This window comes from Oreochromis aureus, linkage group 5 (assembly GCF_013358895.1).
Source record: "Oreochromis aureus strain Israel breed Guangdong linkage group 5, ZZ_aureus, whole genome shotgun sequence".
Classification (NCBI taxonomy): Eukaryota; Metazoa; Chordata; class Actinopteri; order Cichliformes; family Cichlidae; genus Oreochromis; species Oreochromis aureus.
In genome coordinates, this window is record NC_052946.1 from 15,193,838 (window position 1) to 15,335,295 (window position 141,458).

Genomic DNA, 141,458 nt, shown 5'->3' on the forward strand with positions numbered 1-141,458 from the left:
AAAGGCCTTACATTGTTGCTATGGCAACACGGGGTACTGTGGTGAGCAGGTTCATCTATACTGTATCAGGGCGCTGTCTGTGTCATCATCCAGGCTTATCCCTGTTGAAATGTTTCAATAGCCTTTCTCTCTCTCTGTGAGTAAGTGTATGTGTGTGTGTGTAGACTCGTAGCAAAGTCGAGACAACGCAGAGGTATTCTACGCACAAGTGTTTCTCTGTGTGAGTCATCATCCATCACTGAATCCGTGTCAGCAATGATAATAACATATTATCATCAGCCCGATGATGATCATCACCACCCTTCTGGCAAGTCAGCATCATCCACAGCATGGAGGGAAGAATCTCGCCTGACCTCCTCTTGTCCCACATTTACAGCAAGCTGAATAATTGATGCTTCGCCTAGCAGAATAGGAGAGAGAGAGCTTTGTGTGGCCTCCAACTCTCAGGTGTTTCCTGGGCCAACACTAACCCGCCTTCATACAGTAATTTTCTTTCTCCCTTTCATAAATTGCTACAAAGCACATAATTCAAGTAAATGGTATGGAACTATTGTAATACAATGGTAATATAAATGCATTGTTAAGAGGTCAGTTCAACCAATGAGATAAAACCACTGACTGTATACAAAAGATGGACAAAGCCACCCTCATACCACACAGTTACTGACATTTTAAAGCCTTGAATAGCTTTATGGTTCTTCCCACCTCCATAATTTGGAGCCAGTGACCATTCTTAAATGAGACGACAGAGTGTTAAGTTACCACACGTTACTTATCAGCTGATTTAATTAAAAAAGCATAGTGTCTGATTTGCTAAATGCCAACTCTTACTTTAAATTAAAACCAGGAAATATGTTTTTGCATCATTATTTGTTTAAAATGATTATTAAAACATGAGAAATGTGTTTTTAAAACTATTTGATTCATTCATATGCTTTAAATTGCACTGTAAAAAACTGTGTGAAAAAGCAAAAAATGTCCTGGACATTTTCTCCCAGTACATTAGCCATTGTTTGTGACATTTTCCATAAATGATAAAAAGTAAAATTGAATGTCGTTAAATTGTACTGTAAAACCCCCATAACGCATCAATAATTTGTTCCAAGCTCACATAACAAACATCAAAAGATTTAATTTCCTTCATCTGAGGTGATTTTAAATTCAGTGTGGTAAGTTTCTTCCTCTCTGATTCAGTATTGCTCTAATGTCATTGTTGGTACATAGAAAGAATCAATTACGCATATACTGTTATGTTCTTGGATACTTGTTTTATATATTATTGTTTCAACAGTTTACAGAAAATTTGTTTTAATTTATTTAAACATGAGTCCATTGTCATAGTTTATTATTATTAGTAGTAGTAGTATAGTTTATATTGTAAAATATGAAAAAAGTGTTCTTACATAGTAATTACATAAAATCATGCAATTCACATAATATTTTTAGAAGTAATGGAACTAACCACTCTTATATTCTCTAGGTACAGTATATATTACACTGAGTACATGAATACACTCCTCTACCAGATTAACCATGTGCAATACTTGTATCAACAAAACAATGATGTGATGGCTTGTTTTGATATGATTGAGTGATTTGAAAGAATAGGTTCCTGCTGAAGTTTGTGTAATTTGATCCATAACAATTACTGCAAAGTGCTCCTTTCCCTTTTCATTACTATTACAGCGTTACAACTGCAGTATTACATATACTATTATTATAGAGAGTTTTTTTTTTTATCTTTGGGGAAGATAAGGTTATCTTCTACTGAGAAGCTGAATAGAGAAAGGCTTCATATTTATAAAAATTCACACAGAGACACACAGAAAACCCCACCTTTATCTTAAATAAAGGATTCTCTTTTTCTCCTAATGCGTCCTGTCGACTGTGTTACGTGTGAGTTTTGTGTCATAAATCTTTTAAATGCTGGCAGACATGCAATGAAAATTTCTAGAGAGGAGTCTTACATAAGGATGATTAGTAATTCCAAATTCAATGTAGTGTGGATTCATGGTGAAAAAAATATTTACCCTTGATGATATCAGCACACAGAAATCCACCAGACTTCATATTTTTAAATCAGATAGACATAAGACCTCAAGGTGAAGCCTTTTATTCAAGCATGTATCATCTTATCTGACTTCTATGACACAATTTTAGAGCGTAGCACAGTTGTAAAACAAAACAACAACAACAACAACACTGAATTTTAATTGTTTGAAATTCAGTCTGAACTCTGACAGTTAATGGATCCATGCATTTTGCTGTGTAAGCAAGTTGAATATTTAGAGAAAAATAACACTGGTCTTTTGGTTTTGGTTGATATGAGTTTAAATTTAAATTCATTCAGTTATAGAAAGAAAAGACAGGTTGTAAACAATTTTTATTTATGAAGCTGAACCTTTTAATGTGGAAGTCCGTGGCAATTGACCAGACGCTGTATGGGACCGACTCACTTTGGGAAACAGCCTCAAGTTGCCATTAAAGAAGCTTACCTTTCTCAGTACTTGAACTCACTGATCATCACTTGCGCCTGGCAGTGCAGGCGAAATAGGTGTTATTTTCACAAATATCTTTTTGCCATGTAAATTTATGCAGATGCTCCTCTTTAAGCTATCCATACGGTGCACGTACTTTTGCCAAAGTCATCTGTCTTGCTCTGTCGCAAACACACACAAAGAAACCCTGTTTGTCGCATCGGCTTGCACCTGAGGGAGAGCTGAGCATGCTATCGCCTTTCACCCTCACAGTTACAATGACACCTTGGGGAGTGAAGACTATATGGAGGTTATGGCCTGCAAACGAAATGCTCCAACGTGTGGGAACTCAGAATGGAAAAAACCCTTCTGGGAACCTAAATGAGAATGACACCTGGGAAGAGAAAACTCAGGGAGGAGAGGAAGGATACAGTGTATACCTGCTCGAGCAGGCTAATCAACACAGGCAGGCTGTGGCACTGATTTCTCAGCTATGACAGTGAACATTTCTACAACACTAACAAACATTACCCATAAGCTGTTAAGATGTTTTCAAGACAACATTTGAATCAACTGTTCAAAGGATGTTTGAAGGATGATGACCAGGATTAAAAAGTTTGTTTTTAATTCTAAAACATTTGCACAATGTTAGAGCGCTGTGAAAAAGTAATCGCCCCCTTCTTAATTTCTTCTTTTTTCAGATATTTGTCACACTTACGTGTTTCAGCTCATCAAACAACCATTAAATCACAAATTAACCGCATGTTTTGGAAAGCTAAGTTCAATTTTCACAATCCACACCCAGGCCTAGTTACTGCCAGACCTGTTGAATCAAGAAATCACTTAAACAGAGCCTGTGTGATAAAGTGAAGCAGGGTAAAAGATCTCAAAAAGAAGCTCATCATGCCACGATCAACAGAGAGTCAGGAACAGATGATAAACAAATTCATTGCCATCTATCAGTCTGAAAAAAACTACAGTGAAAAACTGTACGTTTATGCTGGAACATAAATAATATTATGCAAATAAGAGCGGGCTAAAATTCCTCCACACTGATGTGAGAGAGTCATTGTCAGTTATCACAAATGCTTCATTCCAGTTTTTGCTGCTAAGGGTGGCACAAGTAGTGGTTTTTAGTTTAGGGGGTCATTACTTTCACACAGGGTCATGTAGGTTTGGATATCTTTTTTCCCTTTAATAAATGAAATAATCCAAAATGTATTTTGTATTTACTGCGGTTATCTTTGTCTAATATTAAAACTTAAGATTTTCCAACAAAAACAGAACAGCCTGCAGTTTTTTACGGATGTGGAGGATGGGAGGGGAGATGGTGGGGAGCTGTTAAGGTAAGAACCCCTTTGGTAAACTTTAGTGACTATACTCATTGCATGCTTTATTTTCCCAGGGAATAAACTTTGCCATACTAGGACTGCACTGTGGTGGTACTGTTGCTTCACAGCAAAAATGTTCTGGAAACCTGGTGGATACCTGGAGTTTGTTCTCACTGTTCTCCACTACTCTGGCTTCCTCCCACATTCCAAAGACATGCATGTTCGCTTAATCTGTTAATCGGTTAATCTGTTAATCTGTGTATGAATGTGAGGTAGATGAAGTACTTAAAGTGTCAAAACTAAAACACTGTACGAATGTATGGCTAAAAGAGTGGTCAGTAGAAAAGGTTCTCCTCCAAGTACTCTGACTTCCTCCCACAGACATCGATGTTAGGTTAATTCATTAGAAACTGGCCATATGTGTAAACACTTGACAATTACATAATCTTACATAAGAGTCAGACTTGTTATTAAAAACATTTTGAGAATGTTGGGTCCTAATGGTTGAAAATGTGACACATTTTAAAAGGTTTGCCACCAAAACTTTTACATTTTTCTTTTTTAAGAAAACATCAGAAGAACAGTTTAGAGCAAACACTGAATCTTATCGCTCTACAAGTGTTTTAGAACAAAAAAAATGACGATGGTGTGTATTTATGTGGACCTGTATATGCAGGGAGAAGCAGACGGAAGATGCTCTCACGCTCATCTCAGTTTAACACAATTTCTGAGAATACGTTTTTCCTTGTCCAGGTAAAGAATAAATGCTGTTATAAGTTCTGCCACATCTCAGGTTGATATCACTCCTCATACTCGTGCTTTTGTCCTGCACTCTCTAACATCACTGGATATACTAACAAGATGTCTGGTAGGTGTATTTTATCATCTCTCTGGCTTGTTGGGTTTCACCTCTGCACAGCATTACTTTGTCTCCACCACTAGACAATAGGCTGAAGCTGTGAGAACAAAGGCCCCAGAAAGAAAGGTGTAATGAAAGACAAGGCTGGGGATGTCTTTTTTTTCTTGTACTAGGTCAGACTCTCCTTTCTGTGTGTGTGAGAGAGAGACATTTAGATAAATGGTGTATCATGGTGGGGAATAATGAGAGTGACAGGTATGAACACAATATAAAAGAGGCCCAAGTTCTCAAGCTTGTCTCGGTATGAGAGGATTGTGTTAGAGCGTGTGTCCCGGCCTGTGCGGATTTATACTCGACTCCCAATAAGGTGAGGAAGACTTGCTTATATAGTATTGCTCATTAGCAGCGCGGGTGTGGAATAAATGGCAGTGTACCAGCTGATTGTGTAATAGGAAAGTAAAGCTTAATCGGGATTTTCTTTATTTTTAATTAAAAGTTCAAATGACTCCAGTTAAATGTAGAACTTAGACAAACTTTACGAGTGACTTTGCCTCTGCGTTAATGCCCATAACTTCACTGCGCATTGTATTTATAAAATGCAAACTTTGGAGTTCATATCGCCACAGACAACATGTGTTGAGACTTAATAGATTTCCCTTGGTGAGGTTTTGAGTACCTCGGCAGGTTTTTGTACGTGTGTGTTGTGTGTTTGTGAAGAGATTTTGTGTATGTGATAATGTTACTACTATGCTAAATAGATCACAAAACTCTGAGATAAAAGTTCTAAGATGTGATGAATAGATAGTAAATGATGCTGGTGGTTAGGGTGTTAATGCGGCCTGTATGAAGGACTTTATTTGATGTATTGAGACATATAATTTATTAGCTCTGATATTTTTTTAATTCGTGTGTGCATTTGTGTGTGGTCGTGGATACACTTACAATTTTAGGAACTTACAACAAATTGCTTTTATGTGCATTGGCATGTTTCTAATGTCTGCTTGTGCGTGGACTGATTTGGTCATTATGTTTGTGAAACCATCTTGCAACCTTGTTGTGTTTGGTTACAAATGATCTATTTAGGGCTTTTGGTTTTTTGCAAGATAATACCAGAATTTTTCAATCAAACTGATGATTTTACCCCATGAGTCTGTGCAGATTATAATTTACAGCGTATGAGATTAAAATGTCTGTTTTTTCCACTCTACAAAACATCTTCATGTATTTGTGATCTGTGATACTGACTACCATTGATGCTTATTTTTTTCTTCTTGCACCAGTTACTATGATGAACCTGGCTCAATCCTGCCACCTCTTAATGGCCTTCCTGTTTGTTGTTAAACTAACAGGTGAGTCGATTACACTGACTACATGTAACACGGTTACGCAATATCTGATTTCAGGTATAATCCGGTTTCCAAAAAGTTGGATGTTTTGCAAAATCTAAATAAAAGCTCAGTGAGAAATGTGGGAAGAAAATTTCAAAGTATATAATTGATAGACTACCTTCTAGATGCTGAAACAGAGAATTATCATTCGATGCCAGCAACATGTTTCATAAAAGCTAAGGTAGTTGCAATTAAAGATTAAAAACAAAAGAGGCAGTGGGACACTGTACAACAATTTGAATTACTCAGTAATATGAGCGGTAGAAACATCTTTAATTCTGAGAGGCTGAGCCTTTCAGAATTAAAGATGGAAAGGAGTTCACCTTTCTGTGAAAAACTGTACAAGTAAACAGCTACAACTTAAGTATAATGTCTTCTCAGCATAAAAATATGATTAAAAAAAATACAAAAACGATGCAAAATCCATATTAAATGGCCAGTCTGACAGCACTGCATTGAAACAGGTCTGATTTTGCTCATGGACACTGGAGAAAGCCACTGTCTGTGAACATGGATGGTCACTGCAAAGAAAATACCCCTATATGTATAAAAAATACTGAAACACTGGCACACTCTCTCAAACAGAGCTTATTTCAGCCTGACTGAGGCAAATCAGAAAAAACGCTTGAAATCATGGACTAAAGAGGAGATGGTTAACTTCTGTGTCAGAATCCCAGACCCTGACATGACATGGATAATACACACATGTGTAGTGCTGCCATCCAGACAAAGTCCTTATCAGGTTAAACCTTGATTATTTCAGCAAGATAATGCCAAACACAGTCTACATGTCTTGTAGCAACATCAGTCTTCTGTAGGTCCAGACCTGCATTCACTGTGAAATATCTGATACATCATGAAACAAAACACATGGCAGTGTCCCTGCTGAACTACTAAGCCTCTAAAAAAAACCCTTAAATGGGGAGAAGTTAGCTTTCAAAACTGCAGCGTTTTTTGTTTTGTTTTTTCAAAAGAAACACATATATAATCTCTAGATTCCTAAATTTGATATGTTGTCATTTTCAAACGGTTTCTAGCTGGGTTAAAAAAAGGAAATTTAATATGGACTAAGCTTGTATCGTGAATGGGATCTTTGACATAATCCTTTGTCTCTGTGTATCTTAGGTGCATATGGGAACAGAATAATTGGGGGTACATCGGTAAACCCTTACACCATCAAATATCAAGCCTCCCTCTTGTACAGCAACTCCCATTTCTGTGGAGGCACCCTCATCCACCCGCAATGGGTGGTGTCTGCTGCCCACTGCTGGAGGGCGTAAGTTACTGCAGCTGCACATCAGGAGCGCAGACACTGATCAAAACCTTGCATTCATATGTTAACACAGAGCACATCAATCTTGAGTGCTATCATTATAATTATTAATACATTTATTCCTTTTTCAAATATTCGAACAACTTTTGTGTGTCTTTGATCAGTTGAACAATTATTCATGTCTTCTGCTCTTGTAGGAGTCACACGATTAAAGTGGTCCTGAGTCAGCACAGTCTCACAGAGTGGAATGGATTGGAGCAGATATTCAACGTTTCCTTGATTGTTAAAAACTCACAGTACAGCTACTGGATGCTTGACAATGATATCATGCTGCTTAAGGTAAGGGACAGCCATGACACCTCATGACTTGTAGTTACTGTTTCTAGACATTTACCTTGGGATGGTAAGGTAAATGTCTTACCTTTGTTGGTGCTCCCAACAAACCTCTATGTTTGTTGGGAGCAGTTTTGATTGTACAGTCTGACAGCTGCAGGGAGGAAGGACCTGCGGAAATGCTCCTTCATGCATCTAGGATGCAGCAGTCTGTCACTGAAGGAGCTCTGCAGTTCAGCAACATTTACATGCATGGGGTGGGAGACTGTGTCCATCAGAGAAGTTATTTTGGCCAGAGTCATTCTGTCTCCCACCACCTGCACTGGATCCAGGGTGCATCCCAGAACAGAGCTGGCCTTCCTGATGAGTTTATCCAGCCTCTTCCTCTCAGCTGTCAATAAACTGGTGCTCCAACATACAACACTGTAAAAAATGACAGATGCCACCACAGTCATAAAAGGTCTTTAAAAGCGCTTCCTGTACTCCAAATGACCTCAGTCGCCTCAGCAGGTAGAGTCTGCTCTGACCCTTCCTGTAAAGAGCATCAGTGTTGTGGCTCCAGTCCAGTTTATTATTCAGTTGAACACCCAGGTACCTATAAGAGTCCACTATCTCAATGTCCACTCCCTGGATGTTCATCGGTGTCAGTGTGGTGGGTCTGCGTCTCCGGAAGTCCACCACCAACTCCTTGGTTTTCCCGGTGTTGATCAGCAGGTGGTTCTGCTGACACCAGTCAACAAAGTCCAGAGTCTGCTGTCTGTACTCTGAGTCGTCCTCACCTGTGATGAGGCCGACTATGGCAGAGTCGTCAGAGAACTTCTGTAGGTGGCAACATGGGGAGTTGATGGAGAAGTCTATACTGTAGAGGGTGAAGAGAAACGGTGCCAGCACAGTTCCCTGTGGGGCCCCTGTACTGCAGACCAGCGTATCAGAGACACAGCCCTGTGTCCTCACATACTGAGGGGCATCCTGTGAGGTAGTCCAGTATCCACTGGGACATGTGGTGGTCCACTCCTGATAGCTCCAGCTTGTCCCTCAAAGGTCGTGGCTGGATGGTGTTGAAAGCACAGGAAAAATCTAGGAACATGATCCTCACAGTGCTTCCAGGCTGGTAAGCAAACTGCAGCGGATCCAATGAAGACCTCACCAGGGGCAGCAGATGGTTTAGAGACAACCTCTCGAGGGTCTTTATCAGATGTGATGTCAGGCCTACCAGCCTGTAGCTGCTGAGGTCCTTGGGATGGGAGGTCTTTGGTACCGGTACCACACAGGAGGTCTTCCACAGCTGTGGTACTTTCCCCAGCGACAGGCTCAGGTTGAACAGATATCCTATAATGCCAGACAGTTCATCTGTGCAGCACCTCAGGAGTGTGGAGCTGATGCCATCTGGACCTGCAGCCTTCCGCACCTTGATTTTGCGAAGCTCGTTCCTCATTTGAAGTGCTGAGATAGAAAGAGTGGATTTTGGGGGAGGGGGGTGTATGTTGGAGTCCACAGAAGCCTGGGGTGGGTGTGATGGCTGGGAGCTGAGATGAAAGACAGGCAGTCCCTGAAGATGAGGGAGATTGCAGCAGGGGGGATGATGCTGGGGGAGGGCTGGGTGGTTGATCAAACCTATTAAAATATTTGTTTAGGTCATTCACCCACCGCAGCCTGGGGGGGTTGGTTTTTGTCCTGAGCTTCTCTTCAGGCTGTTCCAAACCCCTCCGATGTTGTACTGTTGCAGCTGCTCTTCCGTCTTCCTCCTGTTGTTTTCCTTCCCTTGCCTTATCTTCCATTCTAGATAATAGATAGAAGTCTTCAAGCTGGTAAACAAAGATAACTATGTAGTTTATTTAGTATTACATCTGTCCTTTATAGCGGATTGTGTAATTGTGTTGCTGAGCTCTATTAATAATTTCCTGACTGATGATGAATCCCTCATTGAGCCAACAATAAAATGTTTTCCAGCAGTCACAGAAAGTCGATTCTGTTTGTCTGGACATAGCATTTCCCGAGGCAGAAAACCTTTTGTCACTCATCCAAGTGACTTCTTCAATCTCAGCTGACTGCAGGTTTGATGACCGAAACTAGCCCCACTAAATAACAACAGGCCAGGAGGTCACTTTCATGATCTTTAATATTCACCCTCCACCTACAACGCTGTGAGTGCTGTCATTCCTCAACTCTCTGTGAATAGTATCCATGGACATTGATCAATGGTCATGACAATTTGCATATCATGAAACTGACCTCACGGCCCGTTGTTCTAGTTTCGGTCATTATAGGAATGTACTGCTTATAAGGTTGGGGAAACCTGCAGTCAGCTGAGACTGAAGAAGTCACCAGAACAGAATCAACTTGTGGGATTTCCTTACCTGGATGATTGAGTATCCATGTGTGTCAAGCAGCATAAACCATTAATTGGCAACACAGCCCATAATAGATCTTCATTAAACCTTATGTTTTAACAGGTTCTTCAGAAGCCTAATTATCTTGCTATATCATCACAGTTTTGTTTTGTTTTTTATAGTGCATTAATCATATGAAAAAGAAAGTTTTCATAGGACTCTGAAAATTAAACACCTTAGCAGCAATAACTTTGTTTTCTCTATGACTTTATCAGTCTCTCATATCATTGTGGAGGAATGTTGCCACTTTGCTTCAGTTCATTGAACTTTGTGGGCATTCCTTTTTGCACAGCTCTCTTAAGGTCTTTGCCATAACGTTTCAGTCAGGCTAGGGTCTGAACTTTGACTGGCCAATCGATTCTTTTCTTTTTCAGCCACTCTGTTGTACTTGTTACTGCCCTTGGGATCATTGTCCTGGCACATAAGTCAGTGACTCTAGAATACTTTGCTATACAGAGGAGTTCATGGTCGTTGTGCTGTGTTTGATTTTTGATTTTATGCTGTGCAGTTACGGCCAAACATCTTCATTGTTTCAGGAAGTCTTGTTGTTTACTCAGAGTCTATTTTGCAAACTTACGTCATGGATTGGATTAGGTTTCCAAAAAAGTTTGAAGTATAGCTTGTTTGTCATGAACTTTAACATTTAACATGCTCACTGAAGCCTAGAGAGTCTAAAATGTAACGCTCCAGACCTGCCTGCCACTTATTCTCTTAATTGCTATGGAAGCAGTGAGGGTGTACTCAGTTTTCACCGGAGAGCTCTTTCCTTTTCACATTACTGTACCTCGCACTATGATTACTTTAAGTTTTACCGAGTTTCAGTAAACTTTTCCACAAAGTTCATTTTACTATCTAACATTGTTGGGATTCTATACCCACTATACCCTCTGTCTCCAAATCTATAAAACAGTAGTTATTAGCTAATAAAATGTGTTGTCATAATCTGAAGTTTTCAGTAACTGTGATGTTATAATAATTGTGTTAACATGCTTCTTTGTCCTTTTTCTGAATCATTCCATCAACCTGTCAGGGACTGCAGAAGAAAACTAGCTTTTACGGCTAAATATGGCATTGTTAAATGATAGACTGAATGTTATATTATGTATGATATGTAGACAATGTTGACTGACAGAAGATTATGGTTTTTTGTGGGTCAGCTGGACCGTCCAGCTATCATCAATACCATGGTCGAGCCAGCCTCGTTGCCAGACCCGAACTCTCCGCCACTGCAAAACCTGAATCTTTGCACAGTTAGTGGCTGGGGTGTTACCTGGATGTACAGCCAGAGTTTATCCCCCGAACTGAGGTCAGTGGAGGTGGAATTGTTCACCAGCTGCTGGAATTACTACCCCTTCAGAATCACAGACAACATGATCTGTGCTGGCTCCAGGAATGGGGGGAGAGACTCCTGTCAGGTAACATATGTAAATACAAAAATGAAATACAAAAGGATGATAGAAGACTTGGAAATGGACACTTCAGTTTCTGTCTATTTTACACTGTTGACTTTGCATTTGTTTTTGCTTTTTAATGGAGTAATGTGGTAAACCTTAAAGAAGTTGGTGACATATTACCTAATAAAATTGCCAAACAGCAGCAACAATGTCCCACTAACAAAAGCAATATCACTTCTAATGGTAGCTGCAGCTTCATCTGCAGCTTTAAATCTAAGCGTAAATTTACCAAGAAATCAGTCACACATTGTCAGATATGATCCGCTGAGAACACACAAAACTTACATTAAACACGGTAGAGGCCTTTGCATATTTTGCGTTTCCTTTAAAAAAGTTAATTAATAAATAAAATCTCTCCTATCAGGTAACAAACACCCTGAAATCTTCTTCCCCCCCCCCCTTTTCCTTTTTCAGGGTGATTCTGGAGGACCTCTTGTTTGTAACGGTAAATTTGAAGGCATTGTATCTTGGGGCATCGGCTGTGCGATTTCATACTACCCTGGTGTCTACACCAAGGTCAGAAACTACATTGGATGGATCAATCAGGTTATTGAGAACAGCTAATAATAATCCTTACCACCAGCTAACAGAAAATTCTACCTTGATTAAAAAAAAGAAGAAAAAAAAGAAACAAACTCGAATGGCTCCTTAAGGACCAAAAATGCTATGTTTATCTTTTATATTAATTTTTTTTATATAATCACAGATATATTTGTTAAAGCTAAATTACCTGGAACCTACACCTGACTGACTTTTATTCCCACTGACTGAATATCACCATTATTATAAAAACTGAAGCAGGTTTTACAATTCATTCTGCTAAAAACACTTTTTATATGTTACAGTTATATTACAGTGTTATACAGAAATGAAAACATTGTCACAGATTTTGGATAACATCCGTTTCAGGGATTGTTTTTACTCTCTGAAACCTTCTACTCTCCACTGACTCTAAACATATAGACCTTAAATAAACTTTTTCTGAGAATAACCTGTGTTTTTTCTGTCATTTGACACACCTAAAACACACCACAAAAATTCCTCAGAACCCAGTCCAGCAAGTGAGTCACACTTAAGTCAGAGTCTTGCCCAAACCCCGGTTTCATGTCACAAATGCACAAAAGTCACAAAGGGACAACACTTCCCTTTCTTTATGACAGCATGCTGACATTCTGGTGAGTGATTGGCTGTTTGTGCCCTCTCCCCTTTCCCTGTGTCCCATTCATATTTAAAGCTGAGCTACAACAGGATCACTCACCAACTTTGAAAGACATCTTAGAAAACACAACCGTAATCATGGCAGCAACCCAGTCCAACAGTGAGGTGATGCATATTGAGGATCGTGACTTTAAACATGTTTCCAAAGAGACAGTTGCAAAACTGATTCAGCTCTCCCACGAGGCGAAGAAGCAAACCTACTGTCCTTACAGCAAATTCAGAGTGGGGGCTGCGCTGCTCACCCTTGACAACAGTCTGCTTACAGGTAAGTCTCATGTGAAACTTTTTTAGTAGACGGGTGTATATCATATGAAGCTTTAAGGTAATGGTTTTAGGTTTGGGGTGAACACAAAAGCAAGTTATTGGCTGCTATTTACTACTGAATGAATGCTGTTACACCAAAACACAAAAGTAACTTTTAGCATAATTGTAACCTGAAAAGTATGTAGTGAAAGACGGGAAGACGTGAGAGCTAAATTATTATCCTGTTTGTATTTGAGTCAAGTCAATTCTTGCTTCTTTATGGTGCAAGATCTCCACACACGAGTGAGAAATGATAAAACCTCCCAGCTCTTACCTTTGTTTTTGTTTTATCCAAAAGAAATGCACAAGAAATTGCAAATTAGTTTGTTCTGAGTTGTCTTGATCCGCTGTGTTAATGATTACCTGACAGTTCAAATGTCTGGACTTGGTGCGGAAAGCTCAGATAAAGGTTTATTATTTATCATGTGGATTTACATCCTCAGCTTTTTATAATTCCACATGACTGAGTTAAATCACATTTCTGAGAAGGAACACATCTTAGCGTTCCCGCGAGCTAAGGGAGCCCTTTGGTCATCACTTGCTTCAACAGCACTGTGTGTACCGAGAGGGATGTCAGACCACCGTCTACGGTAAAGCAAAGACACAAAAGTGTGGTCAGTGTCACTGGACTGTACAAACCTTGGCAAGTCACGTGTCCCCTCAGTGAGAATGTCTAGGGGAGGGCAAAAGGCTGGCAAACAGCTGTGAATGTAAAAGCCAAGGTAAATAAACAAGCCACTTCTTTTTTACCATAGGAAGAACCCCTTTTATGGCACATGTTGCCAAACCGATCCCCTTTCTATTCTTGTGTCTTCGGCAGGTTGTAATGTGGAGAATGCGAGTTACAATCTGGGAATGTGTGCTGAGAGGAACGTTATCGCGAAGGCAGTGTCAGAAGGGCACCGAGGTTTCAAGGCCATTGCAATTGCCAGGTAATGAGCGCGTACAATTAACACACACACACACAGTAATCTGGAAAGTTCTCTGTTTCCACAGACGCAGGCATCCTTCCTGCTGTTGCACAGTCTGAGACTATGACTCACTCCACATTGCATGTCGTTGTGCACGTCGCTAAACCTTAAGAAACACAGACAGACTACCAATGTTGTTTCTTAAATCAAGTTAAGACTTTTGTTGTCTGTATATTGCTTGTTAGGAAAGAGATAAGGCTGTAGGATACTTCTCCTTAGCAGTCAGAAATCTTGAAAAAAACTGGAGAAGTGATACTATGATTAATTATGTGAAATTCTGCCATGGATCCTAATATTAAATAGAAGCCACAAGTCTTTATTTCTACATTTATTATAAGTAAACGACTATTTGCCAATTCAAAACTCTTCTTCTCCTTTCCTCAGTGACGAGAGTGACCAGTTCATTTCCCCATGTGGAGGCTGCAGGCAGTTCATGAGAGAGGTATTAACTCTGCTAGCTTTGGTTTGGAGCCGATTTCTTTAAAAGGGACCTTTAATCTCAGTCAGTGATTGTATACAGTACACAGTGACAAGCTCACACTTCACTCTAGGCAATATTTATCCTGTCTGTGGCCTGTGTAACACATTAGAAGGTGCTAGTTCCTCATTAAACAAACATTTCAGTGTGAAACACTTGACTATCCTGTAAGACTCCAGCCCTTTGCTTTCCCCGTTTTCTTTACAGTTTGGATCAAACTGGGATGTATACTTGACAAAGCCCGATGGCTCGTATATGAAGATGACTGTGGAAGAGCTTCTGCCGGTCTCCTTTGGCCCCGAAGACCTGACCAAGAAGAAAGTGTCTTACATTCCTAATAACAACTGAGCCAGTCTTCTAGTAGGAAAAACACGCGAGTGTCCGTGACACGCAGCGTACTTCAAGCACATGCTGATCATGCATTAATGTAATGTAGCAGAAGTTATATTTATGGTCAATATTTGTTCTTGTATTATTTGTCAAAATGTAAACAATGTCAAATATTTAAGCGTACTACTAAATACCAAGTGACACTAAAAATATGTTGTGGAAACAGTGGATCTGCCTCAATTAGCCAACCATTTGCCTGCTTGTATATGATGAGCACTCTGTAGATATATAAACAATGTGTGTCAGTTAAAAGAAGCACAAACGACAGAGATATCAAGGTCAAACATATTTGCACACTTTAATAAATAAACTGTTTTAAAAAGGAATTTAGTTACACTTCATTTTATACAGTTAGAATGACTTCCAAAAGACATAGAAGAATACAATTATTATTTGTTGAGCAGCAAATTATTCTATTACAGAGACAAGGGTGAATTTTATGATGTGATTTTAGGTCTACTTAATCCATGCATTAACATTTGTTGTGGTTAAAGGGCCAAGTATTAAAAATGGACAAATATATGGTTTGACTTAATGTTTCTTGTTGACTGAAGGTAACAAACAAAACAGGTAAATCAGCATCAAACAGGTTAATCAATATGCATTTCGCCTTGTTATTGGGTGTTCTGAGGCTGTGTACTATGCTGTGTAAGTTCTGTTTGTCTGAAAGCGATGTCAGCTATGAATAGCAAACTAAAGTACAAAATCAAATTCAAGTGAAGGATCCTGCAATCCCACAGAAACAAAACATCTGTAAACAGTGCAACAATTTCAGTTTGCGTGCCATCATTAGCCTGCTCCCAAAGAAAGCCTCTGTAGTGTCAGATTTTTCCATCAGTGGGACATAATGTTAAAAGGCCAAACTCTAGGGAGGTGTTAACAGTTGATGGAAATTTCAGAGGTTCAATGAGGTTTTAAAGTCCTTGAGCAGACAGAAATAAACGCACATCTCCCATGCTGCATGAGTTTAACCTCATGAATGAGGAGAAACATTTTTGCACACACAGCTAGCTAGAGCTAACGTCTGAGCCATAATGCATTGTTGGGATGTAAACACGTCAACAAAACAATTAAGAATGTGCATTCTGCTGTTGTAAAACACTGGATTTCAACAGTTCAGTGGCAAACTACATCTGCAAAATAGAGCTTTACAAACCTGAAAACTAATTTTCTTACTTCAGCTTCAGCCCTCTGTGGTGTCGTCAACAAGCGTGGGCCATGCTGGGACATGTATCCTGGGCAGGGTCCCCTCCATTAGCCTCTCCATCCACAGTCCCAGCCTGTCAAGCTTATGGTGGACCTCTATGCTAGTGGCCCTGCTGGAGCCTCTCCTGGAGCCGGATCCATCCTCCCTGGAATGGGATCGCGATCGGGAGTGTGAGCTAGACCTGGACTTGGAACGGGACTTTCTCCTGCTGTCTGAGGAGAATGAGGTATCAGAAGATGAATCGCTGCCATCGTCCCCTGTGAAGACGGGTCTAAAGAGGCAGAAATATTTCTTGTGGCCATTGAGGGCCAGGACATAGCCCATGTAGTTGGAAGACTCCTCCTCGTCATCTGAATGGCTCTGGCTCTGCGCACCATCACAAGCTAAGCGAAGGAGTGATGGCATCCAGTGGCGATGCTTATCGGCGTTGAGGAAGGAGAAGTGGAGGCTCTGAGACCTGCAGATAGGCAGCCAAGGGGTTTAGGATTTAGGATAGCCATTGGAGGATATTAGCAGGCCAGATAAATAGTATAGCAGATCCCACTTTAGACTAATGAAAAGTAAAACCTCCACACTTACCCAGAGAAAGAGAAGACTTCCTTGGCAAATTTCCTGAGCAAAGCACTCTTGGAAGCATTGGTGAGCACCAGCACGACATTGATGTGGCCAGGCCTCAGCTTGACAAGGTTACTGGTGTATGTAATCCCTGTTAGCTCTGTCACCTCCACAAAGTCCTTTTTTGGAGGACGGCTACACAGAACAAGGGGGAGGAAAAAAATAATGAAATATGCTTTTGTAGTTTATGTCCATATACAGTACTGTGCAAAGGTTTTGAGTCATTTCTTTATATGTTGCTTCCAAAGACCCAGATGTTTTTGTGAGTTTCAAAGTTAGTCTTGAGCAGTAGCTCTCCAGGCTTTCTGGGAGGTATGTCAAAGTTTTTCTTTGGACACTGCCTTCTTTTTAGTCCAGTTTCATGTTTCTCATTGTTTGTTTGTTTGTTTGTTTGTTTACGCCACTTCAAAGTGACCTAGGAATCATTCAAGCATAAAAAGCAGCTAACTTAAGGCCTGAACCAGTGGTGTGTCCAGCAAAAACTATTAAAAAAAATACAACAAAGCTTGCTTAAGAGAGTTCAGGCTGTGTTGTACCAAATATTGATTTTCAAGCTTATTAGAATTGTTCAAACTCTGTTTTTATTTTTCCTTATGTGTTTCAGTAGATTACTGATTTTCCAGCAAAATAAAAAGAAATGAAGGGTCGCTGCACACATGCAGTAACTGTCTGGAGCACATGAAGTTCAGAATTTATCAAGTCAAACTCAAATCAGTTACTCACAGCAGATTCTCATTGCATCATCAGATGGTATGATCATTTAGCTAACAAAACTCACCCACACCTGCACTCTCTTTTGACAAAGGTTTTTAGTGTATTGGACTGAGAAACTATTAACACATAAACACTATTCTATTAGGTCACATGCAATGATCCATGATCCTGCCTGCTAGATAAAAAGCCACAAAATTTCAAAATATGCTTTCAAAAGCATTATTCGGGCATCATTGTGTGTGAATTCAGGATGGCTTTTACAGTTTTACTCAGTCGCTTTGGTGCTTTTCTCGCATCACTAGTAACATTTGCACAGCAGTTAGTGTATTTCTCAAAACAGTTGGTGCAAACTGCAAAACCTAGTGGATATCCTGCAAAAGCAGGTCACTTGCTCAAAATCGATAATCTATTCCTCAAAAGCAAGTATTCATGTCAATGAAACTGCCAGTGTCATCAAAATGAGAAGTCGTGACACCATCTTTATGAACAAGATAGTCAAATGGCTTTGTCATGTTTTCATAATGACAGTGTACATTCTCTCAGTGTTTTCCAATGCAAAAAAGGTCAGAACTCGGTGACACTACCTGAAAATGCCCAAGACAGCACTATACACTTTTTGTACAGCTGTTTACAGTAAAATCTACAGTAAAGTTAGACATTGCTGTAGTTAGGGAAGTAAGTGAGTACAAGACACTGAATACGTATGTTTCACATTTTTACTGTGTGGGCTGTTTGTAATTCTACAACACTGTGCAAAAGAAAAATACTCTACAGTCACTTATTTAGAACAAACATAAGAAACACCCTTTTGGTAGAGCTGTGCACAAATGTGAACAATATAACATATTGTAACTGAACATATGTAAATCACTCTGGCACATCCAGACGTTCCTGTCTGTCTGGCCACATATTTTCATCTACATCACAACAGATATCATCCCTTGCAATGCAGCAAGGAAAGTATCTCCTGGAGTGGAGAATCCACCTTCTGCATGACTCTGCTGTGATGTTGTCACATGCTGCATCCATGGCTGCTAGCAGGGCCATTTGCGCATGTGAATGCCGGTCATAAACCTTCCACCTCCAGGCAGAGAAAAACTCCTCTATTGGATTAAGGAATGGGGAGTAGGTCATTGGTTACAACTAATACTTCACACACCTCCTCGTCAGTGAAAGCTGAAGTTCACCTGAGAGAAATTGTTCAATTTAGGAGACATTTCCAGGAAAAAATAATAACAAAAGGTATAAAATTTGCTTGACAGAATTTGATAACTAATTCAACAATTTTGTATGTAATGACTCAAGCAATGAAATGAAGACTATTAGTTTTATTGGGAACGACTATTCAGCATCCAAAAGTATAGTTCATTTTGACTGACATGACATAAGCAATGATAATGTTATAAAATGGCAGAGAATTGTATGAAAGCAACTGACACATGTCCAAGAACATTTGCAATTTGTTCAGGGGAAGGAGAAATTGCTACTATGATGTGCACAAATGACTAAATGTTGTGGAGGTTGCACTAATGGTTTTGAGAATGTTCATTCTGATCTGAGAAAAGCACCAAAGCGACTGAGAAAAACTATAAAATTGTCGATTTAGAGTCGCTTTTATACTTGTCATTACATTACCTGGAGGTACTTGCTCTGCTCGATGCATCATCCTCAGTTCGTGTTTGCTCCTTTGGTTTTGGTTTTTGGGGTTTGCTCTCACCCGGCTCACTGAAAATATACCAAAGAAAGAAAATCATCAGTCTTTTGAGATCATGTTATTTTCCCAGAGTTTGACTCAGCTCAACATCTGCAAGCACCTGCCAAACAGTCAAGTTTCAGTATGCATGCATGTCTGCCAACAGGGTCTACCTCACCTGAATGCCTGGATGATGACGGTGCCAAAAACAATGAAGAGAGCTGAGAAGATCAAGGACAGAATAGGCATCATCTCTCGCCTTGCAGGAAAAAAATGAAGTAAAAAAATGAGTTTGGATTGAAACATACAGGAAAAAAATACAACGCACAGCACAAAGTTTTCATTTGAGCTAATTTTGCCTCTACAAGTTTATACACTTTAGAGGAGGAGCATTACAGCTGTAATTAAACACACAATGTAAGAACATACAGAATACAGATACAGAATGATTCACCAACTTAATCATTTCAAAAACATCAGGAAAAACAAACATTGTTAGACTGTCTCTTTCTTACAATGAACTCAGCAGATTCACTTGGTCAGTATTGTCTTACCAATTTGAGTAGAGAAGGTCATCGTATATTTGAAGCATGTAATCATAAGCAGCATTCATCCACCGAATGATAAAAATCTGGCAAGGGGAAAATAAGGACATTAATGCAAAAATATAATTGAATGAAGTTCACCCTCAGATGAATGTGTGAATGCCCATGCAGACCCAGCCTGGCAGGCTCTCAAATAAAGCATCTACGCTGGCACTTACGGGGGCCATCTCGTTGTTGAGTTCTGGTAAGGTGGCGTCTGAAGTCAGATAGGTGGGGTCCTTCTGAAGGAGCTCCAGCTGTTCATGAAGGTGGTACTTGTCTTCCTCGCTGCCATTCCAGCCACCGCTCACGGACCGGTACAGGACTTTACCAGCCTGGCTCCGCCTCTCGAGAATCACCACCTGTCAGTGTTTAGGAGCACTGTGACTGTAACTTGAGGCGCTGCACCATCTCTAGTCTGCACATATCGGTAATGTGACACATCATATCAGAGAGATATTCCACTGCAGGTTGTTCTGGGTAAATGAAGAAGGTTTGCCAAAAAGTGCAGGATGTCCTTGAGGTTTTGGTTTTTTGTAGCAATAACAGACAGAAAAGTGATGATTGTTGCAAAGCAGTGATTCCCAAAGCGTGGGCCGGGGTGGGCTGCAGTAATAACAGCAACTAAAAAAGATTTTCTGGTTGTTAAGTGGGCTGCAGTACTCTTGACTTTGGGGATGGCTTTTGTAAAGTATGGACTGTTTCTGTTTTGACCACTGACCTGAGCAGAGTGTGCTCCCTGATTTTGGAGCAACGCCTGGCAGAGAGGCTGCTGCTGACGCTGGTAGACATATGCAAACCGTAGCACATCTTTGCTGTTGGCTGAGGCAAAGTCCAGGAAGGCCTTATTGGCTGGAAGGTAGGCTGGGTCGTCACCTGTGATCAGCAGCACACAGTACCTGCAAACCACTCACAATCAGCTCCCCAGCCACAGCAGTTGAATATAACTACACAACCTTTGCATTACCATCATGACAACTGTCCAACTATTCTGCTTCTTACAGTTATGAAAAATGTATTTTGCTTCTAACAGTCTTGGTTCAGTTTACAAGAGGTCAATCTGAGTAGGATCATAAGTGCAGGACTATTGGCTACTAATCTGTTCACAAAATGTCTTACTTCCTCCGCCGGTGGAACTGCTTGACAGGACATAGCTCATCAAAAAGCTGCTGGCTGACCAGTCGTGGCACCTGCAGGAACTTGTTGTTTGAGACAAACTCGTCCATGATCTGTCGCTTCATCCCTCTGGCCTGATAAAAAAAACAAAGGTCCTTGTATGTAAAGTTTAAATCTATTACCATAAGGAACCAGCTTTAAGCTGCAGCATATTCATGGTGTACCTGGATGACGTCAACAGGCTTGACCGTGTCTTCCTTAAAGAGCAGCATGGTGGGAGCGTATGTGTTTATGTTGTACTGCCGCAGGAGCCTGGTGCTGCCTGTGCCACCCTGGTCCACAAAGCCGAAACGCACATAATCTCCGAAGGCGAATGCCGTCAACTGAGGGGTCGAATGGAAAGATTAGAGCCTGAAAGGGTGCTCAAGACAAGAATGACGCTGCTTTTGTATTCGTTTTTGATTGTTAACCATCTAAGGTGAAAATAAATTAGCTAAAATTCTGTGCGGTATATAAATATATAATTAATCTATTTGGAAAAAGGAACAATTTTAAGTGGAAGAGCTGCTAAAACAGAGACCTCTGAACTTGCTGTTGGGAGTCTATTTATGTGCCGTCATGCATTTTTGGTTTTTATAAGGAGGAGATGAGGCAGGCTGAAAAACTCATTCTGTAATCAGTGCTCTATTTGCTTGAAGCTGGATGTGTTCATGTCCTACCTTGTAGAGCAGGGGAACAATGGGGACCTGATCAAACAACAGAAGTCTGGGCTTATTTTCCACATGCCAGTTTTCAAGAAATGCCATGTAGTTATCGTCAGTGATCTACAAAAACAACAGAAATTAGCTTAAAAATATACCTCCTGCAACTTTAATAGCCATGATGACTAATCTATAAACACAGAAGAAAAGCAGATGATGGCACACACGCAGTAGCAGCACAATTGTATCAGTTTTAGTTACCTTCATCACCAGTTTCTGGGGCAGCAAATCTTCAACAAACTGTCGCAGGTGCTCCCGCACCACTGCCTGATGGAAGAAGGTCACTCTTCCGTTCACCACCCCGATGATGGAGGGAGCACGGTAAGCTCCCAGCTGCTTGGCCAAAGCCCGATCAAAGCCCAGGTCTACAATACCGATGCCTACACCTGGAGTAAAAATAACAACAGATTACAACTGGACATGGCACACTTAAGTAAAACAAATCCTTTTCCTCAGCAAGTTAAAAATAAATAAATAAATCCTGAAACAGTAATGACAGATTTGTTATAATCCAATAATTTTACATGGTGAGTTAATGTCATTACATGTTACTTTTTTTCACTTACAACAAGCTGATGGCAAATTTCTCTGTATTCAAATATATCTATGCCTAAATCTGTTTATAATAACAAAGGATGCAAGTGATGTGAGTAAATTCTATTTTAGCTCTTCCCCTTGGACACCTGGTAGCGCTAACCCTCGTTTCTCTTTTCTGAACTGAGTTTCAGGTTTCTGTCATATTTCGGCCTGCTTCCAGAAAAAAAATGAATGTGTGTGCATCAGAGGTTTAGCAAAGGAGGTCTCAGCCTATACAGGTTACTGGGACTTCCCCTGGAAAAAATATTCCAATGATCTTTACTTATATACACCGGAGAGGATTTTAAATGTTGTCTTTATGAGGTAAAGAGTTAAGATTGATTTTCACTTTCACTAAACAACTACTGTGAAGCTCAGGAATAAGAGACTCTTAAAGCCTCGAAGAACTACTATTTTCCTAGTTTAAGTCATAAAATGACCTGAACAGCACAGTACTTAATACTGCTTTAGCATCAGAAGCTACACTGATTACTGAACCCATCCAGACTCAAGCACCACTGTTATGTTTGCAAATAATACAACCATGAGTAGCCTCCTAAATGATGCACACAGGGAAAAGGTTCAAACTATGATATTATGGTGTGTGAACACAAAGACCAAAGAGATCATTGTAGACATCTGGGCTACAAAATAAACCACACATGCACCTCAAAAAAAATCTATACATTAATGAAAGAAGCCATGGAGATAGTCCCCAACGTCAGGTTTCTGAAGCTGGGATTTCTTGGGATGGCAAAACCTCAGCAGTTGTAGGTGAGTCACAACAGCTGTTTGTTAACTCTTACAGACAAATAAAGAAAACATCTTCACAAACTGTATGACAGCTTGATATGGAAACTGCACCAAATGTACCAAAAAGGCCCTTGAGCAGGTTGTGAAAACAGCATGAAACATCACCGGCACAGAGCACATCTCTGCATCACTCGCTGCGTGAAGAGGGCCAAGCAAATCCACAAGGACTCTCCACACACCTTAGACGCTATTTATTATGCTCGTCCCATGAGGCAGGCACCTTCAGAGCTATGCTTTTTCTGCTTTTTCTGCTTTCTCTTTTTTTTTAATTTATGTCACCATTTACTTGCCATCTAAATGTTACGTGCCACAGGAGATTAGTATCACTGTCATTTTGTTATGTTTGCATAGTGACAATAAAGGCCTTGAATCTCGAAGCAAAGCAAGAGATTTTTGTCTAACAGTTGTAACATCCACCTTGTGAAATTCAATGCAAATCCCAGCTGTTCTCACAGGTGACATCAGCTCAGTGCAAGAGGGTTGCATAAACATGCCGGATGTTTCAGCAAGACGGCTGATACAGACTAACTGTGCTTCTAATGAGCCGAAATCGCAGCTATTCACAATCATTATATAGAGTTGAGTTCTCTTGTTTCACTCTTTGCTTCAAGAAACCAAGAACAACAAATAAACCATAATGAATAATTAAAGAAGTGCAAGGCTCTCAGTAAAGCATCTCAACACTGTTGCCCTAATGGGCAGTTGTGCAGCCTTTATCCCAAGATGGTGTTAGGACACACTGATATCCTTACCTAAAGGCTCCAGCTCCTGCACGGTCTCCTTCCACACTGGCTCGATATGGATGCATGCAAAGCACCACTCTGAGGTCACTTTTATTAGGTATGGCCTCTTGTGGCTGTCTGGAAGGACTTCGTTGTTAAACTGTGCAAGGCGAAGCATGTACTTGCTGTCTGAAAAGTCTCTGTTCCTGGAGAATAGCAGGGAAAAACAGGAAGTGTTTTAAGATCTAACCTCAAAGATGCTAACAGTACACAGCTTGAGTGTAAACTGCAACTGTAACTGTCATTTGTTTGCTTGGTTTGAATCAGTGGTCATGAGATAGAGAACCTTCTCAAAAAAAATAAAATAACAAGAAGAATAACAGGATCAAGTCTAAATATGTGTGAAAAGCAAAATTGATGTATTCAGTGTATGAATTGATGTGTGGTGTATGTAATGAATCTGCTTATATATATTTTTGTTTGGTTTGCAAACACAAAGAGGAGCCCAGATTACACTGACAGCAGAGGGTACCTGGGGAAATGGAAAAAGGACTCATCAAAGTAGAAGCTGTTGTGAAAGCTGCGGAAACCATGATGCTGTGACTGGCCAAAGGGCTGGTTTTCATCCATCTGCCCAAACCGGTCAAAGTTGGATCTTCGCTCCTCATTAGATAGAATCTGTGTGCAAAACAGGAAAAACAGCAAACAATAAGATTATGATAAAGAAAGCGAAAGTGAATTAAATGAACCATGTTAAAATGCCACTACAACATGTAACGATCCCTTTTCACTCACCTCGTAAGACTTAGAAATCTTGATGAACATGTCCTCAGCACTAGGGTCCTTATTTTTATCTGGGTGCCTACAAAAAGGGTGACATTACAGATTACCAGCAGATTCACAGAGGGTTACATTTAACGTTTGAAACAGGCCTACACAGTAATGGGTTAAGCAAACACTAACAGCAGTTCATGCCAAATGTGAAATGCACACTGCGGACTGTCAGCTAAGATATGATAGGCTGACATTAGAGGGCCGGTTGTCAGTCACTCACCATTCTCTGGCAAGCCTCTTGTATGCCCTTTTGATTTCGGCTTGACTGGCACTCCTGCTGACACCCAGGACGTTATAGGGGTCATACTCAGAGGCTGTCTTCACCAGCTGTGCACTCAAAATTAGCATAAAGATGGCGAGAAAAGCTGCACATTTCCCAGACTGTCGGCTGGTCCTCCAAACCCTCATGATCTGTCTGTCTCTGTCCTTGTCCAACAGTAACGTCAGTTAGCTACCGTACTGTCCAGATGAGTAACGCTACAAAGCTCTCCAGATAAATATGGGCTTACATGATCACACATGCCGAACTCTTTGACTGCTATGCATAACCACACACAACATTGTAGTATTTCACTAAGACGAAGCCATTATTTCCAGGAACTGATGGACATTAGCACAGTCGGCTTCATGCCGGAGATGAAAAGCAGCTTCCGGTTAAAACTTTCAAAGTAAATGAAAATTAGGCTAACTAAAGGAACAATAAGTATAATTGAAAAAAGTATAATTCAAGAAGAATCCACAATTAATTACAAAGAAAAAATAAAAATCACACGAAAGCTAATAAAGGCATTGTCGAAAAACTGATTAACTTATGATAAGATGACTGCCAATGATAGATTTTTATTTAAATAGCTTAGTGCAGACCTCACTTGTCTCAGTTAAGGTCAAAGTTCATGATTCAACAATAAGAAAGAGACTGGGCAAAAATGGCATGGCCTAGTTAAAGTCCAGACATAAATCCTTTTGAGGTGTTTTGGCGTGACCTTGAACAGGCTGTTCATGCTCAAACCCTCCAACGTGGCTGAATCAAAACACTTCTGCAAAGAAGCGTGGGAGAAAATTCCTCCACAGTGATGTGAAAGACTCATTGCTGGTTATCACAGACTCATGATTGCAGTTCTTGCTGCGAAGGGTGGCACAACCAGTTATTAAGTTTAGGGGGTAATTACTTTTTCACACAGGGCCAGGTAGGTTTGGACAACCTTTTTTCCTTTGAAATTATCATTCAAAACTGCATTTTGAAGTTTCAAGTTTTATTGTCATATACAAATAAACAGTGTAGCCACATTTATCCATAATGAAATTCTTTGGCTCGTGCATTTTGTATGTACTCTTTGTCTAATACAAAAAAATATGATGTGAATAGTGTAAGTATAAACATGAAATACTTTTCACAGCAGTGTAGATGAAGAAACAACTAACAGCAGTCTTTTAAAGCTGCATTGTTCAGTGGTTAATAACTGAGTGGTCAGGTTACCCATCACTGGTAGCTCCTGGTATCCTCCCGAGCTCTACTACACAGACCCAATAATAACAGCCTCAGTTTGTGAGGTTTGTGATTATCTTTAATTTGCCAAAGGACTTGCATGCCTATATTTTGAAGTAAACAAAATAACATCCGGTCTGGGCTCCAAGCTGGAGAATGACTACTGCGCATGCTCTAGTTTACAGCTGTTCACAGCACTCAATTTTCTTCAGCCTGCTTTAATTTTAGTGTTTTTTCTTTATGATCACAAGTGGCAAAAATAAGATCTCGCAGCTCTTCTGTTGTTGTTTTGTATTACTGTAATCACTGTGTTTTATCAGTTCTTGGCAAAAGCTGCCAAATTGAGTTGTGGTGTTTGTCTATTTGCTTATGCTCATTTTAAAGAATAAAAATTAAATGAAATCTTTGCCAATATAAACCTAAATTTTCGCCATTTTAACACCTCTTTTGGGGGGGGCGGGGGTTCACTTCCGTTTCCCCTGCGTCACGAAGACCCAGAAGTGACACTACTTGGAGGCAGACAGTGATTGCATTGATACCTTGTGTGCTGATCTCTGAACGGTGAATGACAGAGGCTGCTTATTGTAACCCAGACTGACCCAGTGAAAAGACCAGGTTTCCATCCTTCCTTCCAATATGAGCTGGCTTTGTGCGTTTGCATTCAGCGCAGTGAGCTTACAAAGTGCGCAGATGGTCTCGTCTCGGTAGCTAGCGCTAGCTCTGCGAAGCTGCTATCAGTGGTCCGCTCCAACTGTACCATTCACACCACAGACACGCTTTCATTTGCTAAGGTAACTAACAAATCCTCTTCAATTCATTTCATAACTGGTTATCGCATTTCTGTGTGTGTGTGTGTGTGTGTGTGTGTGTGTGTGTGTGTGTGTGTGTGTACTGTTCAGCTACTAAGCTTAGAAACCAGGCGGTGCTGCAGAATCATGGGCGAGTAAAAGAGCTGAGGTTACTTTGCTATTTCGCTCGATAGCTGCAGTTATCCAAGGCATAAAGCGTCTACGTGAAAACAGAGAAAGACGCAAAAGCTCTTTGCTCATTCCATACTTGTTCATATTTATGTTTGACAGTTATAATTCGTGATGATAAAACTGATATATTTTGCCTCTTTTGTTTTTGTTTTTTCACCCCACAGTCCGCATCATGAATCTGTTTCGTCTGGTGTGCCGCCACAAGACAGCCCTGGTCATTGGCACAGTTTGCAGCTTTGCTGTAGTTCTTGTCTTCTTAGCAAAATGCACATCAGAAACCCTAAAACAGGGTCACCCCGATCCTCCTGGCAGAGCCCCCCAAGCCATCGGTTTTCAGTCCCGCCCAGCGCAGCAGAATCCTCCCTCCGCATCCAAAGACTTGTCAGCATTTCTCGTGGTCCTCATCACAACAGGACCGAAGTACACGGAACGACGTAGTATTATCCGCAGCACCTGGCTTGCTAAGCGGGACTCTGATGTTCTGGCCATGTTTGTAGTAGGAACACAGGGCCTTTCCAGTGAGGACCTTCAGAATCTTAACACGGAGCAAGGGCGGCACAAGGACTTACTCTTGCTGCCCGACTTGCGAGACTCTTACGAAAACCTGACCCTCAAACTGCTGCACATGTACACCTGGCTGGACCAGAACGTGGAGTTCACGTTTGTCCTGAAAGCAGATGACGACACATTCGCTCGCTTGGACCTCCTCAAAGAGGAGCTGAAGGGGAAGGAGCCCAACCGGTTGTACTGGGGCTTCTTCTCAGGGAGAGGCCGGGTGAAATCGGCGGGGAAGTGGCGCGAAAGCTCGTGGGAGCTGTGCGATTACTACCTCCCCTACGCGCTGGGCGGCGGCTACGTGCTCTCGGCCGATCTGGTGCATTACGTGCGTCTTAATGCAGGATACTTCAAGACGTGGCAGAGCGAGGACGTGTCGCTGGGCGCGTGGCTGGCACCGGTAGACGTCCGGCGGACCCATGACCCACGCTTTGACACGGAGTACAAATCACGCGGTTGCAACAACAAATACCTGGTGACGCATAAGCAGAGCTTGGAGGACATGTTGGAAAAACATCAGACTCTGCAGCGTGATGGCAGGCTCTGCAAGGAGGAAGTCAAGCTGCGCCTGTCCTATGTGTATGACTGGAGTGTGCCACCCTCACAGTGCTGCCAAAGAAAGGATGGGATCCCGTAATCATTGTTTTCTAAAAGGCTGAAGTTCACTTTATATCTATAGTCATGTCGTCCAAGTCAGGAATGTTAGCGGATTTTTCCTTTCCACCAAGTCTCCACTGTTAGACCGTTTAAAGTCACCTAACTGATACAAGACATTATACAAATTGTAGCATTTGTGAAAACACAAAAAGGGTGCAATTCACTGTTTTTTGTTTTATTTTTGTTTTATCATGTTAAAGCAGCTTTAGGAGCTCTAAACCTACAACTAGTTTCATTTCACTTTTGTGTGGCTTTGACATGTTATAGCTGTGGATGTGAGGGTTTGGATGGAGAAAAAGCCATGAACTAAAAGATTCACATTTTCACAAATCTGAAGCTGTTTTTCAAACACTTTTTTGGGGGGCTCCACGCATTAATACTCGCTTTTACGTGGTTATAGAGCCAAAATCACCCGTTTAAATCAGAGCTACAGCTTTTAGTACGATGTCGGGTATCAGTTTTACGGCTTGATGTTGTTTAACAAGAGGGAACTGCCAAGAGATATTGGCCCTCGAGTATTTTAACAGAAGCCATCTTCAGTCCTGCTTCGTTGTCGAGCCCCTTCGGTTTTACTGTCAGTGCTTACCTTATCACCTTCTGGTGGCCTACTTCTTTTCAGTGTCTGTGTGTTATCTTAACCTGCTGTACCTTTTTCTACATATATGAGATGTTTTAAAGTTATTACAGTATAGTAGATAGTACAAGAAAAACAGACAGGAGATCATTACCCTTCTGTTGATGTCTACCTTTTTTTCTTTTGTATTTTATTTATTGTTATTTTATTCTGCGGCAAACACAACACACTGGTATTGAGTTTGGTTGGGCGTGTGGTGGGTGTGGTCGCTGCTTGTGGATACAGTTTGTATTTAAAATATTTTGGAGAACATTCACAAAAGTTGTAGATTGACTTTTTGTTTACGATCGACGGCGCGCGAGGTTTCACGTGTCTTTGAGAATGTGTACGAGAAAATGGGTGAACGTGTGGGATTCGGCAGGACTTCTGTTTTTTTTCCTCATGCCGGAGCCTGTTTGAGAATTCTGTAATGGTACTTACATTTCTGACAGAGCATTAAAGTCCAGGCGTGGATATTTTACTGTACAGAGGCATAAATCTGAATGTTTTGTTTGCAACACAACACGGATGCAGGAGTCGACTACCGGCTGGCACTTAGTCACTTTTGTTTAAGCATGAAGACTTGTTTTAACTTCTCTCAAATGTTATTCATCCGTTGTCTGTTTTCTTTTATGTTAGCCTCCCGAACGGTAACCCATCTTTGTGATGTCAGTGGCTGTTTCCCAAAACTTGTGAAATCTGTACAACAGCTTTGATTAAAGGGTAAGATACATTGGAGCGCTACAAATGAAGACTGCTGCACAAAGGGCAACATTTAAGCTCTTTTTTTGTTTGTTTTGTTTTTAATGACTGCTGTTTCATTGTTGTGAATAATGACTCTTTCTCAGTGTTGTCAGTAGAAGATTTTAATTCAATGCAATTCAAGTGTTTGTCTTTTTTTTTATAAATATGTAAATGGTCAGCTGCCCCTGGATGTTTTATTAAAAAAAGAAAAAAAAAATATTCTTGTCATGTAAATCTTTTACATCAGTTGTTTAAAGGGGTTACTTGACATTACAGCCAAATGCATTCATAATGGAAAACTCTACAAAAGGTTGAAGTCCTGCTAAGATTAAATAATATAATGCTGCTTTATTAATACTAAAAATATGGAAACAGCACTGATGTGCCAACACGCCAGATTTGCCTGCCTGATATTTTCTGTGTCCCTCTCTCTCTTGCTACTAAAGTTGATCTGTTTTTATAGAGACACGGGACCTCTGGGAAGGTCCTGTGGCAGCAGTATATAGGACACATGTCCAGGATGCTCAGTTAAATTGGGATCTGGGGATTTTGGAGCCTGGGGCAACATCTTGGGCTTTTTGTTGTGGTCCTTAGAAGTTCTTATACTGTGGTGGGCCTCGTCATCTTGCCATCCTGCTGTGTCAGCGTGTGCCAAGCAAAGAGACTGTGCTCAGTCTGCAACAATGCAAAGTTCGGTGGTGGTATATGTCAGAGTAACCTGAGCCGCATGTAACCACATGAGGTCTGCCCAAGGTAAGCAAAACGCTGCATTTGCATCATAACAAAAGGATCAATGTGGCTGTGGTCCTTTACCTGGCAGCAGCAGTGGTTCTATTGTTGTGGCTGAAATCTTTACCCATGGCATTCATTTTAAAAGATCTATATTTTTTCCTCTGAAATGTAATATGTAGCAAAATTGATTTTTTTTTCACTGTGAAGCTTGCAGGAGCCTTTTTGCAACTCATAACTACTGCAGTTTATATGAGTCAGCACACTTAAGCATTCTCAGAATAATCACAGATACATTTTGATTATTGTTTTCTGACATACAAGCAGTTGTCATTGAAGGATCGTGTTCCTTTCAACTTGCAGTATCAACAAGAATCTGTCTGGACTACACGTTAAGGGTATGTGCAGATTTTCTCGAATGGTCACAGGGAAGGATTTGGGATGTGCTTCAGTGTTTGTCTCACACGAACAAATTCTGGCATATTCTTCAGACTTTCGCTCCTCTTCTTCTCCTCCAGCTCGTACTACAAGACAGATATGTGTTTGGACATCCTCTCTAACAAGATTCAATTTTAGTCAGCATGCAAATATTCAAAAAGTATATGCATTATTGTAGAATTCCTTGGATCCTTTTTTGCTTTTTTTTTTTTTTTTAAATCAGAGTACTTACGAATTGCATTCTCTGCTGCCGTATACGTAGCTTCACCTCCAAGTCAGAGGGAGGGTGGAGAGCCAGCTCCTGCTTTTTCTTCTGTCTCTGTTTTTGTTCGAGGACACACAGCAGCTCCGGCTTTTTTCTTGGCAGTACACCTCTGAGGACACAACAAAACACTCATAGAAGACGTGTCTCTAGATTAAGACAAACGAGAAGGCCAAAACATTGAATTCTTGGTGTGGTCCTTATGAGTAAGTGCAGAAAGGTTACCATTAATGCAACAAATCCTTTGTTTTGTGTAAGTATATACAGTAGATGGGCGTCTATTTATAGAAAGTAGTTAATAAAACTTTTAAAGTTATTTTCTTCTTCCTGCTCCTTTTCATGCATGGTTGCAGTGTTATATCAGGGGAAAGCATGGTTTGTGTGTATGAAAGGATAAAACTGTTGAAACTTTTAAACCAAGTGTGAAATAAATAAATGAAAGTTTAATAGAAATCTTGTTTAAGCACCACAAATGTCGTTGATTATGTTACATTGATTATTTTGTTCTTTTTCAGACTTGAGAGCGAGAACACTTGCCTCCTGTTGGGGGATCAGCACTGATCCCTCAACAGGGGGCAAGTGGGCATTTAACTTTTGACTTGATCCACATTAAACACCACCTAAGCATACTGCTAATCCACGGCTGCCACAACTCCAACCAGCGGCCAAAAGGTTAAATAAGAGGATTCTCCAACAGACGAATGTTTGAACGCCCCAACTAATAAAATAGTGCAACTCAGAGTGTTTTTAGTAAAGGTACTAGAACACGAATAACAATTCAATGCAGAACTCTCAAGTAGACAATGCTGAGCAACATTTGTGAACAGCGCCGGCTACCTGTGACCGTGTTTTCTCACCGTCTGTGGCAGAATAGCAGCTCTTGATGGAGAGCTCTGTGTTGGTGGGAAGCCAGGACGGGATTTGGCAGCTTTCTGGGTTTGATGAGGTCACTGTCCTCCTGTTGTTGATTTTCAGTCACCTGGTGAGATGGGACCATCCAGCACTGACGTCTGTCTGATACACATAATAACAAGCCAGTGCAATTTATTCAGTGTACACAATACTACAGCCTATGTTTACAGCAAGATATTCATGAAGTAAACTAAAACTAGTTTCTGTCACGTGAGGTGAAGCTCGTTTGTTTCTTTAGATTCACTCAAACTCCATGAGCTTCACTTTCATCAAACTTTGATCTTACCTCTTTTGTTGCGGAAGCCCATTTTGTGTGGTACCTGAATGAAAACCAGAGGTAATTATGTGAAATATGAAGTGCAACACGAACAAAACAAAATGTAAAACTGTGCATATTAGCATATTTAAACATTTGATAAAATAAAGTCAGACTGGTTATTAAATATTCTCATTAAATAACTCACCAAAAAGGTAAATAGCTTTCTCTAGTGTGAATCAATTGAAGCCTAAATTTAGGATGATGATTATTATTATGCAATCTAAACTGTAAAATCTAGTTGATGTGTGACACCTTTTTAGCTAAGTATGCAAAAGCTCGACATCCTTCCTGTTAAAGGGAAAACAACCCCCCAAAAAACTATTAAATAAATTGTATAATATGGCATATAAATATAAATATAATTGATAGATTCCCTATTTAAATTCAAACATGTAAATAAAATAAAGAATTAAAAGAAAAAAATATTATGCCACGACTAACTTTATATATCACAAAATTTACATGATCAAAAAGGAGTAGGATGAAGTTCACACTTCTTTGATCCTACGCCGCTTAACACTGTAGAATAATTTACAAACCAGTGTTCATCAATATATAATCAGGCAGCATACATGTATAACTGATAAATAATAAACATAATCATTTTAATTTCAAACCCTGAACCTGAACTCACTTCGATTCAGTTTTCTTCACATAGGGCCGACTGACAACAACAGTCGCCTCCAGGCGCTTTCTATTGTAAAGTAATGACCCAACAAAGATGTTACCAGATTTAAATGATCACGTCTAGCGACATGAACTATGCAGCTGCAAAATAAATTATGGAGAAGTAAAGAAGTAACTGGTTGGTATCGATGCTTGCTTCTGCCAAATGAATAAACATAATTTTCCATCCATTAGTGAAAATCTTAGGTATCTCAAATTTTTGAGTTAGGTTTCTCAAAATTTCACCTTACTCAGTAAGTCGATTTAGTGAATTTTGTGACTACTAACTCGAAATAAGAAAAACTACTACATATTATTATTTAAAATCTCTCTATTTTTTTCAGGAACATTTGGCAGAAACATGCTTCCATACACCAGGGTGGTAAATCACATACTCTACTTTTGATAGATATCTTTTTCTATAACCCGAATAATGAATTCAGTTGTTCCTTTTATGGTTTTCCATTTAATAAGTACTCACTAATCATAATTGCATAAAAGTGATCAATAAAACCGCCTTACCTGTGTGGTCGGATGGAGAAGCATTGATGAACAGATGCCAAGGAGAGACTGCTGAGCTCTGTTCCTCAGAGACGAATGCACCGGAGGAGGAGGACTGCTTTGTTTTTGAGACCGGGGGTGCCCCGTGCTCTGCAGCCGGAGCGCAGATGATCAAACAGGTGCCACGCTATCAAATCTCATTAACTGTCTTACGACTCTTTGTTCCCTTCAGGGGAGAAACTTCTGTTGTCTCAGAGCAGCAGCATATGCAGGGATTAGGCCAATTCATTATAGCAATAATGAAAAAACACTGCCAGCAAAACAAAGATGGCTTTTTGCATCTTTTGCTTTATTATTACACAAAGTGATGAAAATATTCAGCGTTCACATTAAAATGTTAAATCTATGAGTCTATAATGCTTTTTTTCTTTGTTGTTAAGCTGCATACTTTTACCCTACAACTGTCATGAAATATATTATTAAATATATAAGAATAAGACATTTTATTAAAGAAAAAAACAGGCTAATCTAAGACTGACACAATGAGCCAGTGAGTGTAGAAATGTAGGGATTACCCATCTGTGCAACACAAGTCTGTGTGTTTTTACAGGTGTCTATATGTTGTCACCCTGACAACATTTTTGTCTTTTCCATGTCTGAGATACTCAAACATAAAACACCACCGCGTCTGGACTCATGGTTTTCTCATCAGTAAAGCCACACACTACATGCTTCAGAGGCTGACTTGCACCTATAATTCTCAACTAAGAAGGTGTTTTAATGTTTTGTGTTATGTATTTTACATATATACATTATTGTTTTTGTTCAGGTTTTCACATCATGTGTTAAGCACTGTGATGCCGCTCTGCCTAAATCTGACTGAAGCTTTCTTTTAATTGATTTATTTGACAGGGGCAAATGATGTCAGCTCACTGTAGTGTGGGTGGAAGCTCACTTTAATCCTCATCCTTCCCTCTGCTGCTGCATAAGGTGTGCCCAGGTTTACAGCTGCAGCAGAGTCAGCCTTTTTTACCAGTTTGTTCATTGTGTCTTGACCTTCCACCCATATTATTTCCCTACAGGGAGCAGTGTGCCGGCCACAAGAAACGACCAATAAAAACCTGCCTTGTGCTGTATTGATTGTTTGTTACTGGTGCATTATTCTACTGCTATAATAATTTATTACCTCTCTGTAGAAGCACAAGGTTAGAGCTTATCATGTTTACACATATCTCTCAGTTTTGTTGCCTTGGTTGTGCTGCATTAAGAAGAGTTTATAAGAAAGTTTGTAGAGTGTTACTAGAGGGTTTTTATCCCTACACCAAAGCAGAATTTTATTTTAATATTAAATTTGAATTAAATTTTAATATTAGACAAAGATTACCTGAGTAAATACAAAATACAGGACCCAAACTCTCACCGGGCCACAGAATATCTTTCCAGATCATGGGGCTCATCAAGATGTTTGTTCTTATATTGTTGGCATTTTTGCCCAGTGTCATACTTACTGTTGAATCACGAACTCTGACCTTGAATTATAAAGCCTGCAGTTCTTTAAATGTTGTTCTGAATTCTTTTATGACCTTCTGCATGAGGTGTTGATGTGGTCTTGGAGTAATTTTGGTAGACCAGCCACTTCTGATAAAGTTTGCCACATTTCATATTGCAGTATGACTCTCAGCATGGTTTGGTTGAGTCTCAAAGCCTTAGAAATTGATTGTCCAGATTGACTGTCAATGACTTTGTTTTAAAAGTCCTTGAAAGTTTCATCTTTTCTTGAGATCAGGGCAGGTTGTGATTCTGTTTAACTGATTTATTGATTCAGCAGGTCTGCCAATAATCAGGCCTGTGTGTGGCTTGTGAAACTGAACTCAACTTTCCAAAACATATGGGTAATCACAGTTAATTCACAATTTAACAATGGTGAGCAATTACTTTTTCACATAGGGTCAGGTAGCTTTGGATAGAGGTTTTCCCTTAACAAATGAAATCATCATTTAAAAGCTCAATTTGAAAGTAGTTGCAGTGTTGTAGATATTTCTCTTTGCATTACAGATATCAATCAAGACATTCAATTGGGGATATCTAAAATCTAATTTTAAGAAGTAAAACTTGATGGGTACGTGGAATTGTAATTTGTTATTTCATATTTTGAAAAATATTTTGAAAAATCCGATTTCCACAAGTGAAAACTCCTAGTTACAACCTAATTGATTACAAGTTTAAATGGGCGTTTAAAACTGTAAATTTAAGCTGTTAATCAATTATTCCAATAGGTGGCAGTAACGCTAACTGAATAGCAATAGCGTGAAGCGTAGAAGAAGATTTCAAGTCAGGGAAACGGAAATGTCAGCCGAGTGACTGCATTATCTCTACTTTAAAATTTAGGATGGAATGCTAGTTTAGAGGAACAAACCGTCATATAACATCGTCAAAGAGAAAGCTGCGAATATGACAAATGGTAGGTTTTCCGTGTTTTCCAACTAGCTAGGACGTGTCGACAACAAGCGGGGCATGAAGTTAAGCTACTTCTTGGAATTGAGGCTAGTTGAGGCTAGGCTAGTTGTAGACGTGGCCCTGGGCAGCACTGCCACTCTTTTAGCACCAAAACAAACTCTTCACTCATTACAGTGCTATAGTATTTGTCGTTCTATTAAATAGCAGTACTATCACAAAGCCTGCTGTGTGTAGTATGAACCTCTTCCTAGCTTCTACTTTTTTGTAAGGCTACACGTATCTATGCTATCAGGCTTTGACTTGTGTGTGTCTGTGGCTAATGCTACAAAAAATTCAGGATAGCCAGGTAGACAACTATTGAACCAAGCAGCAACAACACAGTTTGGTCAAAGGAAAAAAATTCACTGTTAGGCAGAATATACATGTATGCTTCACCACTGGCATAAACATTTGTCTCAATGGTAAGTACAGACAGAAAATCAGAAGGTGACATCCATAGTTTTGTTTTGCATACTATATTAATATGACGCATGGAGTTAGTGGTTGCTCAATGTCAATATTTGCTTCCTTATAAAGCAAACCTCTTCGGAGGCTGTGCTGCATTTAAGAGTGTATTTGGTTGTATCTGAGCAGAAATGAGTGATTGTTACTGTGTGCTCTTAGATTCTCTAATATAATAAGTGTATGCAATGCCACTTTTCCCTTTCCATAGTTTATTCATTCGATGGCATCCTCGTCTTCGGGCTGCTTTTTATCTGCACTTGTGCATACCTCAAAAAGGTGCCTCGCCTCAACAACTGGCTGCTGTCAGAGAAAAAAGGAGTGTGGGGTGTGTTCTACAAAGGTAAGTATGATTCAGACACAATGACTTCCCGTTTTTCTTTTTTTTATATGCTTAATATTAGCAGCCTGGTGCTTTCTTTTGTGTCCTGCACTCTTGTACATTAATTATTTAAATTAAACAATGTCAACACGCAAGGTTGGTTGATAATAAATAGATCACAGGTCAACAAATACTGGACCCTCTTTCTCAGAACTCCTCATCTTCTTACTATAATGATCATAGTGTATGTATGTCTGTTACCTAAGTCCTCCTAGTAGCATTAATCAATCTGGATGAAATATGCTATATAAACTGCCTAGGGTTACAGGATTATTAATATTTATATAGCTTTTGGAATTTATTTAAGTCTTAAATCCTTCCAAATTAAATATTAAACTACATATTACACTACATATTAAATATTATATGTAGTGGCTGATCTCAAAACGAATGGCAACATTACATGTTTGTTACAATGTATGATGTTGTTTGTATATGTATTTTTGTTAAACTAGTTTTAGTGGTGTGGCACATTGGAATATTGTCATACATATCTGTTAATAAGTAGATCTCAAAGAATTACATTAATAGTGCATACAATTGATTACTTTGTCTTATACAATGAATGTGTAGCGTATAAAGAACAACAATGAAAAATATGTTTTTATTTCTTATGTTTCATATTAATGTACAGCCATTGTTGCCTTCTCACTATATACAGAGATATAATGGAGATAAAAACAGAATAATAACAAATTCGCACATGAACACACAAGCGCTGCAAAGTGGACAAAAACTGCCTGTAGTTTAGGCTTTAGGTAAGGTAATAACAGTTCAGCTGTTTGGTATTTACAGTTTTATTATGTCATTATAAACAAAGAGAAGTAAATCCGAGGCCAGCTTTATTGTACTATTTGACTGGAAGAACTTTTCCAGTCTGATGTAATACCTTCATTTCTCACGCACTTATATTGTCAGATTAACCAAAAATGACTGAATTTCCAGACAATGTAGTATGTCACAATATCCACTGACATTTCAGCTCAAGATCTGACTTTATGTCTGATGCTTTCTTCTTGTTTTAACTCATCTTATCTCGTTCTCAGCTGCAGTAATTGGGACAAGGCTTCACATCGCTGTGGCAGTATCTTGCCTGGCCATGGCCTTCTACATTGTCTTCTTAAAATGATGGTGAGGCTAGATGGGAAAGGACAAACTTTTCTGAGAGGGGATGGACTCATCTCCGCGGTCACGTGTTAATCCTTGTTGTTGGGACACCTTTTGGATTCTATGACTGATGAACCCCCGCTGGACCTTTGGACCCATGTGAAAGTGAAGTCAGTGCTGCCCCCTTCTGATGACTGGGTACACAGCTTCTACCTTAATATTATGTATGCACTACAGATGTGAAGTACTCCACAGTTATTTCAGGGGAGGGAGAGTGCTGGGTCACATGGTAACATTCTGTTGTTGGGTAGTACTGTCTGACGTCTCCATCCACCCCACGAAATAATTATTACTGAAGGATGCAGAAGATTGAAGGGCTGTGTGTGCATTATACCTTACACCTGTATACAACTTAAAAATAGCCTACCTGTGTATATTTGGAAATAAAAATAACGCTAGTTATTTGCTAGAGGTTACATGTGATCAAAGTGAAAATGATCAACTCTGCTCGTGCCCAGCAACTCTTTTTTTTTTTTTTCTTCTGTCAGTGGTGGAGGGAAAGATAAAAGCTAATATATAAAATGTCCATGTGTACACATTTATTTACTTTTTTTGATCTCCCATGTTAACATTTTTTTAGGTTAGAAAAATACAGATTTTACATAAGTGTATGTTGTATATACTTTGTTATCAAAATGTATACTGGATAACATGTTTTAAATGTCACACATTAGACTGTAATTAAAATTCTGTCAAAACTCTGGAGAAAGGAGTAGTACCTGCAACAGATGAGGCATATCTCAACATTTTGCAAAAATGTGTTTGCTGTGTCTTGCTTGAAGACTTAAAGGCAATGCCAAATAAGGATGGTGCTTCTCATGCCATTTTAAATGTATACCGCTATTATAACTTCAATTCTGTCACGTTATTTCTATTCTCAAAAGAAGAAATTGTTTTGGGAGGGAATGCAATGCAATTTTAAGTAAAATGTTGATCATACAATATCTATGTATTGTTGTCTTTAAAAAAAACAAAAGTTGATCTGCACTGATTAGCCACTTTATTAGATATGCCTGTTCAAATGTTAAACGTGCATATCTAGTTGGCCAATCTCATGGCAACAGCTTAATACATTGAGGCATGTCAAGGTGAATTGCTGAAGTTCAAACCCGCCATCTGAATGAGAACAAAGCAGCATGGTATATGTTGCCAGATGGGTTGGTCTGAGTATTTCATAAACTTCTGATCTGCTAGAATTTTCCTCATCTTTCAGATTATTCTCTCTAAACGGTCCAAAGAAAAACCGGTGAGTGGCAGTTCTCTGGGTGAACATGAATCGTTGATACCAGAGGTCAGAGGAGAATTACCAGACTGGATTGAGCTGGTGGCTAGTCAACAATAACTCGAAAAGCTACTCGTTACAACCAACAGAAGATAATACATGGAGCCTTGAAGCAGATGAGCTACAACACCAGAACACCACACCAGATGTCATAAGTTTGGCAATATAAGATTGGAAAAATGGTGCCTGGTCTGATGAGTCTTAGTTTCTGCTGCAATATTCAGATGGTAGGGTCAGAATTTCATTTAAAAAACATAAGCAGAGATCCATCCTGCCTTGGACTTGTATTCCAGGCTGCTGGTGGTGTAATGATGTGGGGGATATTTTCTTGGTTTAGTTTGGGCTCCTTATGCCAAATGAGCATTGTTTAAACACTGTAGCCTACCTGCATATTTCTGCTGATGATGTCCATTGCCTTATGACCACAGTGTATCCACCTTCTGATGACTGCTTCCATGTCACAAAGCTCAAATCATTTTCTTGAACGTGACAATTACTGTACTCAAATGGCCTCTTCCAAAACCTTGCTGAATCTGTACAATTACAAATTAAACTAGTTCTGAAGGGAACAGGGAGTCCAGCACAATACTATTAGGTTTTACCTAATTAAGTGACCTGTGAGTGTATAAAATAGATTCACCCCTGTCCTTCAGTTTTTTGGGGGTTTTTTCTTTTTGTTTTTCATTGTGATACAACTGTAGTTTACATCAGCTTTGCACATCTTGCAACCTACCTGAGTTTTGCTGTGACAACATTTGCATTTGTGACTCTCTTTTTTCTGTCACTCCTGTGCAGTAGCACAGTTCTTTTTAAAATCTTTGTCGTCATATTTGAGATCTAAAGTCATTTCACATCAGGTAAGGTGACTTTTTTCCCTCAATATAGCAGTGTTTTTGCTGGTTTCATTTTTACCCACCAAAGTCTGCTGCAGAAACCCCCCAGCAAAATCCCCCCAGCAGCATGTATGCCTTCACCATGTGTCATGAGGGATAACTGTGTGCTGAGGCTAATGTAAAAAGTTTTCACAGAGTTTCTAGATTATTCTGGTTCTGTAAGACCACTAACCCCCAGCTCAGCACCTAATGAACCTTGTACCTCTTTACACGTGTCACATGCCTTTCAGTGTCTTTTGCCACTAATGCCCTCTCTGTGAACATTCTCTGTTATTAAAGACAACCTTCAGTAGATAAGTTATTATCTGTAGGAATATGTCATACTTTCTGTACTTTGAGGGACATGGAGTCCTTTGAGAGTTGTCTGATATATTTATGGTGATAGGAAGGAAAGCACAGGTGGAATTTGTATTTCTAATCCTGGCATGGCCTATTCTGAGTTATGATAGTGTGATTGTGACTCACCGTGCTCGTTACAAGGGCACTAAAACAGAAGTCGACCATCATTCATGTTATTATTTGTGTGTCTGCTTTTCTTGTTATGAGTGATAGACCTTTAGTGACATGTGAACATTTAGAAATACCAGATTTGCTTATAAACAACGTTGGACTTTCCAGTGTAATTAAATTCAAGCAGCTGTCACACTTTATTGACACGCAGGTGGTGTCAAGGTTCATTTGCAACCAGGTATGGAGCTAATGAGAGCAAGCTGGTTTTTGCTTGGGGCCATTTTATAAAGGGCTTAAATGCTGTGCTTGTTTAACCAGTCAGGACTCTATAATTAAGTGATGGTGTAGGCATTAATACCACATCAATAAAGTATTATTAAAGTACCACAGTGTAAATGAGCTATGTAGCAGGGAAACGGTACTACTCGGCTAAAGATGTCCCCCGTGAGTGTTATATTGATCATGTATATTATCAGATATTCCTGTTGTTTTTAAGTTAAAGCAGGATTTCTCTCTATTGGTTAAAACGGAGCTCATTTGCTCATTTTGCTCATCTCATGACTATTTTCATACTTGTTTATTCCACTGCCTGACGTAAACATTTAAAGAGGAGAAACGTGTCGCAATTAACATAACGGGAAGGGGAGATTCCCGCTCCTGTACACGGTGTGGATGGGATATCCCCTAGTTTCCCAATTGCGGCTCATTTCTCGCGAGATAAATGTATCGCTACGTGAGCGCGCACTGGCTGACGTAGGAGCGAAGAGACGTACGCGTACACGTTTCCGCGCGCCCAGCAAAGCGGGGACAGGGCGAAAAATCCAGCGAAAGCCAGACTGAGCTTCCTGACCCCAAAGAGCTTCGTAGGGGGAAGTTATCTTCAGGCGGCCCTCCCGGCGTGCACGGAGAAGTGGGATTTTACCTGCGCAACTGCACCGAAATTTGCACGACAAGGCGGCTGGAGTTTTTTGTTTTGTTTTGATTATTTTTTTTGCTTTGTTCGGGGTCCGCTCCGTGTAGAGTTTTATTGCAGAGCAGCATCACTACCGCACGTCGTGCCGCACAGGGAGGAGAGGAGAGGGCAGAAGTTTCCGCTGGCTTGTTTTGTCACTGCGGGGCTGGTGAATCCGCAGGAATGTCGCAGAAGGAGAGACCCACGTTTTACCGACAGGAGCTCAACAAAACCGTGTGGGAAGTCCCGGAGCGCTACCAGAACTTATCTCCTGTCGGTTCCGGTGCTTACGGATCCGTGTGGTAAGTTGTTGTTGCACAGCTCAAGCGAGCGAGAGAGCTAGTGCACACACACACACACACACACAGCACGATTGCACAACGACCAAACGACTTCCCACCAACCACCAAGGCCCGGGAGAGCTATCTGTCGCCGGGCTGCTTAACCAGTCTGCGCAGGGTGTCCGTGAAAGACACGGGGATATAACTTATGCCCTTTGTTTACGTCCTAATACTTGGGCCGCGGTGGCTCAGCCGTGCACACTCCCCACAGTAGCTCGCATTTTTTCGGGTGGGGATTGTTTGTGATTTGTGCACGGTTTTTTTTTCTGACTTTGTTGCTTTACTTTCTCGTGTCGCTTGAACAGCCTGGTGTAACTTGTAGCGAACAGTAAGCACAGTGATGGCCCCAGGGCGAAGCTTAACTTCCACACTTGCTACTTTAAAAAAAAAGAAGCAAAAAACAAGTCTTTTATCAACAAAAGGCTACATGTGCGGCATGTCTATGCTTGCATCATCTGGTTTAAAAAAAAAAAAGAAAAGAAAAAAAGGTGGTGGTGGTGGTGTGTGGGGGGTTCTTCCTTAACAGATCACATCAGTACCAATTACACAGTTTAAGGGTTAACCAGGACGTCATGAAGAAAGCGTTTTCCACTTGAAATAAGTGCCGTGTTGCTGTATGTGCCGCCTGGTACTTTACACATCCGCACATTGCATACATTATGCATTTCTAGTTGGGTGCAGCCTGCAGAGTACCAGAACGTCACGTGGTTTTCGGAAAGTAGGCCCCCCTCATGCACAGTGAGCGCTTTCTACAGGAGCCCATCAGACGACGTCGACGACTCTAGAATGATGTCATCCTTTCGCCCGCTGTGGTACACACGCATGACTCACGGTCCCGAGGTTAGGTAGTGGCATCAGTCCTGACGCCTTCTAGTCAGTACAAAGTCATGGACAGCAACGGGTCGTAATTATAACTTTACAGCTCATTTTGGCCGCACTTTCATCTCTTCAGCTGTTGACTGTAAGGGCTTTTTTGTTTTGTTTTTTTTGCAGTTGTTAGTGGTGGATGGTGGTCAAAGCATGACCTCATTTTGTCCTTAAGACAATAACTGGGTTTGGAAGCACCAGTGCCAAAGCCAAATGCAAGGCATATGTTCATAGATGACCCGTGAATGAGGCTTATTCTTGTCACGAATCTAATATGCACCACTTCCAAGGCAAAATGTGAGCACTGCCATCAGCAGCTACTTTTTGGAAATTCCTGTTTTTTTGCTTTTTTCTGTAAGTAGCTGTCAGCTTTTCTTGTGGAAAACCTTTTGCGTAATGCAACTTCCCAAAAACAAACAAAAAAAAAAAATCTGCAACTAGAGTGGTCCAGAGAGCAGTGTGCCTCTAAAGCCCTTCAGATGGTATCTGGAAAAATATAAATAACCTCATAGCTCCTCCACCAGCATGTCAGGGCTGTCGATCAGCTGGGCACATGCTCCCAGGCACTCAGCGGGCCAAGTCTTTGTTGTCTCCACCATAATGTTGCTTGAGTTCTCCGCTCAATAAAACAGCCCAACAGGCATTAACTGTGTGGATTTTTCATTTGAATTGCCTGATCAACTTTGCACTCGCATACACCAGAGATAATAACACTACTGATATCTACTTATTTCTTAGCTGTACTGTTTTTTGAATGTCAGACTTGAATGGATATCCACGCCTGGTGTGGAGTAATAGCTGCTGGCTGGGATTTCAATGTGTCCTGGCACTTTTATTTGTAGCTAAGGGTGTGTGTAGGTACTTTGACACAGGGCAGAAATATTCTTAGCCATAGATAAAAAGAAAAGACAGTCCAGTAAAAAGCACACTGCTCAGTATCACAAAGCTTTTTAATTTTTTTACATATGTATGTTGTAATGTCACTGTTGTGCAAAGACATACTCTCAGATCTGCAGATTCCCGTTTTCATGGTCACTCTTTCAAAGCATGCTGAGATTTACACTTGTTATTGACAGGCCTAAACTGTTTTTGGCAAATTTGGAACCTAAAGTTTACTCTGCACAGCTCCAGCTGATAATGCAGGGTAAACTCTGGCTCTGCTTACACACATTTCTTATTCATAAGGTTGAAATTCGACCTAAATGATTCTGTTTATATTTATTAAGCTGCAAGTCACAGCTTCAGACCTTCTTTACCTGGAATGATGGCTTTATGTGCTTTTTTTTTTTGTTGTTGTTGGGTTTTTTTACATTGTCAGACAGCATTTAGCGTTTCATATTTTGCTGATGAAGAAAGAATTGCACAAGGCTCATTATGTTCCATACTGTGGCTGACTCCTTGGGTTGTCACCTCAGAGAAAAGTGCAGTGATTTTTCAGCTTGTGCCCAAAAGCAGCAATTTTGTGACTTTGGTTTTAGCAACTGGTCATGTGAGGTCTATGACCAAATGCATCAGTGATGTCAGAAAAGTAAACCCCCTCATTTTGGTATAAAGTTATGGATTAGAGTTTGAATCCCTAAAACACAAATACGACCTTTTGCAGTTTCTTTTTTTTCCCCTCCGACAGCTTTAGCAAGCGAAATCGTGATCTGAATGCCCTGTTGTGCCAAATCTCTGTAGGTACCTCATGCTAGTCAATTTCTTTAGATTTTACAAACATACTTAAGTTTTCCGACTTCTAAAATTACCTTGATTTGTGAGTGTGACTAGGTGATAGAGTAGACATAGGTGAGTCAGCCCCCGACCCCATCTGTAGGTCTGTTAACTGAGCGGGTTTGGAAAATTATTGTGTTAATAACGCCATTGATAAATCAATTAAACGATGATGATTGCTATTATTAGCTGGAATATGGCTCTAATGAGATTATTTCAAAGATCAAGTAAACACGAAAATCACGTAAGCGTGGTTGTAACGTCACCAGATCATTAAGTCACCCCACTTGCCATATTTATTATATCATTTAATGTCTAACATTGATGTTTGAGTGGCCCAGAGGAAATTAAGTCTTATCGCAAGCACTGCTGTGCCTTATGTCATTGTGTGCGCATATAAAACACTTCCTGCACCACAATGCACTCATCATGAACTGATGATTCGTCCCCAGCTACAGGAAAGCTTGATGATGACGATGATGATTGGGAGTGTGGCGTTGACTGCGTTGCTGCTCTGAAATGCAGTCATCAGAACTCACTCTGCTTCTCACCTATTGTTTTACTGGCTTTTCAGGACACGGTGTCCTGCATGACTCTGTCGTCTTACGGTTGCTTCCTTTCGTGACTGTATTCTGAGGATTATGATGCATTGTTGTCCCTAACAAACATACAGGTTAGATGAGGTTCTTTTTTGTTTTACAGAAAAAGGTGTTACTTCCATTTCTCGTTTGACCTGCGCAAAGGTGAAGTATGCGGCTCAAAGTGTTAATGCAACACAGAGAGTAAATATTGTAATGTGTTGCTGTAAATCTGAGTTTTATCCGTGTCAATCATTTCACCAATAATGAATAGATCATAAGTTATGGCTCGTTACTTAAAAATGATACTGCGTGTGCTGAGATTTGGCAGTGCCCATCGCGTTGATGACGTACACGAACCCCGTCACGCTCTGATATGAAATCCAATGTATACGTGTACGTGCTCAGATAATAAGTGCACAAATGCAGCGTTCCAGCTTTCTCGAAGCATGTGCACGTCTTACGATTATAAGACAGTTACTACAGACATCTCGACGAGTCATCTACAGCACATATTTGCCTGTTTGCTCACTCTGTCCTTCTGTTAGTCAGCGTGCTGCCTCTCTACTTCCCCGTGAAGCCGGCCTCGCAGCGTTGCTCCTTTTATAGTCCACGCTTTATGGCCATTTCTTATGGCAGTTCCATTTACTGCTGACTAATTGGATAGTGTATGCTTAGACCCATCTTGTTTGCCCTACAGATTAGCAGCAGTTTGAGTGCGTGTGCCTTTGTTTTGCCTTTTAGGATTGGTACACTGTTTACTGACTATGGGTTTTCCCTCACTGCTGACACATTAAAGTTGTTCTGCAAGCCTCTGACATGGAGTACATTGGGTGTGGGAGATTATCTCAGCCTTACTGGAAAAAACACAGTGCTTATCTTAATGTTCTTATTATGGATGTGTTGCACTCTGGGTCATAGCTTTGTCACTCACACAGAATCAGTTTTAACACTTCTCCTGTGCGTGGCGTTGCGCTCTCAGCCACGGGCATGTGCAGTTAAAAGGTCGACAGTTTGAGCAAAACATTTTAAGAGAAATGACTCCCGTCTCCTTTTAAACTGAAAGGCAACAGAAAAACTGGCCCGCTAGTCTAGTTCTGGTGGTTTCCTTGTGTCACTCCATGCAGTTCCTGCTTTTCTTTTTAGTTGGTCTGCGGTGTAAAAATAACAACAAGAACGACAACAAACACACATATGGGAGCACAGATTTAAAGATGTTGCAATCATCTATGCGTGATGTACCTTATCTGACTGACCTGGAAGGAATGTGGTTAATTGTAAGTAGGTTGCCTTCCCTCAAAGATACAGGAAATACTGCAATGTCAAGCTTCTCTTTCAGACTGTCTGTCTAATAATCTTAAGAGTCAACCAGTGCTCAATTATTTGTTATTGTAAATAAGTAAAACACGTTCATTTCACTCATCTTTTTCGTGACTGTGCTTTTTGGCGTTTTCTCCTGCATCGCTCTACATTGACCGTTACCAGAAATAAAGAAAAATAAAGATTGAAAGTAGGGAGTCACGTGGACGTCTCCATCACGTTTACCAGGCAGTTGCTAATTTTGAGTTTGCTCGAGTTAAATGAGATATTCAGCACATTGAACCGTTTTGAATTAGTCAGCTGTTGAATGTTGACGGTTGTGTAGACAAAAGAGGAAATTGAGGCCACACACTTAATTACAAGACCTTTTTCTTATGTGTTTGTATGTGTGTGTTTTGTTCCTGTTACATAAAATGATCTGTTTTGTTCTCTTCCTGTGATAAAAATACTACTAATAATGTTTTGACAGATTGGGCCTTCAAAAAGACGTCAGCCCTGCTTTTCTTGAATGACTGGGGGAAAAAAAAGAACCAATTCTCCAAATAGAGCTGCAATAACAGACTTTTAGTGGTCAGTCACAAGTGGTTGTGGACATCTTGTCAGACAGTCAGCTGGGTTACATTAATGTTACAACACTCTGTAGCATGTAAACAACAGTTTACAGCAGCTCTATAATAGTAGAATGTTTTACTCTATCTGGAGACTGCTGATCATCAACCAGCATGTTGTGCAGTTAATTGTTTTTCAGTAATTAGCTGCTGTATTTTCACACTCCTGTGTCGTTGCCCACCATGCAGCTGATATTCGAGAACAGGTTCAATCATGTTCCCTATTCAACTTTAGACTGTAGAGTGTAATAAGAACTGAAACCAGGCGCTCAGTGTTATGTAAGTATTTGCTTTGTTTACTGCGTTATAGACACCTACGCAGTCTAATGAAAAATCTCATTGTCAGTTTGAGAAATGTTTGGGTTTTTTATCTGACAGCTGTTGGTGACCTGCTGCGATGCATTTTCTTTTTCCTGTTAAGACCCCACCCGTTTCACACGTTACCTTTCTTTCAGCTCGGCGTTTGATGTGAAGACGAACCTGAAGGTAGCAGTGAAGAAGTTGTCCAGACCTTTCCAGTCCATCATCCATGCAAAGAGAACCTACAGAGAGCTGCGACTGCTCAAACACATGAAGCATGAAAATGTAAGTCACCTACAACTCGGTCTAACATCACCTCCACCTCTCAGCGAGTGGCAGTGATTGCTTGCCTCCTTTTCAGTATTTACGCAACATTTATTGTGCATTTAAAGTCTAAAGAAATTGTGGCATGTAAGTGCACATGGAAAAGCACACGAGGTTTACAAAAGGATCAGTCGCTTTCGTGATTTCTGACCATATCGTTGAGTTGGAGGATGTAACAAGCCAGATGGATTGATAACTCCATATGTCTCTACAATATCTGGCGCTCGAGGGCTTAACTTGCTGAAAAATGACGATTAAAGAGTTGAAAAAACATGTAGCTCGTGCAAGAATTCAAAAAAGGAAAGCATGTAAAGACACATCTATAACATAGTGATAAGGTGATAAGTCAATGTGGTAGGGTATTTCTGCTAGCGTCTGCATTGTTTTGACTTCAAGCCACCTGCAAAGAAAGGATAGGTACTCTCAGTTTAACATTACAGCACTTGCACGTCAACTACCTGGAAATGACTACAAAACCTTTCAAAAAACAAGAGTTTAACTGTCATGTTTAAACCCCAGTGTTAGCTCTTCTGGTATTTTCATGTGTCAGCATGAGCAGGCACAGGTACACTGTCCTCAGGCAATAACTGTGTATGCTAACAGGACATCACAACGGAGGTTTTCCCCTGCTAGTGACTAACGCCTATTGCTTGATGTTGCTTGGTGAGGTATGAGTCACCAAACGGGTTTACATCTGCAGCCCCATCACCTACTGTGGTGTCTTTTTTTTTATCTTATTTTGTAGCTGCAGCTTAAAAAAAATCATGCTAAGTATCTCAACTTTTTTGCCAGTGGTGTGAGTTTCCCGCCTACAATCACTGCTTTGGTGTGTGTGTGTGTGTGTGTAGATACATGCAGACACTTGCCCACATACAAAACGCAAACATTGTTCCTGGTTTCTGTGCTGTTGCTTCATCTGGGGTTACACTTTTGACCAGAGAGACAGGATCTTTATGTGTTTTGAAATGTGAGCACTTATTTCTCAAGCTGGCAGATGTAGGCTTTTTGAGTGCTGTGTGGAAACAAATCCACCTGGTGAATGTTGTATATGAGTTTAAATGTTTCTAGAAAAGAGGGAAGTGTGCAGTGTAAGAAGCGGTTTGCCACTAGCCGTAGGTAGAAATATTTAGATCGCCACAGTATATGCAAGTGGACTTTATGCGATATCATCAGCCAGCAGCAGCTTTGAAGTGAACAATTTCAGAAGGCACGCTCACGGAGGAAAAAAAAAAGAAACTTTAGCTGTAAGAAGCATGGAAAGTCTCAAAGGGGAAAACCCACTAACAACACTACAACAAATCTCACAGTTAAATGAAAGCCCATCTTGTAAAGTTACAGTTTAATGTAATATTAGCTGTATTCTGCACTGTTTAATTAGCTTTAAGAACTCATTGCAGGCGCTCACAGAATTCATGCAATAAGTGTTGAGCAACTCTAGAAGCTACCACGACACACGTTGGGTTTGTCTTTCTAATAAATGACAGCTATGAAGTCATTAAATAAAGATCTGATTTGGGATTGTTGCTACTCAGAGTGTGCCTGTGTGCTCTGATTAGAAGCTGCTGTGCAGAAGTTATTTAGATCTTATGGAAATGTGAGAAAGAAGCGCACCGTTTAGCTTGCCTTACATGTATTTAGATGAAAGGCCACCTGGAAGAAATGTGCACGAGAACACGCCAGATCACTGAAAAAAAAAAAAAAATCCAGGCCTCCTTATGTTGTGAAAAAAGTTCCATATGAAACATCACCGCCCATGCCAGAACTTGCTGTGGTTCAGTCCGAGCGCGCTTGGCTCAGCATTCACACATTACTGCATTTTTTTTTAATTTCGTCTTAGATCCTGTTTTCTGCACAAGCCCTGATTTCACTTCTGTTACAACTTGAACAGTTTTAGAATTAGTGTTGCGCTGTGCGCTGGCGCTGTGGGGAAAAACACACCAGTGCATTCATTTGAAAAACAGGTTTTACGTGGAATACGGATTATAGAGGATTACACAGTCAGTGCCTGTATCGCTGTGTTGAAGGCAAGACGGTAACGTCGCATGGAAATGTCATTCTGATAAAGAATCTCACTTATCTTGGCACGAACATGCTGCTGCCAGGTTTTTTGTTGTACTAACAGGAAGAAGAAAAAAACATCAGGTTGCGGTGGTTTTCTGTTCATAAATCATCTGTGCTTTAATACATATCTGTGGCTTACATAGGGAGGGATTCTGTGTTTTGCTCATGCTGTTGCCAGGAGACTCCCCGAGTTTTGAGTTTGGAAAGCCTGAGTGGACCAATCGGCTGTTTGTTGTGGCCGTGGCCCACCAATCAGCTGCAGATTTAGGTCTTGTGTGGGTGGGTCGCTCCAGTATTTTTACAATACCTATCTACCTCAATTCCCCTGACCCCAGGGGGTGGGGGTAGCACTCAGGGCTGCTCTCTGCTAGTATGTCTGCATTCATATGTATATGCATGCCTGAAGTGTGTGTACAATACATGTACTGCTGAAAGACACATAAATGAGAAGACTTTCAGTTTTTTCTTTCTTTATTTTATTTTGAGGCACGGTGAAGCTGCAGCTGCAGATATTCAACTGTAGTGATTGTATGCATCCATATTTAGTCACTTTCACACATTACGTTGGTTTTTTTATCATACAATCACAAACTTATTGTGCAAGAGACTGTGGAAAGGGGAGAAAGACCCTGCAAATGCTGTGTATTCTAGGTTAAAGACTCCAGAACACACCCCATCTCTAAAAGCTTTTGTATTGTTAGAGGGAAAAAAGGAATAATGCATCCAGAATTTATAAGCCATTATAAATAACTTTGCATTGTTGGAACCAGCGTAACCGGTTGCATGCAACTTTAACCACCTGAAAGGTGCCTGTCCTGTCAGCTTGGTGGATTATTCTAAATAATGCATCAACCAAATAATGTTCACTACTTCCTTTGAAGAGACGAGGTAACTTAAGCAGAGCACCTAGTGCCAACACTAAATTTCACATAAATTTTACATGTTGTTGTTGGGTTTTTTTAAAAAAATTATTATTATTGCTGTACTGTGCAATATGCATTGTTTGCAATTAGGGATTGAAATTAATAAGAATTTAGCGAGTCAATTCCTTAGCGATTCTCATTGGCTCCACTTTGAGAGGCACCACAATCTCTAAGCAGCATATCAAAGACATTACATTCATGCAAATTAATTACATGCTGAGTGGTCAAATGTTTCTGGATCTTAGAGGTATTTCCCCTCTTTGTTGTGATCACTGTTGGGGGTCACTACACAAAAAAGTAAAGTAAAAAAAGTTATTACACATATCACACAGAAGACTTTTCTTAAAAGTAATGCCGTACGTTACTTAAATACACCCAGGAGAAAGACATTTGCTATACTACTCGTTACGTTACTTTCATTTCACTGTGTAAAATGAACTGAAACACTGTGACTCATAATTATAATTTAACAATATAAGCCTGCAGCCTACATCCCCACACACCCTATTCTAATGAGGACACGTGATCTTCCCCTGTAGCATTTAGGTATGAACACAAAACAAAGATGAAAACCAGCACAAAGAGACTTTAAAGCGATCACCATGGTGATTCTACTTTAGAAACACAAACAGGTAGAAAAGGAGGCTGCTGTCTGGCTGCTCATTGGTTTGTTACCTGTTGAATTCAGCATTGGCTTCACCGCAAGTGACGGCTCACTTTATCCCGGTGCTGGCTGGGGTCAACATTTACTCAGCTTTAACATCACTCTGGGTTCTTGGCTAGCTTAGCGTTAGCATACTGTCTGTGTAGGTGCTTGCGAGGAGCCAAAGTTTTGTTAGCAGTATAATGCAGTTGTTTATGCCCTGGAGCAGTCTCCACTTTCCCAACGCGCTCTTATCCTTTTGTGCAATAAAAATAAAAGTAATGTCCAAACTGTAGACAACGCCACAATTTTCCTCCACACACGAAGTGAAATCAGCTGATCGTAGCGAGAGTGCAAGAACCGATAATAGGCAGGCAGACAAACGATTCCAAGGAACTTGACTACTTGGAACCGGTTCTCTACAAGAACCGTTCTCAATTTCCATCCCTATTTGCAATCCACATTGCACTGGACACCTACGGCCCCTCCAATGGGCTGTGGCCTCATGTGGCCTATTTACGGAGAGCACAGCCAAGGCCCTGAGCCAGGCCCTACCTCCTCTTGGCCAGTCTCCAGGGTGAGACCCCAGTTACCCTGATCAGCCGGGATAACATGATCTGTTATTTTATGGGGGGTTTTTTTGTCAGGCAAAATGGCATTGACAGCCTAGGTGCTGAGATCACTATAGTGCTTACACCGCTCTTATAATAAGATGGTGATTCAGGGTGGGGTGTTTGCTTATTTAACTAAATTAAACTTCACACACCAACCAGTTGCTAGCTGTCTCTAACCTCTGACCTTTCGGTTTTCTTTCAGGTGATCGGCCTTTTAGATGTTTTCACACCAGCGACAAGCTTAGAGGAATTTAACGATGTGTAAGTCACTCTTTCTTTCTTTTTTCGTTTTTGCTCTCTGCTTTTCTCCTTCTTACTCTTTCAGTTTATTTTCTTGTTTTCTGTCTCAGCGTCTTTAAGCTTCACTTTTTACACAATGAAAGCGTTCGTGCCAGCAGATAATCGCAAGATTACCTCGATAGTCAAAACTAGTTAGAGATGCACGAGGATTCTTAACTTCATGAGAGAGCAGCATGTGGCGAGTGGTACCAAGGTGAATGTAGGGTGAACACGTGCTCCTAAGGAACATCACAGCTAGTCTCCATGGTAACAGCCATCTGGCAGTGTATGTGTGCAGAATAGTCAATCAGCGTCCTTGAATTCTCTGCATGGTGTAACGTCATCAGCATGTTGCACATTTGTGGAAATGTGAGATGAACCTCAACGCGATCGCATACACGAGGCGAAGTTAAGCCAAAGATACACAGGCGCTTATCTTTTCACATGACCATTAATGAACGCCTCGCTCCTTGACAGCGACCTTGGACTAGTGTTGTGTGATTAAAGAGGTCATATATATACTACAATCACTGCTGGCCTCATTCAGCTGGTTTCCTTTCTTTTTAAATATTTCACTGTTGAAAAAAAGTGTTTGTTTTTTTCTGTTGTGTTGTTTTTCTGTTATCATCACTTTAATCTTGCCGACTTTTAAGTTGCCACATTTAGAAATAATTCTTACAGAAAGTGATGAATGATTTTATCAAAAACACCATTAGCTGCACTTTACACAGACATGCTAATCAGCAAAAATGAAATCTTTAAAGTTTTAACTAAATAAAGCTGCAGCAGAAATCAAAGAGAGACTTTCCTGCATTACAAGATTACATCTGATTGGCTGTTTGATTTGCAGGTACTTGGTGACACACCTAATGGGGGCAGACCTCAACAACATCGTGAAGTGTCAGAAGCTCACGGATGACCACGTCCAGTTCCTCATATACCAGATCCTCAGAGGCTTAAAGGTCAGTGAGGCCCTCGTTTTCAACTCAAAACTGGTCACTCCTAAAAGTTGACTTGCATTGAATCTGTGCAAAAGCGATGCCGAGAGGAACCAGGCAAAGCTAGCTCACTAGACCACAGATGCATCTGCATTGTTCTGCGTTTAGACCAGCTGAATTCTAGTTGGCAGTGAGGTTTCTGTGCCACTCTTGTGACTGTTTTTTTTGTGTGTGTGTGTGTTTTGTTTTGTTTTTTTAAAATTTTCTGCAAACGGTGGCAACTGAAAGTGAATGGATAAAATTCAACAGTTCCTCTTTTGCAGATTGTTGCAATGCAGGAAAGAGCAAATGCTGCTCAATTGAGTCTTAACACAGACTGTAAAAAGTTAACTATACGGCCACAGCTAGTAAAATACTAGCTTTTGTATTTGTAATATGAGCAAACCATGTATGATTACAGCCTATTACACACTTGATTTTGTTGTTCCATGAAAGTGTTATCTTTGTGAATCACTTGTTTACGCCACTTGTTGAGAGCATATGAGAGATATGTCAGAGTTGCTGTGATTGTGTTGGTGTAGTTACATTTCAGAGGAGATAACAGTTTTTAAACTTTGGCTTAAATTTGTGGATCTAGACAAAGCATATGATAGGGTGCTAAGAGAGGAACTGTGGTACTGCATGAGGAAGTCAGGATGATGCACAACATGTATGAGGACAGTGGTGAGGTGTGCAGTAGGAGTGACAGAAGTGTTCAAGATGGGGATCAGGAATCTGCTTCGTGTTTGCAGTTGTGACGGGCAGATTGGCCGATGAGGTGTGCAGCAGGAGTGTCCGCTGACTGTGATGTTTGCAGATGATACTGTAGTCTGTAGTAAACATAGAGAGGTGGAGGTATGCTCTGGAGAAGAGGCATGAAACTCAGTAGAAGTAAGACAGAATACATGTGTGTGTCAATGAGGGAGAGACAGATTCAAATACCTGGGGTCAACAACCTAATGCAACAGACAATGCACAAGAGAGGCGAAGAAGAGAGTGCAGGCAGGGTGGAGTGGGCGGAGACGTGTGTAATGGGTCATCTGTGACAGAAGGATAGCAGCAAGAGTGAAAGGGAAGGTTTATAAACTGGTAGTAAGACTTGCTATGATGTACAGTTTTTAGACGGTGGTGCTGACGAAAAGACGAGAGGCCGAGCTGAAGATGTTACGATTTTGACCAGGATGGAAAGAATGATCATATTACAAGGACAGTTCAAGTTGAGCAGTTTGGAGACAAAGTTAGACAGGCCAAGGCTAAGATGGTCTGAGCATGTGCAGAGGAGGGAAAGTGGATACACTGGGCAAAGAATGCTGAATATGGACCTCAAAGAAAATTTATGGACAGAAGAGGAGGCTGAGGCAGATGATTGGCTCTGTATGTTGGGAAGCATTGCTATTTAAAGAAATGTACTCTAGTTATGTTGATGTTCTGCTCGTGTTATCGCTTGGAAGTTCAGCTGGTGTACATTTAAAATGACATAAGCTAATACACACTAATGTAAGTGAGGTGTTTTTGTGACTGCATGCTTTCCATATGGATGGATGAATTTGCATTTAAATATTTTTATGTTCTTTTCCCCCTACAGTACATCCACTCTGCAGATATCATCCACAGAGTAAGTGATGGCCTCACTGAATGTGTCAATGTCTGCAAAGAAAAACAGTCCAGTGCTGGTTAAACTGAACAGAACAATTAATGGCACTTTAGCTTTTCTGGATGGTGTTTTGTTAAATCTATAGACTAGAGCTTGAAGTAATCAGATTAACACGACAATAAAATAAAAATTTGGTTTGGGATGTTTTATGTTTATTTTTATTTATGAATAAAATTATAATTGAAGGAATGAGTGCAAAAACAAAAAAAATACACAAATATTTGCAGTATGATGACATGTGTAGCAATACCAGCAGGATGTCTCCCTGTTGTTTCTAAATTCTCATCTGGACTCTTTTTTTTTTTTCCTCTTTCCTCAGGATTTGAAGCCCAGTAATCTGGCTGTGAATGAAGACTGTGAGCTTAAGGTGAGGAGACTGATTGTTTCAGATCCAAGCTTCACCATATGCGATATAACTTACTGTAGAGCTAAAGGTGCTCAGTCACGTCTCATGTTGTTGTCTTTACGTCGCCTACGCATCGTTGCATCACTCAGATCCTGGACTTTGGTTTGGCACGGCACACGGATGATGAAATGACAGGATACGTAGCCACACGGTGGTACCGCGCCCCGGAGATCATGCTCAACTGGATGCACTACAACATGACCGGTACGCTCACAGACATTCAATCATGTTTTGAGTGCAGTTTCATAAAACTGTGTTGAAATAGCTCTTTGGAAATCTGTTACAAGTCAAGAGTCATGCGTTTATGGTGGGGGGGTTATGTTTGCAGTGATCATACAAGAATACAAAGTTTTTTCTTCTCTATAAATGAGGAGACAACTTTAGAGAAACTAGGCCAGCTTTTCAATTTTCTTGTTTATTCAACATGATGTTTAGAGGCCTTTTCATCAGCCTAAATCATCCAAAACAGACGTTTGCCTTGTTGAGTGCCATTTAGTTCTGCTTCACACTTTCTTTACAAAGCATTAAGTGGTGTTGGTGTAAATGGGTAAATAAACAAATGTGGACTTAAACTGTGCAAGCTGTTTAGCTGTGCTTTCGGCTGTGCCTTCACCAGCAGCTTTGAAACGTTTGGTTTGTGAAAATAAATAGAATTTGTTGTCATTATGTGGTAAAGAAATTCTCTTCCTATTTAGCATTGAGAGTTACAGAATTAAATGTTGCCCATGTAACACAACGTAATGCAGCGCAGTTGGTTCACAGTCTGACAAATTGTCAGGATGCTGTCGCAAAACTGCAGTCTCAGCTCTCATCAGGAAGCAGCGTCTAAATCTGAAAAGAACAAGGCAGACTTCATTGAATTCACCGCAAGTAGTGAAGATTACAGGATGATACCATTACATCGTTGCATTTGCATATGCATGTGCAGCATGCACGTACAGCTGTGTTGTTCTGCATTATGCTGAAAAGCTTGGATTTGTGTCCTATCTAAAGGATTTGTTGAGATGCATGTTTGAAATGATTTCTTTTTATTTAATAGTGGATATCTGGTCGGTGGGCTGCATCATGGCTGAACTACTTACAGGACGGACACTCTTCCCTGGCACAGACCGTATCCTTCCACCTCTGCTGCTAAAATAAATGTCAGATTGTAGCCAGCCTGCAGGTCTGTGTTAGATTAGGAGGAGGTACTGGTTGAGTTCAATCTGCTTAACCGTGCACACGGTTTACAAATATGTATCAGACTAGTTATATAAGAATTGTTGTCCAATGCACTCACTGCCAGGCTCTCACAGAATCTCTTGCTGCAGCACTGTTGCAAGCACACAAAAAAGCACCATTTTACCTTTTTCGGGCTGACTTAAAAGCATTGCTGAGTATTGAATTTAGTGAGCTACATGCCAGAATAGCCAGGAAAGTGTGTGTATGTGCATGATATGCACACACACTCTCATATGGAGTTAATAGTGCCCTGTGGTCTATGACTCAGTGCTGCCCACTTTTATCTCCACTGCTTTTCCACGATACACTACCTTCCTGTTTCCCTCCCACAAAACCCTTACACACCAGCAGAGCTGTCATGTGATTTGATATAAAAACACACCGGAAAACCCTGTAAATTGGCGCACGCACACACACACACACACACACACACACACACACACACACACCTTTAAATATAGAAGGTAGCGCACGCCACCGAGTTGGTGGTTTTGTTAAAGATCAAAATCTGTTTCATAACGTGTTCATAATTCCTGCTCTAACTAATCAATCAGCCGATCTACACCTTCTTCACTGCATGCCTTGCAGGGGTATGTGTGCTTGAATGTGTCGAAACTGCTTTGTGATGTAGTGGAGCTACCAACCCACAGTGCTTGTTTGAATATACCACAAGCAGTCTTTCTGGTCTGTCTCCTTTTACTTGTCTGAATGGAAGCTGATCCCTGTACATGAGTAGAATGGGAGGGATCGTGGATACAATGCATCTCATTAGCCTTTGTACAGTGTAAGTACAGGTGCACTCCCTTATCACTGAGATTAAAAATGTTAAATAGTAGGCATACTACAACTATATGTGGTTCATATTTTGGGTACTAGGTAGTAGTGTGTCAACAGTACCATGAGCAAATCACTTCAAACTGTTTGTTAGATGTTATTTAGAGAATTCTTCGCATGCTTTCTGGTGACATTTTTGCAGAGTCGAGACGCAGTAATTAGTTCATTTATTTTTGATGCTGGATCAAATGATTATCTGAAACTGTGGTGACAATTATTTTATAGTTTCAGCTTGTCTGCACTAAGAATTATAAACACTCTATTCCAGATTCTCAAATTTTTGTAGATTCAAAAGTCTGTGATGGTTTTATCACTGTTTATAAGATTTACACAGTGAATTATAATCACTAGTTGCACACCTAATTTTATGCATATTCATCTATCCATTATCTACTGCCTGTCTGGGTTCGGGTCACGAGGTCAGCAGTCTGAGCGGAGATACCCAAACTTGCCTTACCGCAGCCGTTTCTTCCAGCTCATCTGGGGGGATACGAAGTCACAGGGTATGCCCGAATCACCTTACCTAGGAAGGATTCAGGAGGCGTCCTAGTCAGATGTGCGAATCACCAAACTGCCTCCTTTCGATGTGAAGGAGCACCCTGTCTCTAAGGGAGAGCCAGCCACCCTTTGACAGAAACTCATTTCTGCCATTTGTATCTGACCTCATTCTTTTGGTCACTATCCACAGCTCGTGACCATAGGTGAGGGTAGGAACGTGGATTGATCAATAAGACGACAGCTTAGCTTTTATTATGAGCTCTCTCTTCACCACAGCAGCTCGATGCATCCGTATCACTAGAGACACCGCCCCAATCCGTATGTCAATCTCACCCTCCAGTCTCCCCTCAATCGTGAGCAAGATCCTCAAGATACTTGAGCTCCTCCACCTAGAGTAGTATCTCATCCCTGACCCAGCAGACAGATGAGAAACAAAAACAAGGAATTCTTTAGACACCAACAAGAATTCAGGTAGAAAACAACAGGAATTACATTTATGAAAGAGCATACCCAGAATAAAAGCAGCTTTTGCAAACGTCCATGTTCAACTCACATGAGTCTGGGGGATGAAAATTCCAGCCAGACTTTCTGTTTTGTTTGTGATGGGTGAAGTAGAAGTTTTACTTTTTCTTTTCACCACAGCAGGCACAGAAACTACAGCACTGTGGCCTGTTAGCTCCACCAATGTCACCTCCAACTCTGATTGCTTCTGGTCTTTCATTTATAATTTGCTTTGATATTTTCTCTTGCATCGACATTGTCATTTTTAAGTACGCCTTTAATCTAATACTTCACACAGCCACAGTAAGTGCTATAGTAATATTCAACTTATCTGTGAGTATTTATGCATCAGTGTGACGTTGTATGAGTTTTAGTTGGTGCTTGATATCTTTTATTTTGAAAAAGTGGACCTTCATCAGTTACAGGCGACAGCATCGACTGTTGTACCTCTCACCCCTCTGTCCCCGTTATGTCCTCCATCCTTTCTGTTTTCCTTCATGTGAGTGTGGTAGATATTGATCAGTTGAAGCTTATAATGATGCTCGTCGGAACGCCAGGGCCCGAGCTCTTGATGAAAATCTCTTCAGAGTCTGTGAGTGCCATCCCATCCAGTTTTGTTTTATTTATTTGTTTTTTCCTTTTCTTTTGCATTGCCTATCCTCCCTATTGCCTCTGTGTTGCCCTGGCTCTTTATTTTACGACCTGGTGTCAATGCTACTACCTCTTAGCTGCACCTGTTTTGCTCTTAACACTCCGCTTTTATCCCATTTGAGCACAGTGCTTTGATTTCTGCTTCTTTCCAGCATGTACTATGACTTTTTTCAGAGCCCCACTGATAACTTTTGTGTGACAGTAACAAAAACGTTAGTGCCAAACTGGGCCACAGTGTTCGTGATTATCTGAATATAGGTTGCAGACAATGAAGGTTTTCTTTATATTAAAGTTTAGAAACTGTCTTCCTTTCTTTCACATCCTCCTCATCCTCACCCCGTGTGTGTTCCCACCCCAGTCCCTACCCCTTCTATACATCAGCCTACCTAACTACACCTGCTCTTTGATGTGCTGACCTCCATGTTATGATACCCCTTGACTCAGAAGGTTTAGATATAAACCAGCTGCAGCAGATAATGCGCCTGACAGGGACGCCCCCAGCCTCCCTAATAAGCAGGATGCCCAGCCACGAGGTGAGACAAGTTCCCTTCGTCTTCCCACATGCCCCGTCTCTTCCCCACAGCCGGAATCAGGGCCATGCTGCAGTCATCCGTCAGCTGATAGCTGCAATACTGTTTAGAGATAAATGGAGCTAGACTTGATGTTTAAAACATTTCCTACCAGTTCCTTTCTGCATACTGTCCTCTGCTCTCATGCCACACATTCCCCTTTTCCTCTTTGACTTGTCATGCTTGTCACAGCAAGGCTTATGAGAGTGCTCTGCCAGTGCAGCCAGCGTGTTCTGATCATCTATCCTATTTGACTATGAAAATAATACCACAGTGTTTATGTAATGCATGTGATTTGGGTGTTACTTAAAATGCTTGGAACATGGCTTAATGGGAGGATGTACAGTTTGTCTTGCAACAGGCAAATTCAGTTTAGCATTGTAGTTCTATTGAAATATTGCATGTTTTTGCAGTTTAAAAGCTGCCTTATTTCTTGAAAATCTTCTGCAGTTTGCTTCTACAGTACACTTCTTTGTTTCTGTTTTCTCACAGGCGAGGAACTATATCAACTCACTTCCCCAGATGCCAAAGAGAAACTTTGCTGACGTGTTTATTGGTGCCAACCCTCTTGGTAAGTTCCTCTTTCAGAATGACACCATTGGGTTACGCTGCTATTGGCTCACTGGCTCCCTCTAGTGGTGTAGGTTATAATAATGGAGGGGTTTCATCTGTATTTGTTTTGGCAAGATTTTTTTTTTTACCACAGTAGGAATTTTTTTTTTTTTTTTTAGCTTTAGCTAGTGCAAGAGGAAAAACAATTAGCACTGGCATGAAATAACAGTGTCTCATTTGCTCTGCTTTACATGAAGCATTTGTGCTTGTATGTGTAGTTACTGCACAAAGACCAGTTCCACGCCAGGAAAAATCCTGATTGCTACACATGTTAAATCAATCAAGTTAAAAAAACACACATAATGGATATAGGTGACAGCCGAGTTGGATTAGTGAAGGGTGCTTTCTCATGTGCATCTCATACCACATCAGGAAATTATTTCAGGTAACCAATGTCAAGTTATGTAACATGGACAAGCTACATTAACTGTTGTCACCTCGAGTCATAAAGAGCTCTTCAGCAGATAATCTAGGGGATGTCATTGTAGGATTATTCCATCACTGACTTAATGCATTTTAGAGCAGGCAGCATTTGTATAAATGCTGTAGATAAAATGCTTTTAGACTAGGGATGTTCCTGGTGACTAATTTTCTAGTCGACTAAACGAGGAAAAAAAATTAGACTAACCAACTAGTTTTAAACTAAGAGACTCAGATATCAAGTTTTGGAAACTATTTAATGTCAAAAACTCTGCAAAGCTGCATTATGAATGACGCATGCAGATAAAATATTCATGACAACCACTTAAGGGAAAAAAAAAAAAAGTCCTCCAGCTCTCATTCCCAGGCCGTATTCTCTCCACTGGGTCCCGGGTCTCCTCCGGGCCTCCTCTCGGTAGAACATGCCCAGTCGGAACACTTTACCCAGGGGTCCACAGCATGAATGACTGAACTCCTCACCCATCAAAAGCCCATCCACCCATCAGAGAAAGCTTATTTCCCCCGTTTGTATGCATGATCTCATTTTTTCGCCTTTAAAAGAACTAACAGTAAAAGCGTTAACCAAAAAAATCGGGCCCAGATTAACAGATTTATGGCGTTTCTCAGCAACCATGCTCCATCTGGTGGAAGATGGCTGCATAACATTAGGACAAAAGACTTTATTGGCATTGAGTATCAATTAAAATGTAAAACAATTAGATTAAACGACCCGTACATCTGGTACCGACTAGTGACAATGACAACTGATCGTTGTCATTGTCATGCACAGTTTCTTCAAAGTCTTCACTGCATACAGTCATGTGAAAAAGAAGGTTTTCACAAGACTCTGTGCAGTGCTGTGAAAAACTAAGCACACCCCATGATTCAGTAGTTTATAGAAGCTCTCTTAAGGTCCCAGCACAGCATTTTAATGGAGCTGGGATCACTGGAATCAAAGTGTTTAGTATAGGCTAATTGTTTTTCCTCTGTGAGATTACACAAACAGAAGCTGATGCCATTATTTGAAAGGCTGCCCATAGTTAATATGAGCATCGACCGTGGTCACAGTACATATATTGACAGAAAAGATAGCATTCTGGACCTTTTTGCTCTGACCTGTAGATTTTCTCATACTCACCTTTGTCTCCTTTGTTGTTTTAGCGGTGGATTTGCTGGAGAAAATGTTGGTGCTGGATACAGACAAGCGGATCACAGCATCTGAGGCTCTGGCCCACCCTTACTTTGCCCAGTATCACGATCCAGATGACGAGCCTGAAGCAGAGCCTTACGACCAGAGCTTTGAAAGCCGTGAGCTGGAAATTGAGGAATGGAAAAGTGAGTTGTTAAGACCAAATAGATTTTAAAGGTTATTTATTCTGTACGTTGGAAAGTAATTTCAATTATCTGTTCTCAGCCTTAACCTATGAAGAGGTCATCAGCTTCGTGCCACCATCTTTCGACGAAGACGACATGGAATCTTGAGGAGGAAGCGGCTCTCTTCCACGTTTTGTTTTCCAAGAAACACTTTCTAAGGACTATCGGTCTCATGTGACTATCCGCCACTTTCCTCATACACGCGCACAGCGATGACATTCAAGTGCCTGCCGTCATTCATATGTGGGGGGGACGTTGCGCTATCAGGGAAACGAAAACAAAAAACTTGACATCGTGTTCATACCGTCCCCTGCTCTGCTGTTTTGTTTTTCTTAACATGCATCCCACCGTGCTGAGGTAGACTTTAACTCTCCTTTTGCATTAGTAATTTTTTATCTCAGACATATATTCTTTATATTCTGTCCCTTATTCTACATACACAGCAAAAAAAATAAATAAAAAAAGAAAACATTACATGTCAGTATCTCCAGGCAAATTGTAATAACTAAACATCTATTATGTGTTTTATAAAAAAAATAAAATAGCTGAAAATAATGCTGTAGGACAAAAATTCTGGAAAGTTTTAAACAATGCTGAGTGTGAAGTGTATCTTTTGGCACATTTTAAATTCTTTGTTATTTCTACGAGTACATAGAACTATGTAGATACTACAGAAACAGTATTTGTACATAAATCTTTCTGGAAAAACAGCTACCACACGTGTAGTACTCTGAATTAACCCAGACGCTCGTCAGCCGCCCAAAATGACAGTTTGTTCTAGAATGGCATATAAACCGATACTGTGTGTAATTTATTTAGAATATGTATAGGATACATCAAAATATGTAAAATATTCAGCCCAGTATGGAAAATTCAAGGCTTCATATTTCTTAATGATTGAGTTTTACACATGGCACCCCCGCGAGTGTCTTCTCGCACTTCTGTTGTCTCACATGAATGTTTCAGCGAACGGCCACCAACCTCTCCAGTTTCACCACAGCATGTTAAAGCCAGAGTTTTTGGCTTACTAGTTTATTCAAATTTTAATGTTTTTCCATTACAGCGTCAGCCGACAATGTAATTTAATCATATTGCATTTATGAAACAGTACTATTAATGTTTATGGAATGTTTGGGGCGCCAGTTTGCGCCGTATATTTATGATCTTTTCTTATATTGTTTGTATATTGATGTAAAAGAGAATATTATTTGTCAGAATTTAAGGTTGTTTGTATTATTTATGGAGAGCTTATTGTATTAGTATCCAAATGTGTCATCGATAATTTCATAGATCACTTGAGCCACAGTGACTACAGCTTTCATATCAAGAGCCGACAATGTTATCAAGAGATCGTTTGGAATCAGTTTGATACATTCTGCTCAGTTTGCTAAATTACCGTTGCTGAGGTGTTTACAGCGCTCCTTGATTCACGGATCAACAAATTATCACAATTTTTTTTTAAAAAGAAACCCAAAACATATCCTGAAACGGTGGCATATAAGTCACCATTCATTGACTAACAAACCACTAAACTATTTTTTTAGTGTGAAGACTTTTATGACAAAATGCTTCCAATGTGAACCATTTGAAAAGTCAGACTCGTAAGCTGTATCCACAGTTGCTCTGCCTTTGGCACCCAAACAATATCAGACATCAGTCACGTTTGATTTCAGCCGCTTGTTTTAAATGTAGTGATTTTTTCTAATGTGTTATTTTACTCTTTGTGTGCTAAATCAAGATTTCATGTTATTCTGTGATTCTGTAATGATTGTTTTCTAAGCAGCACCAGACGCCTGTTAGAGTAATTTAGAGGGGGGGGGGGGCACATGTATGCAGGAAAGTGCATATGTTTACTCACTGGATGCTGAAGGGCAATGCCGAAGCCTCATATTTTATCATTTTTAAACAACTGCATTGATTTAGATAGGATATTTATTTTGTCCATATCCCGATGTCAGTAGTAAATTTGGTTACACTTCGTCTGCCTGAAATATGTGTTTTTGGGTTTTTGGGTTTTTTGTTTTTTTTTTTTTTTTTTGACCACATGTATCAAGCTAGCAGGCCACGCCACCTGTAAATACCACCATTAGAAAATAAAGCCTACTATTTTTCAAAGCTGTAACAGAATTCATTCATTGGGTGAGCTTTAGCCTTTCTTTTCCTTTTTAAGCATATCACCATTGGATGGCAGCATAGCACAAGTAGAGCAGAACTTGTCTGGGTAAGTTCTCTGTCATCTGGTGTGTGACGGGTTGAAAGCCTGCCGGGCTTTTCAGAGAAACTCCAAGATCCCAGAGTCAGCAACACTCTCTCAGACAAAATCTGCTTTATCTTAAAGACAAAGCGCCTAAAACACAAACTAAGCCACATAGATTAGGCTGTGCATGCGAGGAGTGATCTGACTTTTGCCCTCCAAACAGCCACTCCACAAATACACGGCACAACAACGACAGAGACGTTTTAACAGAACAAGGATCGGCTGCACACCTGCATTTAAGGTTAAAAGGATGCCAGTGTTCAGTTTGCTGTGCTTTTCTCATTTGACAACTCACATAATCAATAGTCCAAGACCCTCAGGACTTTCTTCAAGAGCTATGGTCATTGAGTCTTTTATTATTATTGTTATTATTATTATTATTATTATTATTATTATTATTATTATTATCATTATTGGACAAGTTTTCTATGTCACCTTATTTATCCCAGTGTTTTTGAGGCTTCATAGCTGAGAAGTAGCAGGATGACTTCTGAAGTGCAGGGCTCTCCACTCTGATGCAGATGAATGCTGCAAAACTGATCACAGCACTTCACAGTGCAAATAGATAATGAGCTGAAACAACTTGCAAAAGGAACCTAAGAGCTTTTCAAGGCTAAATATATTCTTCAATGGCCAAGTCAGTCACCTGGTCTCAACCAAACAGAGCATGAATTTCACTTATTAAATACAAAACTGAAGTCAGAGAAACCCACAGAAGAGCAGCAAATGAAGGTGGCTGCAGTAAAAGCAAACACATTTGGTGACGTTCACGAATTCTAGAGTTCAGGTAGTCATTGACTGCAAATGATTTAGATCCAACTATTTAACTTAATCCTTATAGTTTAGAAAAAGCTACAAGAGACCTTTCCAACTTGTGTAAATCTACAGTTCTCTTTCTTAGATCTTCACTCTGTTCTTATTCCATTGTTCTGAGTACTGATCTGTCCAGTAAGTGATGTCAAAGAAATCCTTTTTATGCTGCCATTGAGAAACTACCAGTTATCATAAATCATGATCACAGATGAGAATTGTATGTATGTATGTATATATTTGATTAATATATATATTTATATATGAACCATATGTATTCTTTTAGACTCTGTATAGATTACAGAAAATCCAAGATAAATTCAAATCAACACTTGTTTTTTAAATTAATTAAAGATTTATTCTGTACAGTCATTTGACCCTGGAAAAAGAACCATTAAAAGAAATCATCAACAGCCCAAAATTACCATGAAATTCATATCCACAGATTGGCCACATCCAAATCCAGATTCTTCACGCCATATTTACTCCCAGTGCAAAACTGAAAAACAATGGTAGTAAAAAAGACAAAAACTCCTATTTCCCAAAATATAATCCCCGCTTCATTTCCTTTCTGGTAGTTTCCATCACATTTAACAAAATCTCCAAAGCTTGTGACTTTGTAGTGACTTTCCCTAATGAGTATGGCATTAGACGGGCTAACCTGCTACTAAGTATAACAACGAAGCATTCCCTTTATATCCACAGTGCAAAAGCCAGGATTTAAAAATTTGCCTGGCCTACAAAATCAGTCAAATTATGGGACAAGGGATAAAAATGCAGTGCATTCATTCCCACATAAAAAGGACACCTGGTCACCCAAGCTGTGACACTTGTGAAGCATCAGAGTTAAATACCAAGTATAAGTCAGTTGAATGTTTTCCCAGCATTGAAGAAGAAAATAAATAATAATTAGTAGTAAAAGGAGTACAACACTTCAGTTTGTTACCCAGCTTGGCATTTTAGATAATTACAAGTAAATTATGTTTTTTCATGCAAACAGAGTGCTGACTCAGTGCTCCTCTCAGGTTGATAGCTGCTTTGATGCTTCTCTCTGATGCTCGCAGCACTTTGTAGGCTCTCCCTGATTTATAAAAAGCCCAAACTGCAAGATGACGGGGAAAAGTAATGATTAAAATCCAAAATACTCATAGGTCAAAAATATTTATTTTCTCAGGGAAGCTTTTCTTCTTCTTGGAAGAAGTGTGAATTTTCAATGCAAAAATAAACAACAATAAAAACAAGTACCAACTCAATTTCCTGCTGTCGTCTATAATTTCCCAGATATTATGCATAATCCCCAAGCCAACATTGAGACAGATAAGATGTTTTATAATCAACATCCTAAAAATGATTACAGTTGTGACCCTGAATAACCAGGCAGTAAAGCTAACAATCAAACTTAGCAAGGAATTCCAAAATGATGTTCTGAGCGCTAAATTTATTTGACAAAAGATACTTAGTACGATCGAAGGTGGTATCTACGGACACTGCCCCCAGGAGCAAACTCATACCGCTCTGTTTGGTCATTTTGGCGCACTTTAGAGTTTTTACTTTTCCAACAGTCCTCGAACGCAGCGTATGCCCTGACTGGTTTTCAGCATGGAAAGAAAAGGTAACGTAGCTAACTGAAGCAAAATGCTTTTTATACGGATTCTTGTAGGACATACGCTTTTCTTTTCGACATTTATCAGGCCAGCTGTCTGCTGAAACGATAGTAACAACTAATGTTATAACAAGAAACGTTAAGAACTGACAGAAAGTATGAGTGGACCATGCGCTCTGCTCTCTCTGTGTGTATGTGTGTTAACAGTATGCTAGCTATAGCCGTCAGATAGTAGATTAGATGGTGGACAAAGTATGCGGAAAGTGTCGATCCGAGTTAGAGTATAAATGATACATACAGTCCCAAAGACTTTAAATAAAATTCACCAGGGGTCCACATGATAATAGAGAAAGGGGAAATATCACATTCACTGTGAAAAGCACCAAGTTGGCTATTAGCAGCTAACTTAAAATGCCTCTTTTATGTGAGGCAACACACCCCTGAGGCCGGTTTTCTGTCTGTTTACGTACGCGGAGTAACCTGCTAGCCTCCTTTGTTGCTAATATAAGTTTGAACTACGAGTTACACCAGCACTCCCTGGAATAAAAAGTCACGAAAACGGCTTTGACATGGTGTCGTGTTATAAAGATACAGCTGCTATATTTGGAGCTGTGCTTTATGTTGTACCACTTTCCTCTCTGCTCTTTAGTACTAGCGATGCAAGCAAGGAAGAAGAGGACAAAGCCCCGGAAACCTGGCAAAAAGTAAGTGAAAATGGACCTTTCTCTTGTTTTCACACAAGTTCATTTATATTATTATAAAGACACGAAACAGATGGTTCAGTCATGAAAACTGCTCGGCTGCTTTCTATCATTTGGCTCTAAACTTGGCTCTTATTAGATCATTTGCCATACAGACTGATCACGTTGTAACGCTTTATAATTGAAGATAGTTTTAAATTAGTTCATAATTATACAGAAAGTGCTTTGACATTTGAGGGGTTTTGTTTACTTTGGACGACAAGGAGTCAATTTTAAACATATTGATGCTTCAGATAGTTTGAGTGCATGGTTTGTCACAATTCGGGACAGTTGTATAAACTTTATCACCGTGGTTAAAGTGCAATATTTCGCCTTTATAACGTTAAGGACAGAGGAGAATAGATTTTAAACAGCAACCCAATAAAGGCACAAAAAGGCTATATATATTTAGAGTGTGTGTATGGAGTGCATGACATTTGCAAGCTATAGATTTTTACAGACAGTTGTGAATCCAGCTGTATATGTATGCATATGCATGTGTTATGTGTATAAAAAAACAAAACAGAACACACAAAATGTATTTGCATAACAACCCTGCCATATATTTAACTAAAAATACCGCTTGGAACACTGATCCTATTTTAAGACATATGTTAAACAATAAAAGCTACTTCTGGCTGCTCTCTTCTTTACAAGGGGTCGTGACAGCTGATAGTGCCGCAGTTTGATCTGGCAGATTTTTTTAATACAGTGGATACATGGCTGGATTCCTGATGCAACCACAGATGCATTTGTGTGTTTACACCTTCTATTTTCATTTTAAGACAGCTGTGTAATACAATGCATCACATGTTGAAACAGAGACCTTTGGTTATTTATTTATCTATTTTTTTAATTTTTAAAATCCATACATGTGTTCATTATTTTGAGTTGGTTGCCAGCAACACGTTGAAAACATTTACATTGTTATGCTGGAATAAGACCTTTCCTGAAATTGTCATGAAGATGGTAGCAAAAAGCTTGCATTCACCATTAATGGTGCCTTCACATATGTACATGTTACTTCTGCACATGTATACATAGTAAGGCTTTGATTATACTGGATTGTGGACATGGACAGTTAGAGTACTGTTGGTCGAGTAGTCATTTCTGTTATAGTTCATTGAAGTCCGCTGGCTGAATGGTCCCTTTGTTCTTTAATCTGGAGGATGCATGATTTCCACAAAAAAATACAATATTTTGATTGTTCAGGCTCCACGAATTTGCATTAGCCCATATTATATTGTTTTGTATTGACCTAAATCATGATTTTAATATTACTGACAACATGTTTTGGGCTTAACTTCTTGTTCTTGTGATTCATCTGATTTTTTTTGCTGAGTGACAGTCATTAAAATTTGTCACAACTAGTGCTGGGCGATATGGAAAAAATATTTATCACCATATGAATTATTTTATATCACGATAACGATATATATCACGATATACCACCTGATCTGTGGTCATCTGGAAAATATGCAGTCTGTAAACAGCGAGTGGAGAGGGTGCAGTCTTTGTTTTGAGTTACCGTAAAGCATGTCGCAAATCCGGGTGCACGTAAAGAAGCACCATATCGCAAAACCACAAGACAGAGTTTCTTTGCGAAAAATATCATTTTTTTATACTTTTTTTTCTCTTGCATAAAGTTAAGAGTATGTATAGTGAGAAGACAACACTAATATATTTGCCACAGGCTATTTAACCCTTTAAGACCTACCATAGAACCAAGTCCGCCAGAGCTTATCTTTACATTTTACATGCTGTAGTGCCATTTGTGGGAGCATTTCAAGTTGCTATACATCGATACAACCGTTATAGCCCAAATTTTAATAATATGTATGCATTAAGTCCATAGTAACTACATAAATTGCAAAAAAGTGCAATAAACTACAAAAAAATTGAAAATCGTTTGTTTTTGTTTTTTTACATATATTTTTTTACATATATTTCTGGTTAGAGAAATTTAAGAGGCTTATCCCTCAAAACTGTAAATACAAAAAAGTTGCACAAAATAGTTTCCAACCACGAGAAATTTATTTTGAGTGTCTTCATAGTTTTATTTTTGAGATACACTAATTTTTATATACTACAGGAAAAATGAAAATAAATATTATAATGTAAATTTGCAAAAAAACAGCATGTGCATCAAAATAAACTATTTCCAACAGTGTAATTTGACTTCTAAGCATCCTAGAAACGATACAGAAAAGCATAAAGTCAAACATGACGTTTAAAAACACCATCATAGGCTTTGAAGGTAAAAAACTACATTCTCCGCGAAAATGACGTCACGTCCGGTTTCGGACAGGTAATGGCGGACATGCGATAGTTCGCGCTGACTTATATTCCAACGTAGGAAGTGTTATGAACAGCTGATCGGATCGGCAAAGCGTGTTTCTGGAATATTATGTTTTGTTGCTGGAAGTGCTTTTATGCAATTTTGCAAAGCTATATGTGGAAGGAAACCGTGACCTAGGGCAAGCTAATGGAATAATACGTAAGTACAACTCCCTACGGTTTCATATGCAAAAAAAAATTATTGCGCTACCTTACGTGGTTCCAGTTCTACAGGGATTTAAAATAGTTAGGCAAAACGGAGCGTGCCTGCTCTGACCGGTTGTAAAGGGTTAATGATATATTTTATGTAATAATTTATAAAATTAGGGTTAGAAACGATAGAAGACAAATGGCATGATAGACACTTTTCTATCGTCCACACGATATATATCGTCATATCGCCCAGCACTAGTCACAACCCTTGAAAACTTTTTGCACATGAAACAATGATGCACTGCATGCATTTTCAGCATAGACAGTGTAAAAGATGGAGGTAGCATCTGGTTGAAGAAAAATGAAGTCAGTGTGGAAAAGCCTTCAACCGACATTATAGCAAAGAGTGATAGCAGAGGGAAGATGTTCCTCTGCCAGAAGATCTAGGAACACTTTCCCGATGATCTCAAACACTCAGTTGCTCATTTCACATCCTGCTGAATAAAACATTAGGTCAGTTTTGTAAATTTGGGTTATTCTATATGCCAAAAAAGGAGGCTAACAACTTGGTTAAAGATTGACAAGTGCTTAACCAATGAGCTATTGGTTTCCCCATCAGATCCACCACTCACTCGTTTCAAAGCACAGAGACAGCGAAAGCGTTCGTCTTGAAGCTTCTAAACAGGACTTCAGAAACCAGTGTGTGTCATCATGGTGGCTACGTCCATCTTTTATACAGTGTAAGGTGTTCAGAAGAAAGTGCTTACTTACTCACTTACCAACACACAAGTAGAAACCATTCAAGGATGGATCAAATCTTCTTTTTCCACTTTTTTCCTCTTACTCTGTCTCCCTTTTGCACTATCTGGCTCTTTTTGTCTCATCTCTCTCTCTCACTCTCTCTCTCACCCTTACTCCTATCGTGGTCCTTCCCTCCCACTCTCTTGTGTCAGTCGCTCTGTTGGGGCTGCTGTGCTGAAAGGACACAGCAGCTAGTGTACAGTTAAAGAGCCAGCGGAGAGCACACGGACCTGGTCTCAGGTCACAAAAGTCTTAATCTAGCTTTAAAAAGACCTTTGCCAGCGCTTATTTTAGTTCATCATAGACTTGTGTAACAAAGCTTTAGGCTAGTGTCTTTTTAGTCATGTGGCTTCTGGACTGGATCTTCTCCATCAATTCAGCTGTAGTGAAGCTTGCCAGCGGTCTAACATGCAAGTGAGTAGCGCTGCAGTTCTCTTGTGGGAAGCGAGTCAGACTTGGAGCATGCATGTTCTGGTTCTTTAATCTGCCATGATGGGAGTCAGAGTAGTGTTTTAGTGTGTGTATGAGTTTGTGTTGCTAGTTTAGACAGAGCTTGGCTGACATACTGATGTTCTGATCCCATTTTTTTCCCCTTTATTTTTGTTTTAAATTAGGGAGCACGTTCAGGCTTTTGCCTTACTAAGCACCTCACTGCCTGTTCATGTGTTTCACTTAGTCCTTTTACAAGTGACTGAGAACAGGATTATACTTGTCACACAGGACCTTATTCTCGCTTTCTTTAAAATTTTATTTCTTGTTTCAGTTGCAGACTTGTTTTCTTGTTTGTTTGCATCACGTCAGACAGGAAACCTTTTTTTTCCCTGCAAATTTCTGTGCCTCAGATTTTAATTTTAGGACTGCGGTCCTCTCAGGCGACTGAACACGAATAGCCATTATTATATTTTCCAGCACCATTGCTCTCTGTTATATTTTGCTTTCATTGCTCCCTTTTCTCTTCCAGCCATTGCTGCAGTTCATTACATAACACATCAAATCTTTCATCATCTGCAGCTGACTACAGCTCTGTGTTGCTCTGTTTCTCTCTCTCTTGCTTTCTTTTTGTCCTCATGCTGTAGGTTAACCACTGTTCTTCCTTCCGTCTTGTCAGAAGCAGAATAAATACACGTAAATATGAGTATTTTTTGGGGGGTGGTTTTTTTGTGTTGGGTGTCATGGGGAGGCGGGTCACATCAGGCCTCGAAAATGTCGGGGTTTCAGCTGTTTTTATGGAGAGATTTGTTTTTGTGAACCATGGAAATCTGCAGTGGTTTAAGTAGTGGTGTGTTGGCCTCTCCCTCCCTCTGTGTCTTTCTCAGTCTGCTTGGAAACCTGGTTTGTACAAAAAAACTCAGCGTGTAGCATAAAACACTGTCTCTATTAAGACAAATTTCTGTAAAGTTAACCCACGTAGCTCTGAATATTGGAAAGAACATTTTATATAAAGCTGGTGCTTACACAGCAGGTAGATGTAAGTCATTTGTGTGAGGAAGATTTGAGGACGTTAACAAGCATCCTTTGCTTCACTCGTATGCCTTCAGTAGGTGTTCGAGTGCTTAAGGCAAAATGCTGCACCACACGCATTTACACTTTGTTTGCACTGCAACCTGAGGCCTTCGGCACAGATACCTATTGCTGCTGTTTCATTTTGCTGCCGAGGCATTTTGCATTGATTTCATTTCGAAGGAGCAAGTAGGGAAGCTAAACTTCTTGGCCATACTCCATCCTCACAAGCTCCACTGCTTCTGTGTGCCCTTGTTTGTTTTGCTCTAACGATCTGATAGGGCTGGATGGGTGGAAAAAGTTCAGCTAGGAGAAAGCAGGAGATGCTAACACATTCTGTCAGATCAGATGTGTGCTCAGAAGTGACGGGTATGTAAAGTGATTGCAGTTTTTTTAGATTTTGGCTCTCTGACGGACAATAACTGAATAACACAGATACAGACTATTTATTGGGTCTTTGTGCACAAAAGAGTTAAACAGTCAGCTCAGGGTGACTGTTTAACTCTTTTGTTGAAGCTGTTTTGTTGAAGCTGTGGCTGTTCAAATTTTGGCATGTGGTTATTGTCGCTTTAATCCCTAAAAACAGGAGTGTAGATAAGAGTTTTGGATCCAGAGGCTTTCTAGACCAAGTAGTTTAGACCTAATATATTTAAGCAGGCTTTGGCATGAATGTAAAAGGTCTGCAGGGAGAACAACCCAGGGAATGCACTGGCTGCAGCGCAATCTCCAGATAATCAGTTATTGCATGACCACAGTTAGGCTTTTTTGAAGAGGTATCTGCTCAGATCAGGAAGCCTTGGACCAGATATCAGCTATCCCGATAATTGCTTGCCCCACCAAAAGGATTAACCATTGTGGCCTAGAGGGTTAAGTTATTAGATGGCAGTCAGTGGGTTCCTGAATTGGTTGTTGTTGTTGGATAAAAACAACCAATTTTTTCAGCCTTATTTTCACTATCTGATTTTTTTTAATGTATAATAAAAACAGGCAGCAGACACTGAAACACAGAAAACTGTTTTGAACTTCAAAGTGACTGCGCAAAGTTTATAGAGCTCTTTTTTTCAAAGCTTTTCATTGTAATTGGCTAGGTTGCATTCAAGTGTCTTGTGTGCACAAGACAAATCTGAAACTGCAGCAGAGAAATGAGATTCAGTTATCACGAATTTCTCTATTTACACTTAAGCTTTTACTTATTACATTTTCATGTGTGTTCTGGGGACGAGTACAAACCAAGTAACTCTCATATATAGAAAGAAGGTGGATTTGCTGCATTGTCCAGATTTTGTATTATTCTGTAGTTGTATGTAATTTACTGTCTCAGATATCTTCAACAACACAAACACAGTACTCATAACTGGCTGCTTTTGTAGGGATAACTTTTATTTTGTACTTTTTTTTTTTTTTTTTTTTTTTTTTGCATCATTTGTATAATTTTATCTTGCTAATTTAGGTAATTGGCTGTAAAGCAACATTGCTGAATTGTTTTGTTGACTCATAGTTTCTGTTATTATGACAAAAAACAAGACAATGACTAAATAAAAGCTAATGCACAAGGACAAAAACTGTTGTGAAATGTAATGAATAGAAACAAGATGAAAAAATTCTGGCGAGATTCAGAACAAATTACGTTGTGTAGAAAGGTGGGACGAATTTGGAAGTGATCCAGTCTTAATCTAAGATGCTTTGTAAACTGCGTGGAGCAACTCTCATCTGTAAAAACACGACAGACTTTAACATTTTATATTTTATAGTCAACTAAATCAACTTTAGATTGCATCTACTGTAATCTTATGATATTTAGTTAACTACAATTTGACTTAAAATTTTCAGGTTTTAGTCAAAAGACTGACTAAAACAAAACCAAAATTTGGTGTCAAAATTAACATTGGTTGCGTTAACAAGGACAATACTACACTGCTTTGAGATTCTTATCAGAATAACTACGATTGCAGTGCACTGGAGACCTGTCCTCATGTGGTTGATGTTAAATACTGTTGGGTTCTGAGGTATCCCGGAGCCCATACAGTGTACGTTACCTTTATTTTAAAAGGTTTTTTTAGTAACTTCAATACGTGTTACATGTTGTACATAGAGCTGGGCGATATAAGATTTTTTCATATCGCGATATGTTTTTTTCATTTCTGGCGATAACGATATAGATCACGATATAAGCCAAATAACTACATTTGTAAGATTTAAATGTGCCGTTGCTCACAAGTAAAATATGAAATAATTAGCAGCTTGTTTTAATTTAAATATTTATTTCCCATAATAAGTTCAACAGGGTAGATGTACTTAAGGAACATGAGACTTCAGTTTCAGATAAATAAAGGCAAATATTGCAAACTACACAAAACGAAGCCACTAAAGCGTTTAAGTTTCAAAACAGAAAAAACAAAACGGACTACTAAATTGTCAATTCCACTTAGAAACAAAATTTTAATTCTAAAAATAAATCTTAGGTCGTTTTACAGAAGAACAGACAAAATGGACTAACTTTTGTCAATATCAAATAAACTGAGAACTAAAAGGAAATTCTTAATCTCTCCTTGTTGTATAGCTTAGCTTTTCAAACAGTTTTAACAGTTACTTTAGTCTGACAAAAGCTGAATGACGAATTAGCGCTTTCAGTCAGAGATTGAGCATGCACCGCTTTATTGTATATCCAGACTTGCTTTCGGCACAATTTACAGTGCGCGCTACTCTGTTTTTTGTTAGACTTGAAATAGCCGAAATACCTTCACACTACGGAACTTCTATGGCCCTTCTGTTCGACAAGCTCTCCGGCATTGGAACCATCATCTGTTTTTTCTTCGGTAACCTTCGCTCACGCTCTCGGTTGATTTTTCTCTAGTCGGCACACTCACTTCCTTCATTACCTGGGCAGCCCGGCTGGCTGCTTCCCAAACAAATACACATGTGCGCCTTGACACTTGTGCTGCACGTAACAAGTCACGTGACGTGACGCTGCGGCTGTGATTGGTTCGGCTCTGCGCTACTTAATTTGGATTGGCTGTTCTTTTTTTTTTTTTTTTTTTAAGAGGACAAGAGAGATGAGGTCTATCGCAATAGTTTAATTTTTCTATCGAGAAAAAGTTATTTCGCAATACATATCGTTATCGTTCTATCGCCCAGCTCTAGTTGTACAACATGTTGATCATTTATTCTTATGTGTATGTTAGAAGTTGGAAAGAAGTTGCTAAATCATTCATGTCCCTCAGGTGGCTTCTTAGTATTCATTTTCACTGTGAGCAAGTATATATGTGTGGAGGGAGGAGGAGGTTCAGCAATCTCATTGTGCCCTGTTGGAAAATGTTAAATGACCAATCACAAAAAAATGGCCCCAAGTCATGCAAAGCTACCCCAATACAGCTCCAGAAACTTGTGAAATGCAGTAGCATTTCAAGTTGTGAATACCTAGCTGATTCGTCCCCCATTACATGAATCGTCCAACAGTTTGAAAGTCTGCCTTTCTATGAGTAAGGTCTGATGATTGCACAATAAACTGCAGCATTGATGTTTCCGTGCAAATATGAGTAAGTGAAACATTGTTGAATAACAGGCAGGCGCGATGGTGATCGACAGACAGAGAGGGGGAAAGGAGAACAGTGTTGTTTTGGTCAGATTGGTGTGTGTGTGTGTGGCGGGTTGATGTCGTCCCTCACCTGCAATGCAGTGCTGGGCTGTATCATCCAATCATGTCCCAGCTGTCGGTGAAAGGGGGCTGGGCCAGAGGCTGACGACAGCCAAGGAGAGTTCTCGGTCAGACGGAGAGAAAGAGAGACGTGAATGTGTGAGAGGAAAAAGTGAGCGAGAGAGTCGGTGAGTGTGCAGTGGTACCCTGCGCTCCAGGACTCAGCCTCAGTGCTCAGCCTGCAGCTGAGCCTCTACATTTCTCCTCTCTTTGCTCGTATTCCCCCTCGCTGCTCTGATCCATCCACTCTCCTCTTCTCTCCTCTCTTCTGTTATAATCACTGCTTTTCAGTTGTCAGCACTGATCGCTTTCTCCTTGTTCTCCTCCACTTGTACTTTTTTTTTTAACTCTCTCCATCCCTTTCCCTTTTCTGAACCTCTAATCCCTCTTTCTTGTCCTCCTGTTGGATGGAGTGAAAGGCTTTTTCAACACCTACACCCTCTCTTCTCTGGGCCTCCTCCCCGCATCATTCCATGGGTATCCGTGCATCTTGCAGGTAAGAGTAGGATGAGTGTGTACGGGTTTGTTGACAACTCCAGACGAGATATGACTCACGTCCAGGTGTATCCAGTGCTGCAGAAGTCCTTGATGTATCCTGGTTTTTGTCGTGTGATCAGAGGTCATTGAACTGTCTCGGTCCAACTGTCATTGTACCGCAGTGAAAAGGGGGGGGAACCAAACAAACTTGGATGCGTGATCTGGAAAAGCATGATTGCCTGCTGTGTTTTGGCTTCAAATGTGTGAATGCTGTTGATCGGTTGGAGGTCGTGCTACATTTTTTTTCTTCTTTTCCTGGTTTACATGCAGGCATTGGTTTCTAACCTCCACATTTCTTTCCCCCTTTCTGTCCTAATGCTGTCAGCTATTTTTAGTTAAGAATCTTGTCTTTGGATTCAAGGTCCAAAAAAACTTTGTGGCTGATTTAAAAACTGAACAGCGTAAATATGTTGATGTAGGTTCTCTTTATTAACATGTCATGCATCTACATATAAAAATCCCTTCATTGTGTCTAAACAGTACAAAAGAAACTTAGAAACTTGGAATCGGTTCTTTCTTTTCTTCAAATATTGTGGGGTTTTTTTGTTTTTGTTTTTGTTCATTGTAGTTGTGGTCACTTTAGCAATTTCCTCCATGAAGATGACATTTATCGACATCCCCTGTACTTTACCCTTTACTTTACCCTGTACCCTGTACTTCACTAGCTTTGACATGTCCATATATAAAGATGTTGTTTCAGGACTATTACAATAATATCCAGGTTTTTCCATGAGTAGCTGCATAGGCAGAGACCACCCTCACATACTTTTGATACAAATCTGTTTTGCTTTTCATCATTTATATATTAGGAATGAAAGGAGTTAGGCCTTTTGAATGGTTTCACTCAATGACTGTGCTCTGTTTGCTTTTGAGTAAGCAAACAGATTTAGTTTTGTTTTGCCTCCATCAGACTGTTTGTGTTCATATTTCTTGCAGTAATGTGCACAGAGAGTCTGGAGGCAGGAACGCTTCTGTTAGTCATAATAGAAATTCACCTTGTAGGAGTTGTCAGCCCTAAAAGTAGTGCGGTTTTGTTCTTTATTCACTCGAATACTGCAATCAAATGTAGGGGGACCCAAAAATTTTCAGGGGTGCATACAGTCCAATCAGAGGGCAGGAAAAAATGCGTGTATGCCCATTTCAGTGACACCTTTTCAGGAGGAATTCTCACCGCAGGTGGGTGAATGTGTAATGCGGACGCAGAACGAGTAATGATACAAAACGTTTTTGTCTTATTCTTTTTTTTCTATGAGGATACCTCCCACACACAGCAGCTAGACTGATATCAGCAGGCCTGTAGTGTTATTGTGATATTTAAAATATCACAGATCTGTTGTACTGTGTTGGCAGATATGCAAATAGAAAGTGCACTGGGTACATGTTTCATTGGCTGCATTTGTATCTTCTCCTCTCTTATACGCCTGCATCATAAAGCCAGAAGTAGTCAGGTTCCAAGCAGAAAGCCTATTTTAATTTCACCTACTTGAACTCCAAGCTAATTTTTGTCACTGTAGAAAAGGACTTTGGTTAATTAATTAATCTCTGCAGTTCCGACTTAAGCTCAACATTATAATTGCCTTCCTCCCCTAAGGAGCAGTAATAAACAGCTGAGTTGAACAAACAACTAAATGTGACACAGCTTTGTGGGCACATTTTGTTAAGATGCATCCACAGTGGTCATCCTGCTCTGACCTAAGCCAATGAACTGATTAGCTATGCACGCTAATCCTAATTACTTTAAAATTGATCGCAACTGGAACACGATAAAGTACCCTCGACCGAAGCAAATTTAGCATCTCCACACATGTTCTTTTTCAGAGGGTGCACAGTAATGTCAGCTGCTTATTACCCTGTCACTTCCTTTAATTAGCTGCAAATCTATGTGAACAACATGCTGTTATGCTTGAGCTCCAACATTGTACATTAGCTGGAAAAATGAATCTGCTTAGACCTGAGATCATAAGAGATTTTATATGTGAGATTGGAACGTCTATTCAAGGCTGGAAGTATTATAAAGAAAGAATCTGTCAGCTGTGAGGAAAAGCATCTGCCTGCACTGCATGCAGAAAACATTTCTTGCTGGAAGCAGTGAGCTTTTATCTTACTTACCTCCACAGTGTACCGTCACCGGGTGGAAATAGAGTAGCCCATTATAAGCACTCTGGTTTTATTGATGCTCTTATTTCTGGAGGAATGGTTACTTAGATTTAGCTGATTATTTAATTTATTCTGATTTTAGATTTTGTTGAGGCTTGACCTTATATAACCATTTGCATAGTCAGTAGTCAAACATTGTGCCGCTCCTGGAAAAGCAAGAGAATTGTTTTTGTTTTCAGCAACTGAAGCTGAAAGAAACAGTGAAATGCTGTTAAATCATTCTTCAGGGGCCTTTGTTTAACATGTTTGATTTCAAACCTGTTTGTTTATGTGTGTTTTTGACCAAATAAACACGGTGTATCTTTCACTTTGAATTTTCCAGTATGAGCACCTGTAGACTTGATTTTTAATATGCAGTTAATCATTTTTAGATTACCACTGCACGTCCTGCTCAGTTAACCATCATGAGCCTAAATCATATATTTAACTACATGGTATTTCTTTTTGGTGATATTATATATTAGTGCAGTACATCACTACATTGTTTTTAGTGATGCTCTACAACCTGACACTGTGGATTCAAATTCTAGGTAATTATGTCAAAAGTATTGAAGTAGATTATTTTTATAATTCATATTTAAATAAAGATAAAATTGCATTAGAAATGGTGACACTATGAAGACCCATAATGGTTGTTACCTTATTGGCCTGCAGTTTCTTATTGCACACTTTGGTATAAATACACACACGTAGCTCAAAGCTTAGAAAGATCATGATCTTGAAAATCTTGCGACAATCCAGTTGCCATGCAAAGTAAGATGCTTCACTCTCTGTGTGGTGTTTTTCAGGAAACACAAGTCATGCACCTCTTCTCTTTTTCTGCTTTACATCCTGTGTGTAGCTAAAAAACAAAATTCTGGAGCCTAAGAGCTTACATCAGTTTCTGTCATTGATGCTGGCACTTGCTTTCATGCTGTTATCATGTATTTCAAATGCTACTCCAGGAATGTGCTACAGTGGGGATGTGGCTCAGATGGAGTTGAGTAAATTATGTCTAATATTACTTAAAAGGAGAAGCATGACAAACTGAATTAAGGGAAGCCTGTGGATGATTAGATCTAAAATGGAGCCAAACAATAATAATAATAAATAAATGAATTAACTGAAAATCACAGTAATATAATAAAGTAAAGCACGGGAATAATTTAAAGCATGTTTAGGGGGGAAAAGATATTTTTGTGGAAAAAGTTATGTTTTTATTCTTCTAATGTAATTTTTTCTAATTGTTAAAAAGGCTTTGGACTCTCAGAAGGTAAAATAGGAAAGCGTTTATAAGTTGAAAATGCCTCGCTTCGCAGCAGCTCTGCTAACCAGGCCACTTGGCTTCTCTGATCCAATTTTGTACTGCATTGTTCTTGTCCTGACCGACGTCTATGTACAACCTTAGTGTACACCTACAGTCCACAGTGATGGAGATATTTTTTCAACGTGATGAAAAACTGCTCAAAAACAAAATATTACTGCATTTAGATTTTTTTTTTAAACATTTTCACCTTGCGTTATTGTTTTAAAAAAAAATGTGTATAACCTAATATTTAAATGAAGTCACTTTGACCCAAATTCCTCAGACTCTCAGGAGTGAGTAAATATCTGTGATGCGCTTGCCAGAGCTCCTAGGGCGGGGAGAAATGGTTTCGGCATGTAAACGTATGTATAAAGTCACCACTTTAGAAAAAAGTGCCCCATGTTACTTTTAAAAATAGACACTGCTATAAATACATAGTATTTTCTTTGTAACTTGTAGATTTAATGATGATTTTGAATATCCATTTCCTTTTCCAACCATCCATTTCTTCTGTTTATCCAGTTCAGTGTTAAGAGGGTGCTGGAGACTACCCCGGCTATCATAGGCTAGAAGGTGGGGTACAGCCTGGAGAGGTCGCCAGTCTTTTAGAAGCCTAAGGCCTTCTTACTGTCAGTTTTCACCACCATTTTATTGATATTTCAGAGCAGAAGTTCAGAAGTTTACAGATTCTGTTGGGGCGGATGTTGCAATAGTTTGAAAAGATGAGACTTTGTAGAAAAGCATTAGGCAATGTGCTAGCTTGTGGTTTTGAGTTCTTCTCTTCATATGTCAGCGCTGATGTTGCTATATTGTCTGAGTGGGGACACCTATTGTTCAGGTGAATACTGCAGTGGCTGTCTCCACCTTAATGCCGAGCATAAATAGAAGTGATTGCGTGATCGTTTTTGCGGCAGCACATGAAGTGACCAATGCAAAGGGTATGCCTGCACCTTAATGCTGCGTTCCAGATACCTCGGAACTTGGATGTTGGATTTGGCGTGTACCAGGAAAACCAAGGAAAAATAAGACTTGTTTAGATTTTAATTCTGACTGGGAACTTCCAACTTATTCCGGGATACACCATGACACATAGAGAGAGTACCCAAAGTAGAGCCTGCACAGGCACAGGGAGAACAAGCCCTCCCCCGCGCCCCATTCGGCCAATCAGATCACCGCTCCATCCTGCTTCTACCCGCCTACAGGCAGAAGCTGAAACAGGAAGCTCCAACCCTGAGGGCGGTGCATCGTTGGTCGGACCAATCGGAGTCTACGCTGCGGGACTGTTTTGATCACGCGGACTGGGAAATGTTTCACGTGGCTGCTAAAGACATCGATGAATACACAGACTCAGTCTGTGGATTTATCAGAAAATGCGTGGAAGATGTCGTCCCATCCGGAACAGTTAAATCCTTCCCAAATCAAAACCCTGGATTAACGGAGATGTTCGCACGGCGCTAGCGGCACGGAGCACCGCTTTTGCCTCCGCGAACACATCGGACTACAAACACGCACATTACCAACTCCGGAAGACGATCAAAGCAGCCAAACGTGAGTACAGGGACAGGGTGGAGCAACAGTTTGACAACCCTCGGAGTATGTGGCAGGGACTAAACACGATCACAGACTTTAGAGGAAAACCAGCACACCGCAGACCACGGCCTCTCTGTGTGAGGATCTAAACGTATTCTACGCTAGATTCGACACAGCGAACACCAGGAGACCGGACAGTGTGCGCACCGCGGATGACGTCAGTGCGCACACTGTGTCTGAGGAGGATGTGCGGAGGTACTTCAGGAGAGTGAACCCACGCAAAGCTACTGGTCCGGACGGGATTCCCGGCCGCGTCCTCAAGTCATGCGCGGCTCAGCTGGCTGGAGTGTTCACACATATCTTCAACCTTTCCTCTCTCTGTCTGTAGTCCCAGCCTGCTTCAAAATGGCCACCATCGTCCCTGTACCCAAATCCTCCACCATCTCATCATTGAACGACTGGCGACCTGTAGCCCTGACCCCATCGTGAGCAAATGCTTCGAGAAGCTGGTCAGGGACTTCATCTGCTCCGCACTACCCGACTCACTGGACCCTCTACAGTTCGCATACCGCCACAACAGGTCCACTGATGATGCCATAGCCCTGACACTCCATGCTGCCCTGTCACACCTGGAGAAGAGAGACACGTATGTGAGAATGCTGTTTGTAGATTACAGCTCAGCATTCAACACCATCGTTCCTCGAAGCTGGACAGGAAACTGCAGGATCTAGGACTGAGCAGCTCCCTCTGCAGCTGGATCCTTAACTTCCTGTCTGACAGACGCCAAGTGGTCAGACTGGGCAGCACCACCTCATCCCCATCACACTGAACACTGGTGCTCCACAGGGGTGTGTACTGAGCCCTCTCCTGTACTCACTCTACACCCACGACTGCACGGCCACTAACAACTCCAACATCATTGTGAAGTTTGCGGACGACACTACAGTGGTGGGTCTTATCACCAACGGTGATGAGACAGCCTACAGGGAGGAGGTCAGCGCCCTGACCCACTGGTGTCAAGACAACCATCTCACCCTCAACGTCGCAAAGACAAAGGAGCTGATAGTGGACTTCCGGAGGTGCAGAGGAGTACACACCCCATCACCATCAACAGCGCGCCGCTGTGGAGAGAGTGAGCAGCTTCCGCTTCCTTGGTGTACATCTGGCTGAGGATCTTACGTGGTCAGTACACATAAACAAGACAGTGAAGAAGGCGCAGCAGCGCCTCTTCTTTCTCAGGAGACTGAAAAGATTTGGCATGAGCCCCGCATCCTCAGGACCTTCTATCGCTGTGCCATTGAGAGCATCCTCACTGGATGCATCACCACCTGGTATGGCAACACCACCGCTTACAACCGCAAAGCTCTCCAGAGAGTAGTGCGGTGTGCTGAACGGATAATTGAGGTGAGCTTCCCTCCCTCCAAGACATCTACAGGAAGCGGTGCCTGAGGAAAGCGGGAGGATCATCAAGGACTCCAGTCACCCCAGCCATAAACTCTTCAGACTACTTCCATCAGGAAGGAGGTTCTGCAGCATCCGGTCCCGTACCAGCAGACTGAGAGACAGCTTTTTCCACCAGGCCATCAGACTGCTGAACACGTCATAGACACCTCACCCTCACTACTGGAACTTCAACATTATGCACTCCATACTGTACATTAATGCCACTGTTTTGCACATACCTACCTCTGTATATTTTATATTTTATATATCTTATTTTATTGTTTACTCTATTTCATTTGTAAAACATGTATATACACACACACACACACACACACACACACACACGTGAAAAACATATTTAGTACACACATTCAGTAATGTATATACCTTTTATATATGGTACATATATTTATTACTTTTAGATTAACCATTTTTATATTTTGCTTGTTGCACGTTATTGTATTTTGCACAACTCTGTTGCTTGTGAAGCTTGCACACAAGAATTTCACTCGCATGTACTGTACCAGTGTACCTGCACATGTGATGTGACAATAAAGGTGATTTGATTTGATTTGATTTGATTTGAACATTCACTTGCCACACAGAAAAGTCGGCGGATACGAACCCAGGACCACGATCTGCTAACCACTGCAGCATTGTGTTGCCGGCTACTGGAAATTAAGGAGCTTAACATGACATCATTTCACTTTAACTTATTCTTTCTCAAAATACACGCTAACTGTGGTTACTTGTTATTCAGTTGATAACGAGTAACCAAGTAGAGTCAGATGTTTACCACTGATGTATAGTTGTTTTCAGAGGTTTACATCCACTCATCTTGGGCATGAATTTCATGCTAATTTTGGGCTTTTAATGATTTCCTTTAATTGATTGGAATGATTTTACAGCATTGTTTTTAAAAAACAAGAATTGGGTGCACAAGTCTGAATTTGTTTTGAATCTTCTCTGATCCAGACAGGGTCAAAAGTATCCTGGCTTACATATATGTATACATCAATATTAATACATTGGAGCACAGACCCTTTCCATAATGGCTGTCATCACAGAAATATTACACTTGTACTTTTTAGTGGATTGAGAATTTCTCCTGATCCTTGATGTTGTTCATGAGTTTATTTTGGATAAAACCTTGCTGTGAACTCTTTGACATCCATCTTTGTGAGCCAGTCTGACATCATCTTTCACCAGCTTTTCAGCCGTCAATGTTTTTTCTTCACACTTTCCTTTCTTCCTGTCATTTATGTTCCTGAATTTCACACTTTCCTCTCTGTTTTACCATCCCTGTCTCTCTGGTTCTCTTCTTCACCCAGACCAGAGCCTCATGGCCGTGGAGGCGGCTCTCAGCCAGGTCAGGCAGAGTCTCCGTTACCAGAGCAGGATGAAGAGATCTTGGGCTCTGATGAGGATGAACAGGAGGACCCCAACGACTACTGCAGGGGTACGATCTCTCTTACTCTTTAAAATGAAATGTGTGTTTGTGTGTGGGGGGGGGTTCTTTTTTTCTTTCTTTTCTTTTCTTTTTTTTTAAATGCATGAAGGAACTCAACCAAGCAGACAAACTAAAGTGTCCCAAGAAAAAACTGGGTTTCAGCTAACACATCCTCATAAATATCTTTAACACCTCTCTAAGACAGGCTGTCGTCTTCTCATGCTTCAAAGCTACCACTATACTGGAGCCAAAACAAAGTTCCAGTGTTGTCCAGTATAGATGTAAAGCTGATGAACATGCCATCCAGGCTTTCTGTAACACTTAAAGTGTTCCATGTTTTAAACTGTGTAAACCTTTTTACTGATGATGATGATATATTATCAACACTTCATCTTATCTCAGCCATATGTCTGGGTGCAATCAGTCTTCATTCAACCTTCAACACCTGCAATTAGGACTTGCTTCTGTTATGAGTGTCTGTACCCACCAGTTTTGTGTCCTCACATCACTGACATTAACTGACCAAGAAGAAATGAACCAACTTGCTGGCCTTTGTATGCCCCCCCCCCCAAAATGCTCTTTGCATAGAAATAAACAGAAAACACCACCCCACTTTAGTTTAGTTTCACCCATTTCAGGCTAATTGCATGAACAGTAAAGCCTTTAAGTGAAATCCTCCTGCAGGATATTCTGTATACATTGTATGACAATGCATGTGCCTTTGGTCAGGTGGATATCACCATGTGAGGATTGGAGATCTGTTCAATGGGAGATACCATGTGATCCGTAAGCTTGGCTGGGGTCACTTCTCCACTGTGTGGCTGGCCTGGGATATCCAGTAAGTTTGCTCATACAGATTTACAGAGATCATGAGGGGAATTTTCCAAGACGATAATAATATTAGTGAAGCCAGCTTTCACAAAATATTATTAATTTTTCTGTGTTTAGAATTAATCATCTGACAACCCGATTTATTTATTAAAGAGATTTTATTTTTAGAGAGCAATGTGCTTTTCTGTAATTCAGACACCAGTGTGGCTAACTTTGATCAGACTTATGTAAGTTGAGATGCTGAATTTCAGACAGAAATATTGCCAGATAAATGGAAGGAAATATGCAGTATAGCACACGTGGTAAGCAGCTCAGATTCATAGAGACCAGATTAAAGGTTGTAATTCGATTCGTTCAGAATTCCAGAAATGATGGCAAAAATCTGCCCACGTTACCCAAATATATATTGGAGAAACGTGGTACACGAATTGGGGCTCATTTGCACTTACCCTCCTTCTGTCCAAAAAGCTCTTGAGAAGATATTTCACCAAAATCTTGCAAGAGAGTCCAAGGTTGCATTGATCTGGTTAATTCCCGCAGGGTCTGAAGGGTCAGCTAGTAAATATCTGTTACAATTACTGTTGACAGCAGCAATTAAATGCATTATGATTAGATGGTCGAAACATGATGCTCCTACATATCATATGTTGTTGGATATGGTCTGGGAGATCTCTTAAGGCTTCAGAAAGACTTATTTATCAGGAGATGGAGACCTGTTTTTACAATATTTTAAACATCAAAGAGAGAATATTAGAAATCTGTGTTTTAGATGGGGGCATGACATTTAATTTTAAAATATGTTTGATTGTTTCCTTTCTTACTTACTATTATTGTTTAAAAAATGTGTTAGTGTCATACATCATTATATGAATGATGATGTACAAAATGTGTAAGGGTAATTTTACTCGTTTCGTAGACCGAATAGGTATAAAATAGTGATAGAATTCTAGCATAGCCCTAGTCTTTTTAGGCAAATGCGGCATACACTGAACTGTATAATATGTTTTGCTCACTGATTTTGTCCATGTAATTTCCAGGGAAAAGCGCTTCGTGGCCATGAAGGTTGTAAAAAGTGCTGAACATTACACTGAGACTGCTCTGGATGAAATCAAGCTGCTGAAATCAGTAAGGCACAGCACTTTACTTCACACAGACTCATAATGTAGATATCCCACAGCTCACATCACCGATTGTATCTCTTTTTTTATTTCTCCAGGTGAGAAACACAGATCCCAGTGACCCCTACAGAGAGAAAGTAGTGCAGCTGCTAGATGACTTCAAAATTTCTGGCATGAATGGAACTCGTATCCTATATTTTTACTCCGTCACAAATGTAGCATTATCCTTTAAATGGTGCAAACTAACCAGTTTTCTGACTGTATCAGCTGATGCCTGATCATTCTGTTAAGGAAGGCATTAGTGGCTTGACAGCAGCTTAATTGCTAACTGCCCTTGTCCTTCCTGCTGTTGTCTCAGTTTGATGGCATGGGCATAATGATTACATTCATTCCAGGCCAATTAACTACAGTAGTGATGAACATCCAAGGGTAAGACCACACCACCTCAGGCTGGATGTGAATTTAGCTCGTCTGTGTTGTTGTGCTTCAGTGCAGACATACTGACAAGCTGCATTTAGACTGACAGTCATTGGAAAGTCAGGATATTGCAGTTTTATTACACTCCATATTTACATTTGTTGTTCAGACATTCATTTGAACTTTGTCTTTTCAGTGTGACAGTGTTTGATATAGTGAAGCTCATGCCATCTCCATCTGTCTTAGAGCTCTGTGCTGTATCCTGTCTAGACATCCTTTAAATTAGTAGTCAAGCAGTAGATGGAGATTGTGTTTGTGATGTGAAGAAAACATGGGATTTTATGTTTGTCTGTGTGTGTGTTCGTGTGCACTAGTTTATATAGAAAAACTCTAGATTTAATGCTAATTTGTAAACATTATTTCAGTCCTTGACATCCATTTCTCCAGATGTGTGTATGGTCTTTGAAGTACTCGGGTACCACCTGCTGAAGTGGATTATTAAGTCGAATTATCAAGGGCTGCCTTCGCCCTGTGTTAAAAGCATCATACGACAGGTACTGTACAGCATAACACAGACAGGTTCTAGTGACAGAAAAGTGTTTGTCTTTCAGTGAATCAGATGGTTATATCAAAACTATCTGCCATCATGAATGATGCATTTTACTTGATATTATAGGATATTATGAGACTTTCACCTTTAAGCCTGAATCTGACTTTTCCAAACTACAGGTTCTGCAGGGTTTAGACTATCTCCACACCAAGTGTAAGATCATACACACAGACATCAAACCGGAGAACATTCTGCTCACTGTCAATGAGCCCTACATCAAGAAGATGGCTGCTGAAGCTACTCAGTGGCAGAAGACTGGCACCGCACCTCCCTCGGGTTCTGCAGGTCACAACCTTTCTCATTCAGATCTTGCTTTGATTGACTTGCTGCTTACAACTAAGAGATTTGCTGTTTAGATTTGTCACCAGGTGCTGTGACTTGAGGTGTTTCAGATGTATTTATGTGGCAGTGAGCCATAATCTTCCAAGTAATGCCATTAGAGAACTGTCACTGCAAGTAGTTTATTTTACGATTGTGTGAAGAAGTACAAACAAGAAGTTCAGAATAAAATGTTTTTCCAACCCTATGACATAATCCAGTGTATGCCATGTACGTAATCAGAGACTAGAGTGTTTGTGGATGTTTATAATAAAAGTGGAGAGCTTAGCTGTGTGCTGCTATGAGTCACCGCTGGATTGGTTATGGAAATTACCAGCTTGCTTAGAGGAGTGTGACTCTCACTGAGCAGGGTGCCACTGCAGACAGTCTATTAGTACAGCACTGGTATGAATCAGCTCAGTCACCCGAACAGAATACTAATAATAGAGGGACTGAGGATGTGCCACATGTCATTCAGCAACATAAATCTCTATTTTTTTTCTCTTTCCTGCAGTGAGTACAGCCCCAGCTTCCAAACCAGTAAGTTATCTTTTTGTTTTAAGCAGATCTTGTGATAGCAGGGCTTTGTACAAATTGACATTTGAATGAATTCAAAATGCAAACTACCCTTTTTCCTCTCTCTCCCAGACGGCCAAAATGTCAAAGAACAAAAAGAAGAAGATGAAGAAGAAGCAAAAAAAGCAGGCTGAGATGCAGGAAAAGAGGATACACGAGATGGAGGGAGGAGCATTACCCGACACCCGAGAAGAGGAGGATGACGAGGAGACTACGGAGAACACTGAAGATACGTCCTCAGCCACTCTCTCTACGTCTGCCACGCTGCAAGACATCACTAACCATACTAACGCAGGTAAATGACAGGACAGACCCTGGTCAGAGTCATGAAGCGCAGCCGATAAGTTTTAGTTTTATTTGCAGATTGAATTCATGTTTGATTGCACAAGATATATGTTTCTTTACAAAATGAATTCTCTTTTTGCTCCAGACTTGACTCCCGAAGAGCAGTCTGCTCATATGTCAGGGCTAAATGAACAGAGGGAGGTTACGGCTGATGAGGAGAACAGAATGGAGTTCAACTGCAACGGCCACGCCGCCACACCGGAGAATGAGACCAGTCTAGAGGTTCAAGGGACCGAGCAATGTACAGAGGAACAGGAGAATCAACAGGATGCAAAGCAACCAGAAAGCAATAAAGAGACCGACAATGCATGTTGTAACAAAGAAGAGCGGCCATCCTGTAACGGAAACTCTGATACCGAACAGCAACGTCCCCCTGCTTCACTCAGTCCAGACTCTGTCACTGTAGAGCCAAAAGAGGGAGACAAGATAGAGGAGGAGATGGACACTCTAAAGGAGACCAAAAGAGAAAATGAAGACGAGAACAGCCAGGATGGTTAGTTTGGGACTATTAATGTGTATTAAGAAGTTGATATCTAAAATACAGTGTTTACAGCAGCTGAGACCAGAGGAATCATCTCTTTTGGTTGTCAGATATTTAAACGTCCATTTAGAATATTCTTAAAATTAGGGCGAAAGTTCACTTAATGACGAACTGATTAGAATATGGTGGTCAGACATCATTATCACATCTTTAAACATGATTTCTGACTTTATTGATGGGTTCAAATAAAGTGGTGACTTCATTTCTAAAAGGAGACGTCTGGACAGAGTACAACTTAACTGGTTAGCAGAGACATGCCTCATGTTTATAAGGCGGTAATACTCTTGGATATGCAGTGCCTCTTGATCAATGCATTGCTCGTGAAATTGGTAACAATATTTTACATGGCTACTACCAAACTGCAGTATTAAGGATGGTACCCCATACGAAGACTGGGAAAATGATTTGGAGTACACCAAATTATGCAAACTATTCTGTTACTGAATGCATTTTTACTTGTGCACAAAAGTCTGATTTCACACACAAGACTATTAAAAGCACATGACTACAAATATTTTATTATCAGTCATATTTATATGCAACATGAATTACAATGAGGAGGCATAAAACAGTGTAACTTTTGCCAGTGTGGCGCAATGAATATGGGTTGTAAGGTTTGTTTTAGTTTTTCTGTAGTACACATCGCTAATCCCCTCCAATAATTAATTATCTTGACAATATCCTGCAAAGAATTGCTCTGCAGACACACCAGCTTCACTTTCTTCTCCTCTCTTTAACAGGAGCATCAGGCAGCATGTTAGTAAACCCCCTGGACCCTCTCAATGCTGACAAATTGCAGGTTAAGATTGCTGACCTCGGCAATGCCTGCTGGGTGGTGAGTAAAATATTCAATAACACATTTAAAAAGAAAAACAAAAATCTGTAAAAGACTTTTAAGCAGATCTTGAAACGTTTACTGTGTCTTTTTACTATAAATCTTCCAAGTTCATGTTTTTCATTTTGTGACCCAGTCTTGCCTTTTCTGTTTTTATAGCACAAACATTTCACAGATGACATCCAGACACGGCAGTACCGCTCTCTTGAGGTGTTGATAGGAGCCGGCTATAGCACACCAGCAGACATCTGGAGCACAGCCTGCATGGTAAAACAGACTCGCACACAGGACACCTGTATACAAATGAACTGATCCCACAAACCCCCACTGAAAAACAAGCTTTACATAACTTATGTTATGCAGAAGCTTTCAGTGTGATGAGTAACAGTGTGTCAAAACCCCTGGTTGAGGGGAAAGAGAACATGGAAAAGAGAGAAACCATGAACAACAAACAGGACAAAACACAAACTGTCCAAGAGAGCAGGCAACAGGTTATAATATAAATTAATGGAGAGTGGAGAAGATCTTAGGTCATCATGGGAAGTCTCCAAGCATCCTAAACCTGAAGCAGCAGATCTAAAAAGATGGTCTAAGATCCCCCAATTCAGCCCTAATTATAAACTTTATCAAAAAGGAAAAATTTAGACTTAACCTTGCAAGAGAGAGGCATCTATCTCCTGAATCCAAACTGAGAGCTGGTTCCACAGGAGAGAGGGCTGATAGCTGAAGACACTGCTTCCCATTCTACTTCTGAAAACTAGGAACTGAAAAAAATCCTCTCCTCAGAGATCAAAGTGCTGTATGGGAATATTGTCCCATTATTAGCTTTATGATGGAGCTTTGTCATTCAGGATTTTGTATGTTAGGAGAAGGATTTTAAATTGTGGTTTGGCTTTAGAAGGGAGCCAGTGGGAGAGTATGATCTCTCTTTTTTTGTAATTGAGTTCTTACGTACTTCTTTCCTCAGGCCTTTGAGCTGGCTACTGGAGATTACCTGTTTGAACCCCACTCTGGAGAAGACTACTCCAGAGATGAAGGTTGGTGTGGTCCAAACACACATATATTTAAGTTTAACTAGAGAGCAGTTCCAGCAAAGATGAGCTTACATACACATGAATGTCAAAATCTTTTCAGCACAGACTGTAAAATCTATAAAGTATATTAATTCCTGATAGAAGAAATTACATTTTTTTCCTCCTACACCTCGTTTCGACTTATTGTGACTTATATCTTATACTGGATAAAGAATAATGAAGTCCATCTGTGTTTGTGTTTTGCCGCCTCACTGTAGATCACATAGCGCTGATCATCGAGCTGCTAGGCAAAGTCCCTCGGAAGCTGATCTTGGCAGGCAAATACTCCAAGGAGTTTTTCACCAAGAAAGGTAAACATGGCCGCCTGCTACCAGCTCTGCAGCAGCTACATCCAGTTCAACCTTAATATACTCTCAGGTATTTGGTGCAGAAGTTTCTATTTTAGGCCCAACACCTGATGGCTCAAGGGAACAGCCATCTGCTCGGTTTGAACTAGCAAATTATAATCAGTGCAGCTATTTCAAGTTTATAGAGGTGGTGCAGTGGATTTATCCCCACAAAGTCTACAGAGAAAGTGCAGCATGAGCAGCAGTAAGAGATCCCACTGCGTGTTTACTCAAGAGATACTCAGGCACTTGTTATAGAAACACAATACCAGGATAATTATAGTTATGAATATAAAATGGAGATAAATAGATTTGAAGCCTATGAATGCACTTCAGATTGTTTCTACATGCTCTGTGACATGTGATCCCACATAGTCATGTTCAGTTACATGGGTGGTGAATAGATTCAAGATTCATTTAAATGTCATTATTCAACACATGCTTGTATAACAAACTTTAAGATGTAGCCCGTTACATTACAAATCAAATATTAAAAAAATGTATTTTAGTCTTTATATTAATAAATGGAACATGATTTTTGTGGTGATGCGAGGAGGATCAGTTCAGTAGTCTCACAGCCTGAAGGAAGAAACTGCAGCAAAGTCGCAGTGGATATTTCTGCATTGCTCTGGGCTCTGCAGACACTTCATGACATCAGGATCAGTGATGCTCTGTCGATTGGTGCTGGTGATGTTCTGGGTGGTTTTAATCACCCGCTGCAGAGCCTTCTGCTGGTGGGCGTGCATAATCTATACTGGGTTGCGATTTCTTCAGACAAGATGCTGTCTGTTGCTCTTCTGTGCAAACAAGAGCTTTAGACGGGAATGTATCCTTGTTAAAGTTTGTTAATTAGTACACTTTGTGAGTTGTCTTTATGGTGTGGGTGTGTGTTTGAGTGGTTTCCAGGAACCTGAACCTGTTCACCTGCTTCACTTTGCTGATGTAAACAGGGGCGTGTTTGTCTAGTTGTTGGCTTAAATGTGGAGGTCTATTGTTGTGATTGACGACTGCAGAAAGTGATTGTTTGTGTCAATGAAGCAACAGATTGACTTTTAAATGTGTTTCCCCCAGGCGATCTCCGGCACATCACCAAGTTGAAGCCTTGGGGTCTGTTTGATGTCCTGGTAGAAAAGTATGAGTGGTCCAAAGAGGAGGCCCACTCTTTCAGCAGCTTCCTGCTTCCCATGCTGGACTTGGTGCCTGAAAGAAGAGCCACCGCAGCCCAGTGCCTCTCCCACCCATGGCTCTCATCCTAGAGGACGCCTGTACACACAGCTGCATATTGTGAAAAGGATAAGTTAGGTTTGAGGGGTCTAAGCTTGAAAACGTACAGTAAGCAAATACTTCCATTTCTGTGAGAGCCTGTGATTCCATCGTGCCTGTAGCCTGTTGTCACGGCTCTCACGGGTCTACTTACATTCATCGGGAAGCATTGAGACAATAGACAGACTGCTGCTGAATCTCTGTTCTGTTAGGGAAGGAGAATAAAACAGGCTTAAAGTACTCTGTCAGTATTTATGACTTTTTGTTACTGGCTGAATAGAACTTATTGATCTTATTTTTCCCTTTTTTGCCAGCTCCAGCTTTTTCTCTTCTGCTCATTATTCTTTGTATTTTAGACACAAGAGATCATCAGGTTTAAAAGGACATTACATTTTTCTACAAATACAGAAAGGTACAGGATGCTAACAGAGTCGTAACAGTCACCATCAGAGCCACATTGGATTATCATATAGATCACTTATAAGTCAAATTTCTCTGTTTGCTCGTCATCATGTTAGGTGTACCAGCTCCTAAGCCTTTAAACAGAGTGCAGAGAGCTCAGAATTGATAACTACATATTGCTTACTGGAATGAAGAGCAGCTAGTAGCTTTCAAAGCACCGTTATCAGAGAACGTTTTACATTTGTATACAGGTGCAGGTCATACATCATGAGTTCAGAATCACACTGATAGCCAAACTGTTGTGTCGGTTTCTTGTGAAAGTACAGATTTTTAGCTTCAGCATTAGTTTATGTTGACTTAAGAGAAGTACTTGACACATTATAATGTGAAGGGAAAAAAAAACAGCCCTTCTCTTTTTCATGCATGAGTTGGCCAAATGCTCTTTCACACCTGGGTTGCTTTTTTTACCTGATAAGTTTAATTCCCACATTCACAGTCAAATCCAGCGATAGGTGGATTCACATCAAGTGTACAGTACAGTGTACCAAAGAGTTGGACTTTGATTTCTCCTTTTTTTGAGCTTGAAGCTGGAACAGAGTCGTACAGAGTGAGGGCACAGTCAGTTCTTTTACACTTTCTTTTTTTTTAAATTCATGTTCAATCTTTAAAGCTGTGTATTCAGGTGTATAAGAAGGTGCTGGATGTGAAAATCATAGATTGTACTTAAAGTTATTGTAATATTCCTTTCAGTCCTATCAGAAACATGTTGCTTGTTTTTCTATAAAGGCTCGACTGTCCATGTCTCATCATTTGATTATTTTTTGTCTTTAGGCAGTAAGAATAAATAATTTTCAAAGTCTCTCTGGGTTGTTTATGTCATTGCTTTCCACAGTTTTTTTTTCCACTTAAATATTCTCTCCATCACTCAACACAGATGCATGTGAAAACACAAATGCCCAACAAAAGTAGCACAAAATGGTCTTTAAGCTGGCAGCAGCATAGTGCAGGGTATGTGCAGCGATTTGAACCCATGTGAGAGTATCACACGTAATGGGTGGAGTCAAATGAAGACACTTGGGCAGCATCTTCCTAAACCTAACAGTATTTACAGAAGTGAAATTATCCCTGAAGTCAAATATCTCCTGTATATGCATATGGAAATATGTCTCTTAAGAGAGCATGAATGCTAAAAATAAATTACAGACGCACAAAACCAAACGTTATCAGCTTGGGTATCATTTTATTGTTAGTGCCATTAGATTTCTCACATAGAGAGAAGGCAACAGTGGCTAATACTGTCAGGCTCAAAGCTCAAAATAATGAAAACATTTCAGCAATTAACATTTATTTTAAAAAATCAAAATGCTTAAAAAATGTAAAGCAGCAAAAAGTGAGAGCTAAATCTGATGTAATAAGTGGCTTTTACTGACGGCAATCTGAAGCTGTAGCCTTGGAGAGGATGGGCAGTGACTCTGATGAGCTCATTTTGAGGCAGAGATGGACTCTTATTTCTTCAAAGTGACTCGAAGCCTCGGGATATCCTCTGAAGTCAGTGGCACTCTTCATAAAATCTCATCCATTCGTGCCAGTGTCCACCGGGCTCTATGCGTTATCTGTAGTCAAGAAGAGACATAGCTGGTGTAAATATAAGCCAATAATAACTGAAGAAGAAGGATACAAATACAACCTCATATAGTGTTGTGTTCTCACCATACAGACAGCTAAGATTTAGGGAAAAGCATCCCCTCACTATCCTTCCCCACCCCTCACTTCCCCTTTGGTCACCTTTTTCCTCCACCTGGAAGTCTTCGGGCAGCAGCTTGTCCTGTCTATTGCCCAGGCTGAAGGCCAAAAAGGAGAGGATGAGGGAGTCCATGATGCTGATGATGGCCAGGATGTAGGCCCAGCGCACTGTGCAGTTGCCCAGCGTGTACTTGTCAGTCCGCTGGCCGCACATGCGCTTCACCTCGTCCGAGTCCCAGCCGTCAGGATAGATCATGCAGCCGATCACCATGCACGTACCTGAGAGGAGAGAAGGCACAGGCTGATGAGTGCTGGACTTCAGCTCTGTCTGTGTGATGGTTTTACTTTTATCTTAGTAGTGTTTGGAAAAATGTTTATTCGAAGTCCAAAAACATGCATTGATTTGTGGTGGGAAACCTGTGAAACTGAATAGATGTGCTCACTGTGACAGACCATCTCGCTGCTTTTGACAGGCTCAGGCAACAAATGACAGTGAAACCACCAGAGAAATTAAATATACACTGTGTTCATTCAGGTAGACACACACACACCTACAGAGTTTAGTTGCCTAGCAACTCCAGAGCATCTCAACTCAAGAAAGATGAACTTGTTCATCTATTATTGACTCCACGGACAGACAGCTAAGACCTCTTGCCGTCCCACCTCAGCACGAGGTGCAGCACAGCACACACCTGCCTCACATCTCACTCTCACTTTCTGATCCTCACAAAACCTCTCATCTTCATGCATTTCTGAGGCTCACTTTATCAAGTCCTCTTTAAAAATTCACTACATATTTGAATACATTAGAAAGACCCTTTCAGTTAAACTAATACAGCAGAATTCTTTCCTTAAACTGACTTTATTAAGCTCACACCTCAGGGGGCTCTGGCTCAGCGAATTAATGATCCCATCCTCGCTCCTAACAAACCCGATAAGTTCTGCATCCACTCGGTCCAAAGAAGGCCCTCAAAACAGCAATTTTCAAACAGCCCTCTCATCAAAATATCCTTAAAAAATGAACTTGGTGTCAGAGCCAAAATTAACATTGCTTCTCATGAAGATGGATTTACAAGAACACGTGTGAAAGGGGGAGAGGAGAAAGTGTAACGACACACCTCCGGGTTAATCTCATTACTTGGTTCATTACAGGCCTCTCCTTTCACTCGCAGGTACATCTGCTCACAAACTGCTTCATGTTTCAAACAGAATCATGTTTCACCTCTGTCTGTGTCTGCGAGCATGCAGGGAACTACAGAAATATCGCCAAATGCTTAAATTCATAGCTTTTCAGACTCTGAGTTTACAGCTGTGAGCCACCATTATCCTTCACAACCTTCTTACAGCTCTGTCCCTAAATCTTAGTTTAATTCATTTAGTTTCCACTTTGACTGTTTATTAGCTGGATTAATTCCTTTCCTTGGCTTTTTTATATACTTACATGAAGACTTGCATGAATAAATACATTTTAAAATACATAAACAAGATATAACCTTACAAGAGCAAAATTATGAAAATAATATCTACATGCAAGCTCTACGGGTAGTGGAAGTGAAATGAAATGTGAAATGCAGTTTCTCTTAATTGGAGCCTACATGGTGATGTTTCTTGATGCTGGTAAGACCATGATGATGGTGTTACTTTCCAATAACGTGAACTCTTACTGTGAGATCTACCCTGTAATTTAAACACACTTAAAAACTCTTGAAACTTTTTTAGTCACAGCCTGAAGCTCACTGGAAGCCAGCTGCATCCAGGCACAGATCTTATAGACGCTGCCCGCGTTGCAGAAGAAGAAGAGGCTGAGGCAGACGATGCTGCCCACCACCAGCAGCATGGAGATCCCCACGAAGAACATGGCGGTCTTGAAGGCGCCGGACGGGATGGAGCCAAAGTCCAGCGCGCTCCCTTTGCAGGTGAGCTCTGAGGTGAGCGCGTTCCCGATGCAGTAGTGGAAGAGGCCGAAGTATCCGGCCTGCGGCGTGTTGACGCTGTCGCCGATCCAGTAGGGCTGGATGAACACCACCACGGTGATCACGGCGAAGGTGATGGTGAAAACGATCCAGAGCACCCCCATGGCTCGGGCGTTACGGACATAGTTGGTGTGGTAGATTTTGGCTGCCTCCTGAGCAGGAAGCATGGCGAGAGGTGGAGGAGCTTCTCAAAAGAAGGAAGGAAAGAAAGAAAAAAATTTGAATTTAAGTGAAGGAGTTAAAAAACTAACAAGTGAGCACCTTCAGTGTCCTGCTCAAAAACATCCGCTGACAAAGTCCTCATTCTTTAGTAAGTGCTTGCTCCAGTGAGACGGGAATAGCTCCAGTGGTTCTCTTTGCAATTCAAAACCACGGACAGCTCCCGGTACTGAAAACACACCTGTATGAGAGACACGTTCCCAGTGTCTTAATGGGCCCTGCAGAGGTGAACAGTCCCAGAAACCACTGCATACCACGGCAGCACTGACTCCACCGCATTCAATGAGGGGATGTTTGTTCTGGATTTCACCTGGCAGGGGAGGTTCCTCTAGGAAGGCTGAGGTAGTCAGATAATAAATGATTAATGGTTAAAAGATCCGCTGGATAGAACAACACAGGATGGCAAGCAAGGCTGTTTCACATGTAACAGCATGTGTTACTTAATCAGCTTTCTTCTTTCTTTCTAATATCTATATATATATATATATATATATATATATATATATATATATATATATATATATATATATATATATATATATATATATATATATATATATATATATATATATATATATATATATATATATATATATATATATGTATTACTGCTGTAAACCTGCTGTACTCGTATAACACTAAAAAAAGCAAAGTAGGCTACTGAATACAGAAAAGTAACCAATTTGAATTGTGTATTTGTTAATATATTCATTTGCTCTTAAACAAATGTACTAAAAATGGTAAACAGTTCAATATTTGCTTTTATTTGTAGCAACATTTTAGCATAAAGGAGCATGAGAAATTAAAATAAAGATGCATTTAAGCGCTGTAGGCTTAGAATACTGTGCAAAAATACTGAGCAAATCCTAATTTCGTGTAATGTGGCATACCTCAGCCTATTCTTTCTGTTTCCCTTCATTAAGAATGACTTTTATCACAGCCACCCTTTTTCCGAGACCCCTTCTGATGAAGCTTCAAGAAAAAATAGATGGGTCAACTGACGGTCAGATGCATTTCTCAGGTCTTATGTCAGGTCTATGCTGGATTTTTCAAATTTCTTAATAATGTTCACCTGCTGTAAATATTTGTTTAAGCCTACTACTTCTTCTTTTGCCCTCAACTAGTCCAGATTTCTCTTTGTTTGTTGTTTTTTAATGACACACTGCATAGTTGTCCTGATTTGCCAGGACATCTAAAAGCTCTTTGGGAATAGCCTGCACTGTTCTCTTTTGGTGTTCCACCCCAGTATTTTTACTGGCCTTCATATGACCACCCCTATGAAACAGTTCTGGAGGCGCCCCTGCAGCGTGGGCACAGAAGCACAGAAACACTACCACATTTTTATAACCACACCTAGCATCACTTTTCAATAGATTTGAAATATCTATTGAATATTGTCCCACCACCTCGACGGGACAAGACTCGGCTTCATGTAAAAGACAAAGGTCATTCTGTCAAAGAAAGCCATTGTTCACATTTTGGATAGAGAAGACAGATGGTTTGAAAGAGGAGTGAAAGAAGCTGTGTCCACTGTGAACGACCATCCTTGAACAGAGGCGTGGTTTACGACACCAACTGTCTGCCATCTATAATCCAGTTTTGAGAGCCCTTCCCAGACACTTTAACGCCCACTCACATCCTGGGCCATTTGGCCTCAGGGAATCAATGATAGGGTGGGGCTATGTTTCACAGTGGGTTCACCCGAACCGACCTTTGCTGATTGTGACCCACACCTTTTCGCACCTTGGCTCGTGTGATTAGGTAGAGGATCCACAGTTGGTCCACAACCCTCTTGGGGATCGTATACTTACCCTAACGACTCTGCGATTTTATAATGTAATCCTGCTATTCTGTGCCGAAGTTCTCCTAACATCCCTTAGACAAACATCCGGAGTTTAAGGAGGGACATTGTGACTCCAGCTTTCTTTGCACGCACGTGCTACTGATGGAGCGATTGAACGAGACGCTGTGACGTCTGCAAGCTATTTCTGGATGTACTACAATCAAACACTAGATGGAGCTCCAGAGCTGCAGTCTCGTCTAGCTGCCTCACCTTGGCACTTAAACCAATCTTCCTGTTTTTGTCCCAAATGATTTCTCAGACAAATTCCAAGCTGCCAGATTTTTACAGAACATATTGTAACATAAAGTTAAAAAAAGGGAGAGAGGTAGCTTTTTCTAATAACTACACATTGAATTGAAGCATTAGGGAAGTATTAATAAATACTTAGTTTATTATTTCTAAAGCATGACTTTTCCTTAGCATGCCATTCATATACACTGATGTTAGTGGTTTATTAATGATGAAATATCTTGTATATAACATCATATATAACTTTAGCAAGTTCTTTCAGGACACTTTTGGTTTTTCCTGCCACGAATCCTTGCCACGCCCTTCAGAAAGTGTACTGTGAAGCTTCCACAGGATAGGTTGTTGCTCTCAAGCCTCTCTCCAAGAACTATTTGAGTCTATAAATGCTTTGTAAGGCATAGATCGTCCTAACTTTACATGATGTACACACGAAAGAGTTATCTAACAACTCGTAACTGTATGAATTAACCATGAATTACCATATGAAATAAACAGTTATGGAAACGTTTCTATTATCACACTCACAAACAACTAGCTCATTTTATAAGCTGTGTCTGTATAAATGTGCATCTAAATACACTGTTAATAGTTTATGTCACTTTCTAAATTATGTCATTAACAGCTACCAAAAAGCAGGACCTGATGTAAAACTTTCTTTAGTGATGGTTAATCCATCATCTATAGGAGGAGTGATGTTTTCTAAATGATGAACTACATATTTATTGATACCTTAGTAATGCTTAATAGTGTCCAGTTAATATAAAGTGTTGACATTTTTGTGATATGGCAAGATCTGATTTGGATTCAGATCTTATCCCATAAAAAGTTTTATAAAAATGTATTTGAGCATTACCACCTGCTCTCTTTGCAGAATGATCCCTTTAGAGATCATATGTTTATATGTAATCATTATTTTTTTTTTTTATTATTATTATATATATTACTTAATGTAGCATTTCATTGGGTAGTTTTATGATGGTAAATAATGTCTGGTAATTTTATATTGATTATAGGAGCAAAATAAACCACATTGGCCTCTAACAGTTAGTGACCTATGAACCCAGTTGCTCCTGTAAGATGAAGTAAACCGTTCTTAATTTGTTTTCACCTTTTTCTGTTTTTATATTTAAAAATGGCCGTTACATTCATATGCATCCATCTCTGCAGTGCATTCCTTAAACAAATGTTAAAGCATGGCCACAGTTTTTATTTTTGGCCCACACAAACGGCTCATATGTGAAAATACATAAATCTATGGACTTAAAGAAGCCTTTCTTCTAGTGCTGAATATGGATCTTGTGTTAACCTTTCAGTTTCTCCTCAGTCAATATCTGAATACACAAAGCTTCTAGCTGACTTAAAAAAGCTGACTTATTGCTTCATTTTAGATCTAAAATTCACAATTTTCTCTGAGAACGTTCTGCTATCTGTTTAGATTAGCTCCATTTTTCCCTGCGCCTGTTGATCTGGAAGGTGCAGCTGCTGACATTATAGATCTGTGATGGTGTGGGACTTGTGTGTCTATGAGTGTGGGCGCTGGCGTGTTGTTGCACTTAAGCTTTATTAAGTGATGCAGCCCCAGTGTAAGGCAGAGGGTGTTTATAATCAAATTATTTGGACCGGCAATCCAATTTTCCAAGACAGAATAGAGTTAGATTTTGTGTACGCGTGACAGTGTGCGTGTTTATGGCGTAGTGTTTGCACATGAGTGGGGTCTTGGGATTTCATGCTTTCTTTGTGTGTTTTTGTTAAATAGCCTTTCTTTGTGTGTGTGTATGTGTGTGTGTGTGTGTGTGTGCATGACTTTGTGTCTCTGTGAATGGAGAAAAGACAAATCATGAACAAGACCCAGCCTTTGATAAAGCAAAAAAATATAGCACAGTCTTATTTACTGCAGAGACTCGAACAGTTAAATGTAGTCTGTTATCGGGTTATCTACAGATTTCAGGCTGCATGGCTTCAAGGGGAATTCTTGGATCTGGTGATGCTCCATCTCACCCTGTCTTCCCATTTTTTACTTAAAGAGGAGCTTATGAGTGTGAGTGTGTGTGTATTTAACCCTGTCTAGCTTCTTTTAGGCCAACTCGATCTGAGAGCCTCTGCCGGCACAAAGAGGCTTTTCTGCCATTTCAGCATCTCTTCCTGTCCCTTTCTTCCTGCCTGCTTTAGAGGCAGTTTCCATAGAAACAAGTTGCAGGATGCCCTTAGAGAGACAAGATGGTAGATGATGGGGTAAGATGACAGCAGAAGTTGAACGAATGAAATGATTAGCCAATTATACTGATTTATAGTGAGCGCTTTTTTATTTCTTCCCTTTTACACTTACTAATGTAATATAAACATCCACACTTATACAGGCAGGGCAGCTTGTTCCTCGAGCTCGGGGGTCTGTCTGTCTCCTGTCAGCAGAAACAGATGGACTCTGTCTTTTCTGAATGTGTGTGTAAAAGAAAAATGCATGCAATGTGCTTGGGGCAGAGGACTGAACAACAACCACCCCTTGATGACGTCCTCATCCTTCTCTCGCTTTCTCTCACACACACACACACACACACACACACACACACACACACACACACACACACACACACACACACACACACACACACACACACACACACACACACACATCCAGGGTTTGAGATCGTGTGATGCAATAGTAACTCGGTCAGTGAGTGTCACTACTTCTCTGTAACGCCCCCAGGCTGCAGCAGGCACTCGGCCTATGAGCCACCTTTCAGCCTCCTCTCACAGCCCAGCAGGAAGCATCAGAGCTGGGGTAGAAACAGGCAAAGTGTGGGTCAGTCAGTGCCCCGAGGACTGAAGCTGAAATGTAGGTCTTCTTTGTGGTTGATTGGGTTCATGAATCATTGCTGATCGCTTTCTGTGCATGACCAGCGTGTGAACACATAGACATGATCAGCCATGCTCTTCTGATCTCAAGCAAACGCATCCTTGAAAACAACTTCATCTCCTTGTCTGAATTTTGTCAAAGTCACTTTAACTCCATAGGAGTACTTTTGCATTGGCAAAAAAGTTATCTTAATGGATACCATGCAAGCGCTTACAGCTATTACTCAACTCCTGGCCTTGGACCTTTGTGACATATCTGTGCTTTCTCTCCCTTTGTTTCTCAACTTCTGCACTCGCTGTGAGAGAGCATGGTGTTCACATATGGATTTTGTTGTCATGACTGAGCCATGCTTGCCCTTTACTCCGTGTGATTTTTTTTTTGCCACACAGTTCCTGCACATTAAACAAACATCACTATCTATGATTAGAGATGTAAATAAAGAAGACACTGTGATTTCATCCGCTGTTCAGTTTGTAAAGTCCTGTTAAAAAGGATTGCTTTTAATTCATTTCAATTCAAGTTTATTTATATAGCACCAAGTCACCACAACAGACCCCTTGAGGTGCTTTATATTGTAACCCCCTAAGAGAAATGCCCTTGGCAACAGTGGGAAGGAAGAACTCCATTTTAACTGGAAACCTGCTCCAGAAAACTCCAGAAACTCCACCAGGCTCAGGAGGAGTAGAGGGGTGTGGGTATCTGCCACAACTGGTTGGGGGCGCGACAGAGACAGAAGACCATTCACACCTAAACACTTAACACATAACCTAATATGCATGTCTTTGGCCTGTGGGAAAAAGCTTGGGTACCCGGAGAGAACCCAAACGGGCACAGGTAGAACAAACTAATCCCACCCAGCCAGTGAGAGGACTGGTATCCAAGACCATCTTGATGTGAGGCAAAGGTGCTAACAACTGCACAACAAATAAAATACCAGAATCTCCCTTACCAAAACTGGAGCACAGACATTTTGGATGGACATTTACCACATAACGTACGCCTCATGCGCAGTGGAGAGGTCCTGTTCAGTGAACTGAATTAGCTGATGATTAGTGGTCACGCCCTAATGATACAAACTCTAAGCTTTGATAAAATTTAAATAAGTGAGCAATAAAACTTCACGCCTGTGCCCCTGTTATGGAGTAAATCAGTGGTGAGCAAAGCCATTTGTTTTTGCTCCAAACATGTTTCTACATCCTGTAAAACTGAACACTTGGAACTCTAAAGGAACTGACTCACATTAGGAGTCACCCTCGGATAGCATTCAAGGAACTGCAATTTTTGGCACTTCAGTGTGCTTCCATTTTTTATTAGTTTTTTAAGCCACAAAAGTTCCTACTTATGTAATAAACACCTGATCAAAATCAGGCCTTGCAGTAAAATCAAGTGTTTTTAACATTGCTCTGCTGAGAGTAAACGCATTCTTACATTACCTCTATCTGTCACGCTCATTCGGATGGTGAGACAAATCACTGTGGGAGTTTAGCACTGCCAAGAACTGGCAAAGGGCCTGCTCTGCTGTGTGCCACTGCAGCTGACACACATAAATCTAAAGCACGTATGCAGCTCCTCTGTTGCACATCTGCATAAAACACAGACACCATTAAACATCCATGAAAATCTAGGTGCTTCAAGTTGAAGTGAAGGGCATGTAAGAAAGCAAAATTTCAACTACTATATATATAATACAACAGCCCGACTTCTTATTTTCACAGCGCACCTCTTTCTGTGCCAGCCAGTGAGTCGTCAAATGTGCGTTTGCGTAATCCTGGCCAATTCAAGCAGTTTTGTTACGGTTAAAAAAAAGGGGGGATTAGTTTATGGAGCTTCAAAGCCAAATATAGAATGTGAGGGATTATAGACACATCAAAGTGTAAGAATAAAGATGGAGAATACATCAGGGTGCAGTTTCATCTTCCATCTCCGTTTCAGTTTTGTGCTTTTTCAGTCTTTTTCACCAGAGGAGATGTGATGTTCAAGACGTGTGGACTTCACTGGCGTTAAATGCATTTTGGTTTTAACTTTGTCTTTTATATAATATTAATTACTGAGTTTCACACAGTATAGTGAATATAAAAAAGTATTTACCTTCAAGCTCTTCTTGAGTTCTTAGGGTTTTTTTGCATATTTGTCACACTTATGTGTTTCAGATCATCAAACAAGTTTTAATATTAAACAAAAATAACCTGAGTAGATACAAAAATCAGTTTTTAAATTATGATTTCATTTATGAAGGAAAAAAAGTGACACAAACCTACCTGGCCCTGTGTCCTAAAGTAACTGGCCCCTAAACCCAATAACTGGTTGTGCCACCGTTCCCAGCAAGAACTGCAAATGTCTTTCACGTCTCTGTGGAGGGATTTTGGGCCACTTTTCTTTGCAGAATTGTTTAAATTCTTACTGGTTTTTACTGTTGACCATTGTCTTGTTGCATAAATCGAATGAGCTGTTGGTGTGATGTTCTTTTTATTAAACGCTGTGTTAGTTTTACACCGGATGCAATGGGACTCAAACCTTTCAAAAGGTTTAGCTTTTGTGTCATCATTCTACACAGTATTTTCCCCAAAGTCTTGGAGATCATCAAAATGTTTTTTGGCAAATGTGAGACGAGCCTTTGTGTTGTTTTTGTCAGCAGTGGTTTTCTCCTTGGAACTCTCTCACAATGTCATTTTTGCCCAATTGCTTTCTTTCTTATTGCTGAATTATGAACATGAGCTTAACTGAGATAAGTGAAGTGTGAGGTACTTTAGATGTTGTTCTGGGTTTTTTTGGGAACTCCTGGATGAGTCATTGATGCACTCTTGGGGTAGGTTTTCCCCATTTGTGCACAATGGCTCTTACTGTGGTTCACTGCCTTAGAATATGCTTTGTAAACCTTCCCAGATTGACAGATGCCAATGACTTTAGATTGTGGCACGATGTGTTGATTTTTGAGCTCTTTTAGCCTACTTCACTTTGTCAGACAGCTTCTATTTAAGTGATTTCTTGATTCAGCAGGTCTGGATTTCCCAAGGCGGAATGAGTTTTTCCGCTTTTTCACAGCACTGTACAGGTATATGGTAACTCTGGAAAAGTCTTTTATATCATGTTCCACTATATCACGGCTGATTTCCAGTTTATATAGGCCATTCAACATTTGAAAATAGCCACAAAAAGATTGCTGCAAAAAGAAAGTTATGACTCATCTTTATCTTTTCAGCCCAGGACATTACCATAAGCTCCCGTAATGAGGATGATGCGCATGAATGTGTGTGGGTCACGAAAAAGCAAAGTGTTAAATCTGAGCTGGTGCTGACTTCACCGTGACTGACAAAACCCGAAGGCGACTTGAACAATTGCATTTTAATGCCGCTTATGTAATTATTTTGATTGTATACCTCCCTAAATATAGGGATTATGCTGCAGTGTGGCAATTGCAATATTGAAATATCTTCAGGGTCTTATAACCCACAGAGGATGGTTATGAAACGTTTTTTACCCTGAAAGCGCTGAAGAGGAGGCAGTGCAGGGGAAAGAATCACCCAGAGCGGATTTGAAAACTGTAAAGTGAAAGGACTTAAACAAACGCTTAGGAAAACAGTGCAAGCTAATTATGGCGTGGTCTCTGATCCACCAGTGTGTGTTTGTATGCACCACCCTTACTGCTGTGTTATGTTGTTCCAGTTGTGGCGGCTAGTGGCTGGTAACCAGCAGATCTAGGAGGATTTTAGCTATCCTCATAATCTTGCATGGAATCCAGCAGCCCCAACCACCACCACCTGGTCCCCAGGCACCAACACACACACACACACACACACACACATAGTCATAAGCTCCTCTTTGCACTGAATAGGTTTACAGTGCATGCAACTGTGTGCAGACTCTGTTTCATAACATAAAAGTGATTGTCATCAGTGCTGGTGCAGGGAGAGGGAGAAATGTTTATGCTGATCAGTATTGAGATAGTCCCAGAACCTCACACTAGGAATTCTAATTTAATCAAAATGTATAGATAAAGCAGCATCTGTCTGGCGGTGTGACACAGTGAGCTCGCAAGCGTGTCGGAAAAGGGAAAAGCAACTTGCTGTAGTCAGACGTGAGTGTGTCACTGGCAAACTCATCAGTTTTGTTCTGTTCACATCTTTGGTACACGAGGCATGGGTAATGAGGGGGATGAGTATTTGGAAAGGCTGTAGTGTAGATTTGATGTGCCAGTATAAACGCTGCCAACAACTATGACAGTGTAGTGGCACTGTGGTACATTCACTTTGCATAGATTATTTAAAACAGTCAAGCAGAAACCTGAATGTAGAGGATGTCAGAGCAAACTGTACCTCCAAAAATAGATCAAGAGAAATAACATATAGAAAGAAAAAAGGCTCTGTGTATACGTGAAGAAAGGGATAAAGAAATTGAGGAAGACTGGCAACAGATCTTCTTGTTCGTTTGACTCAACTAAAGGGAAAGGATTTCAGTTTCCCCTTTTGAAGAAATGTGATTCAGCACAAAGAGTGCAGAGCAGAGTCTGACTTCCCATCCAAGCCAGGGCCAATGAACTCAGAGTCTTAGCAATAATACGATAACTTTTGAATTTGAAGTTTGACCTCAAAGGTGTTCAGACCGGTGGCCCCTCCTCATGTGAAAAGTCCCCCTCTGTTTATGGCATTTTAACGGACTTCAGATGTCACCGGTCGCAGTTAGGGCTGTAGATGTGTAATCTTTACAGCAGGAGGGGTGTGTCACTGGGTGGGGCTAATCGGTCTGTTCTCCTCGATGATTGGTCTGGGATTTTTAAGAAACGATGTGAGATTTTTACTAGTTGGTCCAGCTGCACGCCAATCAATACGATTAAGCTGCTTTCAAGGACGCCTCGTATTTTTTTTTAACAGCCGAAGTGCATTGCAGGAAAGCGACCGTAGTTATTGTTGTTGTTGTTGTTGTTTAATTACCCTCCAATTGCTTCATTTTATGAATTACAATTAGATGTTATCTTATCGTATTGTTTGAGATATAAATATTTTAACACCAAGTATTTTGGCATTTGAAAGAAAGAACCCTCTCATTAAAGATATGCCAAAGCATACCTCTCAGTCAGTCAGCCTCTGGGGGAGATCTGACCACTGCTGTTTGATGTGGGTAAGGGAAGCTTGTATAGCATTGGGGTCAGACAGTGGTGAGTACTGTCGATTCAAATCTGTTGCTATGTGTTGGCAAGTCAAAGACTGGTGACCTGTCCAGGGTGTAATATGCTTTGTCATTTGATAGGCTCCAGCTGCCCCATCACCCTGAATTGGATAAGTGGAAAAAGAGATGGATGGATATATAGTGTTGCATGGTATAGTACAGGACTGGATTATAGTACAGTATAGTAGAAGATATTTTAGTCTAACATACTGTAGTGTATAGTACTGAATACTAGAGTTGTAGTAACAGTATATATATATATTTGATAAGATAGCATAGTATAGTAGAGAATATTATAGTCTGTACTGTATACACCATAGACTATATATAGGTGTACAGTATAGACTAACCCCTAACCTTATCCTATATGTAGGATAGCATATAAAAAATAGCATAGCCTAATAGAGTATATGTATACTAGATATTACTATGCTATAGTATAGCATAGGATACCATAGTATTGAATAACAGAGTATAGAATGGACATATTATATTATATTATATTGTAGGATATTATGGTTTTGAATAGTAGAACACAGATATATTATATTGTTTGATATCATATTCTAAATATATAATATAAAGTTATATGATTTTATGTTGAAAAGGCATCACATCATCTTCGTCACTGATTGTTGAATGTAGTGAAAGTTAATAGTAAGTTATTGATTTAATTAATAAATTATTCACTTTCATTTGTATTTATGAGTAAAACTCATCCTAGACAAATGTGTATACTATATTAGAGTGGGGCAGTGATCAGGGAGACACTCGTATTAAAGGTTCAATGGCGAATTGAACATTTCCAACAGTCAGTGAAGGCGGCACTACCTCCTCCAGTTCTAGAGCGCTCACTCAGCATGCTCGCTCAGAGAAGCGGTGTGGCTGCAGAGAGACGCTCGTATGCTTCCCTCACAGGCACTTTGAACAGGATGTAGCGACTGAGCTAGACCACGGAAAGAAAAAAGCGAAAGAAAAAAAAAAGAGCGGGTTAAGCACTGTGATGTGACACACACCAGAGAGACAGCGATGACCGCCACGGCACAGGAGAAAAAGAGGACAGGAGTCCAGATGAGACACCTCAGCGCCGGCAGGTCTTGACGGCTGCTCCCGCTGAGACCCCCACCTCCACCGCCACGGCCGCAGCAGCAGTGCACGGTTTACGCACACTGAAAACACAACATTACCCGAAATATTTCACCCGTGAACCTTGAAAGCCGCCATGGGGAGCCAGGGAGACTGCTGTGTGAAGGTTGCGTTGAGGTAAGCCTCCGACGTCTGTCTGCTGAAAATCTGCCGACCTTAGCAGAGCACGCTTGTGTCTGTGCCTCCCGGCGATTAATGAAATGCATCATGCACACCTACAGTCTTCCACTTCCCGATGTCTCTGTCCATTTCTGGGATACAGGAGATTACACAGCCACGGAGAATACTATTCCACCTTATTTTATAATACTTGGGCGGCGCTCTGCACAGTATCGACAAGGCAAAAGCACGCGTTTGTTTCACGCTATATCCGTATATAACTGTTCTCATGTGCTGGTGGTGTTGTGTGTATATGTTTGTATGCACAAGTTCTGCACACAACGTCTTGCATTCATGATTTAACATTGGGTGAAGTGACAAGGACAGCTGCAGCCAGGTGCAGGGAGGAGAATGGGCGTTTCTCTCCTAACCAATTTTTGCTGGGATTATTCTTACATGCACCTACCTGCATCCTAACCATGCCTAGTCAATAGCTTGCATGTGCATGACGGAGTTAGGTCCATAACTAGGTTAAAAAGCAGGAGCATTGTTGTGCTTAAGAACACAAAAAAGCGTCCTGCAGCAAATGAATCGAGCACAAAGAAAATCTCTCCTTCAGAGCTGTGACATTCACTGCCTTTGTTGGATTGGGGAGCAGAGCAGCTCTTGAATTGGTGAGAGGAGACAGTGTTCTGTATGTGTGTGAGCAAAAATCCAAAAATTAAATGTGATCAAAGTGATCATAAGAAGTGAGCATAAAAAGTGCTCTAAAACTGCATCTGTAATCATGCTCATTTTACAGCGTGCAAAGCTGTGGCAGTGGTCTGACAGACCCCACAGACCCCCAATTAACTCAGAGCCTCACAGACTGTCACATCAGCGAGCAGCCGCCTTTGGCAGTACTGCGTAGCCGGCTCTACACATAACACAAACTACACAAACATAACTATTCTTCATGAAGCACCCATTTGAGGTCTTCACATCCCAATAATTGATCTGAGTGGGGTGGGGGTTGAGAATGGGGGTAGGGGGTTGGTCCAGCAAAGCAGGCTTTTAAGATGAACTTTAAAAACACTGCCCCATTTCCCCAGGGGAAGGCTTTATCAGCTGCCTCATTGTCAGCCACAGAGTGAATCTCCTTTGTGCTCATTCGCTGTGACAACTGTAACAGGAAGTGGAGTAGGTGGTGCTGACAGAAAAAGGTGAAAAGGGAAGCCGTATAGGCCGCTGGTGGCTGTTGCTGAACTGAATTTAGCGAAAGAGAGACCAGCCAAGAGGCCTGTTGATGTGTAAATGACTCAGTGACTAACACGTCTGCCTTTAGCTCCCTCTTGCTCCTTTTTAATTTATTTTTTGATGTTATCATCAGTTTGTAAACAGGTTTTCATTTCTTTGTTCAGAAAGGAAGGTCAGATCAGCACAGGAGCATTATCTTCGCCAGAGTACCTCGGAATTAGTTTTATTAGCGTGAAAGTCTTGCTGTAATTAAACAGGGGCTAAGTAGTAACATGTAATTACTCTGCTGGGTGAGCCGATGCTGCTCCTTTTCATCACGTGTGATCTGTGTGTGTGTGTTTGACAGGAAATGGGAAGCTTGCAAATAAACACGTGGAAAAAGATAACTTCCTGCTGAATAAGCAGTTACTTTTTCCCAATGACCTCCGAGCCTCTTTTATTCCCAGAGAAGAGGCCTTTGATAAGAGGGGACGGCGTTTAATTGCTCCCATCATGCGATGCCCTCGGGCGGACCGCGCACAGCTCAGAGCTTATGTCTGCATGTGCGAATGTGCATTGCGAGGGCAACGGGGTTGACGTGAAGGCCAACGAACGCATACTGAGTCTCGTGTTGCCAGCATCCATTTCCTGAATGACCTACAATCCTACAATCCTGGATCCGTACGCACGCTTGAGTCAGTGGATCTGCATTGCAGACATGATCAGATGCATCTACTGTAATTCCCTCCTAAACAGTTGTTGTTAAATTGCCCCTGGCCTGGCTTTTGCGTCTTTATCCAGCTGCATCCATTTACAGTATCGGCTCAGTCGAGTGCAAGCAGGCTATAATCAGTAGATAAGTAGACACACTCACCATCACCTTCACACACACAAACACATGCACTTACGTTCAGGCTCCCACTCTTGCTGGTTTTATGTTGAGTGTTGCATTTTGCTCCCCCGATTGAAAGCTTTATGTCAGGACAGACTCTGAGTGAGAGTGGGCTGCCTATAGTTCAGCTTTTGCACCCGTGCATGCGTGTTTGGTGAGCGGTGTGTAAATTTCCATTTGCATATCGATCTCTGTCCCCCGCCGTTGCCCTCTGTGCGGCTCCCTGCCATTTACTCATTTCAGAAATCGAGTGACTCGCCCGCTGCTGAAGTGCTAAGTCAGCCCCCATAGCTGGGTAGAAATAGACTCAAAGACAAATCTGTTTAATGCTGTTGTGCCTCCTGATCTTACTCCATGTTCTCACCTTAACAGGCTTTCGCCTTAAGGCTCTCCTTTCGGTCTAATTTGAACTCGACTGCCCCCCTCCCCCTCATGGTTTTGTGGTTATGGGGTGATGACAGTAATGAGGCTGAATAGCAGAAAAAAAGCATAAAATATTCAGTGTTCCTTCAAACCCTACAGGTGGATGACTGGGTTGTTGCGGACAGTTATGACGCAGACCGTTTTGGCTAAAAGGCGATGAGAGTTCAGCTGAGGGGAAAGAAAAAGATTAGCTTTTATCTCTTGGACTCTTATGATGTGCTGATCAGCCAGTGTAAAAGAGGTCTCTACACAAGTTCTTCATAAAGCCATTAATGTGCTCCACCGGCTTCGAAACAAAACAAGAGCAGCAGAATACGACTGAGGGAAGTGGCCCCTCACAGCTGACACACAAAGGATTTAAATGGGAGTTTAAGAAAAAATGGTGGTGTTTTGTTGTTGGACGTTTGTCCTGTGTAGGCTACCAGTCTCGCCTGTTTCCTGTGTGTGTTAATAGTTTGCCACACGGGCTGTGTCTGGGTTACAACCTCCCAAGGGGGTTGTTGCTAAAACAGCTGGGTTTGGTGGGAAAGTGTGTGTGCGTGTGTTTGTGTGTGTGTGTGTGTGTTACGAGCCTACAGTACTGTATTTGCTGGTCACAGGGTAGTGCTGCAATGTAATCTCCTCATGGCAGGATTCTTACACTTGGTCGCGACATTCATCTCCCACTCCCACACACAGTTACACACACACACATCGATCACTGCAATGGGAAAAACAGTGTTGTTGTGCTGATGAGCCTGTAAAGTCGCTCGTAGTCGGCGTGTTTGGCTTCGAGGGAGGAGAGAGGAGCAGGAAACGTGACAGGGCACACGCCCAAGTTGGCCGTCCGCAGCTGTGCATCACTTCCTCCTCTTGCTTGTCTGGTTGTGGTCACGTGATTTTATGTTTTTGTTGTTTTGTTGTTGTTGTTACCCTTCAAACTAACCTAATAGCACTGTGAGTGATTTTTTGGTAAGTGTGCTGAAGACGCTGTCTGCTGCCTGAACTGAACGTGAGCTGAGACTCGGACACGGTGATGTGCAGAAATCAGTCGTGCTGGGTGTTTTGCCCGTCACCCCGTTTATCACAGAAAAACCTGTTGAATAATCCGGCTCTGCGGATTCAGGGGCTTTACAAACAGATTGCGGCTCGCTGAGGTCAAAAAAGGTCTGCAGAACAAAGAAGTTAGTGAGGTTGCCAAGCTGCACTTCTTAATCCTGGTTGCCGAACAGTCACACAATTACACGTCTGCTATCAGGTGTATAATAGACTCATATGATGTTGTTTGCAAATGATCAGAGACGTGAAGGAATTTGTTACATGTGTAGCTTATGTATGTAATAGATCAACAATATTTAGGTCATACATGTGCCAGTGATCTGGAAATGAATTATGCAAGCTGTCTATTTATGAATTTGCTCTGTTTAAGTATATCGGTACTCCCTAATGGTGCGCTGCTGTTGCAGAATGACTTCCTGTAAGGCTGCTTCTGGACCATCCACACTTCCTGTTCACTTCCTGCTTAGTGTGCTGCTGTGTTTTCAGTGAGGACCGAATGCCTAAAAGAAAGCATAAAGGTGAAAGAAACACAAACCCAAAGAGGAGCCTCTGGCTTTTCTCAAAATAACCTCTCGGAGTAAGTCTGCGACTCCGTTGCGCGCTCCTGAGTTAAAATAAAAAACACGCACTGTGAGTGTACACATTTACGCCATTTTAAACTTCCCTCTCTTGCTCAAGCTCGTCTGCACTGTGTGCAAAAAAAAGTGTGACCAAAACGCTGGAATGTGACCAGCTTTCTCTCTTCGCCCGGCTCCTTCTACCTCCTATTCGCCCACTCTTGCGCAGACATTCAAAGGCACACATACACACACACACAAACAGATCTGTATTTGAATTTATCCATTTGAATTCATTAAGCAATGAAAGGCGCTTCAGTCCAGTCCAGCATTTGCATGTATCTCTTATCACGGTGTCATCATATGTCAGCTGGACCACTAAATAATAACTCGTTCTGCTTGAACCACAAGGGCAGTCTTTTCACAGCATGTGTGGTCAGTCTAGAAAATAATTATCTTTATAGATGCTTTGTGGTCCGCGCATTTCGATAAACCATAAAACCAGTTTGGCCAGTTTATGTGTGTCGACATTGTTGTGGTCACTCAGAGATCACTGGGACTGAGCGTGCCTTTGGAGGGGGGGGTGGCTTTTTAAACAGAGCACCTCTTGGGTGAGCGTAGACAGAGGACACTGTGTGAATGAGTCTGATGTCACTGCAGGTCTTTGTGTGCTCTGCTGAGCTTGCACGCACACAGACACACACATATGAAGATGCACATGCACACAAACGCGCAAAAAAGCCAGAGAATTGGAGGGTAGACGTGGATGAAGTCCAGACTGTATTTTTAGAGAGGAAGGGGATAAAAAAAAGAGAGCGAGAGGCTTGTGGAGTCAGTTTCTGATGTCCTCTTTGTTTTATAAACTGCTCTCCGTCTGCTGAAAAGAGCAATGCTTCCTGCAATTCACTGTAATAAATACAAAGAAAAATCAAAGAGGGAAAAAAGAGGGGGGGGCAAAGCGGGGTGGAGTATGAAAAGGAGCAAGTGTCTCGTCTGCTGTCAAAAGGGCTACTGTAGCATGCAAATATGAGATGCTACATAAGTGTGCAGACAGTGTGTGTGTGTGTACGTTTGGGCATCGTGTGTATGAATAATTTGGGCGCAGCTGCACGTGTTTGCTATGTTCCCGTGGCGAGAGGAAGAGGCATAGAGATGGAGAGCCATAGATGTCCTGTCTAGACTGTAATGAAAACCTTACTGACTTCTCTGTTTGAATGTCAGATGTTCTGCATGAACAATCTGAAATTATATTGTCTTCTGCTTTTGTAATCTGTAAACTGGCAGTGATAGGAGTGTGAAGTTCAAGAATTTTTACTCACGTTGTCTTTAGCCTTTAATAAGCAGTTCTCTGCTTCTCCCCTTTGAATTTACTTGGGAAAACGTGTAGCTATTAAAAACCTGTCCATCCCTACATTTATATGTTTGTGAATGTGTCAGTAGAGCTGCCTACTGTGCCGATATAAAGGGACGTGATGTGTGTGTTTGTGACCAGCTGGCCCATAATCACCTTCACGGCGTTAAGTAGCTTAATCACTGCTGGCGTTTGTGTCTCTGGGTTTGTTTTGGGTTATTGTGTGTGAATGGAGGGAGGTGTCAGCAGGGCAAGGCTTTAAAATGGCCGGAATGAGTAACCGATTAAATGTGGTTATAATTTACATTTCAGTTGCAGCACTGCGCAGTTTTATCACCTCATATTTAGAAACAGCTTTCCTCCCGGTGTCGGCTGTACTTTGTTGTTACTGCTAATTGGGGAATGTTAGCTCGCTAACACAGCAGGGTAAACATCATGTCTGCTGATGTTCAGGTTGAATCAGCAAAACTTTATTTAAAATAGAAGCACTGAGAGGAAGAGGTGCCTAGAAACACTGAGAGGCCTCGCACGATAAAAGCTGGTGATAGTATTCAGTGCAGAGTGCTGTCGTGTAGAAACATAGAACATGACTCCATCCTGGAAGAAATCGTTTTAATTTAAATGATTTGAGCCCTCTACTATTGTGACAAACTAGCACTTGTTATAATATATCATATTTATGTTGATGTGTTAGCAAAAGTTTATTTTACAGAGGAGTAATATTAGGATTTATATGTGGGGGCGGGACAGCTGGGGCCCTCCACAACAGTCCCAGTTTTTCATTGGCCTCTTGGGAAATTCAGTTGCCCATTATTGGCTTAGACAAAAAAAATGTCACTTTAGCTGTCAAGTGCTGCATTTATCAGTTTATTGTTTTTTCTGGGTAGGCAGTGTACTGTTTGTTAGTACTTGTTTGTTGAAAACAGCTGGATGGCTACTGAAGATTTTGCTTTATTAATAAAGTATTGCTTAAGACAACTTAAAAATAAAAAAAATCTTTGTTTTCCTTTTAAAGTGAAAATCCACTTAAATTTCATTTCGGGAACACTGTTGTGGAGTCTTTCTGACTACTGACTACTACAGTGCTTATTTTATTGGCTTTCCTGAAAAGACCATCAGACAATGACAGTTCAAATACTGCAGGTAGAATTTTAACGAAAGCCAGGAAGAGACAGCTTATAACTCAAATTCTCAGTGCCCTACATTTTCATCATTTTCCAGTAAAACACAGAATTAAATTCAAAGTATTGCTAATTTAAAAAAAAAATCATTAAATGTCTTGAGTTCTAAATATACATCTAAGATGTTTAATGAATACAAACCTGGTAGGTCTCTAAGATCCGATCACCCAGCGGTGCACATATCTGAATCTAAACAGGGTGATAAGACATTTAGCTGATATACTGCCTACCCTCAGAGGTTAGCTATTCTCCAACCTTTGCTAGTTTTAAAAAGAAGATTTAAAAAAATAGTGTTCATATTGCCAGGCTTGTGGCGTGTTTTTAAATTCTCCCATATTTAGCGGTGAGTTGAATAAAATTCCATCACGTATACGTGAGATGTTAAACAAACACAAACAGAGGAGGTAACGTTGTAATTGCAGGGGGACGATGAAATAAATGTTAAAGGGAAAAAAAAGTCTTTTTTAAAAACATACAGATGTTGATAATCGCTGTTCAGATTGGTCCACCGGCTAAAGCACATACAGATGTATACATATATACGCTGTGCTAGTTAAACTAATATTCTTCTTCTTATCATTATTATTATTTTTTCTCTTCTTTTTTTCCTCTTTCATTTCCGTTTTTTATATCTCATGAAGCACCTTGAATTAATGTAGTGTTTGAAAGGTGCTCTATAAATAAACTTGCCTTTCCTTGTCTTCCACGGGAGCAAATCACAGAGTTTTAACATCTTAGGAGAATTAGCTTGGGAGAATCACTTTGTTGCTGCATCATATCATTTTATCAAACTAATAATCTTCATTCTAAGGTGAAAGTGTATTTTTTTTTATCCAACCTGATACACGTTTGTATCTATATCGAATACTACAAAGGAATGAACGAAGACTTGAGCCACTGGCTAAGTTCACATGCCTACAGACAGACAGCCATGGCGACGGTGGCTGCATTAGCACTCATGCTAAATGTTGTCTGACAGAGAGGGAGTCTGGCCTGGTGGTAATGCTAACCTGCCCTCCAGGGAGGCAGACAGACAAGCAGAGTCATGGCAGCAGTCTGCAGCTCGACAGCGTATGTTGTGGGCTCTGTATTAGAGAAAAACATTGAACAAAGGCATCTTTGTGTGTGTGTTTTCCTGGTGACCTTTATTGAAATAATTCCACCTCTGCATTTCATTCTTAGTATTTTGCATGTGTGTTTGTGTACTTAGATCCGTCTCGTATTTTGAGAAATTGTCACACATTCGCTTCATATCTGACATACGAACTGTAAAACATTTCAACAAAAATATTTCACATACAGTGTCACACTTAAGCACATAGATGAAAATTTCACATGTATTCATTTGATGAAATATGCCGACCGTGGATATGTAAGAGAAAGATATAAATAAGCAAACTTTTGGCTCTTTTTTCCTTTTTGTTGCTGCTTTGCTTTTAATTTTCGATCCTCTTGTCAACTCACCGCTTCCTCTGTCAGTCCCACTGACACAGTGAACTGGATAGTGTGTGATCTGTCATTTGAAAATTTCCAAAAACCTTATAGGTTTTCCCATGGCACACCGTAGTGATGGCATGCTGATTTACAGCATCCATTAAAAAGCATCCACTCTTATTCTCTGTTTCAGATGTTGAAATGAAATAGACTCGGGGAGCATGGCACCTCTCTGACCTTGACAAGACTGTCTGTCATGAAAATGTATGAAAGGAAGCTAATTTGATTCTTTCTCGTGCCTCCACCCCCCCATGAAGCGGCAGACAGAACAAATGAGAGGGGGTAGGAAGTGGAAATGAGGAGGGGGGTGAGGAAGTGGGGTGGGGATTGACCCAGAATTAGCTCAGATGATGCGTACTGATGTGCCCCTGTAACAATGAGAGATGCTCATCTGAAACTGAATGATGAATGCTTGTCTTTGACAGCAGTGGTGGCGGGGGGTTATGCCTCTGGCACAGTGATGGTCAATACCAGGCTAATAAATAACATTTGCACTGGTTTTACTTAAAGTAATCTATTGTTATGCTGTCAGTAGTAGTATTATATACTCTTCATATACTGGGGGGCAGTTATGCTCTGACAGCAAATAAATGCAGTCTGTGATAGCTTAGTTTTTAAAGCCTAGGCCAAAGGCTTTCACAGCCACTGATTCACACGTGCTCTGCCCAGCTTCCCGCTAAGCTCTGCCCTACTTTACCTGATAATATCAGCTCTAAAATGGGATATTTGAGCCTCCTAAGTGTCTCAAATATCTTACTGTGAATTTCTGGTTCCAGCTCTAATTTTGTCTTTGACATCTTGGCTATGTTATTACAGGGCATGAATATTTATTCATTCATTCAGCTTGAAGGACAACTTCCGATGACAGTCTTTGTCTCTGGAAAATAAATTCCTGATGGAGATGGGGAAAGATAACAGAGTTGACGGAGTATTTCTTCAAGAGTCGACCTAGCTCTTTCCAGACAATGTAGGACAAGCCCGTCCTTGAAGTCTGGCTTGGTTAAGGAAACGCTCGTGTTAACATGGATGAGCCAGCGCACTCATTCCTGCTGTAGCATGCGACCCTGCATGCTAAGGCACCCAGTCAAACCAATGTGCACAGAGTACGTGAATTCTCCTCTGTCTTATCGCCCGTTACCAATTGGCAGCGGCGCCTCGGGCTACAGGGTCGCCAGTCTGTGAGGTTAGTTTGATAGATAAGGTTAACCCGACGGAGGCTGTGAGCTGTGGTATTTTGTGTCTGGGTGTAACTAACCTGCTCGTGCAATAAAAGATGAACGTTTAAATGGCCAAGTATCATCGATCGATTAGGTGGCTTATTTACAGTGTGGTTACTGCTCTCTGTGGCTACAATCTTTGCATTTGTGTTTCCATAGTGACGCTGTTTCACCACTTTGTGAGTTTACATAGTTGATTGAATTGTTATGAATGTAACTGTAAATGCTTGTTTCACTATGAGTAAATCTATAAAATACAGCTGACATACTGTCCTATCGCACATGCATATGCCAATATGAACACTTGTTGTTTTGGGTAAATCACATAGTAGAACTGCTTTGACTCTCAGCCTCTCAGAAGACAGTGATCCAGAGTCAGCACTGATATGAATCCCTTAACTTAAAGTATCTGCTGATCCTCAGAGTATTAATCAAGTTACTAGTGGTGGTCTGTGAAATCTGAATCCTTTCTAGAATTTATTAGGAGGATTTTTGTGTAAGCCAGGAATGCCTGTGGCTCTTTATAACAAGAACTTAATGAAACTGAAGAAGAAACATTTTCTTTTTGCAGTCAGTACTCTGGGCTTGTGAGGACATAGGCATTTGTATCCACCATTATGGCAGGACAGATGCCTATATTTTCCAGTCTGCATGGTACCACCTGGGCAAGCCAGCTGTCCACACACAGCACCAGTCTCTTGTGACCACTGGCCCGTTTCCCCTGCTTGTGCTTGTGAATGTTCACATATAGGGTGCATTCTCCTTTGTGCTTTCCAGTCTGCTTTCCTTTATATTTACTTTGTGTCTCCCTCTGCCAGTTTGTCCAACTGGTCCTTATTAGTGCTTTCTCCTCTGGTGCTCCCACCTGAGCCAGCTACTTATATTCATAACCCTGCTGTGTTTGCCTTCCTTCGTTATTTTTTTTTTCCCCTCTCGTTGCCATAAATCAGAGACCAGGTTCAAGGCTGGCGAAATGCAATTTCTCGCCCCTCATTTGCTTTTGTTTGGTGCCAGCTTAATTCATTCATAACTCGTATAAACATATGTTGCCAGGGACAGTGCACAGTCACGTGTCCATTGCTTATTTTCTGCCATTCCCTCAGAGAGTGTTGGACCTGCATTAAAAATGTGTGTGTGTGTGTGTGTGTGTGTGTGTGTGTTTGGATAGCGGCTTGTTAGCCTGCTGTGATGTTGGGCTCATGTGGAGGATTGGAGACCGAAGTGAGAGACAGATTTTGCAGGAAATGGCCTGCTTCCATATCCTGTCATAGCAGTGGGTGCGTTGTTATTACTCTCGTCCACAGACACTCAACTGATTAGTCAAAGAGAGCAAAGCACAGGCATTATGGGAAAGGTGTCTTGAATAGACTGTGAGGGATTGAGCAGCAGACAGATGCAGGGAGAGAGACAGTTGACGGTTTTATGCGAGGAATCACTGTAAACGGCTGATCCAAAAAAATCGATGGGAGCACTGATTAAATGGGCAACAGGATAGAAATGCTTACTGTAGCTCAATAATGTTTAAGCTAGGCTCTGCTTGCTTGTGTCTTTTCTGTAAGACAAGAGGTCGACATTCAGACTTTTTGACTGAAGAGACGTTGTAATTAAAGCTTTAATATCCCTGAAGCTGTTCGCAATCAATTCACATTAAGTAGCATCAAGTAGAAAGTGGAAATCCTGATCTTTGCAGCGATCCATTCTATATACTCATATTACTGGTGATGACATTCATTTGGTCATATTTTAAAGTTTTGGAAAGTCTATACCTGAATAATTATACTATATCTATTGGTTTCTGCACCAAATATTAAGTCATGTTTTCTTACGTCACACATTGACATGCAAAATAATTGAGAACTTTGAAATGAGCTTTTTCTGGATTTTTGGTTGATTTTGTGTCTCTTCATTAAAATTAGACACCAGAAAATTGGAGACTGTTCATTTCTTTGTAAGTAAACAAATGTACAGATTGAGCAGGATCAAATAATTATTTCCCTGCACTGTAAAAGATGGATGTAACCACCATGCATCCACTCACTGGTCGTTGATGTCCTGTTTTCACAAATTGTTTCTGAAGCCTCGACTTTTTAGCAGTGGATCCTGTTGTGGATCTAGCTGACAGATTGAGGACATGGCAAACTCAGATTGTAGCAACTTGTCAATCCCAAGACAGACCCACCCTAAATCATACAATGCTTTATATTTTCTATTCTACCTGGAATAGGAACCTAATTTAAAAAAAAAAAAAAAAAAGCAACAACATGTTGCAATAGAGCTGGGCGATATGGACCAAAATTCATATCTCGATATTTTTTAGCTGGATGGCGATATAAGATATATATCTCGATATTTTTTTAATCCCATAAAGTAAGAACAAAAAGAGAGTTCTTGATCAAAGGTACTTGTCCCAGATGTCACACATGTAACTTTTATTAAGATACAACTGTAGATGTACATGAAAGAATTGTCAAAAATAAATTGTCAGCATTTGTTAAATAATAATGCTCCATTTTTTTTCTTTTCATACATAACAAAAAGCTAAACATTGTAAACTAAATGTAAAATGTAAACTAAAAAGATGCAGATCTAAAATAACAAAGGCAACTTGCTCTTTAAAAAGTGCTTACACTGAAGTAAAGTTTTCTAAAGTGGTTCTTTGTGTGTATTCCTGAACAATCATCTGGTACTTTGTGCAAAAGAACAAAACATGTAAACAGATTGAATGAAATTAACAAGATTCCATTCTTTGGTCAGTGGGTCTTTGTGCAAATCTCCAATGACAATAACAATATAGAAAGAACACAAACAATTGGCAAGCCAACAACTGTACAGCTTACAGATTTTGTGCTAGGAAAACTAATCTGTCAACAGTATCAGGTTTCAGGGATGCCCTGTGGCAGGTTACAATGTTTCCACTGCAACTAAAAGTCCTTTCAGAAGGGGAGCTGGTAGCTGGCACACAAAGGTATTTCTTGGCCAGGCGGCTCAGTGCTGGATAGGCAACTTCATGTTCCTTCCACCATTTGAGAGGGTCAGCATCACTCTCTACACAAACTGACAACAGGTAGCTAGAAAATTCATTTTCGATTGCCTCCCTTTTTGTGAAACCAGTGTTGGTGGCTGTGCTGTGCTGGAAGAAGCTTGCCAGTGATCTCTTTTTCTTAGCTGTGTGTCCTACTGCTGCTTCTTCACAGTCTGCAGACTCAGGCACGGCTGGATCAGTCAGCTCAGAAAAACACGTACCCTGATAGCTGAGCAGAGACTCACATTACCCGGGCTATTTCTCTGTGTAACAAAGTCGTGACTTGGAAGACCCAGTTGTATTTGCACTTCAGCCAGCTCTCTTCTCTTCCTCCAGCTGTAGGGGAAGCTGCTGACGACTTTCTTACACAGAGAATTACCCGGGCTATTTCTCTGTGTAAGAAAGTCGTCAGCAGCTTCTCCTTCATCCATAGCATGTCCTGTGAAACACAAAATACAAACTTTTAAAATCACTTATGTTATGTTAAGATGCAAATCACTCAAAGGCAAATTAATATCCATCTCAGTTGTATAGAATGTGATGCATAAGACTTAACAACATTTGCAAAATGTGTCATGTATTGTATAACCTAGAAATGGTTCTAGTTAAAGTATCTTGGTAAAATCACCAGTAAATGATTGGAACATGTGTGTGTGTGTATATATATATATATACACACACACACAACATTTTTTTTTTATTTATTTATTTTTTTACACCTTTTAATCTCACTATGTATTTAAAAATGTATCCCTGTCTTGTCTCAGCTGTGGTCCTCATTTAGTGTCACAACTCAATCTAATACAAGCACAAATACACCCCAATACGTTTATTGGATTTAATAGGGAGGGATAGTTTATTTATTTATTCAACTAACTTTCGATTTCTAAGTGATAGATGTATATGCTGGCTATGACTTATAAAAATATTTGTCTTGTGGTCCATTGGCATGTTTAGCTCTGCAAGTGACTCTATACACTTTTCATTTATTAGCATTTTTTTTTTTTCTCAAATCAACAAATTCAGTATTGCACTCACCAATGGCCAGATGAAGCCTGTGACCAAAACACTGGATCCTCGGCCACTTGTTCAGTTGAACCGCCTTGACAATATTAGCCCCGTTGTCAGTTGTTATAGCAACCAGTCCCGTCGGGTTGAGCTTCCAGGTTTTGAGCACATCCTGCAGGGCTTCAGCTATATGCTCTCCGGTGTGGTCTTGAGGAAAGTAGCTGGTCTGGAGACAGGCAGTTTTCAGTTCCCAGTCTTCCATGAAATGCATAGTCACACTCATATATGGCTCGCACGTCCTGCTGGACCACATGTCGGTGGTCAGTGCGAAGTGAGACACTTTAGTGAGCTGGGCAGCGAGACTCTGTCTAACTTCAGTCTACATTTTTGGCAGTGCTTCTCTGGTGAAGTATTTCCAGCTAGGTAACTGGTATCTTCGGTCAAGAGTTTTTAGCAGCTGTATAAAGCCCTCTTGTTCCACAGTTGAGATGGGGACCATGTCTTTAGCAATATGATAGGCCACTGCTTTAGTAATTTCCCCCCACTTCTCACTTTTGGTATCATATGGCACAGCACGAGTATATGAGTGTTGTAAGGTGGTCTGTTTCACGGCAGGAACCTCGGAAGACTTTGCGGTCTGGGCTACAGCACGCAGTTTCACACACTCTTCATACTGCACTTTATGGCGCAGTTGTAAATGGTGGAAAAGATTAGTAGTGCTCGAAGCTTTCGTTGCGACGCTTTTTCGACATTCTTTACAGATTACATTATTCTGCTGCTCATCTGACACTTTGAACCCAAACCATCTCCAAATAATTGAGCCATTGGTTTTCTTTTTTCCGACGAGCTCCTGTGTCCATCTTGTCGCCAACTGGAGGTGTAGCGATGGGGGAGGGGGTTTGTGTTCAGTGAGGGAGAGAGGCGGGGCAGACAAACCCAGACGAGAGAGAGGCAAAATAGCGGCTCCACAAGTGTAATTATAACGCAACATAGACTATATCGATACAAACGATATTGTCACATCTTATGTCTTGTATAAAAATATATCGATATTTTTAAAAAAATCGATATATCGCCCAGCACTATGTTGCAACAGGTAAGACTTAAAATTAGAGATTGACACAGGGTCATTTTGTCATAGCGGTGACAGCGGGACATCTTTTTACAGCCAGCGGACTCCCCTCCTGTTGGCCATTAGAAGTGTCTTGCAATTAGGACACTGAATTTAGTCATGAATATTTGTGACATATTTTTAAATCTAGTAATAAACTGTCTAAAAACCAGCCTTATGTGACTGCTACTGGATCTCTGAGACCCCCATCGATCAACTGATGTGGAAACAAATGGCCTTCCATTGTCATCCTTTCTGTTTTGTTACCTTTTTTTTTTTGTTTGACCTTAGCAGCCAGTGGTCTGCTTCCACACCATCCATTACTGCACCTCAGGGCCTCTCTCGTTTCATCCCACAGTCACTGATATGCCCAGAGCTCCTTAACCCAAAATAGGCCAAAGCAATTTCCTGAGTTCTCAGGGCTTTTCATGTCAAACATGCGACAGTCTTCATGAATCGCCACTTTATCCTCCCTCTCTTGTTCTTCTCTTTTTCCCTCTCTCTTTCTTCCCTTTTTCCTTTCTGTTTGTTTGAGTCTTAGAAAATAAAAGAGGTTGAGAGGGCGGGGGTGAGATAAATGGTCCAAAGGCTGTGAGACGGCTCCACCTCAACAGCTTTTCAGTCGTGAGGTGAACAGCCAGACAAAGGCTCCCGTCACATATTGCTGGGACGGCTTCAGCTTGCAGTGACATGCACGCGCCTTTTCATTACAGAATAAAAACGGGAGGAAACGTCATCGCTGTTCACCTAACTGTCAAAAACCCGCCGGCTCGTCTCACGCTGAAGTAAGGTGCTCGCGGAAACTGAAATTATAATCTTATTGACCTACAGCGGAGATTCAAGAAGCAGTCTGTTTAAGTTTTTAAAAACTTGGGTAATTGCATCGAGTTATCGTTCGCCGATTGCTATAGTAACACGACCTGCACTGCCTCCCTGCTCACAGAGACGGTGATGAGTGTAGAGGCGGGTTTGTCCACACACACCAGACACTTAATCCAGAAGGATGCGTTATCACTTTTATGTTTTGGGGATTACACGATTAAAAATTTTTAGGACACTTGTTCTTCATATGCACTTTTTATGAGTGTTACTTTGCTCATACCTGAAAACACTGATATGTCCATTTCTGCAGTGTGGCTACACACTCTAACACATGGCTGTATCAGCTGGGTTAATCCTAATCTGAACTCTGACAATGACGAAGCTCTAATCGGAGTTACGCTACAAGCAAACAGAGCGGAACCAGATGGAGACACAGCGCTCCTTATGTAATCTCTGTAGGGCTGGTTAATCTCTTTCAGGAAGGTTAGGACTGTTCTGCTCTGTAAATAATGTTACCAAAACACAAAGGTTTTTTCAGGATTGATTTCTTTTAAAAACTTTACCAGGTTGGGAACTCAACCCCCATAACTCTGTATGATTAGGTTAAACAGAAGTTAAGTAAGAGGAACTTTGAGGATTCGTCATCAATAAAATATGACAATACCTGCTGGTTCTTTGGTATTTCATGTGATGTCATCATCTCCCGCATGTGAAAATAGGAAGTGTACGGTGCTTTGTTTCATCGCCGTAGCTCGTCGGTAGCACCTGAGTGACTGGAAAAGCATGCAATATTCATTATCATTACGCAACACGAGGTCGAATAATGAAATGGCAGGTGTCGTCGCTTTATGCTACTCACAAAAAGGCAAAAATAGAAATGAATGAATAAGTAATGAAGTCATAATAAACAAATAAATAACAGGCTGTGCTGGGCATTAGCTTCTGTTTTCCCAGTTCACCTCACCGATGTCACTGATTCTCTGCTGATGGGTGTGCTTGCATTCATATAGCTTTTTTTTAGACTGCAAGTCACATTTTGAGGATACATTTATACAGCGCTTTATCTACCTCATGTCCAATTTAAAAGTCACCAATTAACCTACCATGTGGGTCCTTGGGTGGAAGCCGGAGTGCCCTCTAGAAGAAGCACACGGGCACAGGAAGAACATGCAAACTCCACACAGAAAAGGCCCAGCCAGGATATCCCCTATCAGTTGCACATCCCGATCTGTGGCTCTTCTTAATAAGAGCCTGACACAGGGATCTGGCCTCCTCTGGTTTCCATAAGAAGTATAGTCATTTCTTTGTTTTGTTGAGCTAACTAAGCTAATGAAGTTTCTTTGCATGCCCAGCTGGGCACACGGCGCAGTATGCTAATCCATGTGGAGGGCTTGGAGAGTTTGGCAGCAGCTGAAGAAACAGTTTCATGTTCATTTCCAAATCAATTTGATGGACCTCTTTACAAATGGGTGTGCTCGCGTATTATTTTATGGCAAAGTGCTCTTAGGGTTTACGAGAAATCCAGGCTGTGGTGTGTTGTGCGTGTGTGTTTGTGTGGAGGCAACACCCAGCTCGCTGACAGCGCGGTGGGGCTGCGGTGCAGTGAAACCAGCAGGGATGCATCCTGAAGCTGCTGCCTATCACCAACAGGCACAGACAGGCTTGGAATTAAATGGAAACACTTCTGAGCACATTCAGTGTTATTTGGGGAAATAATTAAGGATAGCTTTGATGTAATTTGGTGTAATTGAATGAAAAAATGAGCTGCAACACATCTTCTTTAAGGCTTTAGTGGATGTTTTCTCGAATAACTGTCCCAGACTCTAAAGATTCATTGCAGAAACATAGCAAGCTGTTGAACCTTTACTTAAAGAGCTCTGTAGAAATGAAAGCATGACCCTGGTAATTTACATTTTGGATCAGATTGTAAAAGAGTCGATTTGCAACAAATCCTGCACACAACTACTTCATAGTCTCAAACTCAGGTCATGCACAGTGAAGGAGAAAACAGAAGGAGAAACTTTATTGACCAAATGCATGTTAGCATTAAGAGAGAGGGCAACATATTTTTTTCAGCAATCAACCTTCCTGCCTCATATTCTTTACACCAATAATTCATTGTTAGACAACATTATAAATAGACATTGCTGGCTCACTGTTCAGGTGGCTATAGCCGTCATTCATTCAAATGAAATGAGTTGTGTGAAAGAAAAAGGGTAGGAGAGTAAAAATGATGACAGGCTTTACATTTGTCTGTCCGCTGACTGGTTATTAATGAGGGAAATGACAACAGAGGGATATTAAGCTGCGCCATCTCCCACTCTTTCAGCCACTGTGGGTGGAGAAAAGAGCAGGGCTTCAGTGTGAGGCTAGATTTGGTTTTTAAGTTACAGCTATGAATTTATTCCATTTTCTGCTGCTTATCTGGGTCGGGAGGCAGCTGTCTAAGCCGGTATGCCAAGACTTTCCTCTCCTCAGCCACTTCCTCCAGCTCTTCTGGGAAGACACAGAGGCAGCTGAGAGATGTAACCTCTCCAGTGTGTCCTAGGTTTGTCTCGGGTCCTTCTCTAAGTTGGGCATGCTCGAAACACCTACTAGGCGTCCTGCCCAAACCACCTCCACTGGCTCTTTTCGAGTTGTAGCAGCTCTAATCTGAGTGCCAACCCGATGACCCCCTCTCTTCGGGTCAGCCCAGACTCCCTTCAGAGTAAGCTCATTTCCTCCACTTGTATCTGCAATCTCAGTCTTTGCACCTCTATCACACTTTTTTTGTTTTACCAAAACCTTTTGTTCCTTTATTTATTTCAGATATTTATTTGTTTCGTCTTCATGGAGACATGTTTGACATTTTAATGTCCTTCTCACTGTTTTTCTTTTTAAATAACATCAGCTGTAGCTCACAGTGTACGTTAGTCCAATTTATTGCAAGCCTTTTTCTCAGTTGCCCTGTAGGCCTGAGCTGTGTGCGAGAAACCAGCTGTCTTAATCAATCAGATTCTTTAAATTGCCAGCTTGATTGACTTCATCTGATATAATAATAGCAGCGGTTAATTGTCCGGAGAGTTAGCAGCAATCACACGGGTGTTTTGTCTTCATGCCTCCTTGATGTGGTTTCCATACAGGCATAGAGATGCATAATCCTTTCAATCTTCTCCCTGTCTCTGTGTGAGCTCTCTGGGGGTATTTCACTTACTCCCACAGTCCAAAGACATGCTTGTTAGGTTAATTAGTGAATCTTAATGGGTTTTAAGTGTCTATAATTGCCTGTCTCTGTGTGTTGGCTGTGTGATGTACTCTGTACTATTCCTCTTGCCCTATGACAGCTGGGTTAGGCTCCAACCCCCCTTGTGACTCTGGATGTGCAGTTAATCCAATCCAATCCAACTTTATTTATATAGCACTTTTAAAAACAACAAAGTTGACCAAAGTGCTTTCCAATAATAAAACAGAGATAGCAGTTAAAAACCATACATTAAGCATACAATGAAATCAATAAACAAAATAAATATATAATTGAAAAAGAAGATAAAAATAAATCAGTGTATATATTAAATATTAAAACATGAGTAAAATAAACAATAAGATATACAATGAATAAGATTAACAAAGTAAAAAGATTAAGAATGACCAACAGCTGACTACAAACTGACTCTGATAATACTCCTAAAAAGCCTTTGAAAAAAAGTGTGTTTTTAAAAGTGATTTAAACATTTCAAGTGAGACAGAAAAACTTCTATCAGAGAGGTATGACTTAAACCACTCCAAGGCAGTGCCTCTAATTCCAACATGTTCTAGACGATAAATCAAAATATTGTGATCTACTGTATCAAAAGCTGCTGTGAGATCCAAAAGCACAAGTAAGACAGACTTCCCAGAGTCAGCAGTTAGTAAGATATCATTAAAAACTCTCAAAAGTGCAGTCTCTGTGCTGTGAAGTGCTTTAAAACCAGATTGAAATACCTCAAAAATGTTTTGACTCTGTAAAAAAGTCTGCAGCTGTGAGCACACTTCTTTTTCTAAAATTTTAGAAACAAAAGGAAGCTTTGAAATAGGTCTGAAATTACTCAACAAAGAGGCATCCAAGCCAGGGGGTTTCAGCAGAGGCTGGACCACTGCCTGTTTAAACATTACAGGTACATGGCCTAAAGTCAGGCTGCTGTTTATAAGCCTTTGAATATCAGGTCCAATAGTGCCCCAAACTTCTTTAAAAAAGCGAGGGGGAAGAACATCACTGGGAGAGCCAGACTTGATTTGGGTGACAATTTTACCCAGTTTAAATAGAGACACGGGTTCAAAATGGCTAAAAAATTGCTAAAGGCGTAAAAATAACAGAAGGGTCATAAGAAGGGGGTAAAATATGTGCTCTAATAGATAAAATCTTCTCCACAAAGAAATTTAAAAAAGCTTCACAAGTTTCAGCAGAAGCTTCTGTACAGTTGGATTGGGGAGGGTTAAGAACAGAGCTTAAAATACTAAATAAAACACGGGGCTTATGGCAGTTGTCATTAATAACACCTGCAAAATAGGCGGATTTCTGGTTCTTGACAATTTTCTGATATTTATGCCAGCTATCTCTTAAGATATGATAAGACACTTGTAGCTTGTCTTTTTCCCATTTGCGTTCTGCTTTTCTGCATTCTCTTCGAGCAGCCCGAGTGATGTCGTTCAGCCATGGCTCAGACTTCAGACTTCAGTTAAGTGGATGTGTTGTGCGACTGGAAACTCTGCTGTGTAAAATGACTAAACCGCAACGGTAAAAGTGTGAGGCATGACTGATCATTCTGCTGACCTGTGGAAAATACAGAGTTGCTTATCTGTGGGTGTTACATTGATAGTCAAAGGAGTTTGCCAAGAAAAGCAACTCAAAGAAGTCCAGACGCTTTTCTTTGCAAACTCCTTTGACTACGATGACCTGGATGACTGAGAACCTTCACAGACGTGTTGCATTGATGCAGATGTGCAGCACGAATGCATTTGGCTTTGGTAAATCTGACACACACACACACACACACACAATATGATGGCTTTACAACATGTTTTCAGTGCATATGTGCGATCATTAGTGTCTGTCATGTAAGCGAGGAAAGTTAAAAAGACAAATAAAGTTGCCATCCTCATCAGTCATCAGACTTTATGAGCTGTTCACAGGTCAGTTTGGTCTTTCTTGTCTATGTGAGGATTTTGCAGGGCTCTTCAAATATCACTCTCACTTTATTTAACCTGTTTCCAGAAAAACACCAACCCCTGTGCATCAGGGTCCACCTCACCTGTTGTTCTCTACTTGTTGACACAACCTTTCTTGGACGGCAAAATGACCTTTGAGCCATCTGTCAACACCTAGTGAATGTACTGCGGGTGGGAGGAGGGGGTGTCTTGTGTGTTTGCATTTCAAACATTTGTTACCGCCACACAGGAGAGGGGCATGATTGGTAGAAAGAAAGAAAGCCAGAGGAAGAGGAAGCGAACGAGTTAGTACAAGTCCACACGGGTGATTAATCTCCCCGGCTATCAGGAGAAAAAAGGAAATGGAAAAAGGCCTTTTGTCACCATTCAGTGATTAGTCCAGTTAGTCTGCTTTCTTTGGCAGTGAACTCAGGGAGGGCTCGAAGCAGGCCGAAGTGCGAGGATGGGCAAGAGCACAGAAACAACACCGCTGTTCATTTGCCGATCAGGAAGTTTAATCTCGCGTATAACAGATGGGGCGACGATGGAAACGAGGTCTTGGTTATGTAGTTTTTGATAAGAGCATGTTCTCTAGAAAAATGGACAGTTTTCATGAAGAGCAGCTTCCCCGATTGGCTCTGTGCCGAACAAGAGACAACGGCGCTCTGAAACACTCGAGTGAATGCGATTAACTCTGCCTCTTTATGTGTGTGTGTGGTGCCTTTGCTGGAGTGTTTACATTAGGGAAATGAACCCTTTGGCTATCACATCACCAGCTTGTTCTTGAAGGTTGACTGAACCCACACACACACACACACACACACAGAGACAATACCGCACACAAAAAGCTGCTACTGGCGTGCTGATCTTACTGGTCCTCCCTCCTTGTTGGCAGCAGACATGGCACTCGCTTCGGGCTATTTCCGACAGTTGGGGAGCAGGTTAACAGTCGACTTTGAGGTGACGATTACTGGACGATTGGGCACGATGTGGTATTAGCCTTTGCCATTTGCGATTAACTGGAATGCCATCCCGTTTTGAAGTGGGCACACAAACATATGCTCACACATGCAGACGTAGCACATTAGGAGTCTGGCAGTTTGTGCAGTTCCCAAGGAAACGGTACCCTCCTAAACTGTGCCAGCTGAGCGAGAGGAAGAAAACAACAAAGTCACGCTATGACTTGTGTGTCTGTGTGTGCAAATGCGTTCGTATATATTGAGAGCCTAATGAAAGTTTCTTAAAATTGCCAAGAGATTCAGCATAATAAAAATGTTCCAGTTTTTCTTTAGAAATTACAACTTTATTGAAATATTGTGTAGTACAACTATATTTGCAATCCCACAGGGGCTGATGTGCTCTATCGCTACATTATCTACATTTAAGTACATTTATCACAGTGCACTTCTGTAACAGGAAATGTGAATATAATTAAACAAAGACAGCTGGTGTTTGCAGCATATTAAATCTTTATTTATAGTGCAGCGATAACGTCACACTCAAAGCCTCCTAATCATTTCATTTCAAAAATGCTGCATCAACCTGTGATCTAAGACTAACAACTAGTAGGAACTAATATTAAAAAGTATCACAACCTGAACGATGCATGCTGCAGTTCTCACTGTGATTTGATGAAAGAGGAGGCTTCACATTCAGCTGTTGCTGAGTGTAGCTGCTGCTGCTGCTGACATAGCTGATGGAGTTGTCACTGTGTGCTGTTTTAAAAGCATTTTAAGACATGATAGCAAAAGTAATGAAATGCAGTTCTGTGCAAAAGTCTTGAGCCACTCCCGATTTCTTTATATCTTGTCAGAAACATGGGAAATAGGTGTAGCAATTTATTGAAACATGTGCAAACATATATGGGAAGTACATATGAGGATCAAAATCTGATGGTACTTTACTGGTACTTTTAATTCCATCAATTTTGACAAGATTTCCAACACCACTGGCCAAAATGCAACCCAACCCATGACAGTGCCTCCACCGTGTTTACAATGATAATGATTTGAACCCAAATTTTTATTAAATTTGAAGACCCGTTGCCACTGATTTTCAGCCTCACCCTTTTTTTTCCTTTTTCCTTTCATTAAAAATGTCTTCCTGATAGCCAGCCTTCCACTCAGACCATTTCTGAAGAGACCTCAATGAACAGCAGGGAGATCAAGTGAAGGGCCAGATGCTTCTTTTGAGTCCTTTTCTAGGTCTTTGCTGGATTTTTCCCTGTTTCTTAATAATGTTCATGTGCTGTAAATAGTCTTTTTTAGGTCTTGCCCAATTTCCTCAAATGTTTTAAGGAAACACTCCAAACTGTGGCATTTTGTTTATAAATTCAACTAAAGAAAAAAGAAAGAGGTAATTTTAAAAAGAGAAAAAACATATAAATTAATCAGAGGGAGTCAACAGAGCTGGGGGAAACAAGGCACAGGTGAACAGAATATAAATAAACAGACAAGGAGGAACCAAAATAAAACAGGAAGCAACTAAAGAGAGAAACAACCAACACAGTGTTAGGTGTTTTTAGGCATCACAGGTTGTTAAGACGGGGCCTTGACAACAAAACACAGAGGAGGCTCGACTAATAACAGAGGAAGTGAACTGAAAAGAGAAGAGCAATTCTAACATAACTCAGAACTGTGAGAATAAAGCAGGTGTTTTGCAGCATTGCAGTAAAATGTTCCTGCTCTGTGCAGCAGACCCATTTCAGTTTTGAAACCTACACACAAACACACAAATTGTAGTTTTCAGACGTCTATGTTCTTTTATCATATCATGGCATGTTCTTACATAAGCCAGCATTATGTGCACAAAAGAAACCATCTCGAGCTGCATCAGCGCGTGTTTTGTCAGTCTAGCACCGATCCATCACCGAGGCAGAAGCATCCCCACGGAGCCTGCCGCACCAACGACGTGCCAACATTTTTTATTTTTGTTTTGCCTGTAAAACTGAATTATGAGAGATGAACGTGTCGTGCTGTCGTTTTGCAGGACTAAATGCATTTTTGAATTTTTAAATCCCACAAATAAAATCTGCGATTCGCTCCTACTGTCACATTTGGGAGGCACTGCTTTTTGATGCATTCCTTCATAACTTCAAGTGAACCTAAGAAACATAATTCACGTCGGCTTTCGAAGGCTTTAATTGTCAGACGTCTGTAGGAGTGCGATCAGTATTCTAACAGGTCTGCTGCCTCCTTCATGTTGCACTCAGCTTCTCTCTCCAGTCACGCGTCAGTGGAGTTTGCTGCTATCAGCGTTAGATATGGCAGCTGCTTCGATGTTTGCGCGTGCCTCTCTGCATCCTTGTTGCACGTCCTAATTAGCACTATGGGGTACAATAATTATTGTAATAATAAACGAATTCCCTCAGAGCTTGGGGATAATGAGTTTCTGACTTTGTGTGTCCGCTTGTTTTTGTGTTTGACAGAACTGGGTTTGGTGTTTATGCCAAAAAAACACACCCCAAAAAAACTGTAATGAAAGCATGACGCTGCATTCAAATTCACCTTTAAATTCATCTGTGTGTGAGGATGCATACGTGGAGGGCAGGTGGAGTGTGTTCTTTCAGGGACTTTATTTACTCACTGGGGTATCTGACTCATTTTCCTATTAGTGTGCAAAGATGATAAGCGATAAACGCCTCAATTTGCCGCATCAGGAATCCACAATCTGCTCCTCTGTGTTTTTCCTTACGCCTCAGTCTGATTCAGACGTTTAACCGGCACATTGGATGCTATTTTTAGCCGCTAAATTTCCTTAAATGAGTGTATGTCTGAGTTTGGATGTGTGTGTGTGTGTTTGGGTGTTTGCGCGTGTGATTGCTCTTCCGGTCAATGTTATGGATCCCTTCTTTTGTTGGCACAGCTGGCTTAAATGCTCATCCAGCTGAGCCTTTAGCTTGTTACTGTGAATGTCTCTGCGTGGACTGTTGTTTTTATTTTTCTTTGTGCGCATGGATGTTGTAGTTGTGCGTGCCGGGCGTGTGGAATTTTAAAGTTTAAAAAAAAAGATGACTTAAATGATTAAAAGCTCATGAGAATTGTGATAATTCTTTCGTTCTGGGGTTGGGTCTGTCGAATATGTTCACACATGCTCCATGAGACAAAGTCCTGCCAAAGGCATCGAGCGCAAAATGATTATTGAGATCTGACAGCAGGGACAAATCCCGACACGCTCTGCAGAGACGCTCCTGCACAGTCGCTCGGTGATAGGTAGAAGCAGAAACTCAGTTATGGAAAGGTGCTATAACGATGATGGGGTTAATTAACTTAAATTTCCTTCTTTCTTTTCACTTCTAATATTAAGGCAGTGCACACAGACTGGATGAAATGAATGTAAATAGAGAGAAGAAGCAAAAAGAAAGCTTTTCTTCTCTTTTCATGACACAGCTGCAGCTCACACGCGCCGCTGTGTTGCTGTGAAATCCATCGTGGGGACCGAGTGCGCTCCCCTTCTGCTGCAACCACTTCATGTTAATAATTGCTTTAAGCAGCGTTCATTGCGAGATCTGTGGTTTTAGATACATTAACCTCCGGGTCAAGGTCACATCCAGTCATAAAAGGAGCTCGTCTGTCTGCAAGCTGCTCTTTGTCATAAGGCTATCTGGGCTAACGTGTGCTGCTGTGGACTTCTTCTAATAGCTTTCATTTCTTCCTGGAAGACTCTCTGCGGGGCCTCGAGGCCTGAAAGATGGCCAGAAAGCTGCCCCTGTGTGCGCAGACGTGTAACTCTGTGTGTTAGCAGTGGGTGGGGTGCTCGCTTGAGAGCAATGTGTGAACTGCATGTGTACAGTAGGGTTGTTTTTGAACTGCATGTGTACAGCATTTGTTTCCAGAGTCTTAGTGTGTGTGTGTGTGTGTGTGTGTGTGTGTGCATGTGTTTTTGTGGTTTGCGGAGCATCCCGCCGCAGCTGGATGTGGTTGGGGATTTCTCTCGTTTTATACATTATGTGTGTGTGTCTTTGTTGCCGCATCCCATAGGGAGTCTCTTGTGCAGTCTTGGTGTGTGGGGGAGTTGATTTGCATCCCCTAAAGATTGAGTCGGGTGGGGGGACTTAGCATGTGAAGAGGTGGACCTACTGCTCTGATACTGCTGCCTCATGGCTTTTTGCGCAGCTTAAAGTGATTACCTCCCTACTGTGTCCATATTGTACCTCTGAAAGCACGAGATTAACAGGGCGCCTGGAAAATCATCTGTTTTATGTACTTGCATTATGCAAGAGCAACATTTCTGTTTGGTGTTTTCTCACGATTAATCAGCACTGCAGCACTGTCACGTCCTTAAAGGCTTCATCTTAATTAAACAACGGTCTCGCTTGTCTGGGTTTCTGCTCTTCTGCCAGCAAGGAAGTGAAAATGTTCCTAAACTTAAATACTCGGTCCTCGAGCTGTCAGCGAGTTCGTAAGACGTTCTGGAGCTGCGGCTGCCTCCTTTCAGACTCATCTAATCATGGATTATTTTGAAGCTGGGATCTCAGGTAAAAGCAATTAACTGCAGTGAACTACCTGTCAGGAAGGAAAACCCAGCAGAGTCTTTAGATGAAGGATTAACAGCCACTGTTGATGGCTTTAAGAGCTTGTATGGTGTGCCAACATCAGTGGTCCTGCTCTTAGAACAGTTCACTTTATGCCCACTCTGTGCGCTCTCGTATTCTCACTGTTCTTTGTTTCCAGTGCACCATGTGGGATCAGAATCTCAAGCTTTATCTGCACGATGCATTAAAGCATTAAAATAATTCAGGCTCTGTAACAATCAGCGGCCTGTCTTGCTGAGTTGCCTGACAGCCACTTGTGCAGCCGCCAAGTCATTTTACGTTTTAAATCGATGTAACAGTTTCATAAATGTACTAATGATTTCTCTCTTTCCCTTTCTGTTGTCGTCTCTCAGGATTCGTCCTCAGATGGCCAAAGAGAAGATAGAAGGCTGCCACGTGTGCACGCTGGTCACACCCGGAGAGCCTCAAGTCCTCCTGGGAAAGGACAAGGCCTTCACCTATGACTTTGTGTTCGACATTGACTCAGAGCAGCCCCACATCTACCAGACCTGCGTGTACAAGCTCATTGAGGGCTGCTTCGAGGGCTACAATGCCACCGTGTTCGCTTACGGTCAGGTATGACACAGACGCTTGGATTCCGTTAAGGAAATCTGAAATAAACTGAGGCGCACGCAGCCAGGTTGTCTTTATGAGCTTTATTTTCCTTCACAAAGGGGTCAAACAGCAGTGCAGGCAGCACGACAGCAGTCTGCATGCTTTCTGACAAAGAGGGAGACTAGAATATTTATAGAGATGAGTTATCTCTCTGCCACGGCCACAGAATGCCGTTAGAAGACTGTAATAAAAGATAACTCGTACATCAAGATGTTGTGATGCTTCTGAAATATTACACTGAGACTGAATAAGACTATTGAGTCTTCCATTCAGTAAGGCCCGAAGCAGGAGAAGCTCAGAAATGTACAATTACATTAGAGGTGTTTTTTAATGAATAATTCACAGAGAATTTGAAGTCTTTCTTATTTACCTCTTATTTTGTAATTTAGTCACTATTTTATTTAAATATGAAAAAGTAAAATCAAACAAACTATTTTAAAATTTTCCCATTAAGGATTTTATTCAGACATTGGGCTCTTGTAGGGAACTGCAAAGTAAATGTAGCAGGCAAAATGTGTAAGTCGTAGGTGGTAGGTTTAAAAGTCACACACAATGGTAGTCGCCGTTTTTCTCTGCATCCTCCTTTACCTTGGCGTAGCGCCACCTTGCCCAGTTTGCCATCCCTGCTCCAGGTTCTGCTCAGAGTAGTTATTTGGTTTGCATAACCAAAAATCTTTGTCTGACCTCAGGGCGAGATCCTCTCCTGAGAAGCAGCTGAATGATACTGAGGGCTGCTCCAACAGCCGGCAACCTGGCCTCATGTCACAACCTGAGGGAAAGGGCCGGGGTAGTATCTGAGCTTTCAAAATAAGAGCAAGGCAACTGAATCCTAGTGAACTGATCACAGATGCACAAAAAAATAAATAAATCATCAAGTGCCTTACCCATTTCACTTACAAAAAGACAAAGAAAGACATGTTGCAGTTCATGCATGGGCTCTGTTACCCTTCAAATGTAATTAAAGTCCTGGGCAGACATGACTTGCATGAATTAAAGGGTCTTTCAAGTCATTCAGCGTTACATATGTTTCATATCAAATATAAGTGAGCGAGAGCAGGTGAATTGTTGTAGCTGACATAATAGATAAAAGAACAACAAAGCAGAAACATGCACATGTCTGTACACACACCCGTGCAGCGAGCATAGTCATGCACATTGACTCACGGTTTACTGATTTTAATTAACTACAGTGAATGTGTGTGAAACCTTGTTAATGTACATAAATAAGGAATGAGGCTGGGGGTGATGAATCACTGGTGAATCATTTTACAGACGGGCTCAGGGAAGACGTACACCATGGGGACGGGTTTCGACGTAAACCTGAGCCCACAGGACCAGGGCATAATCCCGCGGGCTGTTCATCAGCTGTTTGAGGGGATCCAGGCCAGGAGGATGCTCGCCCAGGAGGCCGGCACCCAGCCCCCGGACTTTAAAGTCAGCGCCCAGTTCCTGGAGGTAGGCAGCGCTCACATTGTTACTCTATTTGACACTCATACAATGCTGTATTGATATTCCTGCTGCCATTATGTAAGTGCGCGTGTGCGTTTTTGTGTATGCTGGTCCATATTAACTCCAACCAGATGGGACAAAGTGGGGGAGACGACAAGATCAGACCCGCTTCTGTAAACAGGAAGTGACAACCTGAAGACAGATGAGCGTGAATGTCTGCTTGTGCATTGTTGGTCCTGATTAATGCTGTCCATTACCTCTGACATTATTCCTCATCACTGTGCGGGAGAAGATGGATAAGTGCAAGGAATGGGAGGGAAGGAGGGACGCTTGCGTAGGAGAAATTAGATAATATACGAGTAATTATTTCCTCTGGGGGCTTCTGGCAGGCAAATGTTTGGGTTTTATTTAGGGGACATTACTACTGCGTGTGTGTGTTTGTGTATGTGTGGGGAAGAGAGAGAACTGAACAGCGTAATAATAATTACAATGTAATAGAAATTCAAATTTCAAAATAAAATCATTTTCTGTCCATTTTTCTTTTCCTTCTTTTGTCTGCGTTCCCGCTTCTCACTATTAGTGTCTTTTCTGTGGGCTTCAGGTCAAAAGGTTATCTTCTTTGATGGTGAACAGATGGGCGAGTGTGTGTGTGTGTGTGTGTGTGTGTGTGTGTGTGTGTGTGTGTGTGTGTGTGTGCATTTAGCACTAGGTGGGAGCAGCTGAGCTTTCAGCTGACCTCTTTGACCCTTGTCCTCAAAGGTTTCTGAGCTGTCATCACGTTGACCTCTGTGGCTGCAGAGCTGTGTGGAAATATGAAACTAGAAATCAGTTTAATAGAACAAAATAGTTGAGTTTTATGAGGTGCACAATCATTTTGAGCAGAGGGGGTCATCCTTGCACTGAGCTTGTACGAATTGTACGAGGTGCGATAGGCCTTAACGTGTGCTTGTTCTGCTCCTTGCAGCTGTACAATGAAGAGATCTTGGACTTGTTTGATGGAACCAGAGATCCAGAGAGTCGCGGTAGGAAGTCCACCATAAAGATCCACGAGGACTCCAGTGGCAGCATCTACACCACTGGAGTCACTTCCAGGCTGGTGCAATCAGAGGACGAGGTGGGTCTGTGAGTGCAGCTGGAGCTGTGATTGGGAAGTTTTCACATTTCTGCCAACAGCTACAGCTCAGATGGCTATAAGGCTTTCGTCATCAGATAAATGTGACATCATTCTGATTTCTGCCCTTCCTTCAAAGGATAAGTAGACCGAAACCATCCCAGCATAATACCTCCCACAGCATAACAGAGCAACCGGATCCCCTTACAGTTCAGCGTCTATCTGTGTATCAGTATTTACCAACAGTGATTAAACCTTTTAATAATTCAATCATTAAGTGTATATTTTAAAAATGTTCAGATTATCATGCAAAATCTTGAACCAAATAACCACTTTTTACACTTCGGTGGTTGATATAACAACTTTAAATGAACCAGAAAGTGCAGAAGTCAAGTCTCCCATGACTGTACAGTGATGAGCGATATTACATCGGAAAGTATTCACTGTGAAGACACGAATTAGCTCTGACTGGGGTGAGGGGAAGGATGGGAGTGTGAACTGCCAAGAACCATCTGGTGGTCCGTCTTCATAAACAACAAAGAGGTCAGAGATAACAAGGGAGACTGGGCTCTATTTTGCTGCATTGACCGACGTCAATTTTTAAACCCATGGGGCTATTTATGTTATGAAGTTTAGCTTCCTTCTTGAGAGGCTGGCTTGTTTACAGTCACATATGAGAAATGTGTCACAGCTGACGAGAAAGGAAACCGCAGAGCACTGACAGTGTGGAGGAAGAAGGAATTCGAAAGGCCCATTAGGACACGAGGAATCTTTGGTCACAAGATACACAGAAAAAAGGTGTTTGTTTAGGGGAAGAGCTACACTAAAACACTGACTTGGACAAAGCAGTTGTGGTTGTGGTTACTCAGTTTTTTTCTAAAGGTGGGAAAGAGAAAGAATGATGTCAGCAAGTGTTAAAAGACGCAGTGAGAAAGAGGAAGAAAGGCTGAATTTTATTTGCATTAAAGTCAGACGGCTGAGAGACGGGAGGGTGCTCCTGTGGGAGAGAAGAAGAAGACAGAAAATGTCAAAGCAGGGTAACAGGGACGAGATGGAAGTCTGGCAGTGATGGAGTCAGCTGAGGAAGACAGGATTTAGGCAGGTTAGGATAAAGAGTGAGGGGAGGACCCAGCAGCAGAGAGGGCAGGGAAAGGAAACGTAAAGGTTAATGAAATGCTAGCGCTTAAGCGAGCGGTGATGACAAGAACATCTCTGTGGGAAATGCTGAACTCTTCCAGGAAGCTGAGAGCGTCTTCTTAAAACAAGACGTGATCATACTCATGGGTACTTATAAAGAAACTTTGGCGTGATGTCAACATGCATTTGTTTTTGTTTCTCAGTCTGCATGCGTAAGTCAGGAGGTTTCTTACTTTCCAATAAAAGTAACCAAATGTCGTGTATAATGTGTTTGTGTGTGTGTGCTGCAGTTGCTGCAGTGCCTGAAACTCGGCGCTCTGTCCCGCACCACTGCCAGCACTCAGATGAACGCCCAGAGCTCCCGCTCGCACGCCATCTTCACCATCCACCTCTGTCAGATGCGAGTCTGTCAGCAGCAAATGGTGAGTTTGCAGTGGGTGGTGGAAAGAATGAGAGAAACAAACACACGAGAGAGGTATTTAGAGTTATTACAACTTTGTCATCATCCGGTTATATGAAAACCTGTCGGCTGTTAGCCGGAGGAGACGGAAAACGATAAGCTAATAGGAAACGTGACTTTTTAGGAAGAGTAAAAAGAAAAGTCACATATGATGATGCGCAGAGTGGAAGTGAAACATAAATAATTCTGCATCGTTCAGAGGGATTAAATGATTTAAAGTAAGAAACAGTAACTCAGCAACCTGCTTCCCTGTGTTTGTTGGTTTCTTAGCAGAACGGTGGAGGAGGGCAGAATGGAGAGCTGAACGGTGGTGTGGAGTCTGGCCCGATCGCCCAGCCAGAGTATGAGACACTGATGGCCAAGTTTCACTTTGTGGACCTGGCTGGCTCCGAGAGGCTGAAACGCACAGGCGCTACAGGAGACAGAGCCCGCGAGGGAATCTCTATTAATTGTGGACTTGTAAGTCAGGCAGGGATCGCCAGTGTAAGATTGTAAATCTGTATACAAAAGAAATAATTGTGCATGCTTAGATCACATCTTCTTCTTGTGTGTCTTTGCACCTCTGCTAGCTGGCTCTGGGAAATGTGATCAGTGCTTTAGGCGATCAGACCAAGAAGGGCGGACACGTCCCATACCGAGACTCCAAACTTACCCGACTGCTTCAGGACTCGCTGGGAGGAAACAGGTATAAGCACGTACAGACACACACATGTGAAGAAGTTGTATTTGTTGGAAAAAGATGTAATATTCAGAAGAATCTAAGTTTTGGTGACACAAAAAGGAGTTTTTTTGCAGCTGAAATGATTGGTGAGTTACTTAATCAGGTTATTTCCACAACAACGTGTAACAACCATGACAACCAAACACAACCACACTATTACTCTGCGCGTGCACATTTACCGACGGCCTCCGTGTTTTCTTTTTCCCTCAGTCGTACGGTCATGATCGCCTGCGTCAGCCCGTCAGACCGGGACTTCATGGAGACGCTGAACACGCTGAAGTACGCCAATCGCGCCCGAAACATCAAGAACAAGGTGATGGTGAACCAAGACAAGACGAGCCAGCAGATCAGCGCCCTGCGCGCCGAGATAGCCCGACTTCAGATGGAGCTGATGGAGTACAAGGCGGTGAGCGATGGGGGGGTGGGATGAGCCCAGAGGAAGAGCAATAGGATGTAGCTGCGTGCTGGTGATGTAGTTAGTGAGGGGGTATGTGCGGGGCAAAGATGGATGAAACTGAGAATAGCGTGTAAGCAGAAGAAGACAGACTAATGGAGTAAGGGAGAATGATATCAGACGGTAAGTAATAAAAGGAGAGGCCGTGCTTGCTGCAGATATATCAAATTAAAGATCATTACTGGAACACACACATCACTTGTCAGCATTTTACAGTGTAATGTAGGGACAAATCGATGTTTCAGCTTGAGTGTAAACTGCATGAAGGATAATATGAGAACTGTGAGAAGAAATGAGGAGAGAAAGACAGACCACTTTTTCATCAGTTTTGACCTCTGGGGTAAGAAACAAGTGATCCTTTAGCTCTGTTGTTGCGTTATTACGTGACTAAAAGGGTTACCACACTTACAGGGAAGTGACTGCGCTGAGGGATGGCAAGCTGACCTCGATGTGGTAATAAGGGATGCGATGTGACTTGAGTGTGGAAGTAATGAAGCGGCGGATGAGTGGAGTTAATGGCTGTGAGCAGCGGTTAACAGTGACTGTCTGTTGGAAGGGGGGAAACAACGGGATTTTTTCAGCGTTAATCACTGAAAACGCAACAATACATCGCTGTAGAGCCACGGTCATTGTAAATAACAGCACTTTGTTTGTTTGGGCTGCAGCGTGGCGTATTTGTATGAGCGTAAATTTAGGTTGAGTTTGTTTTTTCACGTCTGCCCTTTGACCCTTGGACGCCAAAGCATTTGTTGACCGTGCCAACCGTCTGCTCTGTGCAGGGGAAGCGTGTAGCCTGTGAGGAAGGGTCAGAGGGCTACAGTGACCTGTACCAGGAGAACACCATGTTGCAGAGAGAAAATGACACCCTGCGTCTCAGGGTGAAAGCAATGCAGGAGACCATCGACCACCTCAACTCACGCGTAACGCATCTGCTGGCCAATGAGGTCAGCACTCTGCTCGCCAAGTCAAGTACGTGAGAGAGATTCTTAATCGGATGAGCTCGGCCTCTGTAATGATGATGTTTGTTTTTTTTAAATTAACTGCATTTTCCGTGATCTGAGTGCGTTTACTTTTGATCATCCAGGCGAGGGCAATGAGGAGATCGGGACTCTAATACAGAACTATATCCGAGAGGTTGAAGAACTCAGGTAAGAGCCTGAGTATCATTATGCAACTATGCCTGACCAGTGGTCACTCAAACCAGTAGCAGACTAACAGCGATTGGTATTTACTGTGATAACTGTGGTATTTTAAGTAGCTGCTTATCCCCAAATCATAATTGTGTCTTTCCTGTAGTTCTGTTTATCCATCTAGATTCTTTGGAGATGTTTCTTTGATTAAATATAATGGAACTAAATCTTTTTCCATGAGAGGCTTTTGTGAACTGTACCACAGCCTCAGCTTCTCCACAGGCTTTGAGCTGACTATAGTAAGGTGCCTACGGTGAACGAGTTAGACTTTTCTGTAGCTGCATCAAGTTCTTACACA

At 40.9% G+C, this 141,458-nt stretch overlaps 10 protein-coding genes across 12 annotated transcripts in view; 7 read left to right on the forward strand and 3 right to left on the reverse strand.

The window, feature by feature from the left end:
- The first annotated feature begins 4,906 nt into the window (after window positions 1–4,906).
- LOC116326517 (trypsin-like) lies at window positions 4,907–12,604 on the forward strand. Its single transcript, XM_031747849.2, has 6 exons — window positions 4,907–5,034; window positions 5,948–6,016; window positions 7,181–7,331; window positions 7,526–7,667; window positions 11,209–11,466; window positions 11,920–12,604. Exons 2-6 carry the CDS (start codon window positions 5,953–5,955, stop codon window positions 12,067–12,069), a joined length of 765 nt encoding a protein of 254 aa, XP_031603709.2. The 5' UTR covers window positions 4,907–5,034; window positions 5,948–5,952; the 3' UTR covers window positions 12,070–12,604.
- Window positions 12,605–12,707: 103 nt separating this feature from the next.
- On the forward strand, window positions 12,708–15,375 carry cdab (cytidine deaminase b). The gene is made up of 4 exons (XM_031747726.2): window positions 12,708–12,988; window positions 13,847–13,958; window positions 14,382–14,439; window positions 14,683–15,375. Exons 1-4 carry the CDS (start codon window positions 12,802–12,804, stop codon window positions 14,821–14,823), a joined length of 498 nt encoding a protein of 165 aa, XP_031603586.1. The 5' UTR covers window positions 12,708–12,801; the 3' UTR covers window positions 14,824–15,375.
- On the reverse strand, window positions 15,139–25,139 carry LOC116326431 (dnaJ homolog subfamily C member 16-like). The gene is made up of 15 exons (XM_031747725.2): window positions 24,721–25,139; window positions 24,462–24,528; window positions 24,199–24,344; window positions 23,697–23,872; window positions 21,757–21,941; window positions 21,514–21,618; window positions 21,019–21,177; window positions 20,798–20,928; window positions 20,400–20,577; window positions 19,858–20,040; window positions 19,649–19,725; window positions 19,273–19,353; window positions 19,037–19,126; window positions 16,652–16,822; window positions 15,139–16,529 (listed from the first exon to the last, which is right to left on the reverse strand). Exons 1-15 carry the CDS (start codon window positions 24,906–24,908, stop codon window positions 16,049–16,051), a joined length of 2,418 nt encoding a protein of 805 aa, XP_031603585.1. The 5' UTR covers window positions 24,909–25,139; the 3' UTR covers window positions 15,139–16,048.
- Window positions 25,140–26,444: 1,305 nt separating this feature from the next.
- Window positions 26,445–28,876, forward strand: b3galt6 (UDP-Gal:betaGal beta 1,3-galactosyltransferase polypeptide 6). The gene is made up of 2 exons (XM_031747893.2): window positions 26,445–26,777; window positions 27,131–28,876. The coding sequence occupies exon 2, from the start codon at window positions 27,139–27,141 to the stop codon at window positions 28,156–28,158; it is 1,020 nt and encodes a 339-aa protein (XP_031603753.1). The 5' UTR covers window positions 26,445–26,777; window positions 27,131–27,138; the 3' UTR covers window positions 28,159–28,876.
- A 1,810-nt stretch (window positions 28,877–30,686) lies between these two features.
- On the reverse strand, window positions 30,687–32,184 carry LOC120440231 (protein FAM107B). The gene is made up of 4 exons (XM_039612222.1): window positions 32,163–32,184; window positions 31,822–31,978; window positions 30,935–31,076; window positions 30,687–30,788 (listed from the first exon to the last, which is right to left on the reverse strand). Exons 1-4 carry the CDS (start codon window positions 32,182–32,184, stop codon window positions 30,687–30,689), a joined length of 423 nt encoding a protein of 140 aa, XP_039468156.1.
- A 3,481-nt stretch (window positions 32,185–35,665) lies between these two features.
- Window positions 35,666–38,813, forward strand: tmem167b (transmembrane protein 167B). Its single transcript, XM_031747883.2, has 3 exons — window positions 35,666–35,823; window positions 36,532–36,663; window positions 37,749–38,813. The coding sequence occupies exons 1-3, from the start codon at window positions 35,814–35,816 to the stop codon at window positions 37,829–37,831; spliced, it is 225 nt and encodes a 74-aa protein (XP_031603743.1). The 5' UTR covers window positions 35,666–35,813; the 3' UTR covers window positions 37,832–38,813.
- A 2,474-nt stretch (window positions 38,814–41,287) lies between these two features.
- Window positions 41,288–63,853, forward strand: mapk14b (mitogen-activated protein kinase 14b). 2 transcript variants are annotated; one of them, XM_031747832.2, is made up of 12 exons: window positions 41,288–41,748; window positions 47,329–47,458; window positions 51,941–51,999; window positions 52,868–52,979; window positions 54,580–54,609; window positions 54,968–55,015; window positions 55,144–55,258; window positions 56,094–56,165; window positions 58,621–58,700; window positions 59,821–59,899; window positions 61,522–61,695; window positions 61,775–63,853. In XM_031747832.2, the coding sequence occupies exons 1-12, from the start codon at window positions 41,630–41,632 to the stop codon at window positions 61,840–61,842; spliced, it is 1,086 nt and encodes a 361-aa protein (XP_031603692.1). In that variant the 5' UTR covers window positions 41,288–41,629; the 3' UTR covers window positions 61,843–63,853. The 2 variants fall into 2 exon arrangements, with proteins under 2 accessions (XP_031603692.1, XP_031603693.1); XM_031747833.2 differs by lacking the exon at window positions 58,621–58,700 and adding an exon at window positions 59,213–59,292.
- Window positions 63,854–66,276: 2,423 nt separating this feature from the next.
- On the forward strand, window positions 66,277–93,568 carry srpk1b (SRSF protein kinase 1b). 2 transcript variants are annotated; one of them, XM_031747761.2, is made up of 16 exons: window positions 66,277–66,413; window positions 67,054–67,108; window positions 83,913–84,040; window positions 84,761–84,869; window positions 85,900–85,987; window positions 86,079–86,166; window positions 86,845–86,951; window positions 87,127–87,292; window positions 87,840–87,865; window positions 87,974–88,196; window positions 88,332–88,739; window positions 89,528–89,622; window positions 89,782–89,889; window positions 90,590–90,659; window positions 90,914–91,006; window positions 92,114–93,568. In XM_031747761.2, the coding sequence occupies exons 1-16, from the start codon at window positions 66,401–66,403 to the stop codon at window positions 92,296–92,298; spliced, it is 1,962 nt and encodes a 653-aa protein (XP_031603621.1). In that variant the 5' UTR covers window positions 66,277–66,400; the 3' UTR covers window positions 92,299–93,568. The 2 variants fall into 2 exon arrangements, with proteins under 2 accessions (XP_031603621.1, XP_031603622.1); XM_031747762.2 differs by lacking the exons at window positions 66,277–66,413; window positions 67,054–67,108 and adding an exon at window positions 75,990–76,125.
- A 371-nt stretch (window positions 93,569–93,939) lies between these two features.
- On the reverse strand, window positions 93,940–98,575 carry lhfpl5a (LHFPL tetraspan subfamily member 5a). Its single transcript, XM_031747666.2, has 5 exons — window positions 98,454–98,575; window positions 96,824–96,979; window positions 96,188–96,607; window positions 94,493–94,729; window positions 93,940–94,320 (listed from the first exon to the last, which is right to left on the reverse strand). The coding sequence occupies exons 3-5, from the start codon at window positions 96,588–96,590 to the stop codon at window positions 94,310–94,312; spliced, it is 651 nt and encodes a 216-aa protein (XP_031603526.1). The 5' UTR covers window positions 96,591–96,607; window positions 96,824–96,979; window positions 98,454–98,575; the 3' UTR covers window positions 93,940–94,309.
- Window positions 98,576–107,642: 9,067 nt separating this feature from the next.
- kif21b (kinesin family member 21B) overlaps window positions 107,643–141,458 on the forward strand; it is a 73,258-nt gene continuing 39,442 nt past the window's right edge. The window contains exons 1-10 of the mRNA XM_039612266.1: window positions 107,643–108,014; window positions 134,377–134,599; window positions 135,911–136,093; window positions 137,052–137,201; window positions 138,626–138,757; window positions 139,066–139,254; window positions 139,365–139,480; window positions 139,727–139,922; window positions 140,750–140,939; window positions 141,055–141,118. Coding sequence (XP_039468200.1) covers window positions 107,974–108,014; window positions 134,377–134,599; window positions 135,911–136,093; window positions 137,052–137,201; window positions 138,626–138,757; window positions 139,066–139,254; window positions 139,365–139,480; window positions 139,727–139,922; window positions 140,750–140,939; window positions 141,055–141,118 — 1,484 coding nt within the window. The 5' untranslated portion in view covers window positions 107,643–107,973. The remainder of the gene's footprint in view (window positions 108,015–134,376; window positions 134,600–135,910; window positions 136,094–137,051; window positions 137,202–138,625; window positions 138,758–139,065; window positions 139,255–139,364; window positions 139,481–139,726; window positions 139,923–140,749; window positions 140,940–141,054; window positions 141,119–141,458) is intronic.

What these genes read in the sequence shown, in the direction of transcription:
- tmem167b (XM_031747883.2), top strand. An exon ending in GTGGGGTGTGTTCTACAAAG is followed by an intron (nt 36,664 to 37,748) that starts GTAAGTATGATT and finishes TCTCGTTCTCAG; the next exon opens with CTGCAGTAATTGGGACAAGG.
- cdab (XM_031747726.2), top strand. Translation starts at nt 12,802, where the DNA reads ATGGCAGCAACCCAGTCCAACAGTGAGGTGATGCATATTGAGGATCGT. An exon ending in TGACAACAGTCTGCTTACAG is followed by an intron (nt 12,989 to 13,846) that starts GTAAGTCTCATG and finishes TGTCTTCGGCAG; the next exon opens with GTTGTAATGTGGAGAATGCG. An exon ending in GCAGGCAGTTCATGAGAGAG is followed by an intron (nt 14,440 to 14,682) that starts GTATTAACTCTG and finishes TTTTCTTTACAG; the next exon opens with TTTGGATCAAACTGGGATGT.
- LOC116326431 (XM_031747725.2), bottom strand. Translation starts at nt 24,908, where the DNA reads ATGAGGGTTTGGAGGACCAGCCGACAGTCTGGGAAATGTGCAGCTTTT. An exon ending in AAGAGGCTTGCCAGAGAATG is followed by an intron (nt 24,529 to 24,720) that starts GTGAGTGACTGA and finishes CCCTTTTTGTAG; the next exon opens with GCACCCAGATAAAAATAAGG. An exon ending in TCCTTTTTCCATTTCCCCAG is followed by an intron (nt 23,873 to 24,198) that starts GTACCCTCTGCT and finishes GCTATTCTCCAG; the next exon opens with GAACAGAGACTTTTCAGACA.
- mapk14b (XM_031747832.2), top strand. Translation starts at nt 41,630, where the DNA reads ATGTCGCAGAAGGAGAGACCCACGTTTTACCGACAGGAGCTCAACAAA. An exon ending in AGATCCTCAGAGGCTTAAAG is followed by an intron (nt 52,980 to 54,579) that starts GTCAGTGAGGCC and finishes TTCCCCCTACAG; the next exon opens with TACATCCACTCTGCAGATAT. An exon ending in GATGCACTACAACATGACCG is followed by an intron (nt 55,259 to 56,093) that starts GTACGCTCACAG and finishes TTTATTTAATAG; the next exon opens with TGGATATCTGGTCGGTGGGC.
- LOC120440231 (XM_039612222.1), bottom strand. Translation starts at nt 32,184, where the DNA reads ATGGGCTTCCGCAACAAAAGAG. An exon ending in GGGCTTCCGCAACAAAAGAG is followed by an intron (nt 31,979 to 32,162) that starts GTAAGATCAAAG and finishes TATGTGTATCAG; the next exon opens with ACAGACGTCAGTGCTGGATG. An exon ending in GGCAGCAGAGAATGCAATTC is followed by an intron (nt 30,789 to 30,934) that starts GTAAGTACTCTG and finishes TCTGTCTTGTAG; the next exon opens with TACGAGCTGGAGGAGAAGAA.
- lhfpl5a (XM_031747666.2), bottom strand. Translation starts at nt 96,590, where the DNA reads ATGCTTCCTGCTCAGGAGGCAGCCAAAATCTACCACACCAACTATGTC. An exon ending in CTGGATGCAGCTGGCTTCCA is followed by an intron (nt 94,730 to 96,187) that starts GTGAGCTTCAGG and finishes CTCTCCTCTCAG; the next exon opens with GTACGTGCATGGTGATCGGC.
- srpk1b (XM_031747761.2), top strand. An exon ending in AGACGAGAACAGCCAGGATG is followed by an intron (nt 88,740 to 89,527) that starts GTTAGTTTGGGA and finishes TCTCTTTAACAG; the next exon opens with GAGCATCAGGCAGCATGTTA. An exon ending in TCGGCAATGCCTGCTGGGTG is followed by an intron (nt 89,623 to 89,781) that starts GTGAGTAAAATA and finishes CTGTTTTTATAG; the next exon opens with CACAAACATTTCACAGATGA.
- b3galt6 (XM_031747893.2), top strand. Translation starts at nt 27,139, where the DNA reads ATGAATCTGTTTCGTCTGGTGTGCCGCCACAAGACAGCCCTGGTCATT.
- LOC116326517 (XM_031747849.2), top strand. Translation starts at nt 5,953, where the DNA reads ATGATGAACCTGGCTCAATCCTGCCACCTCTTAATGGCCTTCCTGTTT. An exon ending in GTTTGTTGTTAAACTAACAG is followed by an intron (nt 6,017 to 7,180) that starts GTGAGTCGATTA and finishes TGTGTATCTTAG; the next exon opens with GTGCATATGGGAACAGAATA. An exon ending in GGGGGAGAGACTCCTGTCAG is followed by an intron (nt 11,467 to 11,919) that starts GTAACATATGTA and finishes TTCCTTTTTCAG; the next exon opens with GGTGATTCTGGAGGACCTCT.